Source organism: Cydia fagiglandana, chromosome 13 (genome assembly GCF_963556715.1).
Source record: "Cydia fagiglandana chromosome 13, ilCydFagi1.1, whole genome shotgun sequence".
Classification (NCBI taxonomy): domain Eukaryota; kingdom Metazoa; phylum Arthropoda; class Insecta; order Lepidoptera; family Tortricidae; genus Cydia; species Cydia fagiglandana.
In genome coordinates, this window is record NC_085944.1 from 11,334,358 (window position 1) to 11,478,536 (window position 144,179).

General features: G+C 39.3%; 8 protein-coding genes and 1 long non-coding RNA gene across 17 annotated transcripts; 5 read left to right on the forward strand and 4 right to left on the reverse strand.

Annotated features, from left to right (window-relative positions):
- The first annotated feature begins 229 nt into the window (after window positions 1-229).
- Window positions 230-23,415, forward strand: LOC134670240 (DNA repair protein RAD50-like). Its single transcript, XM_063527962.1, has 22 exons — window positions 230-573; window positions 754-937; window positions 7,374-7,559; window positions 8,118-8,331; window positions 8,935-9,026; window positions 9,397-9,606; window positions 10,098-10,264; window positions 10,788-10,936; window positions 11,741-11,855; window positions 11,938-12,174; window positions 12,786-12,944; window positions 14,081-14,194; window positions 14,641-14,838; window positions 15,580-15,726; window positions 16,266-16,481; window positions 17,391-17,551; window positions 18,053-18,287; window positions 19,970-20,176; window positions 20,493-20,689; window positions 21,280-21,384; window positions 22,124-22,240; window positions 23,056-23,415. The coding sequence occupies exons 1-22, from the start codon at window positions 319-321 to the stop codon at window positions 23,300-23,302; spliced, it is 3,912 nt and encodes a 1,303-aa protein (XP_063384032.1). The 5' UTR covers window positions 230-318; the 3' UTR covers window positions 23,303-23,415.
- A 231-nt stretch (window positions 23,416-23,646) lies between these two features.
- Window positions 23,647-29,921, reverse strand: LOC134670241 (conserved oligomeric Golgi complex subunit 8). The gene is made up of 7 exons (XM_063527963.1): window positions 29,727-29,921; window positions 29,159-29,465; window positions 27,100-27,265; window positions 26,655-26,750; window positions 26,201-26,372; window positions 25,476-25,643; window positions 23,647-24,545 (listed from the first exon to the last, which is right to left on the reverse strand). The coding sequence occupies exons 1-7, from the start codon at window positions 29,779-29,781 to the stop codon at window positions 23,857-23,859; spliced, it is 1,653 nt and encodes a 550-aa protein (XP_063384033.1). The 5' UTR covers window positions 29,782-29,921; the 3' UTR covers window positions 23,647-23,856.
- A 400-nt stretch (window positions 29,922-30,321) lies between these two features.
- On the forward strand, window positions 30,322-50,049 carry LOC134670242 (zinc finger protein 358). Of its 2 annotated transcripts, none has more exons than XM_063527966.1 (17): window positions 30,322-30,456; window positions 31,000-31,088; window positions 31,163-31,237; window positions 31,703-31,872; window positions 33,041-33,143; window positions 33,994-34,207; window positions 34,773-34,858; window positions 35,492-35,716; window positions 36,257-36,401; window positions 37,804-37,963; window positions 38,634-38,765; window positions 39,431-39,504; window positions 40,061-40,198; window positions 41,479-41,586; window positions 42,843-42,958; window positions 45,566-45,820; window positions 46,851-50,049. In XM_063527966.1, the coding sequence occupies exons 2-17, from the start codon at window positions 31,029-31,031 to the stop codon at window positions 47,076-47,078; spliced, it is 2,289 nt and encodes a 762-aa protein (XP_063384036.1). In that variant the 5' UTR covers window positions 30,322-30,456; window positions 31,000-31,028; the 3' UTR covers window positions 47,079-50,049. The 2 variants fall into 2 exon arrangements, with proteins under 2 accessions (XP_063384036.1, XP_063384034.1); XM_063527964.1 differs by lacking the exon at window positions 30,322-30,456 and adding an exon at window positions 30,463-30,631.
- Window positions 50,050-51,940: 1,891 nt separating this feature from the next.
- Window positions 51,941-52,640, forward strand: LOC134669804 (BET1 homolog). The gene has a single exon (XM_063527426.1). The coding sequence runs from the start codon at window positions 52,180-52,182 to the stop codon at window positions 52,516-52,518; it is 339 nt and encodes a 112-aa protein (XP_063383496.1). The 5' UTR covers window positions 51,941-52,179; the 3' UTR covers window positions 52,519-52,640.
- A 4,296-nt stretch (window positions 52,641-56,936) lies between these two features.
- LOC134670257 (uncharacterized) lies at window positions 56,937-83,030 on the reverse strand. Of its 6 annotated transcripts, none has more exons than XM_063528000.1 (21): window positions 82,765-83,030; window positions 82,249-82,356; window positions 81,348-81,481; window positions 80,774-80,968; window positions 78,402-78,497; window positions 76,441-76,551; window positions 75,274-75,467; window positions 74,515-74,650; window positions 74,010-74,092; window positions 73,291-73,430; window positions 68,698-68,808; window positions 66,782-66,900; window positions 66,670-66,705; window positions 65,844-66,002; window positions 64,700-64,828; window positions 63,527-63,769; window positions 62,832-62,921; window positions 62,199-62,336; window positions 61,675-61,803; window positions 60,377-60,533; window positions 56,937-59,778 (listed from the first exon to the last, which is right to left on the reverse strand). In XM_063528000.1, the coding sequence occupies exons 2-21, from the start codon at window positions 82,340-82,342 to the stop codon at window positions 59,669-59,671; spliced, it is 2,604 nt and encodes an 867-aa protein (XP_063384070.1). In that variant the 5' UTR covers window positions 82,343-82,356; window positions 82,765-83,030; the 3' UTR covers window positions 56,937-59,668. The 6 variants fall into 6 exon arrangements, with proteins under 6 accessions (XP_063384070.1, XP_063384067.1, XP_063384069.1 ...); XM_063527997.1 differs by having other exon boundaries at window positions 68,698-68,847; XM_063527999.1 differs by lacking the exon at window positions 82,765-83,030 and adding an exon at window positions 82,551-82,698 and having other exon boundaries at window positions 68,698-68,847.
- Window positions 69,777-71,739, reverse strand: LOC134670273 (uncharacterized). The gene is made up of 2 exons (XR_010099036.1): window positions 71,127-71,739; window positions 69,777-70,956 (listed from the first exon to the last, which is right to left on the reverse strand). It is a non-coding gene; the product is annotated as an uncharacterized LOC134670273 (long non-coding RNA).
- Window positions 83,031-83,737: 707 nt separating the features above from the next.
- LOC134670243 (SUMO-conjugating enzyme UBC9-A) lies at window positions 83,738-89,288 on the forward strand. 2 transcript variants are annotated; one of them, XM_063527968.1, is made up of 5 exons: window positions 83,738-83,833; window positions 83,928-83,993; window positions 84,072-84,155; window positions 84,367-84,629; window positions 88,046-89,288. In XM_063527968.1, exons 2-5 carry the CDS (start codon window positions 83,928-83,930, stop codon window positions 88,110-88,112), a joined length of 480 nt encoding a protein of 159 aa, XP_063384038.1. In that variant the 5' UTR covers window positions 83,738-83,833; the 3' UTR covers window positions 88,113-89,288. The 2 variants fall into 2 exon arrangements, with proteins under 2 accessions (XP_063384038.1, XP_063384037.1); XM_063527967.1 differs by having other exon boundaries at window positions 83,743-83,833; window positions 83,916-83,993.
- A 937-nt stretch (window positions 89,289-90,225) lies between these two features.
- Window positions 90,226-101,625, forward strand: LOC134670264 (general transcription factor IIH subunit 2). Its single transcript, XM_063528010.1, has 9 exons — window positions 90,226-90,410; window positions 90,548-90,749; window positions 92,630-92,769; window positions 93,301-93,463; window positions 93,988-94,086; window positions 95,086-95,249; window positions 95,998-96,129; window positions 97,250-97,358; window positions 101,477-101,625. The coding sequence occupies exons 1-9, from the start codon at window positions 90,349-90,351 to the stop codon at window positions 101,606-101,608; spliced, it is 1,203 nt and encodes a 400-aa protein (XP_063384080.1). The 5' UTR covers window positions 90,226-90,348; the 3' UTR covers window positions 101,609-101,625.
- An 876-nt stretch (window positions 101,626-102,501) lies between these two features.
- LOC134670260 (facilitated trehalose transporter Tret1-like) lies at window positions 102,502-143,167 on the reverse strand. Of its 2 annotated transcripts, none has more exons than XM_063528007.1 (7): window positions 142,931-143,167; window positions 134,232-134,427; window positions 119,098-119,233; window positions 113,899-114,107; window positions 111,177-111,443; window positions 106,854-107,075; window positions 102,502-104,716 (listed from the first exon to the last, which is right to left on the reverse strand). In XM_063528007.1, exons 1-7 carry the CDS (start codon window positions 142,948-142,950, stop codon window positions 104,186-104,188), a joined length of 1,581 nt encoding a protein of 526 aa, XP_063384077.1. In that variant the 5' UTR covers window positions 142,951-143,167; the 3' UTR covers window positions 102,502-104,185. The 2 variants fall into 2 exon arrangements, with proteins under 2 accessions (XP_063384077.1, XP_063384075.1); XM_063528005.1 differs by lacking the exon at window positions 142,931-143,167 and adding an exon at window positions 139,541-139,672.
- Window positions 143,168-144,179: the final 1,012 nt, after the last annotated feature.

A 144,179-nucleotide genomic window follows, 5' to 3' on the forward strand; every position in this document is an offset into this window, starting at 1 on the left:
TTCAATTTATTACTCCGTTTCCAACTTTTATTTATACCCACTTATTTGGGTAGAAAAGGTAAATACCGGGTAGATTGGGTAAATACCCGATAAATACCCGATATCTACCCCGGGTATTTACCCGCCGCCCATCTCTAATACTACTTGTTAGACATTTCATTTTCTAGATTGTCTATAATCAAAGTTTGGAAAAGAAAAATACATTTCATTTGGATTTGTTGTCTGTCGGCGCTTTTTCATTTTCGATCTTGGTGGCGCGAAAACAATATTCATTTGTAGCTATCACGTGTAGATTATACTATTTATTTTCTTCTATTAATGGCAGGAATCAAGTCGTTAGCTGTTCGAGGCATAAGAAGTTTTGGCCCCGATGATGCTGATGAACAACGGATATCATTCGATAAACCGTTGACACTTATCCTTGGACAAAATGGTTGTGGAAAAACTACAATCATTGAATGCATTCGATATGCCATCACGGGTCAGATGCCACCAGGCAGCCGAAACGAATGTTTTGTCCACGACACGAAAGTTAACAGAACAACTGAAGTTCAGGGTCAAGTTAAACTTAAGGTAAGGTTAGAATTTTCTTATAAGTACCGGCACGAAATTTACAATATTATTTTATGTCGTCGAGACTGCATAAAGTACTTTAGAATTACTCAAGATAGCTGACGGCACCGGCTACTTGTATGTACTTGTCTAGTTTGCTTACATAATTACTCATATATGTATTTATGTTTTTTTTTTCAGTTAGTAAATGTCAATGATAAACAACTAGAAGTGTCAAGATCTATGAAAGTAACATGCATGGCTCAAAGGAAACCAGTGTTTAAAACTTTGGATTCATTTCTCTCAGTCATTGATGAACAGGGACGAGTAATAGATACGTCATCCAGATGCTCCGAATTGGATTCTGTTATGTATCTAGAACTTGGTAAGCTTTGCACATACAGATAATACATGCACTTATACACGGTGGGTAAAAAATAACTGCATTCCTGTAAAAAAAAAATAAGTATATACTTAATCAACTTTTACTATGGAAGCGTCACCTAATAAGCTTATCTTATCTTATCTTATTGTTTTCGGGGGCCCTTGCGGATACACTTCGACCCATAGGGATCTTTTGTGCAGTTACCCCCTAGAAGAGATCCGTCAACTACTCAAGAGCTTTTCCCACCATATCCATGTGTCGGATGATGGAGCTCATGGGTAGCGTTTTAAAGTCCTTTGGTTCCAGGTATCCTGCTCCAAAGTCCTTCATTCTTTGTCTGGCGAGGGCGTGACATTCACACATTAAGTGTCTTACTGTCTCTTCCTCTTCGCCACACATACGACAATCGGTGTTGTCAGAGTGTCCCATCTTGGCCAGGAATCCTTTGACCCCGTAGTGGCCAGTAAACACCCCCGTTATGATTTGGAGTTGTCTTTTGCTAAGTTTCCAAAGCTTTTTGCTCCAGCCGGAGTCTATTCCTTGCATAAAGAGCTTTGCATGCTTTAGACCCGTCAGACTATCCCATTCTTCCTGGTGTTTAGTCTTGGTATGGTTTTAATAGCCGTTGTGATGGTTCCCTGTGAGAGCCCCACGAATGGTTCCGGACCTATAAGGTTACTTACAGATCCGGCTCTGGCGAGTTCATCTGCATTTTCATTGCCTATGAATCCCTCGTGCCCTGGGATCCATACCAGTTGCACCCTGTTTTGCCTTCCAAGCTGGTTCAGAGCTTGGACGCCATTATATACCAGTCTAGAGTCCACTCTGGGAGCTTCGAGCGCTTTGAGAGCGGCCTGACTGTCGCTGAGTATATAGATATTCTTCCCTTGGGTTCGCCTAACTATATTCTCATGAACACAGGCAATTATAGCGAATGTCTCGGCTTGGAAGACAGTGGCGTAATTGCCCATGCTTATGCTACTACTAAAGTCATTTGCATAAATGCCTGCCCCCGTACCAGATTCTGTCTTAGACCCATCTGTGTACCATATAATGTCGTTTTCATCAGAGATTGGTGCTTCAAGACCTTCGGTCCACTCAGCCCTTGTTGGAATTTTAACGTTAAAATTCTTATGGAACACAAACTTGGGTTGCATCTTATCGCAGCCCATGTTCGTAATCCTTTCCATGAAATTGTCGCATTCCATGTTTGTGTGTTTGGTCTTTGGCTTGCTATCGCTCCAGAGTCCTGTTAGGGTCAACCTGTGTAGCGATTTCCGCGCCTCAGATTGTATCACTAGGTGTAGCGGCGAGAGGTCTAGCAGTACCTCCATCGCCGCTGTTGGCGTCGTTCTAAACGCACCAGTAATAGCCATGCATGCCGTTCTTTGTATTTTCATAAGGGCATCCCTGCATGTGCTCTTTAGTGTCCTTGGCCACCATGCCAGGCATCCGTACAAGATGATAGGCCTTACCATCATGGTATAGATCCATCTTAGTACCTTTGGGTTTAGACCCCACGTTTTGCCATAAGCCGATCTACACATTCCAAACACTCTAAGTGCCTTGGTGGTTGTTAGTTCGACATGCTTTCTCCAGTTCAGCTCTTTATCTAGTGTAGCGCCTAGATATTTCACTTCATTGGACATTTCCAGTACCCTTCCATAAAGCTTCAGCTGCTTCATGCCATTAAGGGTCTTTTTCCTGGTAAACGGTATTACTACTGTTTTGCCTGGGTTTATGGAGAGTTGATGACAGTTGCACCATCTTTCCACTTGCTTCAGTGCTTTATTCATGATTTCCGATACTGTTCCCGGGAATTTCCCGTTTACAAGAATCACTAAATCATCTGCGTACCCTACCGTATGTATTGGGCCTTTGTTTAGTTCTTCCAACAGTGAGTTAACTACCAGACTCCAGAGAGTTGGTGAGAGAACCCCACCCTGTGGACAACCCTTCGTAGCCGTAGCTAATATTTCATCTCCCATAAGGGAGGATTTTATTAGTCGGCTATTTAGCATAGTACCAATCCATCTACAGATTGTTGGTTCTATGCCATGTTTAGATGCTGCAATATTGATTGCCTGATACGTGGTGCGGTCAAATGCCCCCTCCACGTCTATAAAAGTGGCCAGACATAGTTCTTTGTTCTCTATCGCCTGTTCCGCTCTGGTTGTCACCAGGTGTAGTGCCGTTTCAGTCGATTTACCCGGCTGATACGCACACTGCAATTGGTGCAGCGGATGCCTCTTAAGAGGACCATCCCTTATGTGTCTGTCTACCAGTTTCTCCAGTGTTTTGAGGAAAAACGATGACAGACTTATCGGCCTGTATGATTTGGCTTCTGTGTAATCTGCTTTGCCTGGTTTAGGCAAGTACGTTACCTTTACCATCCTCCACACACGCGGTACGTGTCCGAAGGCTATGCACGCTCTGTACAGTCTACCTAAGTGCGGTATTAGTACATTAGCGCCCTCTTGTAGTAGTATGGGGTAGATTCCATCTGGCCCCGGGGCTTTGTATGGTTGAAATGTGGATAGTGCCCATTGTATCTTATCGTGATCTACTACCTTTTTAGACGTGTCCCAGTTGTACCTGGTCGTGCTGATGGATTGTTCCATTGCACCGGTTGCTACATCGTCCGTTACGCTCTGATGTATTATCGAGCCTGGGAAGTGTGTGTCACACATAACTTTGAGGGTTTCTAGCCCCGTTTCAGTCATTCTTCCGTCACTTCTTCTGATGGAAGTGAGTGGAACTGACTTTGTTGCAGCTAGTGCCTTTGTAAGTCTCATGCCTTCCGGTATGGACCTGATTTGATCGCAATGGTTCATCCATGCTTTCCTTTTTGCTTTCCTCACAGCTTTGCTGTATTCCGTGAGTTTTCGCGCGTAATGCTCGAAGTCATTGGTCCTTTTAGCATCATTGAAGACAGCTCTGGTTTCCTTCCGGAGTTTTGCAATCTCCGGGTTCCACCAGGGCACCTTCTTCGCCAGGATTTTCTTTTCCAGGCAGTTGTTTGTCCAAGCTGTATAGACAGCTTGTGCTATTCTGTCTGTTTCAAGTTCTATGTCAATAATAGAGTTTAACTTGCCTTTAGGGTCTCCCAGTTCCACCTCCAGGTCACTTTTGAATGCTAACCAGTTGGTGTTCCTGGGATTCCGTTTGCGTATAGTTTCTAATTGGATTTTAGTCTTATACCTGAAGCATATATATCTGTGGTCCGATAAAGAAATCTCCCCAGAGACATGCCATGAGCTAATCTTATTACTCGCGTTGTTGGACGCTAGCGTTATATCAATAACCTCCCCCCGCCTTGCATTGACGAATGTCGGTTCATTGCCTTTATTTAATAGTTGTAAAGAAGAGCTTACCAGAAAATCCAGTACCTTCTCTCCTCTTCTGTTGACATCCGAGCTCCCCCAGATGACGTGGTGAGCATTTGCATCGCAGCCGATGATCAGGTCGGTGTTCGCCTGGCTGCCGTAAGCAGCGAGATCCCTCAGTTGCCCAGTGATTGGATCCGCTGCCTCGTAGGGAAGGTAGGCTGATGAGATGATTAGTGCCTTACCCCCCCCCCTTGTTTTGGATCTTGACCGTAGTCAGATCCCTGGAACAGAAAGCATGTAGAAGCAGAGCGTCAATGCCATTTTTAACATAGATACATGTCCTCATAGTACTCTCAGGACAAACATATAACAATGTCCCGCCAGTACCGTTTAAGCCTCTTATCTCACCTTTGTAAATGTATGGTTCTTGTATAAGAGCAATATCGAATTTATCGCTTTTTAACAGCTTAGCCAGAAGGGCAGTGGCTGCTTTATTGTGCTGGAGATTAATCTGTACGCACCTTAAGCCCTCCATTGCGGCGTTTATTGTTTGGTGGTGCTGAGATCAGCAGCCACCTCCTGGACCGTGTCGTCGAAGGACATAGGTGACATGGTACCTTCCAGGTAGAGTTCCGCCAGACCACGCAGATCCTCTGAGCCCGCCATCGATGAGATCGGTGACGATGCTCGAGTCATGCGCGGTCCAGCATGGTCCTCTCCTAGCTGCACCATGCCCCCCGCCTCCTCCGGCTGGTCCTCCGCCACCTCCACAGGTGCGTCACCGGCTGGTGGCGCCTCCCGTTCCGGGGCCCCCCCTGTCGCCACAGCGACCGTAGCCTTCTGGGCTACCTCCCCCCCTCTCCCCCCTCCCTACACGGCTCGACCTCAGCCACCCCAGGCCCCTGCTCCCGCGCTTCCTCCAGAAGCTTGAAGTGGCTGGTGTCGAGCCCCGTGTGCAGAACGTAGTCGGCCTCCTTGATGACGGCGGCCGACACCCGGTCCATCAGTACGATTCGCCTGGTGCTCGGCCCCGACTCCACGGTGTCGACTACCTTCCACTCGCTCGTGCGCAGCCTAGGGTTCCTCCTCTGCAGCACCCTGAGGGCTCTCGCCATGTCCTGAGTGCCATCGACCACCGTTCTCCAGGCCATCTTGACCGGTTTCGGCAGATCTTTGGCACTCACGACCTTCAGGCGCAGCCCGGCAATCTCTCCACCTCCGATTACCGTGCCGAGCCATGCCGCGGATTCCCTCCCCTTGCAGGTGACGTTGAGCGCGCCCCCCACGAGGTTGCCGAGTGTGATGTCGGGCATGGGTTCTTCGGCCTTGTCAAGAAATAGGAGCAGAGCTCCTACGATGGCCTACATATGCTCCTGCACCACTTTCTCGGCAGGAAAGGCCACTGGGACGATGGCCATCTTCTCGCTCGCCGTGACTTCCGCGAACGATCCCCCTACCTTCGCTCTCTTGGAGTCACCGGCGAGCAGAGATGAGTCGCCACTGGCCCCCAGTGACCTCTTATTCTGTGGCCTTCCCGCTCCACTTGTGGAGGGTCCGGCCACCGATTCCGCGTCCGTTCTTAGTCGCGCCTTCGCACGCCTCTTCTGCCTCCTGGACTTAGCGGCTCCTCCACCCGACTGCACGTCCACGCCCTTAGGCATGGCCGCGCTGTCGAGGGCGCCCGGAGCAACGCCAGCAGGATTTGGAAGCGGTGCTCCCGTTTGCCTCTTGCAGTAGGCCATCGTTCCGCTGCCTACTCCTCCGGCACCTGCGCTAGTCGGTCCCCCTGGGGGAACTTGCTCGGCGCGAGTGGTACCTTTGGAGTGGCCTGCTCCACCATGGCCTCTGCCTTTCGCGCCGTGCGCGTCCTCCGTCCTCGCGGACCTCCAAACCTTACCGCTACCTACTCTCGCGTTCCTGTCAGGGACAGGCCCACTAAGAGCTGGTGCAGCAACTTTTGCGCTATGCGCCTTTGCCTCATCCCGTACGGGTCCGGCTTCTCCTCCTTCCGTCGTTTTTGGTATTATGTTGTCCATAAACCACCAGTGAAAATTTCAGCAGCTTGGCTCCCCACCCTCCTCGGAGCCTCACATTTGGGATGCTTTGACGCATCAGGGATACCAAGCTGATATAGCGTCCCAAAGTGCGTTGCCCATGAATCCGCACGGTGCCAAAACCCTAGTCAGCTCCACAGCCGACATGGGAGTCGTGCTCCGCCGATTATGGACCCCTACACCCCAGGACACTCGCCATGTGGCCATCTGACTGGACACAACAGCCGATTGATCTTGACTGGCTAGGTCTAGACCTCCCGTGTGAGATGAATCTCGAGCCAAAGGAACTTCTTCTAACGGGGATAACGACAACAGACCCCCGCTTCGCGCCCGCTCCCAGGATCTCCTTCTCCACCCGTACGGGTCCCCGCGCACGGCACAAACACGCGGGTGGCATTCTACCGCTAATCATCCTTCTTTGTGGATGAGAAGCCCGCTGCGACATGCCACATCATCGCTTACGGCTGATTACGTAGGATATGGATCGTTATTTGCGGCCACCAATCTTCCCGCCCCTGCATGCTCGCCTCCGTCAAAGGAGACGAACCTACAGTGGCCTCTCGATGTTGGCACACAAATACAGATCCATCTGAGGGATAGGGCTAGGTTGGGATTACGTGAAGGGTGTTCTTTGCACTGGTTCACTTACCTGGCCCCGTTGTAGATGAAGTCATACGGATGACATCATCGACTTCCGAGCCCGGCGTTCGATCCGTTGCAAAACTCACCCTGAGATAGTTCAACTGGTTGTTTCCGTTCTGCCTGTTTCTACGGTAGAACCAGGCAGTTAACAGGCAGTAACCTCGGGAAGGAGCACAACCAGTTTTGCCTCGAGGATCTCTGCAACTTGTGCTCCCCCCGAGACCATTCACCATGCCAACTACCGGACAGGTAGCTGCCATAGAGGCAGACCCATCGCAAGCATCGACCGGCCGCAAATTATTCCTTGCATATGGACCCGCCTCCGCCCCACCTAATAAGCTTACCATGTTTTAGTTGTGTTACAAATGTGAACCAATTGATTATCTACTTAATTTTTAATATTATTTCCAGGTGTCTCTAAAGCAATTCTAAATTCAGTAATATTCTGCCACCAAGAAGATGCCAGCTGGCCCCTGGATGAGGGCAAAAAAGTCAAGGAAAGATTTGATGAAATATTTGACGCTGACAAATACAGCACTTGCTTTGATCGGCTGAGAAAGATCCGGAAGGAGTATGCCACGTCTATTAAGTTACTAGGTGATTCTTAATAAAAATTGTATATTGTAGGTTAGTGTTAACCTCCTAAGGCTCACGGTACTACTTATAGTACTTATTATTCTTATTAAGTTCAATTGTAAGGCTGGGCATTAGGAAGTTAAGTAAAAAGCAAGTATTTTATTTTTTTATAAGTAGGCTGTGCTTGTAAATTCCGACATGCTCGATTTTTTAAAACTGAAATGAAACCCTGAATACGGTGCATAAGGGTGATATTCCACCTGTCCAATTTCTTTGTCCAATGTCATTGCGTCTTACTATTTCATTAAGCAAAATGTGAGACGCAATACAAATAGGACAAAGAAATTGGATAGGTGGAATACCACCCTAAGGTACATATTTCTTAATTTTTAACAGCATACAAGTAGAATTTACGAGTCCAACCACAATTTATAGTATTACATATGATATGATATTTGATACTGAGAGTAATAAAAAAAATATGTCATGCACATCTTTATGATTTGATTATAATGAAGAGTGCATCTGCGCCTTTTTTTATCTCTGCCATTAATAACATTAATGTATTTTTACTTTTAGAACAAAGTGTAGCCCACCTGACTGAACAAAAGGAGGAACTAGACAAAAAAAAAATTAATGTTGTCAATGATGAGAGCCGTATCTCCGACGCAGAGCTAAAAGTGTCCAAAATAACTCAGGAGCTCAACCCAATCACGGAAAAACTGAAAGCAATAGAGACACTGCAGAAGAATTTAGTTGCATTTGAATCTAAGAGGGAAAAGATTAAAGCAAGGTAATCAATACGTTCTTTAAATTGTTCTTGGAATTAGGTTATTAAGCGTATCCTAGGCTTCCCAAGTGAGTTATGGCTAAAAACGTTGGGATAACACTGTGATTGGTTAATTTATGCATGTGGTCTGATTCTATATTTATCTGTACCTATAGTTCGTTTTTTTTTAGCATTAGAAAGAACTTCAAAGAAGGTAAGCGATCTTGGAATGTCTTTTAATTGAAAAACGATTTTAAAAAATCAATAACTATTACTTATGAAAGCAGAAGAATATAAATGATCGTATTAGATTCATAATTGTTACATATTTGCCGTAACTTATTTTTAAAATGTGTTTTTCAATTAAAAGACACATCAAGATTGTTTACCTAATTTCTAATGCTAAAAAAAACGAAGTATAAGTGTAATTACTAATTACATTATGAAGTTGGTAATCTTGGTATTTGTTTCTACAAAAACTAAAACTACTCTGGCACTCCCAGCTTGTCAGTAGAAAAAGGCCGCAAATTTAAAATATGTAGGCACGAGAGAAAATAAATGAAACTCGCGCCATTTTCTACTAGGTGTGTGTGTTCGAGTATAAATATAGTAAATATTTGTTTGTAGATTGGAACATTGCCAAACACAAGAACAGGAGCTGAAGAAAGCTATCAAGAATATTTTTGAAGGATCAATCACAGAGTTACAGGAAAATATAAGTATAGTCTCACTGTATCTTAAAAGATAAAGATATATGTTTATTTGCAAAAATGTAGTGATGAACATAGGTGGACAGTAATGTTGGATGCGTACATTTCGCTACCCCTAAAATGATTTTCTTTTATATTTAGTCCATGAAAATGCTTATCACTTTAGTACGGTCAGCATATAAAAGATAGTGATCCTTATTTCTTTAGCAACAAAGATGTGTTACGATATAGGTATTTTGCCACTTTGGCCGTCAATATCCGTATGATGCTGACCATACTGTAAGGCAGTTTTCATTTCAAAATGACATGTTCTAAATTTGCTCCAATGTTATCATGGAAGATCTTAATATTATTGAATTTTTTTTTGTCCTATTGGCAGACAGTTATGGCACCACAGCCAAAGCAAAGCAAAAAGAACTTGACGAGTCCTATAAAAAGATATTCTCATTCAATAAGGATGAGGAGAAGATTGCCAATGAAAAAACGTCCAATGAGGTAAAGTTTAACAAGCTGATTTTATTGGAAAGCCAAAACCAGGATCGGATTGATAGGAAGAACAACATGATTGTGGAAACGGCTAAATTGGCTGGTAAGTTTCTTATCTTAGCATTTGGAAGTGTACTTAGGTTGTTTTTGATTTGGTTAGGTTAGGTATTTTCTCACAGATAACATTATTTAAATTATTTGGGTATGCACAAGGCAAGTGTCACATTGGGAAATAGGTAGTTATTTACGATACAAGTGCAAAAAAGAAGGAAATTCGAAACGAGTGGTGATAAATTAAAACACGACCGAAGGTAGTTAGTTTCGTTCAATGTAGAAAAATACACTTGAGGTTTCCTTATACCCCCTCTCCCCCAACGTGATCTAGCGTGATTTTTTCGTGACCCGCCCTCCGGTGTCGAACCTCGCGTGATTTGTGCACAAGCCCAAAGGAAAATATGTCCCGTAATGATTTTTAACTTTATTTTCAAAGTGATAGGGTTCAAATTTATGCAATTTCTGATACCCTTATGTCAGTTAAAGGAGTTTAGGTCCATTTTATAGGAAACAACACATTTATTTATATGTCAATTGCAGAAATTGAAATCCAACCCATAGAATCAAATGAAGAAGCAGACGCAGCAATGAATACAGTAACTGTTAAAATCAAATCGCTGCAGAAAGATCTTGAGGAGTTGAAATCTATGGCTGATGCAGAAGAGAACAAACTTCAGTCACTAGTCAATGCCAGTATAGATGCGCTTGTGAGTATTTTTGTACTATTACGTTTTACTCTTTTCTTTTATTTTTCTTTGTCAGGCTGTCCTTGACATAGGCCTTGCCATAGCCTGACAAAGAAAAATAAAAAGAAAAGAGTAGAAGCATAAATAAATACTCGTATAGTGTAAAAGAAAATGTAAAAATGTATATGTCAGGAATAAAGGCTATTTCAATTCAATTCAATTCAAAATTACGTTTTACATTTTGTTTAAAAACTTTTTCTGTCTGTGCTTGCAGCTGGACTAAGAATTAAATATAGTAACTATGGTACCTAAATTTTATATTCAATGAATGAATGAGTTATTGGCATATAAATATTGGGTAACATAAGTAGATGTTGGGTAGCTTGGGTACAATATTTTAGATTTGTTTCACCAAGATTCTACCTATACAAGTGTACATGCACTATATATTGGCTTGATTCGCCACTAACAGTAGCAGAATTTCGCCACATTGCACTTTCATAATAATATTATGTGATGTATTCTAATATAGCATATTTTTTAGTCCCGCCATGAACAAAAAATTACCAATAAAGAATCAGAAATTAAGACTGTAAGGAATAATATTGTCAAGATTGAAAGAGATATTATGGATGCAAATGAATCCAAGCTACGATTGGAAACGGTGGAACGAAAAGTCAAAACTGCAGAAGAGTAAATAAACATTTTGTTTTTATTTTAGTAATTTTTAAACTCTTTTTAGTCTAACTCGTATCCTGTAGCCGCCCAGATGCCTATAAAAAGGCCTTCCATTCCATTACAATTTGAATTTTAGTTCTAGACATTTAAAAATTTGTCTTGGTTTGGTAGGTCTTCCGTTGCGCGCCTACACGATATATCATGGTTATTTTTAGGGTTCCGTACCCAAAGGGTAAAACGGGACCCTATTACTAAGGCTCCGCTGTCCGTCCGTCCGTCTGTCACCAGGCTGTATCTCACGAACCGTGATAGCTAGACAGTTGAAATTTTCACAGATGATGTATTTCTGTTGCCGCTATAACAACAAATACTAAAAACAGAATAAAATAAAGATTGAAATGGGGCTCTCATACAACAAACGTGATTTTTGACCAAAGTTAAGCAACGTCGGGAGTGGTCAGTACTTGGATGGGTGACCGTTTTTTTTTTTGCTTTTTTTTTGTTTTTGTTTTTTTTGCATTATGGTACGGAACCCTTCGTGCGCGAGTCCGACTCGCACTTGCCCGGTTTTTTCTTACTCAATCATTGTTACAAATTTCATGCTTAGATATATAAGATTATACATTTGGGCTTTGGGTTTACAAGATTGATTTATAATTTAAAAAGTAATAGTTTTATTTTTATTAGTCAAATGCAATTGTCAAACCACAAAAAAGTGGAAGCCCTAATTGAGTACCTCAACTCCTGGCCGTGTTAGCCAGAAAACTTTCAGAATTGTAATATACTAATAGTATACCAAGTAATTATTTATATTTGTAGAGAATATGAATCCACAGTACGAGAATTAAACACAGAAGAATGTCAAAGAGAGATTAATGATGACGAAAAAGTTATAGAGCAACATGAACACGAATTAGAACAACTTAATGAAAAGGTATTTTACCGATACAATGTATTTTGAACATTATTGCATTGATAGTAAAGTTCATATTCAAAAACTACTACAAATATTTCAGGTAACGAAACTTCAAAAACAAAGCGCAAAATTAAAAGAACGAGATATAATCGAAGAGTCGTTGAAGCAAAAGGAAAAACAGCTGATGCTTTTAAAGAACAAACACAGAACTCCTATCACAGAACTGTTGGGGCGAATGCCGGAGAATGGTTTTACTATGGCCATACAAAAATTTGAATTGGAAATATCAGCGGAGGTGGAATCTATGAAAAAGAAGTTAAAGGAGAAACATATTGAGGTGAGTCCACTAAAACATAATATGTTTAATTAAATTATTGATGGCAAGCATAACTTTTTAATTTAGGGCTCATATAGACGATGGGTGAACTGGCATGTGAGTTTCATTACATTGCGGGTTTTGATCGGTCGGTTGAATTGGACGTAACCAACAGTCCGCAATGTAACTAAAATCACATGCGAGTTCGCGCGCTGTCTATAACAGCCCTTAGGCATTAGATGGCAGACCCTGCATCGCGCAAGGGAGCGTGCGCGAACAGTAGGGGATAGCACCTACTATGAAACGTTAAGCGTAAATGTGACGTTATCAACCAAAAGGTGGACGACAAACGACAATGTGGTCGGTTGTCGATAAGGCTGATTTCAAATTGAAACTACATGGAAGTAGCGCCTTATTGACAAGCGATATAAGTACCATTTTGGTGGAGAATGGCACAAATGTTTGGGATTCAGGTCAAGAGGTGGCAGATTCTCCATCGCACACGATCCCTACACTATTTAAAAAAAACATTATATTGGAGACAGAACAGTATTTTGTTTCGCGCCAAAAACTTACCACTCCGCCCGGTTTTGGGCCAATGGGCGACACTTATTTTTTTTTTGCAATATCAGGTGACTAGTCAAGAAGCCGAGCGCAAGCACGTTCGAGAGATGCTGAACGACCGCCGCAGCGAGTTGACGAAAGCGGAGGACCAGATGTACAAGGCTTGCGGTACCCAGTCATATGAAGCAACACTGGCTAAATTAAATAGTACCGTAGAGAAATTGCAGGTACGTGATTAGATAATGTTATACATAATAAGCATAGCATATTTCAGTCGTTGAATTCTCGTTGCCGAATTTTATAGTTGGCGCTCATTACCGAATAATATATTTGACAACCAACGTGGAACACAAAACGAATACCCGTAGCAAAGAGAATAGACTGTATAGAGAGTTATTGTCAAAGTAAATTATGTAGTCACAGTGAATTTATTGCCATCTTTCGACAGATGTTTAAAACTTTTAGAACGCTATTTGACTTTGATCCTTATTCTTTCACAGATATGTGTTAAATATCAAAAAGTGGTGCCATCTACTCGAGACTAGGCCCAAGGTAATGTTCCATCTTTTCGAGCGAGTCTCGAGTAGATGGCACCACTTTTTGATATTTAAGCCTTTATAAGGCAGAGGGAATATATTTCCCACCTGATTTTGAACTTTATTTCAAAGTGATAGAGTTCAATTTTGCATAATTCCTGACACCCTTATGCCTTATAAAGGGTTAACATCTGTGAAAGAATAAGTATCAAAGTCAAAGGGGTTCTAAAAGTTTTAAACATCTGTCGAAAGATGGCAGTAAATTCACTGTAACTACATAACATAATCTACTTTGACAATCCGCCTCTATTTCAAATTCTCTTTGCCCGTAGTAATGCAGTTTCGAGAGATCCTGAATGATCGTCGCAACAAAATAAGTCGATGATCTGTTTCATAAAAGCTTTTGATGAAGCTTTAGATTTTGTCATATCGTATACTCGAGCAGTACCTTTCTAATAATAGGACTACAAAAAGATTCCACGTGTATTAAAGTTCCAAGGTTTCGTCAGTAGTGGTGTTATTTACATGGATACAAATGTATTACATATATATGTAATCACGCCTATTTCCCGGAGGATTTCGAAGGAGGATTTCCACTTGCTACGAACCTGACGTACCTCTTTCGCTTCCTTCACTTTCATAACATTCCTCATACACGCTCGCCGGTTTAGGGTGCTCTTGACCTGGCCTTTCTTTAGGGTTTCCCCGATTTGATCAGATCTGTGGTCTGGTGGTGAGTGTGGTGTTATTTCTACTAGAAATACACTAGAGAATAAGAGTCACCAGAGCCTTTTGTTTAGTTATTACTTAGCGTATTTTTGTTACAGGAAGATCATGCAACATCACAATCCGCAATGTACATGATTACCAAATACAAAGGACAAATCAAAGACAACAAATGTTGCCCTTTGTGTAACCGTGGATTTGATGCGGACTCTGAAGTAAGATATATTTATATTTTAAACTATTATATTGGAAATGATTTTTCACTTATTTTTCAATAGGGAGTATAACTGCAATGTTCTGCCGCCAGAGTGCAGCACTACTAAGCTACAGCTAGCTACTAAACCATAGAGTAACTTGTACTTACATACTGTGGCTTAAACTATTTTTTGACAAGTTTTCACAGACAATAAAATATGACATTGATGCATCAAGGCGGTTTGTTAACAAGGGCCTACCGGTAAACACGAAAATCGAAAATTTGTTATCTGCCCCTTTATCTTTCGAATATGCAAGAGTGATAGAAAGGTTAGATAACGAAATTTCGATTTTCTTGTTTCGTGGTAGACTCCCAGATTGTGATGGATAGTGGTAGTGGCGCCCCCTACGCAGAGTTTTGCGTAATATTCCCTAATAATGTAACTTCATGTAACCTTTTACCTAGGTGACCGACTTAATATCCCAACTGACAACTCAAGTAATGAATGTTCCGGCGAAATTGGAAAAAATTGCCGAAGAATTGCAAAGAGCCTCCGCCAAGAAAGATGAACTGCTCGGTATGAGATCCCTGAATGAAAAAATACAGTCATTAAAAGAGAAGGAAATACCACAACTGGAGAAAAGACTTGGTGATGTGGACAAGGTATGTATTGTAATATTTTATTCTTATGTAATTGCAATATTATAATTTTTTTTTCGATGTGGCGCGCGCACAGCTTTTGTGAGCAAGGACCCCGCTAAGGATACGGGCGAGCCTTGCTCATATGCATATCTGTCGCCAGTTTTCCCTCAGTCGCCTTATACGACACCCACGGGACGAGATGGGGTGGTGCTATTCTTTTCTGATGCCCTGCCGGCACCACATATTATAAATTTGTCATACATATTTTTTTTTAATGTGTTGATGTACATCATAGTTATTATTATTTGTATCTCCGTTTTAAAACTCTCGGGTCTTTCGAGCCCGGTCATTTATAAGGCGTGCGTGGGGATATGGATCCAACACGTAGAGGCCGTTTGGAGAGATTTGATGTCATGTAGAACGCCTGCTGGAACCCATTCACGGGTACATCAATAAATACCTGTGAACCGGTTTCAGCAGGCATTGGAAGCTATTGTAAAGAATATGGTCAGAATACTGGTCTATGGTTTAAGTTTGGGTGGAAAAAAGACTGGGCTAATTATTATTATTATTTTGAAAATTTTGAACATTGATTTGCCATTGGGTCTGTTCTGATATAAATGAAATTCGGTACCTAACTATTTTTTTTGTATGGCATGTATTTTTTGCAATCATTATCACCTATCAACCTATAGTTGATATATCTGTCCACTAGGCAAGGAACCATATTCTGGTAGTTACTCTAAACCTATATTTTTTCAGAACATTTCGGCAATAACAGAGTCTGTTGAAGAAATCTCAATGTCCCTGATGGAACCAGAGCAGAAGTTGCAGACAGCCAAGCAGGTCGCGGGCCACATGCCGCTCATGGACCAGATGATCACTGAAGTCAACAGTATCACTAAAAACGTAATGTGTCCTTTTATTCGAAAATTCATACTTATATTTTCTACTTTTGAATACCAGTCACGGATGGAGTGACCCCTCTTCGCTAATGTGCGAAGCGACGTGGGGCTAAATAATAAAATATATACATATATACAGATGTAGTGCACAATCATTTTCCATCTGACTGAAATAGCAAGACACTTTCGTACGTTTCCCTGAAAATACGATGGAAAATAATTATGCACATCTGTACTCAAACACGACACCCAACTTGTCTAGTACATTTTTTTTAATGCAAATGTAAATGCCCCCTTTTGACTGACAAATTGGTTGTGCCTGAGTATAGTAACTTGACTATTTATTTAGTACACACCTCAAGTTAAACTAATCATCATCACACACAGGCGTGCGTACTGCGGGCCAGCCTCACCACAATAAAGGCGCAAAAAACGTTCAAATCCATTTATAAATTATACTTCACCTCAGAACCTTATCTTCAAACCTTGTAATAGGCTAATTGTATAAGAGTGTTTACTCGAATCTTTTATTTTTGGTTACAGTTAGAAGCCATAAAAGCTCAATGCAGCGGCCTAGAATCCGATATGACGCTTGACGAAGCGACAGCAAAGCAAACTGACTTGAGACAAAAGATCAGCACGCTTCGATCGCGAGTGAAGAGTGCTCAGTTGAAGCTCAACGCGCACGCAAAGAAATTGCAGGCCAAGGCCGAGGCCAAGAATAAGTTGAAGGAGGAATATCTCAACATACAGAAAAAGGTAGGCTGTGAATTCCGTTATTTTAAAATAAAGTGAGTAGGGATGGTATTCCATCTTGCATCTGTCCAATATCATGGTTCGATGTGTATTTGCGTCTCACATTTTGCTTAATGAGAGAGTGAGACTCAATGCACATTAGACAAAGAAATTGGACAGGTGGAATACCACCTTATGGTGCATTGGGATATCTAAGGGCCCCCCACATCTGGCGTCTTTCGAGCGTCGGCGTCTACAATTCTATGGCCGACGTCGACGCAACGTCGCCGCAACTGCGCAGCGACGTCATTTTCCATAGCGCTGGACCGACGCCGACGCTCGAAAGACGCCAGATGTGGGGGGGGGCTAACTTCGAAAGCGGAGGAATTTTGAAAACGGCGATACCTACTAAGCTTGAAGCACTTTCTACTGTACTTACCTGTACATTACCGTGGTTACCGTACTTTTCTATTGCAACAGTAAGAACGATGCCTTATTAAGCGTTGCAGTAGCGTAAGTGTTACTAAAGTATAAAGTGCTCCTTGTTTTATACGTATTCGCCATTTGCAAAATTACACCGCTTTCGAAGTTGACCCAAAGCACCTTACTACAAAAATAAAATATATTCAATTTTTATGTTTTGTTCTACTTTTGTTCGACGACCGGTCTGGCCTAGTGGGTAGTGGCCCTGCCTATGAAGCCGATGGTCCCGGGTTCGAATCCTGGTAAGGGCATTTATTTGTATTATGATACAGATATTTGTTCCTGAGTCATGGTTGTTTTCTACGTATTTAAGTATTTATATACATATTATTTATATCGTTGTCTGAGTACCCACAACACAAGCCTTCTTGAGCTTACCGTGGGGCTTAGTCAATTTGTGTAAAAATGTCCTATAATATTTATTTATTATTATTATATTATTTACTTTAGGTTCAAGAGTTACATAATTTGCAAGAAACCCTAAAGCAATTGCAAGCAAACAGCGAGAAGTATGCCCTAGAACTGAAGCAGCTACAGGACGCCACCGGAGCGCTCAAAGCGGAACTGAAAGAGAAGGAAAACGCCAAGACTGAGACAGTAAAAAAGAATAGGTATGTTCAAGCTAGCATTTTGTACAATATTGAATCTTATTCCCTGGAAATAGAGTCTCAAAACATTTACGAGAAAATGTTTTTGCGGTATTTTTACTACCAAATGGAGGTCAATAGAAACGGTAAAAAGTGTAAACTAGTAAATTTACGTTGTACCGTTTTACATCGTATAAAGTTAAAGATACCCTTTATTTTAGCGGTCTTGTTCGCACATGGCCCTTCCTTTTTCAGACCACTAATAATCATATTTACCACCAACCAGAGATATAATAGACCAAGACCGACATTCTAACCAATTTCATCATCATCATTTTTGGCCACGTCATCTGTTGTAGATGTTTGTTGCGGCGCTTGTGTGTTTATGGGGTCACGCATCGCCGTTGATGGCTATAGAGTTCTATAGCAGCGCGGCATTTCTTGCCACATCGAATCAATTTATGGTGAATGAAAGTAGCTTTTGGTAGGCATTATTTTATAAACGGTAATAATTCTCGTTTACAGAACCGCAATCGACACTAAACGAAGCTTCATAACGAAAATCCTAAACTCATTTGATAAAGTGAAGAGCATTATAATAGAGATAAGACAACACGAAGAGAAGAACGTTCAACGAGAAATGGATAAAATAAAAGAGGCGAACGAGCGGCTGATGGAACGGCAGAAACAGATTATGACAGACAGGAACACTCTTACTAAAAGAATAGACTCGTTGAGGGATGAATTGAACAAGCAAGAGGTAACCATCGCGACTTAATTTTAGAATGTAATTTAATATCACAAATATTAGAAGTAACGTAGTGGCACCAGTAATCCGACACTTCATATTTTATATATAAAAATAATCATCATCATCTCAGCCATAAGACGTCCACTGCTGAACATAGGCCTCCCCCTTTTTTGCGGGGTGAATGCCATAATCGCCACGCTTGGCAGGCGGGTTGGCGATCGCAGTCGAGTACACCGAATTTGAGGGACGCTGCTGCCCGTCCACTGGTGGTCTTGGACGTGGTTTAAGGACATACCCGGGTCCTGGACGTAGTTTAAGGGTCCCTTCCGGATATAAAAATAAGCCATTACCAAACTAAAATAGAATTGCGCGGGATATGTTGCAAGACAGAGTGGTAGGTGGACTAAAATGTTAACAGACTGGTGGCCGCTTTCAAATGAAATAATCGCCTGAGGGTGAGGGGCTACTGCGAAAACCGCAAATTGCGGGGATCTTTCTCTTTTACTCCAATGAAGGCGTAATTAGAGTGACAGTGAAAAATGCCAGCAATTTCGCGGTTATAGGCCTGGCGTCCGTTGGCTCGATGGGTGGACGACAGCCGGAAAATTTCGAGTCACTTCTGGATGAGATTAGCTCAGGACCGGAACAAGTGGCGTACTAGAAGAGAGGCTTATGCTCAGCAGTGGGCGATAAAGGGCTGATATGATAACGATGATAAAAATAAGAAGTGAAAAAAATAAGGTTAGGAAGCCGATTTCATAATATGGCAACACTGTCCAGTAGCTGCATAGTGTTGCCGTATTAGGCGATCGATTCCTTACCTCTAACATCTTGGAGACAAATGGAACTGGCGGTCACTGGTCCCACTAAATTATTAGGATACAATTTTGAATAAGTATGGATCAAATATTTCTCCAAGTTATTCTGTCCTATGGCTATCGGCCAGGGGACATCGGAAACATTTTGTGACACATACTTGTACTTCCTTGCCTTTAATACCAACGACCTGGTTCGTAAGGAATGCAAATCGGTTATTTTTTGTATGGTTATAACCGCGGTTTCGGTTAAAAACCGATTATTTCCATACAAGTAATAACCGATTTGCATTCCCTACTGCTTCGTCACAAAGGACTGGACTTGTGGCTATTATAAAAACGCATCTTTATTAAATTGAAGCTTAAAAAAACGTGGGTTTAAAGAGTCAATTATGAGGTTGGGACAACGAGAAAAAACCGGGCAAGTGCGAGTCAGACTCGCGCACGAAGGGTTCCGTACCATAATGCAAAAAAAAAAGCAAAAAAAAACGGTCACCCATCCAAGTACTGACCACTCCCGAAGTTGCTTAACTTTGGTCAAAAATCACGTTTGTTGTATGGGAGCCCCATTTAAATCTTTATTTTATTCTGTTTTTAGTATTTGTTGTTATAGCGGCAACAGAAATACATCAGCTGTGAAAATTTCAACTGTCTAGCTATCACGGTTCGTGAGATACAGCCTGGTGACAGACGGACGGACGGACGGACGGACAGCGAAGTCTTAGTAATAGGGTCCCGTTTTACCCTTTGGGTACGGAACCCTAAAAACAAGAAAAAGTTGATTCCCACCGTAATCTACCCACTTTAAAGACATTGTAAAGATTTACTTATTATATCTTTATTTAGAGATTTTTTACGAATTTGTCACAATTACAGCTTTACCAACGTGATTTAGACGATAATCTCAAGCTGAGGAAAGCCCAAACGGAAATTGCTAGCTGTGATAAAGAATTAGCGGAAATCAATGAGAAGATGAGCGGCGTTAATATGGATATGATCTCCGAAAAGGGACCTTTAATTAATAAACATACACAGTTGCTCAGAGAAAAAGCGACTACCGAAGGGGAATTAAATGAAATTAAGGTATGTATAATAATATGTGACGTTCCACGGGTAAAGGTACCTTATGGCACTTACGTCGCATTAGCGCCACTTGCACCATCCCGCAAACCGTTAACCCAGTGTCAAATTGTACTGGTAACCATGGTAACTCCAGGTTAAACCGGTTAACCCCGGGTTGGTGGGATGGTGCAAGTGGCCCTTAGTATTGGAGCGTTAATCCAATTAACAGCTTAAGCGCCCACCGCTATAAGGTACCATGGAACGTCACATATAAGATTAGGTATAAAGCCAAAGACGTGGAGTGAAATAAATTACATTATTCTTTTGATTTCTACAGAAAAGACTGCAACAAAATAGGCTAGAATTAAAGAAAGCTCAGAAAAAGGATGTCGAGAAGCAATACAGGGAAAAGTTCTATGAGATGAAAGTGACGCAAGCGTTAGACAAAGATATCAAAGAATATTCTGTGGCTTTAGAAAAGTGTGTCATGGAGTTCCACAAAGAAAAAATGGAGAACATCAATCTTATCATAAGGTAAGGGAACCATCTATACGAGTAAACCTTGTTTTCAAGTTTTCATAAAGACTAATTTTTTTGCCAAAAATTTCATTCTTGATACAAGCATTTGTCGCTTATTGTACTATTGTTTCAACAAGCAACTAATACTCATCGAGACAATTCTAACAAACCCAAACACAAGGTTGTGTTGTGTTTTTTTGTGTGTGTTCCTATGGCCTTGGCCACCTGATCCGTCATCAGATCAGCTCGATATTGCATTGTCACCTCAACTTACGTATTATGTATGTAAAGTTTCAACTCAATCGAATAATGGGAAGTAACTAATTTAGCTTGAATGCAAGATTTGACCCAATCAGCATTGTCATACAAACAATCATTGCAAGTTAAATAAAAGCTTCATCGTCAAAAATATTTTTTGATACACTCTTTTATTGCCGACTGTACTTTGCATGTTTATCAAGTACGTCTCGAGACCTTTCGTTTGTGTCTTCCCATTGAAGAGTTTCTTTGGCTAGCTTCCGACTGCATCATGAGATCAGCTCCATGTTGCATTGTCATCGGAAATACGGTAAGTATGCGAAATTTAAATTAAACTTAACTTTCAGGGAAATGTGGCGGAAGATATACAGAGGGAACGATATTGACTATATAGAAATAAAGACTGAATCAAGCATGACCGCTGACATGGAAAGACGGAAATACGATTATAGGTAAGTAAGTAATAACGTTTTTCTAATTATTTCATTAATATCGTAAGATAAGTAAAGAATGTAGTGCAAAATAAAGGCCAAAAATTTGACTGATCTTCCATATTAGTGCAACAGTAACAGTTGCGTTTCGTTCGCTACCGGTAGGCGTGGTTCACTCCGCGATTTCGTCGCTTTGCTACAGGTAGCTAAAAGTCCATCCGTTCGACCCCAATTTTGGAGTTTGCCATAAGCCGCGCGTGGCGCTGTCGCCACCTAGCGGCCATATCTATGCTGATCGTGACAGACGCGTTTTGTTAGAGAGTGAGTCTTCTGTACCTAGTACTATTATTTATTCTGTGGCTACGGAGCGTAAGCGATTGACATGTTGATTCTCAAACTTTAGCGCTTTTTTACCTGATGTATGTACCGCATAACATTATATATTTATTTAGAAATTTAAATCGGGCAACAAGGCCCATATCACAAATACCTTACAGACTAACATACATATGTATTTTATAAACTTCAAACTAAACACTATTTAGTCGACAAAACGGCATGGCTCCGTTGCATTGGCTGCTCTTGTGTCGGATTATGAATTTATGACATTACATTACACATACACAGATACAGGCATGACATTATGTTGCCGGTAGAACCATTTAATTTTTCAGATGATTCGCGGCTAAATGATTTTAATGTATCTGTATTTGTCCAATCTATGATATAGTCTAATCCGTTTATGAATAATATATTTCAGAGTTGTACAAAGTAAGAACAATGTCGAGATTGATATGAGGGGGCGATGCAGTGCCGGACAAAAAGTATTAGCCTGTCTCATTATAAGATTGGCTCTCGCTGAAACGTTTAGTTCTAGGTGAGTAAACTTTAAGGGAATCAAGTCCTAGGGCGGCCGCTAGCTGGTGCGTTTGCACGGAGCGGGTGATGAACGGGTTAGCGAAAAATTGTATAAAAAACGTGAACTGGCGCGGACGCTTGCGACGGATTTTATCTACAGTACAATGGCACCCGCGTGTGGAGAGACACTCCTCCTTTCGGGCAAACTCGGCTCCGTTCGGCTCAGCATTGCTCCGAGCAATTATAAGAGTTAGCCACCATTTGACGACCTTTTGCGTGCGAACCACAGATAAGATAATAGGACTTGAATTTTTACAACCCTAAATAGCCGAAAGGGATAGTGCCATACAATAGAAAGGGATATCATGTTTCGTCCCTGAATCGCTGTCAAACTTCGGTTTTGTAGGAAGTGTCCTTTCTGTACGGTAGTACTATTATTTATTCTGTGGCTCCGTGCAACCGCGCCAGCTAGCGGACGCCCCTAGAGTTACGATAGTGAACACGGACTCGAAAGCGCTGCGTACCAAAGCCCTCGACAAGGACGGACAACGCTATTGAATGTAGACGTATTGTAAGCTTCTCGTTACGATATAAAGAACTTTCGAAAATCATCTTACATAACCCTTTTCCAGGTTGTACCAATCTAGAAGGGTTTCCCAACAAATCCAAATATGTAGTTAAGTTTTGTCGATTCATTTGAAGACAAGTCACATTTTCCGAACGACCAATCTAATTTGAACCTTAAATCGGAATGCTAAGGTTGAAATTAAATTGACACCTATGTGGTCGAGTGTATTATGCCTGGAAAAGGGATAATCAAACATATTCTTTCAGGTTCGGCATCCTAGCCCTAGACGAACCCACAACAAATCTGGACCACGAAAACGTGCGGAGCCTATGCGCCGCTCTTGGCGAGATAGTCCAAGAGCGCATGAGGCAAAAGAACTTCATGTTCATCATCATCACCCACGACAAGGAGTTCATAGAGTCCCTCGGCAATGTGGACAAGGTCACGCATTACTACGAGGTCTCCAGGAACGATGAGGGGAAATCGCGAGTCAAAAAGATTAGGTTCAGCTAAGCTTTGTTGTACCATTCCATTTATTTACCTGTTGAAGGCAGTGCCTAGCAAGCAGTTAATCTTTATAAGTGTAACTTTATGTTATCTTTTTTCAATAAAAAGCTTTTGTATTATTTTTAACGTTTTATTTGCTTAGTTAAGGACGCCACGCCGAAACTTCGTGTCTTATGCGTTCTCTCTATAAGTATAATTGTTTAGCTTAAATCAGTGTTTACGTTTCGGCGACGTCGATTTCTTATGTATATAGTTCGTTTTTTTTAGCATTAGAAATAAGGTAAACAATCTTGATGTGTCTTTTAATTGAAAACCACATTTTAAAAATAAGTTACGGCAAATATGTAAAAATTATGAATCTAATACGATCATTTATATTCTTCTGCTTACATAAGTAATAGTTTATGATTATTAAAAAACGTTTTTCAATTAAAAGGCTTATCAAGATCGCTTACCTTCTTGCAAGTTCTTTCTAATGCTAAAAAAACGAACTATAGTTATGATTATAAATACATTATAAATTATAATACAATATGTTGTATACACATAAAATTCATATTTCAATTGATAGTAAGCCCAGTAATACTATTCAAAGGCTCGCAAATACCGACTTGGTCAATGTGCAGTAGCTTGCTTTCTTGTAAAACCGTCAAAGTAACACCAAGCAGCTCCGCAATCTGAGTGGACGGGAACGATAACGACAGACACTTCGATATATACGGCACGAAATCTTCAGTAAAACAAATGCATAACGAAACAAAATTCTGCCTCTCGATATCCGTAAAAGCTTGTTGTTCTCTGTGGTAAAATGCCGTTAAAACCTGAACAGCCTGGTTCAAAGAGTTCCTATATGCATTGTAAACTTCTTTCACTATGTTCAACGGAGCTGTGTTTCTTAACATATTCAGTACTATCAACATTCCATTGCAGTATTCAGCCAACGGGTAATAGTCTAAAAGACTTTCTGGAGGCCCCGCAGAAGCATTCTCATTCACTGGCCGTGGTACATTCTTTATAGTAGGCACTTTATACGACTTCATCTGGTTCTCAAAGTGGTTTTCCGCCTTTTCTAGCCCTTTATAGAATAGTGCTAAAATATTTTTTCTAAAGAGCGGGGTCAGAGTGCATCTCATGTCCGCGCCGACTCTTCCGAATGATAGACAGAGATACATACACTGGTTAAATAGGGATTCGAAGTTGGATTCGTCTTCGTTTTGTAAGTCTCGGTTCAGGATTTGGGCCAAAACTTCTACCTGCAAAAAACACAAGATAATTATAATGCAGATCATTGTATTTTAGATTAGAATTAGAAATGCCTCGAAAAAAGAGTCGGAACTCTGAGGATATGCAAAACAATCCTCTTAAGACCTAAATCTTTATGCCAAAATGAGCATTTGTGACAACCAAGGCTCTCTGAACGTGAACCTTGACGGAATGCATGAAGGTTGATATTGGGTTGCAGCCGCACGCGTCAGTTGACATCTTTGGCGGTCAAATGATTCAGGTATACCATACCATGTACATTGACATATATATATCTAGGAACTGCCGGCCTAGCCAAGGTTACAATCGCTATCGCTTCGACAACGAAAAGCATTATGTCTCTCTATCACTCTTCCATATTAATGTGACAGTGACAGTTGCGTTTCGATCGCTACGGAGCGTAAGCGATTGGCATCTTGGCTACGCGGCCTGGCTTACGGGCAATAATAATGAGACATAACAGGGGCCAGTACAGCGGTGTGACACCGCTACAACACAACGCGATTGGTTGATGAGTTCGCATCACGCGCGCTATTGGTCGCAACTAGTTGCGTTAGACTGCACGATTGGCTGAAATTCGTAACACCGCTGAACTAGTACTATTTATAGTGCCCGTAATGCTAGTCCTCAGATATACAGGGTGTTTGGTACATCGTTTGCCAAATTAAAACGGCAGATAGGTTGAGTCATTTGCTAACTTCTCAGGACTAGAAATATTTAATTTGGTGCAAAAAATGTTTTCACTTCTATGACAGTTTTTCGTAAATTTCAAATTTTTACTTGAGTAGTAGTAAAAAAAAACTGGCCAATTTTGGTTTTTCTAGGCATGAGAAGATAGCAAATGACTCAAGCTATCTGCCGTTTTAATTTGGGAAACGATGTACCAAACACCCTGTATACGTCAATGACTATGTACCTACCTTTTGTTTCAACCAACAAGACAAGGCACTAGTTCCGTTCAGTTCGTCTTCTCTCGCCCTGGACTCGTGGGCGTCGGACAGAAATATTGATTTGTGCTGCGTCAGAACGTTGAACAGGTGAATTCGGTGCAACTCCACTATTCGCCTCAACAGTCTTTCGCTGGCTGCAATGAAAACAAATGCAGTTAAAAAAAAATATGGTGCCTACTACAGCCTGGAAAAAAAGAGTAGAAATTAAAAAGTGGCAACACTGTAGTGTCGCCCTATTCTCTTATATAAATTGATCTGAAATCATAGAATATAGCATCCTATAGAAGTGGTATAAGCGTTTCTCCGAGAGGGACAAGACATACGCAATGCGACAATATAAAAAATACGTTTTAATATTCCTGACAATATACCAAAAACAATCTACGTAATTCGGCCGGGTTATTTGTTGCCCACCATAAACCATACTAAATTTATGGTGGGGAACAAACAAAAAGTGAGACTGTGACAAGGACAAGCAATAATACCGCTTTCTCTGCTACTCCTAGTGAAACTTTTTAATTACTACTCTTTTTTGCCAAGCTGTAATTTAGCTGTTCCTCTCATGAATATGTTAAATTAAAAAGTAAGTATGTGACATGTAATGTTTTAAGTAGCTACCACGTTATTTTTGTTTTAATTTATTTATGACTATAAATTAAATACAGACGAATACAATAACAAAAATACATACATTCGGTATTTTTGGCATCCTCCAAAGCTTTTTCGAACCAAGCGTTTCTTGCTTTCAAAAAATGCAAATGAAGACCATCAGATGTGTTAGTTTTGCTTCCTGTGTAATGAATGCTGCCATCGTCATCCGTCGACCGGTATACGGTGTTGGCTCTTCGGAGATATCCAAGTATCTAAAATATATAATTAAATCAATCTGTATCCTATTTTGAACTTTAATCTCTTAGCAATAGAGACTACCATTCAAGAAATCATTATCGGCTAAACGTTCCTATCTCTATGCGCTGTTGCAAGCTGTCAATGTCACTATGCAAGCGCAACAAGAATATAATTATGCGCGTGCAATAGAGATAGCAACAGGCCCGTCTGTCGTCGCCGTTACGAAAATCTTTGTGGTAGGCGTCCTTTCTTTAGTATCCTATTTTGAACTTTAATTGCATAGCAATAAAAACTACCTGAAGACATTGCGGCAGCGGCAAATCATATCGGAGCTGATTGAACAAATGATATAGTGTCTCAAACCAGAGGGTCATGATCTCGGATGTGGTATTCTGCAAATAGAGGTTAATTAGATTAAATTATATCCAAATATTGCCACTGAAATTTGAACCTATATTATAGCAAATAGAGTTGATTTTGCGCTGTCGGAAAATTTAAAGAAACAAAGAAAAAGCGAGTATTCCGATTGAATGGGATTAAAAAATTGAGATTTAAATTTCATCAAACTCAAGAGGTTATAGGTAGGACCTTGGGCCTGAAGAGGATGTATTAGTAATAGTTATTGAGGTGTGGAATGCAGACTTTTTTTCTCTAAAATACAGGAAAACATTTTCTAGTTTTTTTTAAAAGGGCCATTAGATGTTTAAATTAAAAAAAAATAGTTTTTCATTGTGTACAAACCTGAACTAAGGGTATCTCAGAATACCGCTTAGATAAGTTCCGGATGAATGTGAAGATATCCAAAGCGCTCTCATAGTCCTCGGCGGAGAGGGCTTCACGCATCAGCGCAGGCAACTCTAGCAGTTCCAGTAACTTCTCACTCTGGTTGCGAATGGAACTGTAGCGACTGGAATTTACAACATAGGGGCTATTCATAAATTACGTCATTTCAAATTAGGGGGGGGGGTCTGGACATCGGATGACGGTAGCATGAAGTAGGAGGAAATGGGGTCATTTGAAGCATGATTTTTGGATGATTATAGGGGGGACGGGTCAAAAATCGATGACGTAATTTATGGACAGCCCCATAACAGTTTAACCCTCGTTTAACCTTTTCGACGCCGTGTCAAACACAAAAGCTGTCACTCGGACGCCACATCACCGAGGTGTCAAAACTTAAATTGGACTTAATGCATATGCACATAGGTCTATATTGCTCTGTGACCGATTAACCCGTCTTTATATCGGTCATTGGCGTCCAAAAGGTTAAAAAAAATCTTGTGTCATCCAACATTTTGTAACAGGAAATGGTCTGGTTTAAAGCATTTTTGTCTGATATAGAAATGTTTCTGTGGTTGGCAAGTAAGTGGGTACTGATATGAACGAAAATTTGTTAAATCAGTGTTTAAAACGTTAACTGCTTGGCTTGTGCACAAATCACGCGAGGTTCGATAAGGGGAGGGGGATCACGAAAAAATCACGACAGATGACGTTTGAAGAGGGGGGTACAAGGATACCTCAGGTGTATTTTTTACAGTGAATGAAACTAAGAAAAAACCGGGCAAGTGCGAGTCGGACTCGCGCACGAAGGGTTCCGTACCATAATGCAAAAAAAAAACAAAAAAAAAGCAAAAAAAAAGGTCACCCATCCAAGTACTGACCACTCCCGACGTTGCTTAACTTTGGTCAAAAATCACGTTTGTTGTATGGGAGCCCCATTTAAATCTTTATTTTATTCTGTTTTTAATATTTGTTGTTATAGCGGCAACAGAAATACATCATCTGTGAAAATTTCAACTGTCTAGCTATCACGGTTCGTGAGATACAGCCTGGTGACAGAGGGACGGACGGACGGACGGACGGACAGCGAAGTCTTAGTAATAGGGTCCTGTTTTACCCTTTGGGTACGGAACCCTAAAAATATCAACCACATAAGTAGAAAGTAGCCGAAAAAACCTCGCATGATTCACGCACAAGCCCCAACCTAGGGTGACCGCTATAGTTATTGCCACTACATAGTAATTGGCCTTTCCTAACAAATCAGAAAGAAACAAGCCTAACTAAGTCTTATTGTTAAGAGTGACCAATTACTACGTAGTGGCCAATAACTATAGCCACAGAATAAATAATAGTACTACCGTACAGAAAGGAAGCTTCCTACAAAACCGAAGTTTGACAGAGGTTCAGGGTCGAATCATGCTATCCCTTTCTAATACATGGCACTATCCCTTTCGGCTAATTAGGGTTGTCAAAATTCAAGTGATTATCTTATCTGTGGTCGTGCACGCAAAAGGAAGTCAAGTGGTGCCAACCCTAATAATTGCTCGGAGCAATGCTGAGCCGAGCGGAGCCGAGTTTGGCCGAAGTCAGGAGCTTCGCACACCTGCTATAGCAGTCACCCTATATGCTTCTTGTGCTACATTATAACCTTTAGCATAGTCAACTCACAATTTAATTACTATATTTTTTTTTTGGAAAATTAATGACAATTTATATTGTGATTAGAGTTGAATGGGTTAAATTATCACAACCATAAGTTAACACTTTCGCAACCGGCCAAAAAACGGCGCACTACCCCAGAAACCTGTCGTCTATATCTGCGTACAAAAGAACCCGCTGGGCGGGTTGTCCGGCATCTGAGCTAACATTACGAGTGCCTACCAGGCGGGTTCTCGGTAGTCAAAGTGTTAAAGTACTGTTTCCCATACTGTTCAATTGATACAAGATTACATTTTCCTGTAAAAAAATATATCCAGAGATTCCATGCTCTATTAGAATATATTATGTACTTTCATTTTACCTTTTCTCCTTAACTATATTTCCAGCCATTTGCGAAAAATTCTCACATTCCTGTATAAAGTCGGGCGTAGCCTCAAGAAATTTTGTCAGTGATTCTTTAGAATTCCCAAGGTCCTTCATGATGGTCCGTGAGATCTCTGCCGTCTCCACAAATGTCTTGTAATTTGTGAACGCCAGGTCTTGAGTTTGCTCTGTCAGTTGGTTCATCTCTTCAGTCAATCTTTCTGGCTCTTTTCTTATGTGATCCCAATTTTGTGACCCCAGTTTTTTAATGTATTCATTGATTTCACTGAAGTATTCTGCATTTTCTGAAATGTATATATTTTTATGGATATGATTTCGTAAGTAATAATGGGATAAGTGGCGTACACGAAGAGAGGCCTATGCTCAGCAGTGGGCGACTGAAGGCTAGAATGATGATGATGAAGTAATAATGCATGAAAAACTTTGTATTATAATCAATGGAGTAATGATAAAATCACAAGGGTATTGTAGCATCGCCTTACTAAATGATACCATAATAATGGCAAACATTTCGCTGGAAAAGTAGGTGTAGAACAGATTCTTACCGCTGCTGGAATCTGGGAACAACAACTGGCAAAGTTCGGTTAGTTCTTGAGCCATGGTTGAATGGAAAATTAATTAATAGGAATGAAACAAGCCCAGTTCAAGATTACACTCAGTGGCAGTAAGATTTTATGATCATAATTATATCTTTATCGTAGCGCTCTTGCAAAGTAATTTCTCACTCAACAGAGACAATATTTGTTTTGACATTTCTTTTGGCATTGACAACGTCCACGTAAATTTATCGTATTTTGATAACCACGCCATCTATTGCCGAGAAAAGAAATAATCATTCTAGAGGCATTTCTAACCATTCCTTAACTAAAGCATGTTCGACACTACTCACAAGAAACATGCTTCAGTTTATTTCAAAAGTGTAAAACGCCTTAAAAACTACAACGTTTTGTACTACGCAGACAACATTTCATAAATTTGGAACTTCAAAAATAAAAAAACTTACTTATTAGCTCAATAAAGAAATAAATAAAAGTTATTTAAATTTAATAATTAATAATTTTACTGTATCAATTATAAAACATTGAAAAGTGTATAGAATAAGAATGATTTATTTTTGTTTATTTCGTCGTTTAAGGTATAACGAAACATAAAATGGATGGATTGGGGAAATGGAAGATAGAAGATTGCCATTCTTTTATTAACCAAATTCGTACAAATTTAACCAAATAAACAGCTAAATACATTTTAAAATATTATTATTTAGTTAAATAACTGGTTAGTACTTTCAAAGTTTTTGTCGACATTTTATTATAACCAATTTTCAAGTATTGATACGTTCTTTGATTGCGTCATGTAAACGTATAGTTATATGTTATAGCTTCGATTATCTCGAAATTCATTCCGATTCGTGATTTAGAAGCTTTGTTCGTCCAAATATTGGTAAAAATCGGTAAGAAAATCAATGTTTATTAACCTATTCGTTTGACAAGGATAACCTAAGCGTTTTACGTCTATAGCTGTTGACACCATTTTTGTTCAGCTTTTCTGTTTGATTATGCCATGTTTCGCTAGCGAAGTGACTTTTCTATTAGAATTTTACATCTTTAGTTTATCGTCCACTAATATATCGTAGTCAGGGAAAATAATATGTTGTTAAATAAGGTTATGTTGATGTTTTGGTTTAGGAATGATATAGGGTGTATAGAATATTGTTGACAAGATGGTATGGAATAAGGGTCCCGTACTTGTTGGTTACTGAGCATGTTTTAGTTAACTTATGGGTCTAATCGTGCTCATTATTTTATTTGTTTATTTTAGTTATGGATGGTACATAACAGAAAACCAAAATGGATGGTGAAGGTGAAGATTTCAATCTCCACTGGGAGGAGGAGGAAGTGGAGTCAAAGGTATAATCGTTTTATATTTTATTTTAATTAAACTTTTATGATATTTATGTTTAAAATGTATATTATACTTTTAGCACATCCCAGGTGTAGTGGCTTCAGAGGTCATCTGTGGCTTAGATAATGTGCAAGCTGGTACTTACTCCAATATGGTAATTATAATTCTTATTTAATATTGGTACATAAAAATTAATAATTTAATTTATGTGTTATGTAAAGAAAGACTTGAGTCCTCTTTTAATATCTTCATTTAGATAAGTTCAATTTGAAAATAAAATTGTGTTATATTACATTATAATAAGTACTGTACAAGTTGAAGAATATGTAACAGATAAGAAGAATTATAAATTAAATATCCCTAAAATTAAAAACCACAGACGAGGTGGATAGACAATATTGTCTCAATATCTGGGCAGAAATGGACCCAAGAAGCAAAAAATAGGATGTACTGGAAAAGATTGGAGGAGGCCTATACCCAAAAGGGGTCCTTTAATTTAGAAATCAAATAAAAATCTAATTTAGTATTATATTTCTAAGGAATAAAAGGCTTAAATAATAAATAATAAAATATAAAACTAAAATTCAAGTAAGTAAAGAGATGCACACCACATTTGCAGAGCTCAGAAGTAATCATACAAGACACAGATCAGATAGCAGCGGAGAATCTGATGTTCTTGTCTCAGGATGTAGTCAGCTACACGGATGCTGCCGAGTTGGCTGTGGACCCCAGTGTGGAGTGTGTTACGGAGGAGGTGATCACGGATGACTGGACTGAGGGGCAGGACAGGTCAGTTGTTTGATTTTATTTTTAACAATATTCGAAAATAATGTTAACTAAGTATAAAATGTAACTCAGGCGTTCACCCAATGATGTATAAGTTTTATAACATTCTGTTTCTATTAAAATTATATTATGGGATAACTATGTCTCTTGTTCTTAATGTTTATATTTTTGAAGAGGATTAGATTGGGCATTTTGTGTACATAACACCATGGTTATATACCCAAAATGTCCAATCCACCAAATTTATTTACCATTCTTTCAAGTTTTTCATTTTAGTCTATGCACATATTGTCAGATGACATCCAAAATAATAATAATTCAACAAAAATCAACCTTGTTTTGTTACTAGTATGGTTCATTATGGCTTTGAATTTGTGGTAGGAATTACTGAATTTTGGTTGTCACCTGACAATATGAAAAATAAATAAATACAAGTGCGAGTCGGACTCGCGCACGAAGGGTTCCGTACCATAATGCAAAAAAAAAAAAAACAAAAAAAAAGCAAAACAAAAACGGTCACCCATCCAAGTACTGACCCCTCCCGACGTTGCTTAACTTTGGTCAAAAATCACGTTTGTTGTATGGGAGCCCCATTTAAATCTTTATTTTATTCTGTTTTTAGTATTTGTTGTTATAGCGGCAACAGAAATACATCATCTGTGAAAATTTCAACTGCCTAGCTATCACGGTTCGTGAGATACAGCCTGGTGACAGACGGACGGATGGACGGACGGACAGCGAAGTCTTAGTAATAGGGTCCCGTTTTACCCTTTGGGTACGGAACCCTAAAAACAATATAGTTGCATGTACATGTATATTATACTTTATGATGGTAAAGTATAAGGGCTGATTTAGACGGCGCACGAACTCGCATGCGATTCTAGTTACATTGCAGACTGTTACTTACATTTAACCGACCGATCAAAACCCGCAAGGGTATGGAACTCGCATGCGAGTTATCGCATCGTCTAAATCAGCCTCAATGGAAACATATTTTGTTTAGCTATCTCTAGCCATAAAGTTTAAATGAAAATAGACAAACATAAACCTAGATGGAGATGATACAGGCTGCATGCATTTACACAATAAATGCAATGTTCCTGCAGGACCTACAAAGAAATATTATAATTACTGTATCTATTGCAAATTGTAATTAATATTTGATTGTTAGTTTGTATAATTTCAGAGTCGAGGTTCCATTGGAGCATTTTACGAACCCAGTATTGGACATAAAAGAGGAAAATGACATTGATGTCCCACTTCCAACAGATCAGGTAAGTGCTTTGAAGAATTTGTATTAACATTAGGTGTATTTTTGTATGTTTTTACTTTACTATACATGTTTGGTAACAGTTTGTTTACATCCATACCATTTTAATTTCGAAATTAATACATCATCATGTATCTGACATAATTTTTTATAGCTACTAGAAGATCATGTTTTAATTAATGTTAAAATACCACAGTAAGTATTACTTCATAATCATTCTTTTGTTAGTGATAATGTTCATTGTTTGAAGATTATAGCTGTATCTTACATAATAAAATAACAGTGTTGCATGATAATACATTTTCAAACAGAGATTGGTAAATGCTAAGTAATTTTTTTTGGAGTGTACTATTGTTTTTTGAAAAGTTGGCAAGCTAGCAAGAAATAAAGTTATAAGGGCACCAGCATGAACAACCAACAAGTACCAAATGGATTATGTTAAACATTATTGGTAAGACAAGTTTCTTATACTTTCGACATTGAATTTCTCTTTTATGCATATATTACACACCACCTTACAACATTATGCTGGAATATAAGAATACTTATAACAAACTTAATAATGTCTATAAGTTCAAAAATTTTGCCTGCCTGTGAAACCAATGGTCCTGGGTTCGAATTACGGTCTAGGGCATTTATTTGTGTGATGAGCACAGATATTTATTCCTGAGTCATGGTCGTTTTCTTATTAATTTTATCATATATGTCATTCTTTGAATACCCACAACGGCCACAACACAAGCCTTCTTGAGCTCACTGTAGGGCTTAATCAATTTGTGAAAGATTGTCCCATAAATATTTATTATTATTTATTTAAGAGCATATCCATTAAATAACGTCTTCCTTTCCACCAGGACCAGTACACAGCAATGCGACCATGGCCCTGCGACTTCTGCTCGCGGCGGTTCCGCAAGAAAGCCGCCCTGATGAACCACATGGTGGCTCACCAGAACGACCGCCCCCACGCCTGCAACCTCTGTGGCGTGCGCTACGTGCGCAAGTGCGATCTGATGAACCATCTCAAGGTGCACGCTATGGTGCCGGACAACGCAGACCCGGTTGACTATGGTTAGTACTTTTATAAGCTTCTACTAGCGACAATCCTGCCATAGATATACTTTTTGGGACCACCATTGCCCTGTCATTTAAATATAGAAGATTCAACATTCATTGAGTAACTGAACCTGCAAGCTTAGCGTGCGTAGGTGTGATCTGATGAACCATCTCAAGGTGCACGCTCGCCCGGTCGACGGTTAGTACTTTTACATGATTCTATCAGCGCCGATTCTGTCAGGTAACGCTCATCTTGCCGCTTGCCCTGAGACCACCATTCTAGTGCCATTTAAATATAGAATGTAACTACATTATAGAAGGTTCCTAGTAACCGAACTAGCAACCATTGCGTGCGATGGATTCAGAAGACCATTCTTTATTGCAATTGACTGGTTCTCTCAGCAACTTGGACCTGGACATTTGGACATAGAGGGGGAGTTATAGAGATTTAGGGATTGATTTCCCAGATTAGACTTTGCATAATTACCAGTATGATTGACTCCTTTGCTTTGTTTTTTTTTATTTATGTTGAAATACCTATTTATATTTTTAAGTGTTTATTACAATTTTTTTGTTACAGAGGACGTGTTAGATAACAGTCAAGTAATAAAACCAAAGAAAAAGCGAGGGAGACGAAAAAAGAATCCCGAGCCAGAGCCTGAAGAAGTAAGTCCATTAAACTATACCTATTAACATTTAGTACCTATTCACTTGTATTATATTATAGCAATGTAACCATTTTCAGCAAGCTATATTACCAAAAAACGGCTGCTGGGATATCAAAACAGAGATGATGTGGGACTTAATAATGTAAGTCCCACATCATCCCTCAGTCCCTTAGTAAGAATTTTAACCCAATGAATGTTGTTGTTGTTGCTGTTTAATGTTGTTGTTGTTGTTGTGTTGTTGTTTGTGCTCAACGAGCTATGGAGAGGGCTATGCTCGGAGTTTCTCTGCGTGATCGAATCAGAAATGAGGAGATCTGTAGACGAACTAAAGTCACCGACATAGCTCACCGGATTAGCAAGCTGAAGTGGCAATGGGCAGGCCACATTGCGCGCAGAGAAGATGGCCGATGGGGTCGAAAAGTGCTCGAATGGAGACCACGGACTAGCAAACGCAGCGTAGGACGTCCACCCACAAGATGGACGGACGACCTTGTTAAAGCCGCCGGAAGACGCTGGATGCGGGTGGCTTCCAACCGGTACGAATGGAGGTCCAAGGGGGAGGCCTATGTTCAGCAGTGGACGTCTTATGGCTGAGATGATGATGATGATGATGATGAATGTTGTTTTTCAGAACGGAGACGTATGGGAGAACATGACCTCGGCGCGCACCATGCAGTGGTCGCGCCGCGCGCGCTCGCCGGCGCGGCCGCCGCGCTCGCCGCCGCCGCTGCCGCCGCCGTCGCCGCCCTCGGAGCCCGAGCCCTGCCCGCCGCCAGCCGACCCCAGCCGACCCTTTGTCTGTAGGCATTGTGGGGTCGGCTTCGCGAGGGAGAAGGCCTTACAGTCGCACTCTAGGGTGAGTTGTTATTAAAGATGCAACGGATAATTGTTTGGCCGGATACCGGATATTCGGCCTGACCATCGGCCGAATATCCGGTATCCGGCCGCCGAATATTCGACCGGCGGAACTATTCGGTTTTTCAGGTGCGCATTGTGCAGGTTTGACCTGTTTCCTAATGAACGTTCGCGCAGACACATTTCTAGGTTCGAAATGAGTGCGCGTGTAAGTCAGTGAAATGTTTAAATTGTTATTAAATAATAAACAAGTGCGATTATGACCGTGACTGTTTCTTAAATCTAATTTGCTTAGCCCAAAATCAAGCAATGTTACTATTCGGTTACCGGCCGGATAGTAAGGCACTATCCGGTATCCGGTCACATTTAAACAATGGCCGGATAGGCTGGATACCGGATAGTAACCGAATATCCGGTGCATCTCTAGTTGTTATTGTGAGATTTCCATCGCCGCCTACTATATTCACTAGGGAAAAGGCGACAGAAGTTGAATATTTTGAACTGTATTGCTAAGCTAATAATGTCTATTTTGTTTTGACAGATACACGGAGGAGATTCGCCGATAGAGTGCGGTACATGCGGCGAGCTGTGCTGGTCGCGCGAGGCGCTGGCCACTCACGCTCGCCAGCGGCATCCGCACCAGCCGCCGCAGCAGCCGACCAGGGAGCCCTACGACTCCAACTCAGGTCAGTGATACGAGGGCTACAAGATCCTTAAGGGGTTTCGCATCCGAGGATTGCAGACCCGTGTCCTGTCACGGTCGCCATGAGGTGACGAGAGGGGTATTTAAATTAAACACAGGCGCTCTATCTAATGGACCGTTTACTACTAACTCAATAATTTGTCTCCCTATACTAATACTACAGCGAGGTATTCTTACATAGTCTATTCAGCCGTCACTTTTTGCGCTTGTCGCACCCACATCAGCAGAGGCCGTCTTCGGAGCCCTACGACTCCAACTCGGGTCAGTGGTGATGCGATGGGAACGCCGGGTCTATACCCTCGGATTGTCGATGTTTTTTCGTGTCCTTTCAACCCAAAAACCCTTCGTTAAAAGTCAACTGTCCTGTTGACGTTTCTACGCAATTAGAGTCTGGCTAGCCAAAAATTGTTGACAGATATTTCGTTGTTGTATCACCAATTGTCTATGATTTGAAAAAAAGCTAAAAGTCAGTTGTCAATTTATGTCATTCATTCAAATTGTTTGCGGTTTATAAGGGGTTTATTTTAAATAATATTAACAATGTCTATACTGAGCGAGGTGCGCAAACTATTATTTAAGCTCGTATATAATTACGACAATGTGGGAAGTCGACGTGTAGCGTTGTATAACGAAAAACTGCAATGTTTACAACTCCTAAACAAATGTAAACAAATTAGAAGGTTGGTGCTCTATAAATATTTTGATACTTAGCATTTAGTATATTTGGCATAGTACCCTTATGTATTTTTTTGGTGATGGATTAATATTACGGTGTTATCGAGCTAGGTCTTATTTACATTACATTTCATTTTTCGCCTTATGGTGAGAAAGTGTTAACATATGTGTTTATCGTTAACTGTACTTTACATAGTGGTAGAAATTATGTGAGCTGACTTTGAGTGCACGTCAACGTATATTTAACTTATATCCTTAGGTACCTTACGTGTGCACAGAAAATCAAAAATATTATCTAGTATCAAAACTATAATTCCTACTACACAAAGTGTGACCAGCCCAAGATTTTTTGAATTTCCCGCCAAACGTTTAGGTAAAATTTCAGTAGCCAGACTCTAAACAACTATTTAATGATCGCGGTTTAAAAATATCGTCGGTCGTTTATTCAAGTAAATGTCTGTGTCTGACGAATATCATTGCGAATACGTCATCTTAAAATAACCCTAACATACGCTCGCCAGCCAAACATACATTCGTCGTTTTCAAAATTTTGTAGTGACGATCGCAAAACCCAATGGAGCCACCAAATTCTCTGTCGATTTAAAGACCGAATGGTTGGTGAATTTTGAATCATACATCATATTTCAATTCAAAAGACTTTTAATACATTCTGGGTCTGGCCAGATAATTAAACTATGGGTTGATCGCAGGTGACGACGACATGGAATACCAGCTGTCGCCGCTAGCCGACAGCGGGAGCGAGCGAGCCGTGTACGACACGCAGCGGGGCCCCGAGCTGTTCTGTCAAGATTGCGGCGTCGCCTTCCAGCGGGCCGACCTGCTGCGTCGGCACCAGGCTGCCGCTCACAGGTAGGATGGGAAAAATGTCATGGAATACCAGCTGTCTCCGTTAGGGCCACTTACACCATTCGACTAACCCGGGGTTAACCGGTTAAACATTGAGTTACCATGGTTACCAATACATTTTTGACACTGGATTAACGGTTTAACCGCTTAACCCCGGGTTAGAGGGGTGTTGCAAGTTGCCCTTAGCCGTCAGCCTAGAGCCATCCAGCGGGCGGGCATCAGGTAAAAATAAAAGACACGTAGCGAGGCCTGGTAACGAGACGTGTTTTCGTGAAACTTGCGAAAGACCGTTGCAGTACCTATGGTCAATAGCAACATGACACGGTATCTTACTCGTTGTGTCGTGTACCTACAACAGAACCAATATCTGCAGTCCTTGGTTTTACCGATGCCGAGATGAATCGCGAATCCTTGTATTTATTTATTATAGGTTTCTCCATAGGAACGCGCTTTATGTTTTTTTTATAAATCTCTGTGTTTGAAATTCTGACGATTCTAAATAAGGGCTGATTTAGACGGCGCAAGAACTCGCATGCGATTTTAGTTACATTGCGGACTGTTGGTTACGTTCAATTCAACCGACCGATCAAAACCCGCAATGTAATGAAACTCGCATGCGAGTTCTCGCATCGTCTAAATGAGTTCTATTAACGCAGGATGTTATTGTCGACAGTCACAAACGGCACGACAGCTCGTCGTCGACGTGGGCGGAGCACTCGTGCGACGTGTGCGGCGAGACGTGCGCGGACGCGCTGCAGCTGCTCGCGCACGCGGAGCGCCACGCCGACCGCCCCGCGCCCTCCAGGTACCTCCATATCGCGCGGCAAGCTATCGAACATTGGCTCGCGCGGCAACCGCGTGCAATTGATACCGGGCTGCCGCGCGCGCCAACTCGATCACTGGCGCGCGAGCCACGCGCCGCGCATAGAACCATTCATTGTCGGTGTTTCGACGCGCGGCCAAGGAATGTTCGCGCGCAGTTCGGATGGGTGTGTATATATTTCAGTTGGCTCGCGCGGCCGCATACATGGATAATAAAAAGTATAGTACTTTAATTGAATTATCCGGCACTAAACAGTTTCTATGGAACAGTAAATGTAGTGATTATCGCAACAGATCATTTTTCTATTTGGCTATACTTCGTTCCGAATAATTAATTTTTGTGATATAATGTGGTCTATCGTCGGATCGCCTGCCGCGCACGGCCGCCGCGCATTAGCTCAAGATGGTGCCGAAATTGGCTCGCGAGCCAAAATACAGGTTTGCCGCGGTCGAACAATGCTCGCGCGGCCGCCGCGCAATATCGAGACGCGCCTTTACACCGGCCACACACACTATCGCAGCTGCACAAGTCTCATGCCTCTGCCAAGGAACGTGCGCATAGAACCTACACGCTTGCCGACCGCTTGGATAAATATGCAAAATTATCCAGCTAATTATCAGATATTTTATTGGTATGTTGTATTTCAGATTCAAGAGGATGTCACGGGGAAGAAATAACACGTCTTCGAGTGGTTCGCGGCAATTCCCCTGCAGAGAGTGTGGTACGATGTTCTTTTTAAGATGGTCTTAATAGTACCAACTGCTCCCTAGCCAAGCAAATTTAAGAAAAGGCCCATCCATTTGCGCCCAATTCCTAAGAAAAAGACGCCTTTGACTGTCGCAGTTGACGAACGCCACTATCGGTTACAGTTGAAAATGAACCTTCATTATGTTCCAATAAAGTTGACTTTTGCGTGCTATATAAATAGTCGTGGCGGTCAAAAAGTCGAGTGGTGTTCAGGTAATCGATGTCTATAGGCCATGTCATGAACTATAGGAGCCGTCAGATTTTTAGCGCGAGGCGTAAATGTGTCGTTTATGCTTCCGATGTAGTCCACGAGATGGCAGAACCTACTATGCACAAGGAAACGTACCGACGAGAACGGTAGATGGTAGCACTTGCTTTGGCAATGTACATGTGCACATAATTATGTTTCCGATCCAGGCCACAAGATGGCAGACCCTCCAACACGCACGGTCCCTGTATAATCAATATAATAGGATAGGGTCTTCTATTTCTTATCTATACAATCTAAACAATACATTTGCATTTGACAGGCAAAGTATTTGGCTCGCGCAGCTCCCAACAAATCCACATCCGAATACATACCGGCGAGCGACCCTACGCCTGCCGGTTCTGCTGGAAGGCCTTCGCGGATGGCGGCACGCTAAGAAAACACGAGCGGATACACACCGGTGAGTTCTTTAAATCTATACCTTATGGAGACGGGATAAGGTTCACATCACATTGGCGAGCCCTACGCCTGCCGCTTCTGCTGGAAGGCCTTCGCGGATGGCGGCACGCTAAGAAAACACGAGCGGATACACACCGGTGAGTTTTTTAAATCTATACCTTATGTAGACGGGATAAGGTTCACATCACATTGGCGAGCCCTACGCCTGCCGCTTCTGCTGGAAGGCCTTCGCGGATGGCGGCACGCTAAGAAAACACGAGCGGATACACACCGGTGAGTTCTTTAAATCTATACCTTATGTAGACGGGGTAAGGTTCACATCACATTGGCGAGCCCTACGCCTACCGCTTCTGCTGGAAGGCCTTCGCGGACGGCGGCACTCTGAGGAAACACGAGCGTATACATACGGGTAAGCATTCTGTACCTTATGTAAACGGCATAAGGTTCACAATCGCATCACGCCGACGAGCTACTATGCTACGTCGCACCAGCTGCTTCTGATGAATCCATCGGGTAGCCATGTACCTTATGTAGACGGTATAAGCTTCACACCGCACCGGCGAGCGCTACGCCTGCGGGTTCTGTTGTATGCAAAGAAAACACGAGCATATACACAGCGATAAGACAAAGGATTCCGTACTTTATGTGTAAGGGACAAGTTCCCTTCAATTAATTTTTTTATAGCGATCGTACATTTTAGAGCCGCCATACACGGACTGCTCGAGCAGTAACCCAGTGATCAACATACACGGACTGCTTTTGCAGCTTGACCGCATGATGAAATTTCACCGCGCAGCCAACCGCCCGAAGCAGTTGCAACTGCTTGAGCGGTTCGTGTATTGCGAATGACGATATTGTATTGAAACTGCAGAATGCAGATCACCCAACGGCGACCGCTTGAAGCTGTTGGCACTGACTGCTCAAAGCAGTCCGTGTATGAAATGAAATGAAAAAATTTATTTTCAGGCAACAGGCAACTATTGGCCCATAGAAAAATACCTTAAAACTAGCATACATATTATTACAAAATATATCTTAAATCTAAAAACACAATAATTATCACAATTATGGCTGCGATGCAGTTCACAACCCCGCAATGTCAGGGAGCCGGCCGCGGAACCGCCGGAACTTGACACCCTTCGACCAAAACTCCTTGGTGAAGGTCGCTAGATGTTGAGTGTATATGGCGGCCCTTAAAGCGACGTGCTGCGCCTACCGATTGTACCGTTAGAGTTGGCTCAATTTGAGTGGTAACACTGGTAAGGTTGTATGTTGTTGCAGGCGAGAAGCCGTACGCGTGCGCGGTGTGCCCCCGCGCGTTCAACCAGCGCGTGGTGCTGCGCGAGCACGTGCGCTCCCACCACTCCGCGCCCGACCGCCGCGCCAACGGTATGGATCCATTTGTACCACCTGTGCCCTGATTATCTTTTTTTTTTAGGGTTCCGTACCCAAAGGGTAAAACGGGACCCTATTACTAAGACTTCGTTGTCCGTCCGTCCTTCCGTCTGTCACCAGGCTGTATCTCACGAACCGTGATAGCTAGACAGTTAAAATTTTCACAGATGATGTATTTCTGTTGCCGCTATAACAACAAATACTAAAAACAGAATAAAATAAAGATTTAAGTGGGGCTCCCATACAGCAAACGTGATTTTTGACCAAAGTTAAGCAACGTCGGGCGTGGTCAGTACTTGGATGGGTGACCGTTTTCTTTTTGCATTTTTTTCCGTTTTTTTTTTTTTACTTTATGGTACGGAACCCTTCGTGCGCGAGTCCGACTCGCACTTGCCCGGTTTTTTATCTACGTATTTTAAAAGAAACCTTTATCAAACGGGATATGGCGGCTCCGTTGGGCCTCTACATTATATAAGTTTCAATAAATGTTATATTAGTTATCAAAAAAATGGTACACTAATTTTGCAGTTTTAAATAGGGGTTCCGCCAAAATCGACTGAAAAATCCCAACATCAATTTCTTTATAGCCCCCGGTTTCAAATAATTGTGCCCTCTTGTCTCGAGTCCGGAGTCATTCCATTAAGAAGTGCTGTACATCTTCGACGGAGCCGCAGATATCGCAGTTGGGCGACTATGCTTTCCCCATAAGATGAGCAAACTTATTTAGTGGAAGTCCCTTTCTAACAAAAGCTGGCATAAAGGGACTTCCATTTACTACATGTTGCAAGCTTTTGATAAACAGGGTACAGGGGCCCGGTTCTCGAAAGCTTGGAACTTGTAATACAAGCGGATGTCACTTTTTGACAGCTTTTGTTAGAAAGGGATTTCTACTTGTATTACAAGTTACAAGCTTTTGGGAAACGGGCCACTGGTCTAATTCAATTCTTGTCATTTTACTGCTAGAGGAATTCCTAAATCTAATTTTGCCGCATTTAAAATGGACCAGGAGGCTTATCTAGATTGTAGTGACTGGTTATGAATTTGTTCTGGATTTGTTATGAAAACGATTTGTCAATTGTGAATAGTGACATTTCTTCAATCAGAAATGTTACAACTGAGTTCATAATTAAAAAACAAATCTAAATCAAATCTATAAGCCCCCAGGATGCAACATTTTAGCAAATTACTAGAATATGATGCTAATCGGCCCACATTTTCTTCTATCGTACTAATTTGATATGTTATCGTAGGGGGTCCCTCGTTTTGCTGCGTGGTTTGCGGTCGCACGCTACACTCCAGTGCCGAGCTGGTGCAGCATCTTATTCAACACTGCGACGCCAACACCGCGCTCAAGAGACAGCCGCAGGTAATGATTGTTGTAAAAGAAAGAACCAAAATGTTTACTTATGATACTACTCGGTTACAATATCTGTGCACTTCGCCTCGTGACGTCATTACGGCGCTGGCTCGCCGTCGCATTTCAACGAGGTGCAGAGATATTGTAACCGGGTAGTAAGTTATGATTTATTTCACTGTAGAATGTATTGGCTTTCATGTCATGAACAAGACTAAATATTTATTTAATTCTATTATTTTTATTGAAATTTTTGTGCTGGAATAAGTAATAAAATTTTCACCACACCAGCTCGGAAAGGCTTACCTTGCACTTCAAAAACTGATAGCAAAGTTGCATTTTATTCACATATTATGTGAGGCAAAGTAATCAAATGCAAATTTTGAGTTGCTTTCTTATGTTTGCTAGTAGAATTGACTTTTATATGATGATTTTGGATGATAAATATTTAATAACATTCATTTGGATTTCATTTGGTTTGATTTTGTTTGATATTTTACATTTAATATTTGCTTCGGGTTGGTGTGGGTTTTTCACTCGGGGGCAAATTTTGTTTAACCCTCATGCTTTGAAATCCTCACATCGCTTAAGATTCCATTTTTCGAACTACGAGTATAGCGAGTGGTTCAATTTTGGAATCTTTTGCTCGCTCGGGTATTAGACATGTGTAAGTAATGCTCGTAATATCACAAATGAGATATCTCTCGAACACGTAATATGGCATTACATATGTCTCCGCGAAATCAACCAGTACTTCAAACATCACGCATCCCGCGAGCCGCACCGAGCGCGCGAGCGCCAACGACCGGCCGAAGCGCGCGAAATGGATTCAATTCCAAATACATTGACTCGCCGATATGAACGGTCAGTTCAAGTCTACACACGGAGCGCGTAATGTGTAATGTCACTTGTGATAGTGTCATGTTTGTTCGCCATGCCATGCCATGCCATCATTGCTTTGTTATCTCGCTCGCACTCGCACTCAGTGCTCGCTCGCTCTCGCTCTGCGATGCTTTCGGCTATCTTCGGAACCATTCGGATAGGTCCGCTCGGCCGATCGCCGCGGCTTAAGTTGTCACTCACTAATATTTTTACGAATATGATTTTCTGCAATAGATTTAAAACTGTAATGCGTCCGCGTAGAGCTTAAAATGTTTTCTTATAATACAAGAAGGACGCGGTCAAATGGAGTAATTTATTTGCGATTTTGAATTTGACGAAAAGAAAACCGTTTATTATTATTGTTGTGAAATGTTTGATAGTTTGCTTGACTTTCGCTGTTCGCGGCAAACTAAGTACGAGTTGATACTTGTTTATCCTTTAATTTAATCGTGAATTAGTGCATATCGAGACTGACTGTAGAAATTTGAGTTGTTTATAAAGACTGAGTGAACTAAATTGCAAATATATTTAAATTAAATTGTGAAAGGTGTAATAAAAGGTGTAAGGTGTGTAGGTGGTGTAAAGGTGATATAGTTTCGTTATGGCAATATTCTGATAATGTATTAGTGCTGGTGAGTAATCGCTTTTTTACGGACTATTGGTGACTTTAACTTGATTGACCTATTAAAAAAAAATGGCTATAAACGAGCCACTTTACGGAGACAGAACCAAAGCGAGCAAAATGTACGCATTGTTATAGAATACTCGCCATATCGGGAAGCTCCATAGGCAATTATCTACCTCCGAAACTTACATACATATAATTTGTAAGGAACTAACAAAAAATCTTTCACATAAAGGTGACAAAACGCAACGCGTAATAAATAGATCGATCGCCGATACGGATCCGAGACGCCTAGAATCACTAGAGTGCTGTAGATGCGCTGTGTAATGTAAGAGATAGCTGTAATGTGGCCGCCGTCTCGCGCGCGCCCGAGCGCTGTTTCACGGTCGGGTCATGTTTCGAGTGATGAGTGATTATTACATGTTCGGAAAAGTGATGTGATATAGCATCACTTTTCGAAGCACTGTTTCGCGCATGTCTATCGGGTATCAATATTAGCACGAGCGGTTAAACAACAACTTTGCCCCCTTGTAAAACAAATAACTATTGTTCAATATAATTTCCAGCGAATTCGGTTTATTTTACTGCGCCTAATCGTAAATTGGGTCGCATTATCAGTTTCAAGGGTTTTCTACTAATATGGTAATGCTAAAAGACAGAGACTAAGGGCCAGTTGCACCAACCACATTTGACAGACTGATCAACGTCAGCCGGCGCGCCCCAGCGCTTTACTATGAAACTTTCCATACATCAAAATTTAGCGAACTCTTTAACGATACGAACAGTTTGGTGCAACCGACCCTAACCCCCTTATTCATAAAGGTTCACTAAAGTTGACAAGACGATAATAATCGTTTGTCCCTTTCCGACGTATCGGTATGATGAAAAGGGACAAACGATTATTATCGGCTCGTTAACTTTAGTAAACGTTTACGAATAAGTGCCAGTTGCACCAACCACATTTGACAGACTGATCATCGTCAGCCGGCGCGCCCCGCGCCTTTACTATGAAACTTTCCATACATAAAAATTTAGCGAACTCTTTAACGTTCGTAACAGTTTGGTGCAACCGACACTAAGGGGATAATTATACTCGCCATCCTTTCCAACAGACCGGTCCTCGCAAATACAAGCGGCGGCGGAAAATCAAGTCGGAGCTGTCCCCGCGGCACTCTTGGGAGCGCGGCTCGCCCTCCCCCGCGCGCTCCGCCTCCCCCTCCCCCGCCCCCTCCCCCGCCCCCTCCCCCGCCCCCTCCCCCGCCCCCTCCCCCGCCCCCGCGCCCGCCGCGCCGCGCCGCCGCCGCCGCGCGCCGCCGCCCAGACCCAAGATGATACACACCGAGGAGCGCCGCGCCAAACCCAGACAGGTATTATTTTATTTTATTAAGGGTCACCGACTATTGTTGACATCGATACATTTAAAACGTACAAGCTAATACATGAAGGGAGTGATGTCACAATCACTTACAGGTAAACACCGCATGCAAAACATATACAAGTAAACAACTAAAGAAATATCTAAATTAAACTTATTTTCTAATTATTTATGTTTTAGGAAATATTTTTGGACAGATGTTATAAATTTATTTAATGGGTCATAGTGCATATCCGCCTTGTCACAGCAACCATTAGCAATTTTATATTATCAATTAATAAGTGGAAGTATAAGGCCTGAGTAAACGCTCGAGTTGGGCGTGTAGCGGAACGCCGTACGGCGTGCATGTTAAACAAATGCAAACGTATAGGAGCGGCCTTAGTGCACGCTGCTCAAATCACTTATGAGCCCGACGCCCCGCCGACCGCGTCGCTCCGAGCGTCCACTCAGGCCTTACACTAGCTTTATTCATTTCATACAGATTGAATATAGCGAAAATATATCAATTTAAAACCCTCCATGCTATAGTAGGGTACCTTACAAACATCAAACATCATCAAACATCAACATTTATTCAGCAAATAGGCCACTAGGGCACTTTTACACGTCAACATTGAATTTACATAAAAGCAAAAATAATAACATCAACAATTTTATAAAATAAAACTAACAATTCAATCTAACGTATTACAAGCTGGTATACTACCTAGTAACTTCTTCTTTACTAGGGGCTATATCACTACTGCCGTTTCTGATCTATTGTGATCACCCCTGCATCTTGAAGTTCTTTTGATCTCGAAAAACTTTAACATCTAGCCTCTAGCTTTAACCGTCCTAATACCTACTAGTACTATATACACTACATACGATTCGAGATAGGATAAAAAACACATTGTCCGCCATTTAGATTTTTTTTATAGTCTTCTAGCAATTTAAAATGTTCAGTCTACAGATAAAATTATTAAGAGTGTATGATTAACAACCTCCGTATGCTTATTAAACCAAATTATTCACCAACACAGGTACGAGGAAGGCGGCCGCCGCGGCACCCGGCCGACGACCTGCGCGCCATCGCGCCGCGCTCCGCCACGCCCTCCCCCGCCCCCTCCCCCGAGCCCGCCGCCGCGCCCTCCCCGCCCCCCTCCCCGCTGGTCTCACCTCAGGAAGGCGGCCCCTTCAAGTGCGAAATGTGCTCCGAAGAGTTCCCCCGCCGCGACGCGTTGTTGTTACACGTACCGGTGCACATATGACGCAGTCGACCGAAGCGGCGGAGGCCGCGGCTATCGCGCGAGAAAAGAGCCTGATGAGACGACCGAGCGAGCCACAGCTGTGAGTCTCTCAAATGTGTAAATTTTAGTTTAGCAAACATGGTTATGCGGTGGAGTGTGTCCAAAATCATCCAGCTAAATGCGATTCGATGCTGTTAGATGTGGCTTCACCCATAAGGCGTTCTCATTCAGTTATCAATAACAAATGAGATGAAAATAGCCTTGTCTTTCTTGGCTGATTATACTATGGTCAGTTTCCGTAACGACCTTATGAGTGGTTTGATTCTGTATGATTATAAAGATTCATACTTGATTCACCGAAAATCTGGATGTGACTAGTTTGTTGAAGGGTCTTAAAACTGGATAAAGGTCTAATTTATTTAAATTAATAACTTGGCCCTGTTCAATAGTGTTCCTACTCACCGAGTTAGATTACCAAGTGGTAATCCTCCCTCCATCTTATAAACAACTCGAGTAGTCGAAGACTGATCGCTTCGCAATAATTTAGCGGTTTAACCCTATAATAGATATGTGTTTATGATTAGATTGCCACCTGGCATAGACTAGGAATCCTCTAGACCGAGTTTCGAGCAATTATTTCATGCAACCGGTGATGCCAAAAATGCGGTGGTGCGCGGGACGAGGTGAGCGAAGTCCCGTGCCGTGATTGGTCCGTTCAAAAACACGGACGGCACACAAAGACACTTTCGACTCGAACATGAAGTAAAATTACCGTATGCGTGGCAGAGGGGGCAGCGCGACTATGCTAAGTCTAGAGGATGTTTTGTCTGTGCCACCTGGATGCGCGCGACGATGATAGTCTGATTTCACTTAGCGTGGAATAGCCTTAAAACCTCTTAGCAATCCAGTCATTGTTGTAGTAAAAACATAGGAAGCATATTGATGTAAGCGCCTGTCGCACAAGACTTCCTTTTTTCTAAGATCGACCCAAATAGCCATCTAAATATGTATAATGTATATAGATAGAATAATATTAGACCCTATTAGAACTATGTTTCAGCCGCGATCGGTTACAGTAATTAAGGGTTATTTAACAATAGTTGAAAATTAGTTATATGATGCACGAATAAGTAGTTGAACAAGTGATGTGAACGTATATTTTCTATCTCTCTTGCATTTTCAAGTCTGCCTAAACTACTGTCAGTCTTATGGAAAAATAGATAATTACTTATAAGTCACTGTCAATTCATAAAATAATGTGTACCTACATAAATAGCTGAAATAATCTCCTTTATTTCCAAAATGTAATGTAATAGTGACAGATGTGGCCGTCTTGTACAAATTGTATGGTATATGATAAAAGCTGGGCTTACTGTGTGACATATCTATTTAAGAAACCTTAATACAGAAAATATTCATATTGGACCACAACATAACAACATTACAGCCAAAGGTGTAGTACCCGAGCTGCATACATCGCTGTCGTCGCCATTGTTAGTAGCTCGGTACGCGTCAAGGGCGACTGTTACTTTTTACACTGTTTTGGGATTCTTCACATTCGAGACTCCCGTGACCTGTTTTATAAATGCCTGTAACACAAGCGAAAATATTTTTCTAACAAAAAAATACCTTCACTTATTTTACAGGTGTTTATGAATCCGTACTGTCTTTATGATACATGTTAGATTGTATGAGTGTTTGTGAATTTGTTGATCGTTGTGTAGTGCGTGATTCTCGCCTTTTCTACCTATCTAATTGTAAGGTATGAAATATGAATCAATACATGTACAGTTGTTTCCCACTATTGTCGGTAGAATGTGACATGACTCAGCCAAAATACAATTAATAAAGTTTTACTAGAACTCTCCTTTACACCCCTTAACCTTTTGGACGCCAATGACCGATATATCCGCACCGCAGGTTCAACGCCAAAGCTTGATTAATAGGTCACAGACCACAGAGCAACATGGACCTACGTGCATATGCATCAAGTTCAATTTCAGTTTTGACACTTCGGTGACGTGGCGTCCGGGTGACTGCTTTTGTGTTTGACACGGCGTGGAAAAGGTTAAACGTGTTGTGCCCAACCATAAGGATCGCTTGTAAACGGCGGCTGGCATGCAGATGTCACTCAAGTCTTTATTGACACCTTTTACTTGGGAATGACACAAATAGGAAATGTTTAATGAAATAAACCTGTCAATTGTTGTAAATATTATATTTTAATTAGTCTAGAAACAGTGAGGAGAGCTCGAGGCTAGATTATTGGAACTAATAGTTCTGGGACATTTACTTATCGTGACATTGAATGATTATGTTTGTCTGTTTGTAACACTGTTGCCTATATTACTAAGACTCCATATTATGTTGTCGTATTGATTGTATTGTTGTATTTTATTAATGGACTGATTCATAGATTAGACGATACTGTACATAAGTGTGTAGTTAGTTTGCAATACTATACTTTGTTTAGTACAAAATGGTGTTTTGGGGTTCTTTAACAGTTTATATTTGCTTTTTTTGTGATATAGCCATAAATAACTGGTGGTTTATGTATGTGCCATAGGAGGTTGGCGACAGACACCTAAAATGTAATACATATTATATTAAAATTTAATACATACATTTATAACATTATCAAGAATCAAAAGTAATGGTGCAATACATTCCCCAACAATGTTTAGCAACCGATGTGTTAGCAATGTTTTATTTTTTTTAATCAGAAAAAAAGTTTATTAGTATTTTCTTCAAAATTTTAAGAACTTGTTTCAATCATGTTTTTTAATGCAGAATGTTTTATGATATTTCATAAATAAAACCGTTGCAATTTTTCTTAGCTTTTTAAAATGTTTTTATATAAATTTCACCCGTTTATTTCAACATTTATAATAATTTAATGTTATTATGCATACATCACTGATTGTCATGAGCATAACCAAATGTAACTATTGACTTAATGTTGTATACCTAAGCAATAAAATAAAACAGTCCACACTATTTGTTTTTCTATAATTTCTGAATTTTAAAACGTGTTTTTTATTCTGTCTCATTGCATATGTTCTCACGCGTGTAGCTCATCTACAGGAACCTGCCATCTATGGAAGCCCTACTGATATTTAACCTTTTGGACGCCCATGACCGATATATCCGCACCGCAGGTTCAAAGACCGATTAATCGGTTACAGACCACAGAGCAACATAGACCTACGGACATATGCATAAACTTCAATTTCAGTTTTGACACTTCGGTGACGTAGCGTCAATGCAATGCAGCAAAATAAAACCTACGCAATTTGATTGGGTTATTTGGTACCCAACATAACCATAATAAAATTAGGGGAATAAAGAAAAATGTTAGAATGTGAGAAGGACTAACAATAATAGCACTTTCTCTGCTACTCCTACTGAGATACATAAGACTATCCCGTTCGGTCAATTCCCCCGACACCCCTCATACCTGATCCAGTTATAATACTTGCCGCAAAAATAAGTGACATCTCTTTCACTCTGGGGTAATTTGAATAAGGTAAAAGATATATACTGTAGCATTATGATTTTAGTCGCCAGGTTGGTATTGCGTTATGGTCATGTATACGTGGTCAAGCAGATCTTGTCAGTAGAAAAAGGCGGCAAAATTGAAAAATATAGGCGTGCAGGGATATCGTCCTATAGAAAATTTGAATTTCGCGACTTTTTTTACTGACAAGAATTTGCTTGACCAGCTATATCTATACATTAGGGTTGCCATACGTCCCGGTACGCCGGGACATGTCCTGGTTTGAAGCATGATGTCCCGGTGTCCCGGCCCATAAGCAAATTGTCCCGGTTTATAAATCATAGTTATTTAGTAGGGGGCATTGAGACAGACAGACGGCCGGACGGTCAACAAAGTGATCCTATTTGGGCTCCGTTTTTTTCCTTTTGAAGTACGAAATCCTAAAAATCTACCTACTATTATCTCGAAAAAATTTCGCGCTCGCTTCGCTCGCGTTTTCATTTAGGCACCTACATTATTTGTGACAGTCGAGTTGAAATTTGGTACACATATATTATGTCAATCTATAACCCGAAGACGGACGTGTAACGTAAATAAAATGAATTTTAAATATAGGGGGCACTTATTGGGGGGTAAATGAGACACTTAATAAACAAAGTTTTGCAAACTATATGGTGTTATATATCAAGTGATAGAGCTGTGGGAATCTCAAATATATTTTATTAATAATTTTAAAATTAATAGTTTTGAAGTAATTTAAGTAAATAGACAAAAAATTACCACTTCCCCTCTTTATCTCCGAAACTACTAAAATTAAAAAAAAAAAACTAAATAGTTCCTTACCTATAGATGACAGAAAAACCTATTAGAAATATGCAGTCAAGCGTGCGTCGGACTTGTTACTTAGTTTTTGATTGTCCCTTACGGGTCTTTTTTAAACATTTCACTCACGTTTCACATCAAAATATACATTCTTGAAAATTGTGTAATGTACGAAACCCTTGGAAGGCGAGTCCGACTCGCACTTGGCCGGTTTTCGTTAAATGTCCCGGTCTGAGCTCCCACACTTATGGCAACCCTACTATACATTCATGTATTTACGCCTTTTGAGGTTTAACTAAACTCATCACTTTGAATTGATTTCTGAACGAACACTAATTGTCAATTAGCGTTTAGTTATTTTGAATTGGGTGTGACGAGCTTTTTGTGTTTGAAATAATTACATATAAAAAGTTGAAAATGTAATTTAAACTGTGTGTAATTTCATCAAATTGAAAGATTAGAAAAGGAATAAAAACCATTCTATAAAATCAGCTCCAGTTGGTAGGTACTACTTTTTATACTCAAGGTAACAAAACGCAATGATGATTTGTCAATAAATTGTCATTGTCATAAATGCCTAGCCAAGTTATTGCCTAAAAAATATTGTTTTTGGATCACATAGTATCTAAAGGTTTAATTCTCTACACAAAGAATGCTACATAGTTAATCACTGATCAGGAAATCATCTCCATACCAGTACCAGTGACGTTCTACGGCACTCGACGGAAGAAGAGTACACTGTCGTAATCTAATTTAACTTTGTTTTGAAGAAAACAATCCAGCAAGACGGCGGGCCGAAGCAGTATGAGACGCGCTAGAGACGGGTACGCGTACCAGCCCATTCCCAGGGTGGCTACAGAAGATGCAGTCGCTCACGAGAACGATCAAATGGCAGAGGAGCTCAGCGGGAAGATCAGCACCCTCAAGCATATGTCGATAGAAATAGGCAACGAAGTCCGATATCAAGACAAAATCTTACGTGGACTTGATGACGATGTCGACAGAAGCTCCGGTTTTCTCGGGAAAACCATGGGCCGAGTATTAAGACTGGGCAAAGGCAATCATAATTACTACGTATTTTATTTGTTTCTATTCTCGATTTTTGTCTTCTTCCTACTTTATATTGTTTTGAAATTTAGGTGATCTGGTGAAACAATTATATGACTGAATTCCAAATTGTACCTTGTTCTTGTTCATATGTATTTATTTATCAAGTAACAAAAACTGTTATATACAAATATTATGTAAATAAATAGTTTGCAAAATACAGTCTTAGTTACTTATTATTTATATGCTTTTAAACAATACAAATTGAAGTAAAGTACTAAATTAAATTATATACTACTAAATGTTCAAGCATTTTTCTCATCCATTCCGTCTGGTTTTGTAGTCTGTAAGCTTTAGGTACTCCAGTGAGTTTGTATTGTGTAAATCTACTGCAATTCTAAGCTATTATATACCTATTTCTATTTTAGCAAAGTTAAACAACGAAGGCCGCTAAAATATCTGACACGATCTTATTTGTAGCGCCATAAGAGCGTGTCACATATTTTTGAGGCCTTCGAAGAGTTACATATTTTTGCAGGTGACTGTACAGTTAATTATTTTCTTTCAAGAAATTGGTAGATAGTAGTGATATCCCCAGAAGTGTCAGTAAAATCGTGTTTATTCTCCAAAAACCTTCAGATATTATTTTAGATACAAAACTGATAGGTTTTGTTTGTAGGGATTTCTAGGCTGAGACATTGTCTGGGTATAAGTAGATAAAGTAGATGCTCTTATGAACCCTGCTCAAGCATGCTCCTAACTAAGACAACTCCTTGATACATCTGGCAACAAATTGTAAAAAACCTGAAGGTGATTTATTTTTGGCTGGTACTGTATATTTCTTCAATGTTGACAGATTAAAAGTTTATTATGATTACAAAAGAAACCTATAGCAAAATAAAACTTATACTGATGTTGAATTAACCAGGGATTTCCAACCTTTTGTGTAAGTAGATATTGACATATCAATATTGTTTTGTAGTAAAAAAAAAACTCCACATTTTTTCTTCTGGTAAAAACTGAGAAAGTCTTGCCTTCTTTTCAAGGGCTGAGTAACTAGTAACCAATGGACAAAAGCATGATCTTTTAAAGGTATGATGTGTCAGGTTTTGTATGCAAAAGAAAAAGACATTTTAATATTGTTTACTTTTCAAGTCCTAAAAATATAAATCACTCAAAGTACTGCAGTACTCATTCCCGACAGAGTCCTTTGTCACCGAGATTAGCAATCTGCATTTCTGCTTTAGAAACATTTCACAACTGCGGATAGTGTCTATGAGAAATGCAACTATACCACAAGCATTTTGGACCTTATCAGTCCCACAGTAAAGGCTCAAATCATCCAGGATTATGGTAGCAGGTACATTTTGCCAACTAGGTAAAGATGAAATACTCTCTATTAAAGTTTCTATGCTTTTTGCATATAAAAAACTGATCATTTTCATATAGTGCCGATCTACAGAGACCAAATCTTGAGACAATTCTGGTAGCTCCTCCAATTCTTCCTTCATGATGTAGAGCACTCTTCCAGATCTAGAAGACATTATTGCTTCTTCAAAAAGAACTTTACGGTTGGTCATACGGTCTTCAGTAAGGAATTGGCAGTCAATTTGACCATTCATATTTAGTGTTATTACTCTCAGTACATATTTATTATTGAAATGCAACTGGTGTTATTAAAAGTCCTGTTTTCTTGGAACTTATGGGGAAAATACTAATACTTTTCAAACAACATGACATTGACATATTATTTCACGTGTTAATGACAGTGACAACATCCGGGTACGTTCAGATTTAAGATTATGTTTTGTTCCCAAAATGATTTATGACATAAGTACATATAAAGAATGATGTGTTTATTTGATTTATAGTTTGTCAAAAGACTGTCTCATTCAAACATAGTCAGAGAGAATCATACTATCTTTGTCTTACACTATTACTAGCACCCAAAACAAAAAGGATGAGTATAGATTCCTGGTTCTTGTTCTTACTGACTGACAAATTGGTTTGACCAACTATATCTCCTAAAGGCCAGTACAGACGGGACAAATTTTCTTGGTTGCGTTTTTTATCAATAGGCATCAGCAACACCAGACACACAGTAATAGGTAGATGTGAGATGTAGATATCTCTACCGTGTCTAACGTATAGCTGCGTCCCTGTCGTCATTAACTTCATCAAGTCCTTTAGAAGAAAACTGCAAAAAGGGCATACATACCGTAAAACGGCTCTTTTTTTTTAGACTCGGAGATCTTGGAGTTTTATAATAAGCATCACCATTATATCACCATCTTCCCAGTACCAGGGGCGGTGAACGCATATATTTAGTATGGAAACCGCCTTTAGGAACATTACCGTTCAAATTCTCGGGCCAAATTAGCACACATACAAAATTACGCCTACATTTAAATAAGACGACGCGTTTACAGAGCCTGTAATCAAAGCTGGTAAACAAAATAATAGTCATCTTTTTTACACTAATGGTACATAGCTAAGTGTAGGTGAAATGCATATAATGTCAATAACTACCAATCAGCGACATTAATCCGCTAATAACCTTCTTGCTGTACGTACTGGCCGCTGAGAGTTTGAGGTTCATATTTGATTAGAATATGACTTGGACAGGGATAGGTTTATGCTATACATTGAAGAACCAGTCAAATAATACACGTATAACGTATAATTTAATGCAGATTAAAAGATAACTAGTTAAAATGTTGTTGTGAAATGACAGACTAACTCAACATAAGTAAATATATCATTGTTGTATAAATGTATTCCGCTATAATAAGTATTTTGTATATTTTATTATCAATTTGTATGGCAGTGCGAAGTCACATTCAGGTATAGTCTGTCCGTTTTTCTAAGATCAAGTACGCCATTGTAAATGTATGGTAAACTTGATCTTAGAATTCTGACTGGCTATACAGCCTGAAAAATTTACATGGGTACACGAATCGGGTCAAAAATATTTGAATAGGCGGAGTCACAATAAATCCCCACTTTCAGTTCCAATGGAAATATTTTATATGTATATAGCCGGTCAAGCAAGTTTGTCAGTAGAAAAAGGTGCAAAATTAAAATTTTGTATGAGACCACACCCGTTCGCACGCTTACATTTTCTAAATTTGCCGCTCTTTTATACTGACGGAAATGGCTTGAGAGAGAACCTACATATATGTGACGGTAGAGGGTGGATTCGAATGATCAACATTTTCAGATAATGTGTGTATATGTTAAATTAATTCAGTGGAAGTGTATCTACATATAGAAGACCGGAATGATTATCTCACAAGTTATATCTCATGAATAGAACATATTCTAGATATCTTTCCAGGCATCCACTTAATGTCATGTCTCTCTAATTGGATAGCTTTTTTCCATAGTTCTCTGCGAATAGCATCTTGTGGGAATCTGAATGGAAAGTAATGTAAAATGATAATATCAAATTTGATTATTAATTTGAAATAATTAGGTAGTTTTTTTACAACTCCATTTCATGAAATAAAAAAGGAAAATACAAATCTGTAAGAAATAATTCATTACTACATTTATAATTATATAGAAAATACCTAAACTAAGCACAGGTTAATAAAATAGTCTACTTCATTTGGCATAACACCATCCCTATTATCCTCGCAATTTAAAAAGTCGTATGTTGTTATGAAAGTCGTATGCAGTTATTACGTTTTAGCTTAGCACGGTAGTATTGAAAACAAATCGTCATGTTTATTCCAAATTTTACTGAAGTTATCTGTTTAATATAAGTGAAAAGTGATTCCACTATCCTTGGTATGAACTAAAATAACTTCTGCACCACTTCACGACACATGAAGACATTTTTAATAACAAAAAAACGTTGTTTTTATAAATCAATTTAGCCATCCGTCACTGACGAACGAACTCGTGATCTCGGACGAACTGAAGTTGCGAATCGAATAGTTTGTAAGCACCGCCTACAATCGAATAGTTTACGTTGGGTCATAACTGAGCGGACAGAATACTTCCATGTATATCAGTTCGCTGACCAGGGGTGCGAAGCTCCTGACTTCGGCCTAACTCGGCTCCGCTCGGCTCAGCATTCCTCCGAGCAATTTTTAGGGTTGGCACCACTTGACTTCCTTTTGCGTGCACGACCACAGATAAGATAATCACTTAAATTTTGACAACCCTAAATAGCCGAAAGGGATAGTGCCATATATTAGAAAGGGATAGTATGATTCGACCCTGAACCGCTGTCAAACTTCGGTTTTGTAGGAAGCTTCCTTTCTGTACGGTATAGATGGTCAAGCAAATCTTGTCAGTAGAAAAAGGCGCGAAATTCAAATTTTCTATGAGACGCTATCCCTTCGCGCCTACATTTTTCAAATTTGCCGCCTTTTTCTACTGACAAGAACTGCTTGACCAAGATAGTACTATTATTTATTCTGTGCCAGTACTGTCCTATTTATGTCGCGGCTTACTTAGGGCGCCTGGAGTCCACTCGTTAACCTCTCAATTACTAATTAAAACAGTTTTGTGGCAAATAATGTTTATTTAAAATAGTTACAGATATATAAAACCAAAAATACTTTACATACTATATTATACATCTAATATGATGATATTATTGACCAATTTAGTAAGTGCAGAATTATGGCGAGCCTAATCTTCAAATTAACTAATATAATCTTGGCTCAGATCGGAAATAAATGTCATTTTATACAATGCATGAAGAGATGTAGAATACTACAAATTAAGGCGCTAAATTATTTAAAGAACTAGCAGTCTATATTACCTTTGAATTTATACTCTCTATAATCAATGCTTCTTGTCCAATATATGGTATTCATAAAAGAAACTCATTAATCTGCAATCGTAAAATACTTCACCAGGTGCTCATTTCATAAATATTAATTCAGTGTAGCCGTAGAATCCAGAGTATATCAAGTTTAATTATGATATTCGTTAATACTCTCTATTATATTTCATCCAATGCATTTAGACGAACATTTTCATGTAAAGTCTGTGCGGAAAAAGAGAAGAGTTGTGAAACCATGAATCTAGTATATAACTGGATCAGGCATGTAGGGTGGGGGAAATAGCTGAACGGGATAGTCTTATGTATCTTTCAGTAGGAGTAGCAGCGAAAGCGCTAATATTGTTTATCCTTGTCTCACATTTTTTTATTCACCACCGTCAATTTAGTATGGATTATGGTGGGCAACAAATAAATTCGACCAATCACAGTGTCGCATTGCATATGTTTTGTCCCTCACGGAGGCACGCGTATAGCACGTCTATAGGATCCTACCATCTATGCGTGAAACGTATGGGATCAAATACATTCTACGACTCTTCACTTTCCGCACAGACTCTAGATGGTTTTACTATAATGAAGTAACAAAGGCAACTTTAAAACAAAATCTAGCTAAAAGCCGTAACAGACTATCGCAACGCACCGCGACCTTGCTGCGGTCAAAATATCTCTTTCGTGTTCTAACTTATAGCTGCGCCCTTAACACACGTGAGGCGACCACCTTACACACTATCGACAAATCGATAATGCGCCTTGGGTGGGCCGCATCGCACCAAGGGCTAGGTGCGGTAGTCTATTGCAGCTTTTAGGTATAGTGCAACATAAAATAGTAGAATTAAATAAAGCCTGACCAGGAATATATGATCACGCGCCATGTTGCAGAATTTCAATGGAACTAATTTTTTCATATTATACTGAACTGTCAGCCTATACATTAGAATAAAAGCGCCCTCTTGACAATGATCATATATTACTGGTCAGGCTTTAAAATGGAATTTAAAAAAAACCATACTAAATTGTTGCCATGTTTAAGAAGTTAAACTACAACATTAATTCAGCAAATAGGCCACAAGGGCACTTTCTTCGCGGGCGAGTGTGTTTGGCCAGACAGTGACCAGCTAACGACTAATATATATTGCATATTATTCATTGCGTGACAAACATAGTCGAGGGCTAATTTAGACGATGCGAGAACTCGCATGCGAGTTTCATTACATTGCAGTTTTTGATCGGTCGGTTGAATTGGACGTAACCAACAGTCCGCATTGTAACTAAAATCGCATGCGAGTTCGCGCGCCGTCTAAATCAGCCCTTAAACGCTCACCTGACGCCAATCGTACAACCGCCTTACAAAGACACTAGAACGAGTTAAAAAAGGAAATGATGTAAGTAAATTTATTGATATGTTTTATTACTGCTATCTTATGACGTAGTAGTGTTTTTGAATGCTGTATTTCGCCGTGTTGACAATTTAATTTTACCTACAATAAATCGCAGATGCTTAGGTTGTTTCAATTCAGTTCAAGCATACGAATTTATTACATTGCTGCAGATTATCTTGGATTGGCAAAAAGAAAGATATTTTATTAAATAAAATAAGGCATAATTAATTCACTGCCTTAAATAAATTTCGTGGTCACATAAATTATACCTAAACATTAACTAAATGAGCTTACACACCCAACCATGTACCACCTGTACAAATAGCCGATCATACTCTATTTACATATTTCTCTTCAGTTTACTTAAGATCGCATCTTTATACAACTAGGAATACGCGGGTTTATCTTACATCAGCTACGGACTAATAAAAGTGGTGAATATTTTAGTACCTTGCAATGTTATGGTAAGTGTAAGAGCAGATTAAACCGTAAGTTTATTTGAATATTATACCTCCTTAGTGTAGCGTCACTCTTAACCGAGCGTGCTCGACGCTGATGCCGACCGCCATACATACATCATCATCATTGGCCACAGCATCTTGAAGATGATTGTTGCAGCGACAGTTTATTAAGAAGAGGTCTGTGCGCCGTCGGAGATCGGAGGTGCGGCACACCTTTTCCTATGGCTGTAAAGTCGAATCGCAGCACGACACTTCCTGCCACAAAGATCGCAGGTGAAACGCGAATCCGTTGATGGTTCCTGTGAAGCCGAAGTCTTTTCTGCTTTAAATCATCGAGCCAGACTTAATCATGCTTCGCTATGCCGTCATGTAAGAGGTTACGCCACTCCGCTCTTTTAAGGGCTTCCGTTTCCCAGGTGTTCGGGTCGATTGCTTTAATCAACGTATATCGTCCAACCGAAACTGAACCTCGGGCCGAAACAATTTGAAACATAATTTATAAATCGAACCTTTGGTCGGACTCTATCTTTGTATGGCAATCGTCATCAGAGGTTTAAGTATGAATGATGCGTTGTGTGCCATAGTCAGTCTTAAGCCGCCAGGGCTCACTCCTGCGCCTTGCCGGCCTCTGTGATGGACTCGTACTGCTCTTTGTCCAGCTCCGTCATCGTGAAGCTTCCGTCTGGCAGTAGCAGGACTACGCGCCGCGTGCCGCCTGACAATATAAAAAAGAAACGTTGATTTTAACTGTTTGTTTCTTTTGTCAAAACAGGATTAAATGAAAGACACGACCGCTTTCTACAACTAGGGTTGGCATTTTTTGGTTAGGGGCCTTATCCGATGAGCGTTCTGGAAAGGTTTATGGCGTTATTCATAAACGCGTTACTGGCCTGAATTAACTGTGGATCGTTTGTCTTATCTGTCATTTTGACTTATGTATTTGTAAGAAAGGGATAAAATCACAGAATAAATAATAGTACTACCGTACAGAAAGGAAACTTCCTACAAAACCGAAGTTTGACAGCGGTTCAGGGTTGAATCATGCTGTCCCTGTCTAACACATGGCACTATCCCTTTCGGCTATTTAGGGTTGTCAAAATTCAAGCCATCTTATCTTGTCGTGCACGCACAGGGACGTGATGTTGTGTCAACCCTAATAATTGCTCGGAGCAATGCTGAGCCGAACGGAGCCGAGTTTACCCGAAGTCAGGACTCTCCCCACTGATAAAATATTATTTAACTAAATCAGGCCCGTAAAGTTTTATGAATAAAGGGGGTTATCCTCACAGCCTTAGCTAAGGTATGAAACACACCTGGCGAGGGCAGGTCGGCCTGCACCAGCTGCGCGATGACCTGCGTGGCGTCCTCGCCGGGCTCGCCCTCCACCTGCACGGCCACCTGCTGCAGCGCCGGCGCCTCGCCGCCCGGCATCAGCTGCGCCAGCTGCGATGGATCGATCGCGAGCACGTCCTGCGAGATTACATAGCAAGTTTCAATATCAGTCAAGTCATAAGAGATGTAGGACCGGTTGTACCGACCACAAATGACAGGTGGATCAATTTCACTCAGCACAAAGAGAATAGAGTATAGAGACGGATTGTCAAAGTAAATTATGTAGCCACTGTAAATTTACTGCCATCTTTCCTCCAATCTCCAACCTATCCCTTCCTCCAACCTATTTACTGCAATCGATCCTAAGGGCCTGTTGCACCAACCACACTTGACAGGCTGGTCAATGTCACTCAGTAGTGAACCATGAAACTTCCCGTACAATGTAAGTTAGCGAACCAAAGTATGTAAGCATGACGCCGCCTCCATCGGCGTCTGCCCAGCTTCGTTTCCCCTCCACCTTGTGTCTGGTATGTTGTGACTGACCTGTCCGTCCTCGCGCGTGACGTACAGTCACCTGCAATAGTACATTATTGTCGAGGCTCGGAAGTAGCTACTTGCAGGCTGAGGATTCGTTTTAAACGGACGACCTTGGGAGTCCGTTTAATTGAATCCGAAGCCAGCAAGTAGCCTTCCAGCCGAGTCATATATAGTGCTTTTCTCAAAAATGGTGCAAGAAATATAAATATCATAGAAATATTTTACAAAAGCAACGTTCTTCCGTATATATTTTCACAGAGAAAAGCCGTTGCCGCCTTTTTATTTTTTTAATAAAAAAATAGAAGTGTATTTTTCTGCCAAAAATACGCCAACCTATTTGAGACACCTAAATAGTCGCGGTACTAATCATCTGTTTGGCTGTTTATTGGGCCTGTGCCTTCATTTGATATGGCCATTTCAACTTTTAAAAAGTTTGGAACTCGACAAATAATGGAATTTGTATGCAACATTGCAGTCCCAAAATCGAGACTGCAATGTTTTTAACTTTTTAATTTTTGACTAACCATAAACTACGCGCTTCGCGACCGATTTTTTAGACGGCAAAGTCGACTTTGCCGTCCATTTTTGAGAAAAAATATGTTACTATATTATTGCAGGTGACTGTACAAGACGCCGTCGCCGTCGGCGCCGCCCTCGACCCCCTCCATGTCCTCGGCGGCCACCAGTAACGTCTGCCCAGCTTCGTTTCCCCGCCACCTGTGTCTGGTATGTTGTGACTGACCTGTCCGTCCTCGCGCGTGACGTACATGACGCCGTCTCCGTCGGCGCCGCCCTCGACCCCCTCCACGGCGCCCTCCATGCCCTCGGCGGCCACCAATAACGTCTGCCCAGCTTCGTTCTCGCCGGCCACCTGTCGAAGTCAAGCTGATTTAATCCAAGTCTTCTAACACGTAGTACATACTCAGTGACTACCATCTTTAAATTACTAATTAATCAATATTAAATTTGAATAGGCATTCATAGTACAGTCACCTGCATTGATATGTTACACAACGAAGGCCGCAAAAATATCTGACACGATCTTATTTGTAGAGCCATAACAACCTGGCACATATTTTTGCGGCCTTCGAAGAGTAACTTTAGGCCACAAAACGCACGTCCGACGCTGACGCCTGAGGCCCTACCGCGAAAAACAAAATTCGAATTTTTTTTATTGGCTCATCTATCGCTCGAATACGCAAGAGCGATAGAGAGGCAGATAACGATGTTGTTGGTAGGCCCTCTGTTTCGTGGAGTGACACTGACCTGGTAGAGCACGCCGTCCTCCCCGCGGATCATGATGGGCGGGTGGCCGGCTTGGAGCAGCCCCACCTCCTCACCCTCGCCTTCTCCGCCGTCCTCTAATAGTTGCTTCACCGCATGTGCTTCCATTTTCACCTCCGTCTGTTTGATAAATCATTTAGGCGGGTTAGATTTTCATTGTATCCACAAAAAAAAATTTTACAATGAGTTACAAACAGTCTCAAGCTTGCTTTATTTTCTCAGATACTTAATTAATTTAAAGTCAATAGGGGATATTACTGCAATGTTCTGCCGCCAGAGTGCAGCACTAGCGCTTCTAGTAATCCATAAAGTACTGTACCTTACACTGTTTTTGGCTAGTTTTCACAGACAAAAAAATACGACATTGATGCATTAAGGTGGTTTTTTAACAAAGGCTTACCGGGAAACGCAAAAATCGAAATTTAGTTATCTGCCTCTTTATCGCCTGAATATGCAAGAGTGATAGAGAGGTTAGATAACGAAATTTCGATTTACTTGTTTCGCGGTAGACCCCCAGATTGTGATGGGACGCAGAGTTTCGCGTAATATTCTCTATTGTCAAAACCTGTTATTACTTTGAGGTAAAGTATTAGTCAGAAAATGTGCAACACTTACGCCGTCGTCGTCCGTCAATACAGGCAAAGATTGCTGCGTTCCATCGCCTTGGACTAACATGCCGGTCGTGCCTCCTGGGGACATCTCCACCTGTATGACACACATATGTATCAGTCAAATCAAAACTCGATGAATTGGCGTCATGTATCATTCAATAAAAAAGTCTGTAAGACACACAACAAAGTTTTCATAACTTTCTTCACGAAATTTATCATTTGGTACGGAACGCTAAAAATGAGAAAACAATCCAATAATTATAACGCGTGTAAGGTGTCTCTCATACTTCTTTTTTATCCTATTAGCAAACATAGCATGTACTTAGCATAAAGTAAGCATGTAACACGTAGTGGACACATAACCGCGGAATAAGTAATCAATCATAGTAAGTAATCATACAGAACGGCCACGCACCGCCCCGCCCCGACTCGCATTACCTCGCCCCGCGACTGGCCGCGACATAAATCTGTCGGGCTTCTAGCGTCCTCTCAGTAAAGCGACTTGCCCACACATACACAATGACGCTCGTATCGTCTATACACGTCTATGCTGCGCACACATATAAACGCAAATGATTTTAGATGTATGGCGTGTCCGCCTTGTGACATAACTCGTAAATTGCTCGAGTTGTCAACCAGAGTGGCAACCTAAATGATCAGCGAAATATTTTTTGCAAGGTGTCTCGGTTAATAGTGTACCTTCATGAGCATCTGCTGGGGTATGGTCTGCGGCGGCGGGGTGGGCGGGGTGGGCGGGGTGGGCGGCGTGGGCGGCGGGCTGGGCGTGGGCGGCGGCGTGGGCTCGCCCTCGGCGCGCGCCAGGCGGCGCCCGGTCAGCGGGCACAGCGTCAGCTCGCGCTCCGGCGACACGGGCGGCAGCGGGCCCGGGTCCGCCGGGAACGGGTCCGTGATGCCGTCCGACGTGTCCGACGACGCGTCCGACTGTCACAATAAACCAGTTAGGGTCGGTTGCACCAAAATGTTCGTATCGTTAAAGAGTTCGCAAAATTATTATGTATGGAAAGTTTCACAGTAAGGCGCCGGGGCGCGTCGGCTGACGTTGATCAGTCTGTCAAATGTCGTTGGTGCAACTGGTTAGTCTTTGTCTTATTACATTAAACATTTTATTTCAATTTGATTAACTCTATTTTTAACCATTCTTTGCATGGTGATGGAAATTTCCATCATAACATTGTCCTATGAAATAAAGGTGCTTTTGGAGGTGATTGATATTTATTTTTAAGACTGTCAAGTTTCAATACTAATCCGTTTGCTGATTTTTTACATAAATTTACGCAGTATTTTAATTTATAAAAATTACATTTATTTTAAGACGAGATGTCGGAAAACCTGGAAAAACCCAAAAGTTGATGATTTTTAGTATGTGATTTTAGGCCTTTTTTTCGGGGTTTGCAATTGTTTTATATTTAAAAACTGAATCATAGGTACATATCAAATAGTGTTCCTTTTGATGGTAAGATTTTTTTTATGTATCTCTTCATGAAAATTATATAATATGTATATCAATATAAATTAGCCTATTCAATTTCTAACACTGATTTCGTAGTAAAAATAGCACTTGCATTGCGTTGGCTACCAAAATCGTTGCAGACTTTTCTTGGTCTAACTCTACTAACAACCGTATGTATTCTAGTCAAGTTGAAGTTGAACCGTAAAGCCGGATACTCATTAACGAGCCGTAACCGTAACCGTTGCATGTACTGTAACCATAAAAACATAGTGTGTACGTGGTTCGTAGGTTTGCGAACACACTATGTTTTTTGGTTACAGTACACACGGTTACGGTTACAGCTCGCTAATGAGTATCCGGTTTAATCCATACATGAAGCAATCGTAAAGATCATCACGTACCTGGTCGAAGTCGAAGGGCAGCACTTGCGACTTGTCGCGGATGCGCACGATGTTGCCGGCCGCCGTGGCCACCTGCATGCCGCCGCGGCCGCGCCCGCGCCCCGCGCCGCGCCGCAGCAGGCTGTCGCCCTGCAACATACACACGGTTATCTTCACTCTCACACTGCAGGTCACGAAACGCACACTGATGCTATACAATGGATAAGGGGGAGGGAGAGGAGGCGTAAGACTTAAACGCACTGCGATTAATTTCTTGCGGTTTCAGTCATTGCAAGTGCGTGTGCTTACGAAACATGCCAGTGTGACCATCGCAAATTAATCGCAGTGTGTAGAACGCGCCTAAAGCCAGAAAATTAGAACGAAACAAAAGATATAGAACGCCGCGCATTACTTGCGCTAGATATGGCCATCGCGCGGGTTTTAATGTTTTACTTCAATAACTCTGAAAATGTACTTTTTTCTTTAAAATTTTGCTAGTCATGGTCATGGCCCTCGGCTATTTCCACTGTCTAACCCCCTTACCTAATTCATAAACGTAAGTTGACAAGCCGATAATAATCCTTTGTCCCTTTCCATCTTACCTATACGTCGGAAAGGGACAAACGAGTATCATCGGCTTGTCGACTTTAGTAAACGTTTATGAATAAGGGGGCAAGTCTATAAATAAATAGTATCAACTCGCCGCTTTGGACTCAGTGGAGCGCAGAGCCAGGAGGATGATTGGCGACAAGAAGCTAACGGCTAAGCTTCAGTCTTTGGCCCATCGGCGGAAAGTCGCCAGCCTGTCGGTATTCTACAGGTTGCACTTCGGGGAGTGTGCCCAAGAGCTACACGAGCTCATTCCACCGTCCCCATTCTACCATCGGACTTTTAGACGCACGGCCGGTTTCCATCCTTACTTGGTAGATATTCCACCAATTCGCACGAAGCGCTTTGCTTCTACTTTCCTTATGCGCACTGCCAAGGAATGGAATTCCTTGCCGGCGTCTATATTTCCGTGTTCTTATAACCCGGCAACCTTCAAATCAAGAGTGAACAGGCACCTTCTGGGCGAGCTCGCTCCATCGTAGGCCACGTCTACGCCTCGGCTAGTCTGTGGCCATGAGTAAGTCCATTCATAATTAAAAAAAAAAAAACAACTAACCTGTGCTAGTTTCTTGTTGAGGATGGTGACTGGAGACTTGCCCTCGGGCGACTGCCCGACGGGCCGGTGTATCGTGCGCTGGATAATCTTCTGTCCGGAAGGTGTGATGATCGTCTTCTCCGTCACCTGCTGGCCGCCGGAGCCGATTGTCTTCTTTACCTGTACAAATATTATTTCAGGCTTTAGATGTGTCTATTCAAGAAATATAAACTTATCAGGCTAAATTATGGTACATGCTGGAGTTAAGTGTGCTGCTCTGCAGCGGCGCCATCATAATGAATACCAATGAATTATAATTATGGTGAAATGATGTACCTAAAAGGTACATTATGTACCTATGATGTTTATGGCTGTACCTGTGATAGGAAACGAAATAATCGGCATTGAAAGTGGCGCCGTCCCCAGCGGCGCCACTTTCAATGTCATATTTAATTCATTGGTATTCATTATGGTGGCGCCGCTGCAGAGCAGCACACAGTTAAAAATTCTTTTTAAATAATAACAAGAACTGTATATGAATAGTAAACTTTGCGTATTATTGACAATATTGACTTTGGTATCGTCTTGGGTCGTACCATTCGTTTTTCGTCCAGTTCTTAAATTAGTCCTATTCTGCTTTTGTCACTCATTCTACATTCGTCACAATCGTCGGTGGCTTTCAATGAAGAGTGAGTGACGAAAGCAGAATAGGACTAATTTAAGAACTTGACGAAAAACGAATGGGACGACCCAAGACGATACCTTGACTTTGAACACAACCAACTATTATTTCTTTATGCATGACATTACTTTAGTAATTATTTTAGAGAATTATGTAAAGTTATACCTGTGTGGGTGTTGCCTTCTTTTCTTCTTGCTTTTTCTATAAAACAAAAATAGTATTTAACACCCCCATCATTTGGACAAAGTTAAAATATTGTGTAATTGTTAATTTTTACCTGTTTGGCAGCTAAGATCTGTTTCCTAATAACATCCTGGTCTATATTAAGGCCCGGGCCGAGCTTGCCGGGCGAGTCAATCTTCATTATCCCTGAGCTCTTGGACATAATGTAGACGCCTGTAGGCAACAAAGTGTATGTTACAATCATGCAAATGTAGGAATATCAAGGGCGCCAAGCTAAGGAGAGCAAATTCGGGGAATTGGTGGGTTCAAGCTACAAGCATGTCACAAACAAAATCACAAGCATTTGCACTATTGCAAGTTACTAGGTTAATGTCATGTATTCTCAAAGAAAAAGGGACATGTTTCTAGTTTACGTGAATATGTTAAGACTTGTGCCTAAATATACATTATGCGAGTGTTGTGGAATTAATTTACGGGATTTTTCTTTTGACAATTTAAAGATCTTTAAATTTTCAAAGACTTGCATATCGAAAGCTTCTTCATTAGCAATTGAGTGACTTCATAATATGTCTACGAATCTACAACAATAATTTTAAAATAAGTTTTGTAAATACAATAGCAAAGCTTGTGACACAGATCCCAAAGCGATGCACAGTGGAACGACGCCATACTTGTGGTTCGACATGAGAATTTACTATTTTTGGCAATAACTTTTCATTGTCTTAACAAAAATCCATAAAATTAGTAAGGATCTTGGGAATCTGTTCAGAGGGCCTAGCCAACATGCCAATCGTTTGCGCCGTACCGAACGAAACGGTGATCTCTCTCTCTCTCTGTCACTCCTACATATTATTGCGACAGAGACATTACCGTATCGTTTGCTACGGAGCAGCGTCTTGGGTAGGCACCTAGGACTAATACAGATGTAGTGCATAATTGTTTTCCTTCGTATTTTCTCGGAAACGTTCGCATTTGTCATGCTATTAGGGTTCCGTACCCAAAGGGTAAAACGGGACCCTATTACTAAGACTTCGCTGTCCGTCCGTCCGTCTGTCTGTCACCAGGCCGTATCTCACGAACCGTGATAGACAGTTGAAATTTTCACAGATGATGTATTTCTGTTGCCGCTATAACAACAAATACTAAAAACAGAATAAAATAAAGATTTAAGTGGGGCTCCCATACAGCAAACGTGATTTTTGACCAAAGTTAAGCAACGTCGGGCGTGGTCAGTACTTGGATGGGTGACCGTTTTCTTTTTGCATTTTTTTTTGCTTTATGGTACGGAACCCTTCGTGCGCGGGTCCGACTCGCACTTGCCCGGTTTTTAACTTTTCTCAATAACCTCAGTACTTTTTGCACTAAGACTGACTGAAATAACAAGGCACGCACGCTTCCATGAAAATACGAAGGAAAATAACTATGCACTACATCTGTATAGTGCGTAGCTTTCAAACAGAGCCCGATGGCTAATCCTATTGTCTATTGTTAAGTAAAATCGCACGCGCCACGTGCCACAACCACCTGCATAAAAAATCGTTCGTTCACTTTACCTGGGTATTGCATTACAGCTCCTACGAAAATTGCAATAAGATTCAAAATGAACTAATTTTGTTACGATGTGTGTGGTGCGTTCAACTCGCCGGCAACCCAGTACATCGGTTACTGAGTGCCGGTGAGTCGAACGCTACATAACCAGTCTAAAATGTGTTTTCGAGATGCGTAATAAAGGCGCGTTATCGGAGAGCGCACCTACACTGGTTTTTATGAGCGTTGGACTAGCCCGCGCTCAGGTGCCAAATCGAATAAGGAAGACCCTTTTTTGCAGGTAAGTAGCACGTGCGGTTTTACTTAACAATAGACAATAGGATTAGCCATCGGGCTCTGTTTGAAAGCTACGCACTATACCAAATTACTATAAAAAGTTATTATCAAAAACAGGAAAATTTACATGTCCGATCACAAGTGTGTCGTCCCCCCACAGTGCGATGGGCTAAAGCTACAACTTACCAGTGGTAAGATTAGGCATGTGCTTGGGATCGACTTTGATGACGCCCTTGATATTCGGCATGCCCTTGCCGCCGAGCCCCAGCGACTTGACCAGCTCCGGGTCCACGTTACCTTTTGGAGACGACTGTCCGTTTAGTATCCGAGCGTCAACTGAAACGTTTTATTACCCTCAGTTATGCGGTAATAAAAGTGAGTTTTTTAAGTGATTGACGCTCAATAGTATTGAACTGGATAGTTTTAAACGTTTAACCTTTTGACCGCCAAAGAAGTCAACTGGCGCGGACAGCTACAGCCCAATATTAACCTCATACTCATAATCTTTATTGCTTACCACATTGTATCTTAACCTATTACATAGAATTGTGTACAACATGACACCCTGTAGGGCACAGCAAACAGTTTATTCAAGAGGAGATCGAGTTTTTTGTACAATTAGATTAAGTATATTAGTGATTATATATGTTTATTAGGTATATTATTTATTATATAGGTGCTTTATTAATTGCAGTTATTGTAACCTTCGTGCATTCCGACAAAGTTTATGATGACGCGCCGCACACGAGAGCCGTGGTGTTCAAAGGATTAAACCGAGACTGTTTTTCAACATGCAACTGTACAAACAACACTCCTAACCATAGAGAAATATAGTAATACAAGAGTGTTCACTCCATACATCAGTTTTGGTCCCAGAAATATTAGTATTTCCAATATTTCCATAGCAACTTTCATAGTCGACATCTAGCATCGAGTAGCGGAATTATCAGTACTTTAAGTAGTAGTACTGTCAAGTGACAATAGATGTAGCACCGACTGGAAAGTCTTATGTTGTTGAGATTTGAGATTAGAGTTTCCGATCGGTGCTACATCTATTGTCACTTGACAGTACTACTACTACTACTACTTAAGAGTCCTTACTCCTACAGACGAGCGTATTTTGCAAAATGCTTCCTTTTTCATTCAAGATTACGACGTAACTATTAGTATTTATTCAAAAACTGATAACGTACTTAAATAATCATTTCTTAAACTAGGGGCTGCAAATGTTCTAATTTTCATTTTCTCTTTTTGAACCTAAAATAAATGAGTTTTCTTAGAAGTCTTTTTCAAAATTTGCAGTGAGAAGGGTCGTTTCGGCTCTCAATTTTGCAGTAAAAAAGAATTATTTGGTATATGAATGATTACAATTCAACTCATCATATGTTGTACGAGGGGCTTACATGCTTGAAAATCGAACTTTCATTTAAAAAACATGATAAAACACCTTCCGAGTTTTCTTAATTTTTTTGGTGAAAACAGGGTTACATTACATTTTTTTATCGCTAATTGGACTTATATTTTGCCACAAAAAAAATATTTTAACAAACTGTAACTTTATGTTTACTCATTAAAAAAAAATCATAACTATAGGACCTACCTTGCCGTAAATATATATTTTTTTAAAAGACCTATAAATCACGCTGCAGCGACGCCGCGCGCTCATTCTCCGCCGAGCGCGCTTAGGGAACGGACCTGCGCTCGATCGTCAGGCGCTCATTGCTTCGTAAACATTGAGCGAGTTCCGAGAACTGTTGTATACTATGATTAGAAAATCTTGATCCAAGGGAGAGTACATTTTTCACACCATATTAAATTTTAACAACCGACTCTCGCTTATGTGATAGATTTTCAGTGTTACTTGAATTCTGGTTAGGGTTTGCATTTTAATTATACCCGGACGACCTGGATGATGTCCAGGTTCTCTTGATGGAGTCAGGAATTGGCCACCGAACTCCTAATCTACTCATCTTAACTCCATCGTGTTTGGGCTCCATGGATTTGCCTTGACGAACACCACGGATCTAGATGAGGTCCAGGTTCTCATGATGGACTCAGGAGTTGGTCACCAGAACTCCTAATCTACTTATTATCACTCCATCGTGTTTGGGTTCATTAGATTTGCCCGGACGAGCATCATCTATCTAGATGAGGTCCAGGGTCATGAGACCCTTCTGGTGACCAACTCCTGACTCCATGATGAGATGGTCACCAGAAGTCCTAATCTACTCATCATAAGTCCATCGTGTTTGGGCTCAATAGATTTGCCCCGACGAGCACCATTGATCTAGATGAAGTCCAGGTTCTCATGATGGAGTCAGGAGTTGGTCACCAGAAATCCTCATCTACTCATTATAACTCCATGGTGTTTGGGCTCATTAGATTTGCCCTGACGAGCACCATCTATCTAGATGATGTCCAGAGTCACGAGCCCCTTCTGGTGACCTGACATTTATTTTTTACTTATATAAAAATATGAACATTCCATCTTTTATTATGCAAATTGACATGTAAATTTTTTAGTTAATTCTACTATCCTTAGTTCATTAAGTGAATTGTATATATAAATGACAATGTATGACCATTACTGAATAAATGATATGATATGATATGACCAACTCCTGACTCCATTAATGAGATGGAGTTAGGAGTTGGTCGCCAGAAGTCCTAATCTACTCATTATAACTCCATCGTGTTTGGGATCAATAGATTTGCCCCGACAAGCACCATCGATCTAGATGAAGCCCAGGTTCTCATGATGGAGACAGGAGTTGGTCACCAGAACTCCGAATCTACTCATCATAACTCCATCGTATTTGGGCTCAATAGATTTGCCTTGACGAGCACTATCGATCTAGATGCGGTTGATAGATTATTAATATTATTTTATTTTATATACTTACAAATAAAGCTTCATTTGCTTCCTCCCTTTTCACATCCTTAAGGGATAATTTTTGAGATTAAAAGTTTGCTATGTTATTCCCTGGGACTCAAACTATCTCTGTACCTACCAAATATGAACTAAATTGAATATTTTAAACTTTCGCGTTTTGAACACATATTAACTCACATACCCGCGTTAGACCCGTCTATAATGTGGGTTTAACTAAATTGGTTCAGCAGTTTAAGTGTGAAGAGGAATTATAAAAAGTATTTTTTTTCTTCATATTTTATGTGTTTTTACTTCGGAATGGTGTCATTATGATGACACCTGATGATGATGATGATGATGATGATAATGAATTTGGCACCCCCGATTTATACGAAAACGATACCAAACTTGGCCTAGTGGCTTAAATGATACAGATATCAAGATCAAGTTGTGAGTTTAATTAGTGAGACAGTGAGTCAAAGTATATGAAAGCTATTTACATGTAATTCAATACTAGGTATAGTCAATATATTTTAATTTTTATTCCTATTTTAGGAGTGCGCACTGCTGAATGAATATTTAGAACGCCTAAAACACGCATAATAAGCTTTAAAAAAATAGTGGTATTATTTTCCTGATCCTGACCCATTGATTCATATAAAAAAAAACAAGAAAAAAGACAAAAAAATAATCTTGTATGGAGAGTGCAAATTTTCAAAATTCGGTAGCGACCCCTAAAACATAATTGAAAATTCTGAAAAAAATACACATTTGTTTTTTAGTGAAAGAGAACAATTTAAGGGGGTGAGACATAGAAAATTTCAATTTCGACGAAATAAGCAACACCGTATGTATATATACTATAATTTAGTATAATCTTATCTTTCAAACATTTAATTATTCAACTTCCTTGGTGAACTGACTTGAATAGTTCATGGATGAACTTGTCGCAATAATTCCATGACATAGGTAAACAATCATTATTATTTATTCGTCGTTGGTTATATATTTTCTCAACACATACACTCTATTCACTACTATCATGCTTATAAAAGAGTGCCAATATAACGTTAAAATAAATTTACTTGCAAATTAAATTGAAAAGTATCAATATTATTCTCGTCTGCGTTGAAACGCGCATAGCTTTGCCGGCGCTCGCGTATCAAGCGCCAGCGCCATCTATCGAGTGTTATTTCGCAAAACCGGCGAACGCTCTAAGGAATAAGGGCTCTTAAAGTACTGATAATTCCGCTACTCGATGCTAGATGTCGACTATGAAAGTTGCTATGGAAATACTAATATTTCTGGGACCCAAAGTGATGTATGGAGTGAGCACTCTTGTCTTACTTACTCTATGTCCTAACTGTACATGGGTGGTCCTTATTACAAAAGGCATAAAGTCCACGCATGTACAGTTAACAGTGAGGGCGATGGTACAGTATCAGAATGAATGAAAAGGTTTTGTTACTGTTGGAACGCATGGTCATATCTTGTTTATAGGTACTTAACCTATTACTTACTGGTATTTTGTGCTTCTAATAAGATAGCGTGGAAAAGGAATTATTTTGATTGAAACTATGTGCCTTTCTCAATCAAAAGGGTACTTATTGTCGGTTGACAATAAGGCGCTATTTCTATATAGCTTCAATTTGAAATCAGCCTTATCGACAACCGAAAATGTGGTACCTTTTGGTTGGAAACGTCACATATGTTAAGTTTTCCATAAAGTAGGTTGTGTCAGTCAGTCCCTGGTCTCCGTAATAAATTCACAAAACGACTACTTGAAACATATTTGAGTTTTTGAAGGAGTTAACAGCTCTTTCTACAATTCGGACATCTTAAAACGTTCATGCTATATCCCGTTGTGTGTCTGTCTGTCTATAGTATGTTTCTAAGTTCTGATCTACCTTTAGCGTCCCCATCGGAGTAATCTTCATCCTCGCTGGAGGCCTCTTTCTTGACGCGCTTGGCGGCTGGCTCGTCCTCGGCGCCGCACCACGCTTTCACTTGGTCGAGAGCGCGCACTTTAGAAGACCGCTGCAGGCGTCTGTATCGCAGATAATATGAAAATTATTAATACGTGACATATAAGAGGGTGAGGCATGTCTTTAACATAAGTACATGCCATTATTAAGTGGCAGTGCTACACCGCGCGGCATTAGACATTGCCTGTGTGTAACCTTGTTTGATATTAAAAGGACAATTTTTTTTTTATTTGATTTCTCGCGCCTAAATGGGTGTGTACAAATATGTATGCATATTCGTACATGCATATTAATTAGTGTTCTATAAAAAAAATATTATTATTATTTAAAACATCTTGAGAAACTTTCGCTAGGTGGATGGATCAAGGGTCAGATGCAGAAGGCGGTGATCTTGGACACGGCGAGGATAGTCCGCCGGTTCCTCGCTCTGCGACCCTGACCACCGGTAGCTTGGGCCTTGCCCCGCTGCTGGCGGCACCCTAGGTTAGGTTTTTTATAATGTGTTTATGTTTATACGTATTTTTAAGTGTTTTTGTATTTTACTTTTATATTCATGTTATGACCTAGCCTAAGTAGAAAAATAACTAAATAATTATTTAAAAATAAACGATTTAGTACAGATCACGTCAGAGTTTACTTACCCAGTAGGAGTCAAAGCGGGACTTTCCGTTTTCTTAACCATTTGTTTCACTATTTGCGGAAGTGGTGTGCTGATTTGTTTCACCTATAACAAAAAACAAACTTTATTCAATGCTTTCTATTTAATGTACATAAAATAGAAACACACACACAGTCTACAGTCGCGTCACTATCTGCACTTCAGTTCATTTGTGGTGCGCGTGCCGCGGCCGCTGCAGGACACCATCGCAAGCGCGGACTTCTGGCCGAAGGGTGTGCTGTTTCGGCGGTTCCGGGGCAACCTGCCGAACCCTACGCCGAGTCAGACGACGCTACGGAACTACGTTATTACGTCGTCGCTGTAATCCAATGTTTAGTTTATTTCATTTTTATGTGTTTTTCTTTGTCTTTTCTTTTATTTTGTAGTTTCACAGTGCCTTGGTTTTATACTGTAATGCTGTGTTACTTATTTGATCAATATATAAAAGTATATACCAAATTCGCCAATTTTAAAACTAGTGTTCTGACCTGGACGGGATGCTGTTGCTGCTGCTGCGCGCGCAGGGCCTTGAGCTCCTTCTGCCGCGCCAGCTGCTTCTCGAATGCTTCTAGAAGATGCTTGCAGGTCTCCATGTTCTCTATCGGCTCCCATGTGTTCTGTTCACTGCAAAAAAAATACATATTGAAGATTGGTTCGGACTTCGCCGGGAGTTGAACCTCTCAGCGAGGATCAGTAACGTAGGTACCTATTCGCCCGGGTCTGCAGGGTGGCCCTATAACTTACTTTTGAAACAGCGTAGAATATATATTATCTTGCTGCGGATATCCCTCCCACATGAGGAGGTACTCGTGCTGTTTCAACCGGGAGTTGAACCTCTTGACGAGGACCGTTAACGTACCTACTTCTTGGCAACATGCTCGCTAGTATTTAGTTGACCGGTTAAATACGTGCCATATTGTTTCATCGAGCAAGCGTAATTCATCGATAAGCAATATCGACTTTAGCCGCGTCCTTGTTGACAGCTCGGTTTATTACCCTATCGGAACGATCGTTTGGCGTATACTATAGCTAGTAGTGGCAGGGTCGCCCTGTAACGTACTATAAAAACAATGTAGAATATATCTTACTGCGGATATCCCTCCCACTTGAGCAGGTACTCGTACCGTTTCCGACGAGGGTTGAACCTCTTGGCGAGGACCTTAACCGTCCCTACTACTTGGCAACATAGTATTGGCAGGGTCGCCCTGTAACGTACTATAAAAACAATGTAGAAGAAAATATCTTACTGCGGATATCCCTCCCACTTGAGCAGGTACTCGTACTGTTTCCGCCGGGGGTTGAACCTCTTGGCGAGGATCTTCTCCACGACATATTCGCCGGCGTCGGCGGGGTCGCCCTCGCGCTCGGTGCGGCGCGCGATGCGCTCTTCCGGCGGCACGCGTTCTTGGGCATTACGGACGGATTCCTTGTCCGCTAATTCCTGCGAATTAATTAATAGAATAACATTTTGACGGAAGAATTTGAAGAATTACACATAAAATAGGCCATTGCCCATGATTCACTGTACCGAGGATTGAAATAAGATACATTGACGCATTTTCTTTCACTTCAGAATCATTTTGACGACCAGTCTGGCCTAGTGGGTAGTGACCCTGCCTGCGAAGCCGATGGTCCTGGGTTCGAATCCCAGTAAGGGCATTTATTTGTATGATGATACAGATATTTGTTCCTGAGTCATGGGTGTTTTCTATGTATTTAAGTATTTGTATATTATATATATCGTTGTCTCAGTACCCACAACACAAGCCTTCTTGAGCTCACTGTGGGACTTAGTCAATCTGTGTAAGAATGTCCTATAATATTTATTTATTTATTATTATTTATTATTTATTTTCTGCACGATTCAAAAAAATATAATACATATTAAACACATGATTGAATACATGAAATACATAGAAAACATCTAAGAGTCATAAATTCGTGCACTTAAATTTTCTTCCTAGATAGGCTCGACGTCACCTTCGAAATACGTTCTAACTTATCACCAATTATTTATTTCATACGGGCGTACAAATAAAGAAACAAATTAAATAAATACATTCCACAAAAAACACTATTCATTTTTGTTTAACGCTAGCTCTTTCAGCACGCACGGGACAAACACTACATAAAGCATAAGTCTCCGTAAATGCGAAAGTGGGAGTACATAATATGCTGTATCTAGACGATATGATATCTAAACGAATAACTAGTCCTTTAATAATGCAGAAGGCCAACTGAAAGCAAAGCCAGGCACATAATTAACTACTAGAAGCAGCATATGTCATTACATTTGGTACATTCATCACATGCTTTCTATAAATTAAATTCGATCCCGATTGCTGACGTTATTTTTAACGTAACATTCAGGTCGTTGAATACATAGATACATACAAGGAAACTTTAAAGTGTACCTTGGCTTTTATCGCACTAAGTGGCGTTTTGTTGTATACAGTCTTCTGGGCAGGACTAGCTCTAACCATACCATCGCTTTCTTCACCTGAGGGCTGAGTCTCGGAATCCTCCTACGAGCAATGATTTATTATAACTCAAGATATGCTATAGGAGTTCCAAAATTGAAGCGCTTTGTGACAAATTGTACAAGTTGCCATTAGTCGCGCCTGGACAAGCGAGGAATGTGCACGTCCTAACGAGCTCCCGCTCACCGAAAGAGACAAGCTCACGTTCAACAACCAGTATGAGAAAGATGAATGGAATGCGAAAATTAATAAAAAATAACAGATGTCTTCATAGGTGTAGAAATAAAATATGGAATATTTTTGTACTCCTTATGTATAAGTATGACCTATCTATATTTATATAAATATAGATAGGTCATACTTATACCATTATAACAATTATTATAATAATAATTATTATTATTAGTTATATACTTATATCATTGCGATACGAGTACGAATATGAGCAACAACTTGTGGGAATATAGAATCGCCCTCTATTTTTACAAATGCCCAAGTTTTAGGATATGTCAAGTAGTAGGTATTTATGTATTGCTTGCATCCCCTGATTTACACATCAAAGGCATGCTGCACCATAATGTTAGAATGGACGTATTTTAGAGAAAATGATACATGCTCAAAATTATCATTTAATCAAATGATTTTTCGTTTTTAACTCCTGACGAAAAATGAGGGGTGTTATATAATGTTTGACGTCAATGTCTGTGTGTCTGTCTGTGGCATGGCAGCTCTCCAACGGATGGGCCGATTTCGATGCGGATTTATTACATGAAGGCGACTTTTCATGCGGTGGTTCTTCGCTAAATCGATCCAGCAGTTTGAAAAATATCAGCTCTTGTCCAATAGTACATTGTAGGAGAGGACGGAAAACCGCTAAAAGATGGACGAGTGAGTTCGAGGGCCGACACGTTAGTGGAGGCCCTCGAATAATACGAGTCCATCTTTAGCGTTTCCGGCCGAGGCATTACATAGTGCTTTTCACGACTACTGCGAGGAAATAAGAAAACATTTACATAACTATAAGTACTAGCCCGCGATTTCTCTGGTAGCAAATTACTAGCCACTGCCTGTACTGTCTCTTGAATTTCGGTAGGCGTCAGCTTAAGAATATCATTTTCTTCACTAGAAGAACTCATTTTTATAGCGAGCGTAGATACGCGTTTCTTATATTTTTTAGTCAAACACAATATACACTATCCAATTCAGTAAGTATTTTCAGATCCCGCCTTTTTTACTTTTTTTACCACTTTTAAGAGGCGTTTTTCTGTTATTTGCTTCAAACCGACTCTAAAATTAGAAGCGTTTTTGCTAAAAAAACCACAAACAGCTACAAAGGTCAAAAACGCCTTAAGCGTGAACTGAATGGATAATTGTTAAAAAAAAATGAAGTGAATGGTTTTGTCATTTCTTTTTTTTTTAAACACGAAATTGGTTCTATAAATAACCTAATTTTATTTTTGAAGGAAAAAGTTGCGCAAAAAAAGACCTTTTATTGTTTTTTTATGTTTTAAATGATACTCATTGCTGTAGCGAACTGTCACCAATGACAGATGATGATAACAATGAAACATTGTAGTAGTGGTGGTTCAGGTGCTACAGCTATTGCCTACTTTCCAGCTTGGTTTTAGACCATCTATTGCTACATTTCCGAACAGTGGCGTGAAAAATGATGTAAGGCATTTATTGCATAACATGGATTTTATTGGCATACCTATAGTGTAGGGGGTTGTAAATTTTTATGAATATAAGTTCAATGTTTATTGATAGATTTTTGAAGGCCCTTTTCTCTAAGTAAAATCGATTGATTAAAAAGTATAATTATCGTATATCCTTTTTTTCAGGATTATATGAACAGTAATTTTAATTACAAAGATGAACTGAGGTATTATACTGACCTTGAGGACCTTTCTTGGTCGTCCGCGTTTCTTGACCTCTGTTACTTGTGTTACTGCTTGTACAGGCACCAGCTGGTCATCAGTCTTCAATTCCATCTGGGAAAAGTTCCATTCCAGTTCCAGAAATCCAGGTATCACAATGTTCTTATGATATAGGTAAAGAATAGAGAAACAACTAGTATAGGGACAGATTACGTGGTCAGCATTCCCCGCGCTATACGGAATGCCCACCGCGCGGCTTGCTCCTTAGTTGTCCCCCGGCCGTGTACTAAGTAATACATGTTCTAATTAAGGGGCTCCCCCACGCCAATGACCTTCGATCTGAATCCCTTAGTTTTCTAATGTTTTTTGTAGCTTATCGTAGTAACAGCAACGGCTTTAAGCAATATAGTATCCCATATTTACTTTAAAGTTCACTGTATTCGAGATATTTGGCATCAAAGTTGAACAATTTTAGGCTAAAAAACTGGTTTTCTGGCCATAACTTTTGTGTTAATTAGTTTAAAATTAAAACCTTGGACACGATTTTCGAGACTTCAAAGACGAACCCAAATATGTAGATTTCGTACATGTAAGATCCTTCATTGCAAACTAGATACGAAAAAAGTGCTTTTTTAGACAATGTTTAAAAAATTCATAAAAAAATTAGGATTCATTTTTTTCAAAATCCGGTAGACAAAACTGGAGATAAAAGATTGAAGAGTCGATAACCGTTTGTCTTATAATTCTATCTGTAGTGCAAAAAAAGAAGATATGATTCAAAACTTGTCAAAAATCGATGAAAACCTCGGGTAGCCCCTTAAGTATATCGGATTATCATTTATATACTCCCAGATAGTTAATTCCTATAACTAGCTTCTGCAGTGACGGATTTGCAGTGTTGGCCGCCGTAGGCCTCACCCTCAGGCCCTGTAGTAACTACTAGGCACTCCTTTCTCCTAATATTTTGCCGCTCTAGGTCCAGGCCTACTGGGCTTTAGGGCAAATCCGCCACTTAGCTTCTGGCTGGAGGTGAACTCGTGAGTGTAGAGGTTGAACTACAGTAGAATTTCAATCAATAGTAAAAGTTGTAGGCTTGTGACAATGTACGAATTTAGATTGTGGGATTAAGTGGAGATCACAGACAAAACATCCACCAGACTTAGCATAGTCGCGCTACCCCCTTTGCCACGCATACGGTAATTTTACTCAGTGGCGTGCCCAGGGTTTTGGAGTAAGGCAAGCCGAAAGATATGTTTTCGTAATAACTGTCCAATCTTCACTCTTCGGGCTCAAATGCATTCTGCTAGCGTATCGAGGCGAGCTAATCATAGCGCACTAAGGGCATACGGCATACTATTACTAGATATAATTTATCCACAAAATGAATTTAACGATTTTACCTTGCCTTCGTTGAGTAATACGTGGAACAACTTCATCCATTAATAACGAATTAAACACTTATAAACGCCACAACAAACAAACAAATCCACTTTCACTAATTCAGCTTTTGTTTTGACTAAATAATAATACAGTTGAAGTCAACGCGCATGAAACTCGCGTTCGTGCAAACTTATGCAGCTATGCAGCTAACTTCACACCAAAAGCCAGGCTTAAATCGCCGTACAAAAGTGCTATATATACCAACAAATAGTTACATTCATTATATGGCGGTTTGTAGGCTGGAGCGCTAAAGAGCGGGACGAAAAAGCAAGCCCGGTTGCAAGCCGACGAGTGCCAGCAGGATAGCGAGCATAACCTGCGACTGATTTCTTCCGCGCGGATGAGGCGCCACGGCAAAAATTTGCAACACGCGCCGCGGTCGGAGCGCTGTGGCTTGAATTTAATAACACGGGTTCTTTTGGCGCGCGGCTTTAAAATAATCTAATATTGATCTTATCACTACGTAATTTCGGTAAGGCAACTAAGGCAAGCCCGGCTTTTGGGCTTGTATGGAAGTACCGCCACTGATTTTACTCCATGTTCGAGTCAAAAGTGTCGTTGTGTAACGTCCGTGTCTTTGAACGGACCAATCACGGCACGGGACTTCGCTCACCTCGTCCCGCGCACCCCCGCATTTTTAGCATCATCGGTTGCATGAAATAATTGCTCTAAACTCGGTCTAGAGGATTCCTAGTCTATGGTGGAGATCTAAGGGCATTTTCACTTAACTATGTAAGATTAACGGCCAGTGGCCAGTTAGCAATCGACACAAAACTGACAGTCATTGTCAAATCCCATACATTTTGTCAGGAATGTGACCAAGACGTTACTGAAACACGACTTCGCACCCTAAATAATTGTTTTGTCAATTCTTATAAATAGTTACTTTATTTTAATACTACACCTTGGCTTCCTCCCTCATTCTTACAATAAAGTGATATTATACTCACAACTTTAGCATGAGCAAATTTGGATAAAGCTTGCACATTGGAGCCGGCTGTGATCCACGCGGTCCTCTGAGACTCCGGCATGCGGCACCACTGCTGGTACAGCTTCCAACTGTTGTCTGAGCTGATGTTGGTCCCGTCCCGCGCTGATGAACACTTCCATAGGAGGAACGCCCATACTTGGGCTTTGCTTTCATTCTAAAAAAAATTACATGTTAAATTAATATCATTCAATATAAAAATAGTGTCATCTGTCTCAGCAAACTATTTAAAACAGAATAAACAGATATTTAATTGAATAAATAGATTAGAAATTCCTGATTTAGGAATAATAAAATAAATAAAAATAGCCTTTATTACTGAAGTTTTGTAACATTAATACTCTATTTACTTAAAAATATACCTTAGGAATACAGATAACCAAAGTGCAAATTATTTTCAACATGTGGTGTGTGTGCTGACTGTGTGTTTGTATATATATGCGTGTGTGAATGTATTGGCCTTGATAGCAGATGTATAGCTTCATAAATAAATAACAAAGGGACCCAGGAAATAATTGGACACCTAGAATACTTACACTATCTCTTACTGGCGACTTGGAAGAACAACTATTGGCTGCCTTGTGGTCATTGAACTCTTCAATAAAGTGGAATGCAGAGTGGCACTGACCACACACAAGCACATCTAAGGTTGCCATCTGCTCATTGGCCTCTGAAAAAGACAAGTATTGACATTAACATTAGTTGTATAGCCTCCTAAGGCCCAAAGACCTATAGTACTTCTTCAGTTTGATAAATTTTAAATCATATGCAATTGGAACAGAGTTGCTTTTGCTTTGTTTTGTTCAATTTCAAAACAACGCAAAATTTCTTTTGTATGGCCTTAGGAGGATAGAGCGAAGGTATAAAAAAAAAACCGGGCAAGTGCGAGTCGGACTCGCGCACGTAGGGTTCCGTACCATATACAAAAAAAAACGAAAAAAAAGCAAAAAAAAGACGGTCACCCATCCAAGTACTGACCACTCCCGACGTTGCTTAACTTTGGTCAAAAATCACGTTTGTTGTATGGGAGCCCCATTTAAATCTTTATTTTATTCTATTTTTAGTATTTGTGTTATAGCAGCAATAGAAATACATCATCTGTGAAAAATTTCAACTGTCTAGCTATCACGGTTCGTGAGATACAGCCTGGTGACAGACGGACGGACGGACGGACGGACAGCGAAGTCTTAGTAATAGGGGTCCCGTTTTACCCTTTGGGTACGGAACCCTAAAAACCACCCTATAACACCCATCTCTATTCTTGTATGATAAGAGGACTTGATTGCGATGAGGCTTGAATTGAGGATTTTTTTTCAGTCTTGCCCATTCAAGAAGTTGTGTGTTTCTACTTCATTTCCTTAGTTAACAGTTCTATGGAACGAAAAATAATAGTAATACTAGGCTGTGTATATTTATCAGAACAAATTAAGGGTTTACCTTTCAGTGCACTAGGGTTTTTGGCTAAATCATCCGGGTTTCCCGCTGGTACGTCCTCAGACGCGTGCGTCTCTCCATCCTCTATGGAAGTCATCGTGCTTAGAGGATCTGGGAATAATTTTAATCAGTTAAACACGCAGCAACACACCGAAAGAAAAGTTATTGAAATATGTTATGATTTATAACCTTCCAAAATCTAGGCCGGCGGCTTCCCGCCAACTCACTTTGTGACTTAAAATATAATGTCAACAAACAACTGTTAATATGAAAAAAATCTAGGAAATCAAAATTAATAAATTTACCTTTCTTTACGATGTGTTTAATAACAAATATATGTCACTAATTTCTTAGAATTAAGAAAAGCACTAAAATGTAAAGGCCACACGACACGATAGTATAACGACGCTCATTGGCGCTGCGCTGATTGTGTTGAGATAAAATTAGAATGTCCACGATGCTTAAGACGACTATTTATTTAAATTAAATCATAATCACTTTAAAATTATCAACACTTACCAAAACAATGTCAAATTAATTATTTTTTTCTAAATAGAAACCTTTCACACCACTCACGCAAAACGGAACAAATTACGGCAAGAATCAAATATTTTATGAGGAAAAAAAACAGCGTCGGCCGACGCCTCAGTGCGCCCTCTTGTGATGGCCGACAGTATACGTTTTCTATGCTTACAAAAACAATTCTGGCCAATAGAATTCGTGATATGACATATGTTTGACCAATCATGAATATACAAAAAAAAACGCAAGCTATAACAAACTTACCGTCAATTGTCGGCGTAAGCTTTTGCCGACATTTTATTTCGCCGTCTTTTTTTACCGAAATCATTCAGCCTAGGATTTTTAGGAATATTTTAATCTAATTTCAACAGCTAGTTCAGCAATTGAAGGAATGAAATAGATATCTTCAAACATGATATTTAATTACTTTATTTCCTTTTAAACTTTAAGGAATGATTTAATGGATTAACCACAAAATTAACCATGACTTTTTACAAGTTTAAATTAGGTAACATGTAGGTATTTACGAACACAATGTAGTTTATGTAAAATTATATAAAGACAAGACATATACCTATGTTATGGATTATACTGAATTATATAATAAAAACACATGCAAACATGGTGTACAGTTAATTTTCACATTTTTTCAATTGGTTGTGAAAGATAACTGTCGATTGATGATGTCCTTTGCACAAATATTCAATCATTTAAAATAAAGAAATAACATTTCCTTCTTACTTTCTAAATCCATTATATAAATATTATTTCTCGATAACATCTTAAAAATACATCACTATCTGTTCTTTGCCCATCACTACAGATGGAAGTAATTTGTTCGTTCTCTATGTTTTTTCTGCATCATGTTTTGTAAGTTCATAGCGATTGGTTAAGTCATCAAGTGGTAGGTAAATTTAACCAATGAATGGAGAGTATTTTGCTTGTTATTGGTGGATTCTATATTTTACGTACGTGAACAAATAAAAAATAATTAATTGTCTGCTTGACGCATCGTGGGACGCTTTTATTCGCGCCGTGCAATTTTTATTTAATTTAAAATTATAAAGTGAGTACATCGGTATCGTTATTATTGTATTGATAATCATATTGTATTGTTCATAAGGTGTAAAATGTTAACGTTCCATTAGTATATATTCCAGATGTCGGGAATAGCCAGTGCACGTTTAGCGGAGGAGAGAAAAGCTTGGCGCAGAGACCATCCTTTCGTACGTAGGATTTGGATTACCGTTTTTTTGCAAACAACTATTGTTACGTGTTTTAACGGGGCGTCTTATTTTTTTCAGGGATTTGTAGCCAGGCCTATGAAAAACCCTGATGGATCACTCAATTTGATGACATGGGAGTGTGCGATTCCCGGAAAGAAGGGGGTTAGTATTTCTAGATTTTTCAGTAGCTATTTTCCTTTCACCTTGTTTGATTATTAAGTATTCTCCGCCAATAAAGATATTTCGCTATATGAAATAACTTGACGAAATATTGTACTATACGTGTCAGCTTTTTAGAATGGTATTCAAAACAATGCACATTGTTTAAATTTCGTAGTTTTATTCATACATAATATTTGTTTATTTATTTCAGACACCATGGGAGGGAGGCTTATACAAACTGCGAATGATCTTTAAAGATGACTACCCATCAAGCCCCCCGAAATGCAAATTCGAGCCTCCATTATTCCATCCCAACGTGTACCCGTCCGGAACAGTGTGCCTGTCTCTGCTGGACGAGGAGAAAGACTGGCGTCCCGCCATCACAATCAAACAGATCCTACTCGGCATCCAAGATCTCCTGAATGAGCCCAACGTGAAGGACCCTGCACAAGCTGAAGCGTACACAATTTACTGGTTAGTATTGCACTAACTCTTTATCGGTCCAAAATAAAAAAAATACACCAATCAAGCCTCAATGCCTATTTAACCCTTGACCCTTCATATGTCTAAGCACTGATCAGTGCGAACGAATTTAAACCTATTGTACAAAGGATTTTAATTTTTAATTTGTACACACTGATCAGTGCTTATAGTTCGTTTTTTTTTAGCATTAGAAATAAGGTAAACAATCTTGATGTGTCTTTTAATTGAAAAACACATTTTTAAAATAAGTTACGGTAAATATGTAACAGTTATGAATCTAATACGATCATTTATATTCTTCTGCTTTCATAAGTAATCGTTTTTGATTTTTAAAAAGCGTTTTTCAATTAAAAGGCATGTTAAGATCGCTTACCTTCTTGCAAGTTCTTTCTAATGCTAAAAAAATGAACTATAGACAGATGAAAGGTTAAAGTTCTAAAAATGTATAATATCTAAGTCTTTCCTTTATAGAGTTACTATGTTTTACATCTAAAGTGATCCTTGGAAGCATCTGGAATGGCCCAGGAATTTATAAACAAAATGGCCCTTAATTGCCTTATTTGTCAATTATAGATCTTAGCTTCCAAACAGCCTCCTGCAAAAAAAAGCTGTCACATCACTGAATTAACCTATAACATGACAGTATAACTGGCTTATTAGTAGAGGTCATATTTTAACCCCCTTATTCATAAAACTACTGGCTGATTCTGATTTAGTTAAATTATGTTTTATCCCTTTCTTACAAATACATAAGTCAAAATGACAGATAAGGACAAACAATTATCAGCTAATTGAGGTTTGTAGCGTGTTTATGAATAAGAATATACTCTTTGATGCAAGTTTTTAATAACTACCCTCTAAATTTATCTAAGAAAAGAAAAGAAAAAAAAACAAAAGAGAAAACACGGGAAACAAAGCTTAATTTAAGGTGGTTCGCTTTTCATACAAAATTCAATCAAAGCTCATTAAGTAACTACACACTATTAGTACATAAATATTTCCGCATTTATCTTCCTTCGAATATTCGTTTGCGCGAAATTAACAGGAAAACAATGTTTCATACAGAAATCATGCAAAAATCATAGTTAAATTTTCATCAATTTTACGTATGTGTGTGTCACAAATGTCGTGTACAGATACATTTGCGACGTTGCCATACCATTTCCGACGTTGCCGGGCTGACCACGGCGCGTATTTGGAGTGCCGTCATGTTTAGTGCAATTTTGTTGACACTGACGTTTGACAGGTAGTTAATTGACCTAAGCGAGAATAAGTACCCGAAGTTCGTCAGCTTAGCTAAGAACTATCATGGCGTGTTATGCAAACAGTCGCTTTTTTGCTTACAAACGGAAGATTCCCGGTTCGATCCCCAGTCATTGTATGCTGGAACATAACTTTTTGTATTTTTGTTACATCTAAATTTCGTATTGTTTTTTTATTTTTATTTAATTTTTCTTATTATCATAAATCGATTGATTAAGTATGGGCTACACGTATTCGTTTATTTTTGACAAAGAAAATTAGAAATTATACTCTACCTAATCTCTCTTATTTTTACAATCAGGACATCTTCACTGCAATAAAAAAGAAATGTATAAAATTTCCTGTGGTTAAAAATAATGGATTTTGTCTATGAATGAAAAACACAATTATTACTATAGTTTTTTTTTTAGCATTAGAAATAAGGTAAACAATCTTGACGTGTCTTTTAATTGAAAAACACATTTTAAAAATAAGTTACGGCAAATATGTAACAATTATAAATCAAATACGATCATTTATATTCTTCTGCTTTCATAAGTAATAGTTTTTGATTTTTAAAAAGCGTTTAAATCTGTGTGCCTAGCCAAGATGCCAGTCGTTCGCTCCGTAGCGAACGTTAGGGTAATACCTCTCTCTATCACTCTGCCATATTAATGCGACAGACACGGCTGCGCTTCGGTCGCTACGGAGCGTAAACCATTGGCATCTTGGCTAGGCACCCTGGTCATCTGAAAAGCGAAACACATACGGAACGCGTTTCTATTACTCAATACAGTGGCCAGCTGCAGATTCGGCGGTAATCTTAACTATACCTAAATCTGGGTGCCTAGCCAGGATGCCAGTCGTTCACTCCGTAGCGAACGTTAGGGTAATACCTCTCTCTATCACTCTGCCATATTAATGCGACAGACACGGCTGCGCTTCGGTCGCTACGGAGCGTAAACCATTGGCATCTTGGCTAGGCACCCTGGTCATCTGGAAAGCGAAACACATACGGAACGCGTTTCTATTACTCAATACAGTGGCCAGCTGCAGATTCCGCGGTAATCTTAACTATACCTAAATCTGGGTGCCTAGCCAAGATGCCAGTCGTTCGCTCCGTAGCGAACGTTAGGGTAATACCTCTCTCTATCACTCTGTCATATTAATGCGACAGACACGGTGGCGCTTCGTTCGCTACGGAGCGTACACCATTGGCATCTTGGGTAGGCACCCTGGTCATCTGGAAAGCGAAACACATACGGAACGCGTTTCTATTACCCAATACAGTAGCCAGCTGCAGATTCGGTTTTAAAGTTAACTATACCTAAACCTGGGTGCCTAGCCACGAGGCAGGCTAGTAGAGTTCTCTTTCACCTTCAGCAGAACCGGGAGATCCAAACCTACCTACTTTTCATCTAATAATCTAAAGAATCAGTGCATGATTCAAACTTTACCGGTCGCCGTGGTAAGACCTAGGATTTACCATATCGGTGTTGGTAAAAGCCCAAAGTAAACTAGTAAGATTTAACATTTCGGGCTTTTACCGATCGGCATCGGTAAAACCTAGGTTTTACCGGTAAATCCTAGGTTTTGCCGTACTTCGGGCTTTTACAGTAACATATATATAATAATTGCTCGTTTAAAGGTAAGATAACACAAAGGAGAAACAAAAAGAAATTACCTACTCGCACCAGTCTTGAACCCCAATACTCTTGCACGTATTTCCACGAACATACCGTTACGCTAATGCAACATACTTACGTTGTGTGAAATTGTCTACTACAAGGATCACGGAAACACTGTTTGCATGTGTGAGTAATAGTAGGAAAAAGCGTGACAGCAACACTCCGTCGAATTAAAAAGGTGGTTTTTGCACAATGAAGTATTCAATGTTTATTTTAATAGTTCAATATTTATTTAAAGAGTGCGCGAAACATACTTTTAAGTATACAAATACCATGACCATTTAACAAAAAAATTAAACCTGAAATTTTGCAAAAGTGGTGCCATCTAGCGAGAGTTAAGTTTTGAGTAACCTAGGCGAACCACCTTAAAAAAAAATTACCTATTTCAATTAGTGGTGCAATAGGCAATTTTATATTATCCTTTGCCTTTTATTGAATGTAATTTTATCTTAGTAACATTTGTTTCTTTTGTTACAGCCAAAACCGACTAGAGTATGACAAACGAGTCCGCGCGCAGGCACGCGCCATGGCCGCCACCGAGTGAACACACAACATTCTGGAATGTTCCCAAAGCTCAACTACCGCCATCTCAAACTATAGCTGCAACTGTAACATGTTACAGATAAAACGGGCATTTGATGTTTTTTTTTTACAATTATGGCTTGGATGCAAGTCCTTTAAGCCATGATTATATTGAAAATCAGTTCAGGGCTATAACCGCGAAAATCGAAGTTCGCAAATTGCGGGGATCTTTCTCTTTTACTCCAATGACGATGTAATTAGAGTGACAGAAAAATCCCCGCAATTTGCGAATTTCGGTTTTCGCGGTAGCCCCTCAGTTGCAGTACAACAGACATGTTTTACAGTTGCATCTATGTTATCTTGTCTGTTGCAGCCGAATGCATTCCACAAAAGAATCTGTAAAACATCAATTGGTATTGTATACTTACTCTGTTGATTCCGGGGCTACCCCACAAGTCTCTGAAGCTGGCTAATAGATGTTTAATTATGGTAAGGTATAATCTTGTCTAAGCTCTATCTCAAGTATTATTTTGTTAATATATTACTCAAGATTGTACCTAAGGTTGCATCAACACAAAGAATATGTAATAAATAATATTGTGTTGCATTAAATATTGAGCTGACAAATATTCAAATTTCAATGTGTAAAGCTCTTTACTTAGAAATGTTCTTAGTGTTGATGTAACTTTATGACCAAACTAATTCAAATATTTTGTAATTAAATAGGTTTTTATTTTAGATAGTTTTCAGATCAGTGGGGTTCTTTCTCATCTTACATTTATGACTAGATATAATTGAAATCAGCTGATGTATTTTAGTGTAGGGCTCCAGAATTAAGCCCTTTTGTAGTATGTAAATCAAGTAACATTGTAAAATAACACTTAACACTCCATAATAGACCTGGCAATTATTGTTTACATTAGAATATTGTTAACTATTAAGGACCTAATTTATTGGTAAATGACAGCATGAGGGAGACAGTATTGGTCCCAAACATTTGTGCTATTAATATGGTGTTATTTCTACAGCTTTGTTTCAGTCGCGGCACCTTGGCGCGCTAAAACATGTCTGCGAAAATAATACTTTACATACTGTCGAGATGTTCAAAATGTTAGTTGCTTTAAGAATCTGCGTCATTATTTTAACTATTTTTGTATCTTATGTCCGTCTTATCGAACAATAAAAATTGTAAAAGTTATTGTAGTATTCTTCCCTACTCTACCTTTCCCAAAAATCCTGTTTTTAGCCATGGATTTTATGTTTTAGCATAAATATACATATTTTTTTATAACGTTAAAATTAATTTATTGGGTCTTGTAGGTAAAAAAATTGGCGTAAGGATAGACATGGGATAAATAAACGGTTCGCGAAGGTAGTCGGAGAACATTCAACATTTTATAAGTTGCTTTAATAGTTTCTATTCAACTTGCCTAGATCGCGTGCGAAAATCTAATTTTGTTGAACCACTTGAACCCACATAGCTGGCAACAAAGAGTAAAGTAAGTATGCTAGCAATGTAACATTCAAAATCGCATGCGATTTGCTGTAAAGTGAGAGGACGCCTCCCTGGCCGCACACGGACGTAATTTTCCACAAATTTCATTTGGATTTTCGACTTTAAACCTTGGTCGTTAAGTCGAATTTAGAGTGTGGACAGATTCAAGCGGTTTTTAAACGCGCGTTGAAAAAGCTGTCGTGCTATTGAGGCCTTATAAAGTTGGTCAAGCAGATCTTGTCAGTAGAAAAAGGCGGCAAATTTGAAAAAAGTAGGCGCGAAGGGATATTGTTTCATAGAAAATTTGAATTTCACGCCTTTTTCTACTGACAAGATTTGCTTGACCATCTATACTTCAATTCAGCTTTTTGGTAAAAGTAAAATCAGTAAATACTTAACATAAGGCTGTATACATTATTGCTTTAGCCTAATACAGTATAGAAGTAAAAAAAGCTGCTTGTCAAATTGACACATATCTGACACTGACAGTTCTAAAAGTTATTCGCTTACTTGCGTCAAAGAGCATAGGTATAATCACTACGTTTTAGTACTGGGTAATACTCATGTACTTGAATACTTTTTTTGTGTTTTATGTGTATTTCAATTAAATAGTATTGAAGTATATAAAGGACAACTAAATTGTTTTATTTGAACGTTTTGATACATGTTAGATTCCTGTTCAGTGTTGTTATAAATTCTGATAACCTAATTCATTGTTGTTAAACACTTGCCTAAATCTTATCAAAAACTTCAGACCATAACAATGGCAGACGACGAAGTGGATCCAAAAGAGTATCGTTGGGAAACCGGCTATGAGAAAACCTGGTAAGTAGCTATCCTAACTCTCTATAATGATAATGTTTATGATAGTTCTCCTGAATTGAGGTTATATTTTGTATTCTATAAGCATACTATTATTTTTGTTTTTGAATATGCCAATTCAACCAAATCTTTTAATATAGGGAGGCAATCAAAGAAGATGAGGATGGTTTGGTGGAAGGCCTGGTGGCGGAGTTCGCCCAAAAGGCGGCTCGGAAGGCAGCGGCGCCGCGCAAAGGACCCGTCAGGCTTGGCATGATGCGGCATCTTCTGGTAGCCGTGGACTGCTCTGAGGCGATGAGCTGCCAGGACATAAAGCCTACTAGATTCCTTTGCACACTAAAGGTATGTCATCATTTTCTATTTTCCTCTTATTCACATGCATACACTCCTACACAAAACACACACACACACATTCTTTCGTACACTTGGCAGCATGACTTTGATTCATCATCATCATCATCATCTCAGCCATAAGACGTCCACTGTTGAACATAGGCCTCCCCCTTCATGACTTTCATTATCAATTTTAAATTTTACTCATAAACCATAGTTACATTAGTGTTGACTAGGTACCTATATAATACAGTGCCAACCACTTAAATAGCCTCACCTATATATTGTGAGTATTATAATTATACGTGATAATTTTTATCAATATATCTTAAATTTGAATTGTACGCCCTGACGTTTATCGAACGACACATTCGCAAGTCCGAACTTGTCTGCGCGCGAAACGTCGTGGACGCAAGAGCTAATACGGGTCGTCCACATGAATAGCCTCAGTGTAACATAATTGTCCAAACCGTGCATTTATGTTTCGCTTTCAAATTTATTTTATTATGATTAGATAATACAGAAGGCATTCTATTAAGTACCTGCAGTAACGCGATAAACACAATGTTTTTGTGACTATAGGACGTGGCAAAAACTTACAAGTTTAGAAATTGAAAAGGTTAATTTTTATTTAACTCATAAATTATCCCATCGTGAGATAGCTAAAAAAATAGGTCGCAGCCCTAAAGTTATTAATAATTATGTCAAGAATAAGGAAAATTACGGCCACCAGTATAAAGGACGCACAAAATTTGCCACTATGGATCGTGAACGTCGACTTATTTTACGCTCTGCTTCAAATTTCACCAAGACCGCCAGGCAGATAGCTAGTGAAATAAATACTAGAATATCTCTCTCTACAGTTCCACGAATTATTAGAACATCATCTCACCTCAAACGAAAAAAATCATGAGTAAACCTCCTTTGCGCGAACAACATGTGGCGGATCGACTGTCTTTTGTCAAAAAGTACATATGCTGGAAAACCGAGTGGCGAAATGTGATTTTTAGTGATGAGAAAAAGTTTAATCTAGATGGTCCAGATGGATTTAAATATTATTTTCATGACCTAAGGAAAGATCCGAAAGTACTATGACGTCATCACTCAACTCTCGGATCGGTGATGGTTTGGGGAGCAATTTCTTACTATGGTACTGTTGATTTAATTATGGTAGATGGAAGACTAAATGCTGAAAAGTATTTAAATTTATTAAAAGAAACAAAAAGTAAGATCAGAAAAGTAATAAGTAGAAAAAAAATGTTTTTTCAGCATGATAATGCTCCCATACACACGTCAGCCATAGTTACAAAGTCGTTTGAAGAAAACCAGATTGAAGTTCTAGATTGGCCATCCTTGTCTCCTGATCTGAACATCATGGAGAATGCCTGGGGTTGGCTGTCTCGGCAAGTTTATTACAACGGAAGACAGTTTAGTAATAAAGAAGAACTGATTCAAGATATTTACACTTTTTGGGATTCTGTGGACGTTAATTACATACATTCTTTATATGAATCACTACCTAATCACATTTTCGAATTAATAAGGTCTAATGGAAGGTATACAAAATATTAAACGAAAGAGTTTTAATAACTAAAAAGTATCCTTTAGCATGTGAGGCTATTCAAGTGGAAGGGCCAATTATTTGTTTGACGTTATTTCTTAAAACTTTGATTAGATAACAATAAATATTTTATGTACTATTACAAGGCTTCTTGTTTTATTTCATATTTAATGTTTAATGTATATCTCCTTTTTATATTACTATGAGAAATATTAATTTTGGTGGGTGAGGCTATTCAAGTGGCTGGCACTGTATTATTAATTATTTAGCAAGTATATGTTTTTCTTTATTCTTTGAATGTGATATTGATATTCTGTGCCTTTTTCAGTTGTTAGAGAGATTTATAGAAGAATTCTTTGACCAAAACCCCTTGAGTCAACTGGGTCTGGTGCTGATGAAGAACAAGAGAGCAGAGAGACTGACTGAAATGTCAGGGAATGTTAGAAAACACATAAAGGCTGTACAAGGGTAAGATATAATGATGATGATGATATCCTGTTATCCCTCATCAGGGACATAGGGCTCTCAGAAGGGATTTCTATTTTTCGTGGTCCAGCGCGGCCTCCTCCAGCTCCCAGCTCCTTCAGCGCGGCTTAAAAGTAAGATATACTTATTGAAAACCTTTAACCTTTCTACTAGTTGTCTATTACTCTTTCCACTGTGGCAATTTGTTAACATACTAAATCTGCCGAATCAACCCATTACCGCAGCAAACATGTCAACAGAACACCCCAGTCTGACTAAGTAAGTTAATGATATGAAAAAATATGTTGTTTAAGATATTTATTCCCAATAACATCTCTTTTCTTTTTATATAATCTTAACAGGATGGTGTTTAGCAAAAATGAGTCATCCCACATCCATTTTGCAATAAAATGTCAACTTTTAGTTTCAATATTTTGAGTTGACATCTTATTGAAAAATTAATGTGGGTCTAACAATGCAAAAATAATCATATTTCTGAAAATGTTACTTTTTCAATAACATTCCTTTCCTCAGCTTGTCAAATATAGCCCTGACTGGTGAGCCCTCACTGCAGAATACATTGGAGTTCGCAAGTCGAGTCCTCAAGCCTCTTCCTGGGCATGCTTCAAGAGAACTTCTCGTGTTATTTGCCTCGCTCACTACTTGTGATCCGGGGGACATAACTACAACTATACAGGTATGTTGGGACTATATGTTCAGGTTTTAATGTTAAGTGCCAAGTGTTAGTACAAGTAATAGACAAGAAAGATAAAAAGGGGCGTATGTTGAAATTTGGCGCCCCGGGCCAATACGTATCGACCGGATTGCCCTAGGGTAAATATGCCCCATTAAGACCACACAATCACAAACTTCTGAAACAAGATTTTTGTTCCTCATCACTCAGCATTGCGGTTCCAATGGCAGCTGGTTTTGAGATAGATTTTGAGTGTCAGTAACTTTCCATATGTATTATTTTGATTTACACTTTTATTTGGTATAATAATATAATAAAGCCATTTATTCCGAACAATATAAATAACAATTTTAGTTTTTATTATAATATATCCCTCAGTTCGGTGTGCCGTTAGGCATAGGCCTCCTCCAACTGACTCCATTGGGCTCTGTCTGCAGCAACCCTCATCCAGTATCTTATCTGGCATTAAATCCTAAATATTACTTATTTCTCTTAAATGATATTTTGCTAAATGGTTGTTATTACAGAGTCTCAAGACCGACGGTATCAGGTGTAGTGTAATAGGATTGGCAGCTGAAGTCAGGATCTGCAAAAAGTTGTGTCAAGATACTGGAGGCGAATATGGGGTAAGTAAAACCATAGGATTTCAAGCTAACAAGGTCAAATTGTCAATTACATTGTAACATTTTTAACTTCTACAAAAACGGGGTATATACCATGTGTGTTTGTCTTTGTGAGTTTCTAATATTTCAGCAGAATTGTTCATGCCGTCTTCTCAGAGCAGGGGTCGGAAACCGGTATTTGCTCCATACAAAAATACCGGTATTATTACGTTCGTTTTCGTTCTTTGATTTATTATTTCATTTTTAATGGGACAATCTAATAATACGAAGTTGTTACCTAAATGCATGATTCAGTCCTACGTATAGAGCATAAAATAATTCAAAATATTGGGCTATTTCGGGGTTTTTAAAAAATACCGGTTCCGAGCCCTGTCTAGAGTTATGCTGGGAGTCTTAACCTTTATATGTGCGGTGGTCAAAACTTGTTCGCTCAAACGGGTGTGCTGTATAGAGCAAAAAAAAATCATTCTTATACTCGGCCAAGAGGTTACTCGTGGTCTACCTACACACCATAGCAATTTACCCTCTTTTGGATTTGCTAGTTGCGCACGATGTCACTGTTACTACTGTAGTTCGCATTTTGACTTGGAATTGTGCCGAAATTACGAGCGAAATTGGCGCTCACAGAAACAATTATTGATGAAAAAATATCCTAGCTTCCTGTCTGGAAAAATGCGGCCCAGAACCCTCTTGCGAGAGATGGCCTGTGCGCAGGAATGGGACGTAGGCTAATAATGAGTAATGGGTCTCTATTGGTTCCCAAATAGTTTTGAGTCATAATGTATTGTTTGTCCGAATTTTCGTTACCCATAAGTGGTTTTACTTAGAAACGCGTAACTTTTCAGGATTGCCATAAAAACAAACCTAACCTAACCCATCTATAGAATAACCTTACGAAAATCCTGAAAAGTTAACGGTTTCAGTTTTATGACAAACAATACATTATGACTTAAAATTTTATGGGAAACAAAGGGACCCCAATGAGTAATGAATGGTATTCAGGTGATACTGGACGACGTCCACTACCGCAGCCTGCTGCTGGAGTGCACGGCGCCGCCGGCGCGCGCGCGCAGCCTGGACGCGGGGCTCGTCAAGATGGGCTTCCCTCACGCCCCGCCTTCGGAGCAGGACAACAGCGCCCCCCCGCCTGTGACGCAGTGCATGTGGTCAGTACCTGTACCTGTTTTAATACACAAGTGGCTAAGGGCCAGTTGCACCAACCACATTTGACAGACTGACCAACGTCGGCCGGCGCGCCCCGGCGCTTTACTATGAAACTTTCCATACATACAAAATTTTGCGAACTCTTTAACGATACGAACAGTTTGGTGAAACCGACCCTAAGTTCAGGAGTCTAAGGGCCTGTTGCACCAACCACATTTGACAGACTGATCAACGTCAGCCGGCGCGCCCCGGCGCTTTAATATGAAACTTTCCTTACATAAAAATTTAGCGTACTCTTTAACGATACGAACAGTTTGGTGTAACCGACCCTAAGGGCCAGTCCCACCAACGACGCCTGACAGACTGATCAATGTCACACAGCGATTTACTAATGAATTTTTACATATATTAAAATTTTGCGAACGCTTTACACTTAACACACGGTTTGGTGCAACCCTCCCTAAATATTGAATATAGTTAACGTCTCAGGTACGACATTGCACGACTGGCGGCGGCGGCGGCATCCATAGGTTGGAGCGAGACACAGCGATCCCACCTATGGTTGCCGCCGCCGACAGTCGCGTTATGTCGTGGCCGAGTCGTAATAGAGCAATTTTGTGCATTTAGAAGGATCTTAAACATGATGGCTGTAATGTCTGATATCAATTATTAAGCTTAACGCTTTACAAAACCTGACCCAATTTTGTACCTAGTTTTTCGTACATTTTGTAAATTGTTTCTTTTTTTCAGTCACTTGGAAGAGGGCGAAGGCGTAGGCACAGAAGGGCACCTCTGCCCGCAGTGTCGCAGCAAATACTGCTCTCTGCCGGCGCAGTGCCGGACTTGCGGCCTCACGTTGGCGTCAGCGCCACATCTAGCCAGGTAAGACCTAATCTAGAAGAGGGCAAAGGTTGTAGGCACGGAAGGCCACCTCTGCCCGCATTGTCGCAACAAATACTGCTCTTTGCCCACTCTGTGCCGGATTGCGGCCTCACGTTGGCGTCAGCGCCACATCTAGTCAGGTAAGACCTAATCTAGAAGAGGGCAAAGGCTGTATGCTCGGAAGGCCACCTCTGCCCGCATTGTCGCAACAAATACTGCTCTTTGCCCACTCTGTGCCGGATTGCGGCCTCACGTTGGCGTCAGCGCCACATCTAGTCAGGTAAGACCTAATCTAGAAGAGGGCAAAGGCTGTATGCACGGAAGGCAACCTCTGTCCGCATTGTCGCAACAAATACTGCTCTTTGCCCACTCTGTGCCGGATTGCGGCCTCACGTTGGCGTCAGCGCCACATCTAGTCAGGTAAGACCTAATCTAGAAGAGGGCAAAGGCTGTATGCACGGAAGGCAACCTCTGCCCGCATTGTCGCAACAAATACTGCTCTTTGCCCACTCTGTGCTTAATTGCGGCCTCACGTTGGCGTCAGCGCCACATCTAGTCAGGTAAGACCTAATCTAGAAGAGGGCAAAGGCTGTATGCACGGAAGGCAACCTCTGTCCGCAATGTCGCAGAAAATACTGCTCCTTGCCCGCGCGGTGTCGGACGGAACGAGTTAGACGAGCTAGACTTTATAGTTCGTTTTTTTGCATTAGAAAGAACTTGAGAACTGAGAACTTGAGGAAGACATGACTTTTAATTGAAAAACGCTTTTTAAAAATCAGTAACTATTACTTGTGAAAGCAGAACAATATAAATGATCGTGTTACATTCATAACTGTTACATATTTGCCGTAACTTATTTTTAAAATCTGTTTTTCAATTGAAAGACACATTAAGATTGTTTACCTTATTTCGAATGCTTAATAAAACGAACTATAATAATAACTTAAATGGAGTACGGCCGCGACTGCCACAGTATCTCGCCCGCGAGATAAATTACCTGTCTTTTTCTAATTGTATTAATTAGATAGGGACGGGAGTCTTATCTCGCGGGCAAGATACTGTCGCGGCGCTCCTGTATCAAGTCTACAGACAGTTGAATAGCTAACAACATTTGTTGCAGATCTTACCACCACCTGTTCCCTGTGGAGCCGTATGAAGAAATACCAAACGAAGGCCAAGCTCAGTACTGTTTTGGGTGTTTAAGGCCTTTTGTGGAACTGGATAAAGAAGTAAGTAAACGACGAACGTTCAAATTAAAACTGGTTAATACTGGTTTAATTTAGTTTGTATACTATCTGTATCTGGGCAGTGGCGAGACACTCCTGACTTCGGTCGAATTGGGCTCCGTTCGGCTCAGCATTGCTCCGAGCAATTATTAGGGTTGGCACCACTTGACTTCACTTGATAATCACTTGAATTTTGACAACCCTAAATAGCCGAAAGGGATAGTGCCATATATTAGAAAGGGATAGCATGATTCGACCCTGAACCGCTGTCAAACTTCGGGTTTGTAGGAAGTGTTCTCTCTGTACAGTAGCACTATTATTTCTTCTGTGATTATCTGTATCTGTATTTGGGTTATTCCGATAGATTCTGCGTGTTTCTACATATAATCATGGTCGTACATACCAAGTTTGTTACTAAGGTCTGTTACTGTAAAAATATTTATCTACGTCAGGGCTCGGATCCGGTATTGACCTGTTAATATCGTTCCGAAACCGGTATATTATTTCGTTCATTAAAAACCGGTTAATTGATGGAACGCGAACCAACAAATTACGTTCGCTCTCCTAACCGGTAAGAAGAGGGAACGGAACTTTACGATATAATACCGGTTAATCTTGGCTTTCGGAGACTCTCGGTTAAACTCGTTATCATACGTGAAAGAGATAGCAATACTTACTCGTTCTATCTCGCTTCGATATTTTCAATTTAACCGGTTAATTTCGTTCCTCGAGAACGAAATGAGAACGTATATGGCATAAACCGTTATCTCAAAAGAACAGTTCTTTAACCGGTAACCGCAAACGGAATCGAAATCCTTTTCGTTCCCGGGCGAATGAAAAAAAACGGTTTGACAAATGAGAACGGTTTCCGAGCCCGGATCTACGGACATGAAATAAACAAATGAAAGCAATAAACGATCTAGTCTATAAATATAATTCAGAATGATCTTATTTCGCATGAACACGGAGAGATGAAGAGATGTCGGCTACTGGAGAAAATACAATAAATCAAGTTATATAATATCACAACACTGGTAATAAATTACAATAGGCGACACGTGTATCGGTGGAAAACCTTCAGTAACTTCAGTTACACGTGCTCATTACGTTTCTATTATTAACTAAAAAACTACATTATAATAGAAATAATAGGACAGATGTTAAAGTTCCAACATCACCTGCGTACACAGTTTGTTCAGCATGTAATACAACTTATTTGCATTATTAGCATATTATCGAATTTAATTAATAATTAGCACATTCATTTATTTACATACCTACGAGAAATTACACGTGGAGAGGTATAGATAAATCGATGTAATATTCGTTATTGCGCATCTTAATGTTAAAAATATAAAAACTTTTTACAAAAAAAAGAAAACCGACTTCAAAAAGGATGAAATAAAATATTATCCTTTTTAAGTCTATGCGTTACCAACTGATATGTTTGAAGTCGGTGCCAAGCCAACTTTTGAAGCATACCATGATTTTGGTGCGATTCGATAAGGATGTACCTACGTTGGATTGCCTTACACGACGACAATGAACATACTTTCTGTAGGTACAGTCGACGTTAAAAATATGTTTACACTTTTCGTCTTATAACAAAGGAGTAAGGTGCAAAAGTGTAAACATATTTTTGACGTCGATTGTACCTAAGAACACACGATCAAACCTTCTTGGCACAGTCCGTACCATGTTTGTCGGCACGCAAGCGTGGGATTGGGACTGAATAAGTTATTTCCCGTCCCTTATTCAGAGGACTACATTTCAAAATATAAAACAATTCAAGGAATTTACTTTCTTGCCAAATTTCACCTAAAGCGGTTCAGTTGTTTAGCCATGAAAAGGCGACAAAGAGGCAGACAGAATTACTTACACATTTATAATTAGTTATTAGTACAGTTCTAATGGGATTTATAGTCATAAAGCTGATTATTTTTGACGGGTATTGTTACTACTTGGCTTGGCACCGACTTCAAACATATCAGTTGGTAACGCATAGACTTAAAAAGGATAATATTTTATTTCATCCTTTTTGAAGTCGGTTTTTTTTTTTTTTAAGTTTTTATTTTTCCATTTTTAGTTTTAACGCATTGTTAAGAGCGCGACGCATGAATGAAAAACGACATCATGATTAACACTAAATTCGTGTATCTACTTTAATAAATATGTAATCAGGAATTTTCTCGAGTCCGTCTGGGAAATTATAATTCCTGTCACTACACTAAATCCATCCTCCGCCCCGCCACTGACCCAATCCCTCAACCCCCCCGATCAACCCCTGATCCATGTACCCCTCGGCCCTGAACCAGCAGCCCTTCAACCACCATTACCCGACCCCTTAACTCCTAACCCTAACCCCCGATCAGTAGCCTTACCAGCTTACCAAGAGTTTGACATTGATTTATTCGCTAGCGTGTGTGTAACTTACTTTCTTTGCATCTCGCTCGTACTGGCATATTAGTGCGAGCGAGATGCATAAAAAGTAAGTTACGAAGACGTTAGCGTCGCTAACTTAGCGAATATGTCAATGTCAAACTCGTGGTAAGGCTACACTTGCACTACATCAAATTGGCGGTGTTCGGAAGCAAATGCTCGAGTTACTTTAGAAAACACCGAAATCACTTTACACGTGCCTTTAAAAACTGAGGAGTTCCCTCAATTCCTCATGGATTCCATCATCAGACCAGAACCAAAAATAATATGGAAACACCTAGGAGGCAACTCCTTCCAAACAAAAAAAGATTTATTCAAATCGGATCACAGGTGCCGGAGTAATCGCTGAACATACTACATTTAAAATCATCATCATTATCATCAAAACAATCATCATCATCAGGTCTACTTCATCAAAGTGGTGGTTTTCGGGAGAAAATGCTCGACTTGCTTAAGAAAACACCCAAATCACTATGCATGTGCCTTTAAGAATTGAGGAGTTCCCTCAATTCCTCATGGATCCCATCATCAGAACAGAGCCAAATTAAAATGGGACCAACTCGGAGGTAGCTCCTTTCAAACAAAAAAAGAATTACTCAAATCGGACTACGGATGTCGGAGTAATCGGTGAACGTACATAGAAAAAAAAAATAGCCACAGCCGAATACAAAACCTCCTCCTTCTATGAAATGGAAGTCGGTTAAAAACGACAGAAAGTGCAATTCATTCAATATACCTCTACCAAAGAGAATAGAGTGCATAAGTGATTGTCAGGGTAAATTATGTAACCACAGTACATTTACTGCCATCGTTCGACAGAAGATTAAAACTGTTAGAACGCCATTTGACTTTGATCCTTATCCTTTCACTGATACGTTAACTTGTTAAATATTAATATTAACTCCATCTACTCGACGCTATCTCAATGAAGTCCAATCGTAGCTCATTTATTGTCGATCCTGCCGGCCTAGCCAAGGTTACAATCGCTATCGCTTCGATAACGAAAAGCTTTATGTCTCTCTATCACTCTTCCATATTAGTGGGACAGTGACAGTTGCGTTTCGATCGCTACGGAGCGTGAGCGATTGGCATCTTGGCTACGCGGCCAGAAGTTTTAATGTTAGAAGCAGTCAATACCTGCACCAGCTAACAGTCGAGTCGCCAGCTAGCGATTATTGACGCTGCCATTTAAATATGAAATGTAACTACTGCATAGAAGGTCCATATTCCTTTGATTCCGTCCGTCCGGGTATAGTTAATCAAACAAATATGAACCTTCTATGCAGTAGTGGTGTGAATAAGGGGATAGAGTAATTTAAAGCCAAAAAGGGCGTCTAATCGCCTTTAATAATCATTGTATGAATACCTGTACTCGAGAAATTTCGTCCAATACCGCTGCGACCGGGTGGCCTAGTGTTTATGGCATCTGCCGCGAACGCAGAATACGCTACTTCGATCCCAGCCACTTTTACTCTCGTATTTTCATATATTCAGTTATTTCAGTTCATCTATTTCAGGGCTGTAACCGCGAATATCGAAGTTCACAAATTGCGGACATTTTTCTCTGTCAGTCTTATTACGCCTCCATTGGAGTAAAAGAGAAAGATCCCCGCAATTTGCGAATTTCGGTTTTCGCGGTAGCCCCTCCGTTTATAGTGAGTAATTCTTCTGTTTTTGTACAGTTGCACCGCTGCCCGCGTTGCCGCGAGCATTATTGCTGGGAGTGCGCGAGTGCGGTCGCGGCCACACTGCACGTGTGTCCTGCTTGCGCCTCGCGTCCACACTTGTACCAGCGGCTGCCGGACCACGAGTGAAGCGAGGATGTTAGGCCAAGCGCGCACCACGACTTTTTGTCGCGCGATAATTTAGTCGCAGAAATGTAACGTATGTGTTTATATGGCAGTGCGCGCATATGCGACAAAAAAATTGCAGCGATTTTAAAATTGTGATTTGTCACATTTTTCCACGACTGCTCGCGACGCGATTGTCGCAAAGTGAATTGCAGCATACGGAGTTGTATGGCCCTGCGCGCACTGCGATAATAAAATCGCACCCTGGACCTCAGTCGGCATTTCGCTCTCCAAGCGTCAACATATCGGAACCTGCTTCTCAAATGGAGTTACAAGATGAGACGCTAGATGTTGACCGTTTAATTATAGAAATAGAAGGAGATCACCTTTGTGGTATAAATACTCAAAATCATACAACGATTGCATATTGTTTCACGACAAGCGACTGGTACGAAATCCATGTCGAGAATGAACAAATCGTCGACTTTTTCATCGCAGTGCGCGCAGCGAATTTTCTGCGATATATTACAGCGCGATTCTAAAATCGTGTCGCAAAAATATTCGTGGTGCGCGCTTGGCCTTAGTGTGTAGTTTAATTCTTTCGGCAGTTATTGGGGATGTCACAATCCACGATCATAGACTTTTCAAGCGTGTGCCCGGCGTTTAATCTTGTATCAGTGGCTTCTGGACCACGAGTGGAGTGAGGACATGTGTGTGTCACTTGTTCGTCAGCTTTTGTCGCCGACAAAAAAAATCGAGTTTGTTACCGTCTATGGCCGCGGGATGATAATAGTTTATCAGACTACTATTGGGATTGCTATCACCTGCTGGCCGACCGTAAGTGAAGTGAAGACATAATTTAGTCTGTATATATTTATTCAACACTAAATATTCAACATTGAAATAAAAAAACAGTATATTTTTATAAAGTGTTTATTTATATCACAATTCGCCCTTGCACTGAACATGTTGCTTATAAGATTTTTGCCAAACGTACATCAATACTCTATACTAATACTCAACCGTTATACTTATTTCGGTGTAAATATTTGTGAGTTTTTGACATATACATATATGTATAACAATGATTTTACCGACATAAACATGTTAGTCGGATCATGGTAGTCGCTGATTTAGAATATTTTAGTCGATCATAATAACTGGGCCATAGAGTTGACTTTTTTAACTTTTTGGTTTTGCACCACAAGGACGGATAATACATTATTACCGCGCCCGAGAACGTCGATGAGCGCAGAGATTTATCGAAAATATAACTAATGTTCCTTGTAAGTATTATTTATTTTTTATTTGACGTAGAGTAAAAAAAGTTCAAATGCATTTACAATCAACAAGTATAGAATATATAAATATACATACAACATTAAACAGTTAAGCGACAATATAGCAGCCTATATCATTAAATTGTTTAACAAACAACAATTCAGTTTAAATCACAGATAAAAAATCTCGCAATGAGGAAACGTAGTGCAGCACTGCACACGGCCTTCGGCGTCACGCTTAAAAATACAAAAAAAACTAACGCTAAACGTCCACCGATGCTGGTAGTCAGCAGCAGAAGTTGCTAAGCGGGCGAGGTGTCCAAAATTACCTAGACACGCTCTTATTCTCTACAACAGAGTCGCGTCAAGATCATTTTGAAGACCTGGCCCACTTAGCAACTTCTGCTGCTGACTGTACGTACAATCAACCGCACAGATTTCCTATTCCCCGATAGATGTTTGTGTGTAGCTATGTCGGGATAGAAATTCATGTCGGCTGACTGTACTTAAGTACATCGTATAAGCGTACTTCCTTGATATAGGATTTAATAGTTATTAACATTATACAGCTAGGTATTGAAAATATATTGTTGCGGTTCCGATGCAATTTAAGATAGCAAATTACAAGATGAAAATTAGGTTTACTTAAAATGTTACCATTGTTTATAATGGAATAAATGTCAAAATAGTCCAATAAGTACCTAATAAATAAGCTTGAAATCTGAGACGTACTATAAAATTAACTACATTATATCACAAAACAGCACATAATTTATTATTCGAGTTTAAAATTAAATTACCTACGTATTATAATGTAAAGGCATTGTATCTCTCCGTCCCGAGAGTCGTATTATATAAGATACAAAGTGGCTGCCTTACTTTGTATATAATATAAAACTAACAAGTGTGTGATAATATGGTTATCAAAATATTTCTGTTTCATAAAATACCTATACAAGTTAAAAATGCGCGATATTATACATATACCTACCTATATCAGGTAGTAGTTAAGTACCTATATATTGTATAAACATACTATGTGGTTAGACATTGTATGATGAATTGATGGTATTTTGAAATTCAGAGATCAGCTTCTAGTAAAGTTGAGGACTTCATTAAATGTATATTCAGTTCCTTACTAAAATGTATCAAAATAAATATTAGGTGCCTTTGACTGTGTAATTTGTGTATCAATTAAAAATATTAGTGCTCCAGCATACCTAGTTAAAATGCTTGTAAAAATAAAAATACATATTTTCATCGTCAGTGGTCCAAAGTTTCACTTAAGTACATTTCACACTACAAATTATTCTACTGCAATTCAAACCTCTTGGTTATTCGTGGCTTTTTTCCTCGTCACCCACAATAAGTTTGGTTTCTGATAATACTGTTCAATTTGCAACAGAGATTTGCCCTTCGTCTCTGGTAGTAAAAGGAATAGGGCTACAGTAGCGAGAGATGACGATGCGCCGAAAAGTCCGAAGACACCCGTCATGCCAATCTTGTCTTTCATGACCGGGTAAAGTTTAGTGAATCCGAATAGGACCGCGTTGAAGAGACAGAATATGTAGCCGCCGCATAGGCCGCGTACTTTGGTAGGGAGGAGTTCGCCTATCATTAGGCCAGGGAGGAGGAAGAAGCCTAAGGTGTTGAAGCCGACGTAGGATAGTATGAGGATGGGTGCGGCGTAGCCTGCTGATCCCTGTGACAGGACGTAGGCGAGGGAGAGTGTGCAGACGGCGGTGCCGACGCCCGAGATCATGACGAGCACGCGCCGGGTCAGGCGCATGAGCAGCGCGCACGCGACGACGGTGACGCAGAGGCGGACCAGCGCGCTCGCGTTGGCGGTCACCTGCGGAAAATAAAGGGGTATTTGGGTATTACTTTTAAGTTTTAAGTCAATGTCATGATTAATCAGAATCACAGTGTAGTGATTGGAATAATATTTTTCGTTACACGCTGAAGCGAAGTCATATCTAATTTCTTTGCACTTGTAACGTAACTTGCAGCTGATTTTATTTATAAACTATACTGAGTAGATTTTGTACCAATAACGGGGAACGCAACTGTCTATTTGACTATTTCTCTACAATGACTGCCGAAATTCCTACCAATAAAAAAATTACGCAATATTTTGCACTTCTTCATGCGTCAATCGCCGTGATGAATTCTCGATTAAATGATGAAAACATGTGCTAGACACGTTTGTGCTAGCTTGCAACATCGATATCAGCTGATGTCTCCCCAGGGCCGGATTAAGCATGTCGGGGCCCCTAGGCAGTGCGAAGCTCAGGGCCCCCTACAGTCAATTCTGCACACAGCACATTCAGTACAGGGAAATAAAAGTTTGCGTTTTTAATTTCAATCTTCAGGCGTCGGCCAAGCCGATCCAAATCGAACGATGTCTTTTTCGCTCTTATTGCGTGGACATAAAGCTTTATTCTATCAGTTTTTGCCGATTCCGCGTCGCGTCAAGTGTGGGGAGAGCCCTTTAGGCTTAAGGCCAATTCCCAGTGGAATACCAAAGATGAGAGCTTCAGCACCACTTTCTTATCTACCTCTAATGGCCAATTTTAAGCGAGGCTAAAAGCTAAGCTCACTAGTAGTAAGTTGATTTTCTCAATAGTCAATATTTTGAGAGGCTGAACAGCCATTGCCCGACCATAAGACCAAACGCCGAGCCACATGATTAGAATCAATCTAATAATAAAGAATTTCCATATATTAAAATTACTTAAATTACTATGAAGACAATTTTAAACGTCAAAACTTCTACGAAATTATGACGTATAATTAACACTTTCTTGGTCTACGAGTAGGTACCTTTATTAATTCACCAGTCAAGCTAACATGTAGATACAGGGTCAATTTAAAGAACTATAAATAAACGCGAGCGCAGCGAGCGCGAAATTTTTTGACAATATCGCAAATTGTGAAACTGTGTTAAAAGGCCGGGTATCGATCTTCATCGGGCCTAATAATAAAAAATTTACTCATGAATTTTGAGCCTATGGAACAAAATTTGATTTGGTGCGCGCTGAGTCGCCGGGGCCCCCTAGCCGAGGCGGGGCCCCCAAGCCGAGGCGGGCCCCCTAGGCAGTTGCCTACTTTGACTTAGGGTTAATCCGGCCCTGTGTCTCCCTGACGCAAAACGTGAGAATGACTTGATATTTTTAAAGGTCGCGATATGTCTCGATACAGTTGATACGCAGTAAAGTATGATAAATGACGGGACGTCTGACCGACCCAAACATTTTCAGAATGCCATTGACATTGATACATGGAGTAGCAGGGCATTATATTAATATTTACTGGACAAGGCATCGGTCTACGTCGCATGTAGGTATTTAGTAAATACTATTTATTTACTTATACACGCTGGCTAAAAAATAACTGCATTCCCGTTGCCAGGGAGGTTTTGGGATTATACTGAGCAACTTTTAATATGGGGCCAACCCCGAAATCAGGAAAATAAAATTTACCCTCCCATAGAAAATGGACCAACCAAAATGTATGAAACAGCCAATTTTTTTTGGAATTCAGTTATTTTTTAGCCATCCTATTAGAAAGCGTCGAATTAAAGATGTATATTGCGCACTCCGCTCGCTTCAGCGGTTTTGTTAGACCTTCTCTCTGTAATTTTCCACGTGCAAACCTATTCGTTATGATTTGTTTCACGTGTTCAATCAGCACCTACTCAGTAGGTACCTACCATTCATAATAGTTATTTACGATACAAGTGCGTAAAAGAGAAAATTCGACACGAGTTGCGAATTATCTATTCGCACGTGTATCGTACAACGTTTTACAGTACATATGGCCCTTTAAACTTTTGACATCGCACGAAAAGTGCTATTTTACGCACTAGTGCGGAAAAATAGGACCATATGTACTGTAATAATTATTTTTGCGCGCGACAACAGTGATCCGGAGCGCAGATTGTAAAAAACTACTCAACGTCACGTCACACATCATCTAGTCTTACTCACTTGAGGATCGAGCGCACCGCCCGAGTCCCTGACCATATCCACCGCGTAGAATATGACCACATAGCTGCCGGACAGAATCTGCAGCATGTTGAATAAGTTGATCAGCAGTAGCGGTTTCAGCACCGGGGCGCGGGTCACAGTCGCGAAGAATCTTATGCTGTGCTCTCCCCTCGCCTTTTCCTTCTCCCGAGCCGATATCAGCTCGTGGAGCTCGCGCTGAGCCTGTAAAAAAAGTTATTAATTTACAAACTCAACTTCAATATTTAAATTATGTTTAATCGGAACACAGCATTATTATTAATCCGATTTTAAAACAAAAGAATAAAACTATTGTTTCCAATTTTACTGGCTTTTATTTACGGCGGGCCGCTATAGTTCGTTTTTTTTAGCATTAGAAAGAACTCCAAAGAAGGAAGCCTGCATTTCTTATCAGGCTCTTTAATTGTTGATAATTATTGAATTATCTAATGTAGCATGGTCAATACATATAATTTACTTCAAATTATTACCGCTAAAAGTGCCGGATTTGGAACCACAAGCTTACTTCTGCGAAGTTCTTTCTAATGCTAAAAAAAACGGACTATAAAGTATAAAATAATGGTTTTCGTTTTGAAGAAGACAGCTGAGCAGACACATTCATTATCATTAAATTCATTACCTACATCATTCTTATGCCTGTTGTCAAGTTGAAGGCTATTTTACGTACTCAATGAATGAATTAATTATTTGATGACTCCTTATTGCGTTATGCTCAGTCACGTAACGTCTGTAACACGTGAAAAAAAGTGGTGGTGCCTAAATTAATAAATAATAAAAGTTGTCAAGTCGATGGAATATCCGAAAAGTTACGTTAATCCTCAAGCAGGGCTTTTTAGACGGGACACGAAATACTTCAATTTACGCCCGTTTAATTGACTATTGAGTAAAACATATTTAAAATGTGTTGGTACCTACACTCGGTATGACGCCAGCGGTCAAAGCAATAAATTCACAAAAATCTGAATACACTTCTAGTTTTTTGAGTCACGAGTTAGGTACCTAAATATACTTTTCTTCAAACGAATGCAATGCAATATCTTGACAATCTAAATACCTACTACCTACCTACGAGATATTCTTATAACATTAGCTAGCAGTCGGAAGATGATACGGTGTGACGAACTAATTCGTTTCAGTGGATGTTTGCTTCAGTTCATGATGGCGTGGTCATATTCTATTGGGGCCGATTTTTGAAATTCGACCACTCGATTTCGTGTATAAAATGATATGTGTGTTAAATGATATCTCCACTACTAGGCGTTTAAATTCTACTAATGGAATTGATATCGAGTGGTCAATACCACTTGATTCCAAATTTCGCTCGCTCGTATTTCAAAAATTAGCATTTCGCCGTTTTCCACCGATTTACGAGTGGCGAAACCGAGCGATCAAAATTCAAAAATCGGCTGCCAGGAATTCGGTCTAGCATTAAATACTAACAATGCGAAGCGCTAAACTAAATAGGTACTAAGAAGAATTAATAAATTGTATATACAGATGCCAATCACAATGAGTCATTTGTACATACAATTTATAGATTGTAATGTGGCACCGCGTCCCACAATAAACCTGAATTTTTTAAAACATTTTAGAAGAATTTTTCACCAAATTGTTAGTTAATTTCATTTGATGATAATCGTAGACGAACAATCGTGACTATGAATTCAATTAGGTATCTGGTTGCTATCACTGGTAATACAGGGAGTACGCACCTAATATTCTTAACCCTATTAGATTAGGCTAATGCGTGGGTTGTTGTTTTGTAGGGGTTGTCATGACAATTCGTTAATATCGTCGTCCCTGAAAACCTAGAGTAGGCAGGTGAAGTAATCATAAAAAACGAGTCCTAAAAATAAGTGCACATGTGAACTGTAAATACTTAAGTGGACTGTTTGTTTAATGTTTTGAATCATATCATATCATATCATATTTATTCATCAACAATACAAGATTGTGTTTGGAATGCACATAAAATACAATTGCAATAAAATACAAATCAGGTCATATGAGCTAAACTTTGGTCCTACGATGTAAATTAAATACCTTAGGTATATAAACAAGAAGTTAATAGGCATATTTATGCTCAAGTTATTAAAGATAGGGAACAACAGATCTCTGTGAATCACAAGCTCGAGTGATTAAAATACAAGTGCGTTTGTGTCAGTGAGGTTGCATCAACGTACGTTCGAGAAACGAAACATCAATTGTGATTGTCGTGTTGTTGAGCTCATTACAACCATTTGTACCGGTTGATGGAATCACATGACAAACAATGGTATATTATGAACGTGCCTGCTGAATTATGCAAGGGATTTTTACACGTGCCCGGAACGCCCGTCTTTCTAAATGAATGCATGTGATACATTGCACACACAACATTTGTGTGTGCAGCTGCAGAAAACGAGATCGGTAGTTTTTTTTAATGATATATAAGGCAAACAAGCAGACGGATCGCCTGATGGTAAGCGATTACCGCCGGCCATGGACACCCGCAACACCAGAGGGGTTGTAAGTGCGTTGCCGGCATTTAAGATGGGAGTATGCCCTTGAAGGTTTGAAGGGCGTATCGGTCCGGAAATACCGCAGGCGACAGTCGTGTTACTTAATGGGTCAAAAACATTCTGTGTTCGCGTCTTTCCTGTAGACATACACAAGAGTTAAGGGCTATAAAGGTTAATTTTCTTATTTAACCCTTATCCACGTGAAAAAGTCCTCCTTTTATTTAGAGAACTATGATAAAATCATTACTTACATGCCCACAAGCTAATTTTCTTATTTAACCCTTATCCACGTGAAAAAGTCCTCCTTTTATTTAGAGAACTACGATAAAATCATTACTTACATGCCCACAAGCTGTTAACTATTGCCCACAGGAGAGAAAAACGTACAGTTCGCGCGAACACGCTAGTTTTCTAAAGAAAATTATAATAAATAAGAAAATTAACCTTTATAGCCCTTAACTCTTGTGTATGTCTACAGGAAAGACGCGAACACAGAATGTTTTTGACCCTAATATGTATTGGCGAGGAAAGAGTATTAGGTAGGCACCTACCCAAAATTGTGTGCGTAGGTACTTTAATAATAAATCTCACGGTAAATATAGAAATGAATTGACCTTAGCCATAAGGAAAATTATAAGCAAATGTAGGTTGGTACCTACCGCTAAATATAAGGATAACTGTTAAAATAAATGTTAAATGCAAATTACATAAAGTCACCTACACCATGTTGCTAACTGTGTCATTATTGTAAAGTAGGTAGAAACCTAATACCAACTGTAGAACCATTGTCTTTGACTGTAACGTTATTTGTACAAATGGGTATTGGTATTACATACAGTTCGAAGTTAAAGTTCATTCTTTACATCGACCACATCGCTGACGAGTCCACATGAATATGTTAGTGCTAACGCGAACGGGTGTTATATTTATGTTGTAGATGTATTAGGTTCTTTCATAGAAATTAATTATTGTAAAGTTTTTACGTCCTTGTATAGATTGTCATTAAACACCCTTTGACCTAGATATACTTAATTTAAAGGGTTATTTATGTATTTTTTTTTTTGCGGTGCAATAAAGAAAATTGAAGTGCTTTTACTTAGGTACGGTCAGCCAAGAACGACTTCGACTCAATCAATCAGATGATAGAGTCGAAAAGTGGTAAACCACTTTCTTTGCTGACTGTACCTACCTAGTATTTGTAATCGACTCCATTCTATTTACTTTACTGATTTCCTCTACAAAATAAAATAGTACCTTTTATAGAAAGGAACAATTTGTTGGTACAATGTGAGGAAGTTGAATCAATAGGTACTTACAATGTCAAAGCGATAAACTGTGGTTGAAAGGATTTATTAAGAAACATGTAACACAACACTTATTTACCCATAACGATGCAAGTATTATTAGTATCGCAGTTAAACCATTCTTTGAGAACGTTCTTGAAAGGCTAAACGAGGCATAAGTATAATGTAGTGGTCGATTTATATTTGAAATCTCAATACCAATAAACAAGTTAGCAGCGAATATATTTAAAGTTACGAGTCAACAGATCGGACAAATCACTCAGTCGGTACCTACTTCTTGTGTTTTGTCTAATTTCTATTCAGAAGAATTGGCACGTTTTCGTAGATTGAAATTACTAAGTATAATTGGCTAGCGGAGTGGAGAACAATAGTGATCTCTTGTGTTGAACGCTAAAATGTTTTGAATATGGAAACAACAACGAAGTAAGTGAGCTTTAGTTGTTGAGTTTCAGAATGAAATGTTTCCAAAAAGGACTTACAATATCAGGATCACCGCGCAGGCGAGCCATCGCAGCCATGGCATCGTGGAACCGGCCCTGCCTGGCCAGCCACGTAGGGCTCTCGGGTGAAAAGCAGAGCGCCACAACTGCTAACCCAGGGAGCACTATTGACAGCAGAGCGACGGACCGCCATGTTAGTACGCCGCCCAGGGCGTAAACGTAGAGAACGCCCAAGGAGTACGCCACGAATGGCGCTCCGATCAGCAGGCCTCGCAGCCGCGGTTCGGCTATTTCGCCCAAGTAAACCTGAGAACAATGAAGGCAATTTATAATTAAGTTTCTTTTCGCAGTTGAGTTGTCATAAATTTGACGTGGGCTCCGTAAGAGAAGACCTACCTAAAACTCGTTCTAACCAAGTAAAGTTACATAAGTATGAGAAATATTACAAGGATACAAGGATAAAAAGTGTTGTTAATAACCTATTCTGATAACACCAAACACGAAATCAAAGAACATCCTGTTGAACGCCTGCATGCAGTTGCAAATGGGCCGTATGAGGAAATTTGTAGATTTTTGAAGTATTAGCTTACGATTATACGACTCGTAAGCGACTATAAAATGCATCTTACTTGTGAAGGCGCCACTGATACTAACAGCGAAGACAGGGGTTCTCTGTGCCTGTGACAGCAGCATGTCGTTGCATGTGGACGTGCCTATGATGATTCAGCTCATAATGAGGGTAGAGTCTGTAACTTTACGGCTGCCTTGTCCGGCTAGGGAGACACTCCCGACCGCCTTGGCCGCACACAGACACGGTTTATTAGAAAATTCGTATTTAAATTATGAGTAAACTATTTCTTTTTATGCAAGTAAGTGCAGCGTTCTTCGTTGTCTGAAATTTTGGTTTACTGGCATTTTGATTTGGCATCGCCTTCAAAAACTAAGTACACAATTACCCCGGTGTTTATTAATTTGCTTGTTATTAGGCATTAATTACGTTTTGGCAGAAATTGGCTTAACGACGGGATAGGGAAAAATATGTTGTGCTTTTCAGCGGGTTGGGTTTTTGAAAGTACCTCAAAAGGAAAAACGGAACCCTTATAGGATCACTCGTGCGTCTGTCTGTCCGTCTGTCACAGCCTATTTTGTCGGAAACTACTGGACCAATTAAGTTGAAATTTGGTACACATATGTACATTAGTAACCTAAAGATAGACATGTTTTTAGGGTTCCGTACCCAAAGGGTAAAACGGGACCCTATTACTAAGACTTCGCTGTCCGTCCGTCCGTCCGTCCGTCCGTCCGTCCGTCTGTCCGTCTGTCTGTCACCAGGCTGTATCTCACGAACCGTGATAGCTAGACAGTTGAAATTTTCACAGATGATGTATTTCTGTTGCCGCTATAACAACAAATACTAAAAACAGAATTAAATAAAGATTTAAATGGGGCTCCCATACAACAAACGTGATTTTTGACCAAAGTTAAGCAACGTTGGGAGTGGTCAGTACTTGGATGGATGACTGCTTTTTTTTGCTTTTTTTTTTTGTTTTTTTTTTGCATTATGATACGGAACCCTTCGTGCGCGAGTCCGACGTGCACTTGCCCGGTTTTTATAATTTTAAAATACATAGGTTCGAAGTTATTTAAGAAAATAGCCAAATAATGACCATTCCCCCTCTTTATCTCCAAAACTACTAGGTCTAAAATTTTGGAAAAAAAATATACAAAAAAGTTCTTTACCTATAGATGTCAGGAAAACCTATTAAAAATTTGAAGTCAAGCGTGAGTCGGAATTATGTACGAAACCCTAGAAACGCGAGTCTGACTCGCACTTAGCCGGTTTTTTTAAAGAAATTGTATTAAGTTATTTTGCTTTTATGTTTGTTTATTTAAATTGATTTATTTATTATTTTACTTTTTTATTTCGTTTTATTTATTTTTGTTTCATTATGACGATCGGTTGATCTTGCTGCGCGCACGTAATATAGGGACGCACTCCCACTCCCACCCACTCGCACTCGCACTCCCACTCCTTCTCCCACTCTAAATCCTACTGAAAACCGCATCAAAAACACGGACAAACATACATACATACATACAGGTCAAACTGAGAACCTCGTTTTTTTAAGGCGGTTAAAAACAAAAGTAGTTGCTCTTTTCTGTGAGCTGTAGACTTCGCAATTAGCTTAAAAAACATTAAAATAATTACTTTGCCGAATCTCTATTACAGCGAAATCAGAATAGTCGTAAGTGCCATAGACGCTACTGGAGTTAAGTCTTTTATGCCAATTTCCGCGAATTTGAATATTTTTAGTTTTGTGCCTATAGAATACAGGAAAAACCTATAAAGAAATCAAACGGGAGTTGACTAATCAGATCAAAGCCGTAAATTCTATATACGCCACGCCTCTAGCCGCGTCATACTCGCGTGTAAATATCAAATGGATTGATCGCGCCAGATCCGCGCCGCGCCGCGCCGCCGCCGCGCCGCTTCGCCATCGCGTTAAAATCGCTCACCTAGGACACTTCCATACGCAACAACGGTTTGTTTTTTCCGTGCCGCGTTTCGCCGCGCCGCCGCCGCGCCGCGCCGCGCCGCGCCGCCCGACATTCGCGTGCAAATCGCACCGCGCCGCGTTCGCAACGAGATCGCTTACGTAGGACACTTCTATGGGCATCAAAGGATTGATTTAGCCGCACCGCGCCGCGCCGCGCCGCTTTCGCGCGTTGTTCGCCTACGTAAGACGTAGCGTAACCTTACCTGTGACGGCGCTGCCATGACTCCAACAGCGAAGCCACAGAGCACTCTGCCAAACAGCAGCATGCCGTTGTGTATAGACGTGCCTATGATGATCCACCCTATGATGAGGGGTAGCGTGCAGCTTTGTAGCGTGCGCTTCCGACCGATGAACTCCATTATGGGACCGGAGACCATTGAACCAAGGGGCGTGGCGGCGGAGTGAATACTGGCTGCAAAAAAAAATATATTTAGAGAACAAAGGCTTAAAAGCAATCATTACTTAATCCTTAACATGGAATTTCAACAATGCTGCAAAAATATGTGACGTCCCACGGGTAAAAGTACCTTATGGCGGTTGGCGCTTACGCTATTATTAACGTCGCTCCAATATTATTGCGGCGCTATGCGACGTAAGCGCCGGCCGCCATAAGGTACCTTTTGCCGTGGAACGTCACATATTTGACTGAGATGGAAACTCGTATTGCGTGCATTTATAATTACGTCACTACAACGCGCGGACTTCAACTTCGCTTAAATATGTAGCTTTCACCTCTTTTATTCCGCCTACGGGAAGGGTTATTATTTTAGCAGTTTATATATGCGTTTAGTAATAAGTATCTTGTAATGTATTTCTACCCACTATGAATAACATGTTTTCTTTTTGTGTACACTGTATGCTTAGTCTTAGTTTTAACATGTACATTTTCTCATGTAAGTGAATCTTGTAATTCTTTATGAGAAATAAAGTTCTTTAAACCTAAACCTAAACCTATATATGGTGTAGGTATGTTTGTGTTTTGTGTACCAACGAGGCTTCAAAACAATCAAAACTCGTTATAGAGCCGTATTACGATTTAAAACTCGTGGTCTGCTGATGATGAGTGTAGATTGTAGAATAAAATAATTGCTAAGTTGTTTGGTTTCAGTTGTTATTACAGCTTACTCATTTCAAATTAGGGGGCTGATTCGGATTTTGAAATAGATATCTTTTAGACATCACCAAGATACGATAACGACATGTTTAAGATTTAGGGCCAGTTGCACCGACCGCCGACGGGCCGGCGCGCCACTATGAAACTTTCCATACATAAAAATTTAGCGAACTCTTTAACGATACGAACGGTTTGGTGCAACCGACCACTAATCTGTCAAATTTGACATTTGCGCGATTCTGGAGATACTCTTGAACAATTTCCATAGGATATGACTTAGAGATCCAATTCACATCTAATATATATATCCTTACTCTATCTAACGTAAAAGTGACATTGGTTGCCCGAATTGCGCTGCAAAAGGGAACTAGTTGATATCTAAACTATAACGTAGAATGGATCTAGTACGTGTCGTCTCTTGTGAATATCTTGAAGTTCGAATACGGCAGTATGTGTGTAAGAGAGATCATAATGGGAGGGAGCGAAACGATGATGTAGTTTGCCATTGTAGCAAAAAACGGCATGTTTTTATCTTTGTCAACTAATGCCCGGCCATATCCGGAGCGGCAAATAATCGCATCCATCCTTACAAATGACAACGCGGGCTAGGTAAATGCTAACTAGTCACGAAACGACTCGTGTAGCCATAATTGTAATGACAGAATTATCATGTCAAAGAATAATTTTAATTTAATCGTTTGATTATGCTAGGAGTAAATGGTTTCAGCTTCTTTCAAATGTTATAATTAATCATTTAAATAGGTTTATTTTGCTATAAAATAGACTTTGAGTTAATGTGGTTAATATGGTGTAATTTACACGCGTTCTATCTCGTCTGTATCTTTGAGTATTTAAATAAAAGTAACCAAATCCTAATAATAATATAAATGGCTCCTTAAGCCAGTTGAGGGTAGACGAAAACATTACATGATCAAATAATCTAGGTTAAAATCAGGCCGTTCAGTGACAGATCCAGGCGCTTTTGTATTTGGTTGGTTAACCATTAAATGTTATAACTACCCGAAAATATAGAGGTACACATTGTTTGTTTACTTTTATTTAAATACCTAAAGATACAGAGTATAGAGTAGAGTGCTACAAAGAAACAAACATACATTCCTTACATATATACTAATAAACACGTTTACTTCCTTTGCGTAGCGTAGCATATGCACTTATACTTATCTATCCGATCCAAAGTTTAAGTTCACTCCATGACATGAGTTAGTCTCTATGATTTCTTTTTTCAGGACCTCATAATTTTGTTAATAAGCGTATAAAATACCTATAGTTATAACTATTATTATATGTAGGGACATTTATTGGCCCAAGCGACGGGCGACTGACATACATTTAGATATCGCATCCGATGAATTGGCTCCTAGAATGCATAACCTAGCTTTATTGAATTTCTTACTGACTGCTTCGAATTCGAACAGACGTGCAATTCATTATATTATATATAGCAAAAAGTAACGGTTATAGGCAGATACCTACACGCGTGTTTTCAGTATTTCACCTTTCTTATGTACTTATGTATGTAATTAAAAAACGGTGAATGTGTATTCTTGTATCTAACTATCGGCGCGATTTGGGAAATGAATTAGAGATTAACTAGATACGATATAGTAAAGATATGTGACGTTCCATGGCAAAAGGTACTTTATGGCGGCTGGCACTTACGTTACGTCGCATAGCGTCGCAATAATATTGGAACGGCGTTAATAATAGCGTAAGCGCCAAGTGCGCCAACTGCCATAAGGTACCTTTACCCGTGGGATGTTACATATCTTTCTTTACTATATCGTACTTATCTAGTTAATCTCTAATTCATTTCCCGAATCGAGCCGTATGACTGTAATATACTTACACAAGAATATTAGAGCAATATAAAAACGAGTTAATTCGGGAATAGGTAGGTAATTGTTGTTTGCCAAATGTTTCATAAACACTGACGTAATTCGTTATGTAGATACTTAACGATTTCTTGCAGTGTCATCGTGCGATGGCGCGACGGAGTTCTCTAACCACAGTTATTAATAGCACAGATGATATATTAGGTATACTTAAATACGGAACTGTCATATGTGACGTTCCACGAAAAAAGGTACCTTATGGCGGCTGGCGCTTACGTCGCATAGCGCCGCAATAATATTGGAGCGGCGTTAATAATAGCGTAAGTGCCAACCGCCATAGGGTACCTTTACCCGTGGTAAGTCACATATCAATTCATTTAATATATAATCAGTTTAGTTCAGCGTATCGTTATTTACATTTTTTATAACTTATAGGACAAATCGAACGTAGTATGATATCAGCAGACTGACATCTAACTGATATCGTTCCGTTATCGTGCATTTTGCTCGTAGTTTGTCCGTGCATGTATTGGCACGGGCGAGATGCACGATAACATGTGATTCTAATTAAATATAATATCATTCTGATTCCAGTGACCGTTCGAATTGGCCTATATTAGCCTAGCTAGAGCATAATGTTAGTCGATTCTCGAATCGACAGACGTAAATACCAACCCATAGGAATATAATAGGAAAATTGTTTTCCTTCTTGGACGCTCGTTTGCGTTACCTAATCAATTAATCATGCATGCATGTTTTTTTTCCTGTAAATTTTAAATGTTTCTAATAAACCTTCTAATACCAATCTATACCTCAAAATGCGAAGACAAAAGATGGCGGGCGCGTGAACCCCGGTTAAAAACGGCCCATACAAAAAAGCGCTGCCTGTGACGTCACTCTTCGTACTATTACCTCATAATTAATCTTAACAAATATTAGTAGACAAATCTCAAAGATAAATCAGATCACCGATAAGATTATCAGCCTACTTATTGCTTAATCCTGTTATAGCAACTGTAATACGCTAGAATAATCTGATGTTGATGTTATTACGCAATAGTAGATATTCTAATTACGTGTAGATCGCCTATAGTACAGAATTAAATTAATAGGTAGGTAACTAGGTATATGTTGAGGAAGATACGAGTGCTTCAACTAAATATAAATAGGTTAAGGTATAAGTAATTAGCACGTGTCTCGGATGTCAGAAGACAGAGTGGCGAAGCGTATCTTCTTTTCAGAACTCCAGAATGGTAAGCGTAAAAGCGGTGGCCAGTACTTACGATATAAGGATGTTCTGAAAAGACATATGAAGAGATGCCAACTAGAGCCCTCTGACTGGGAGCGGAAGGCAGCGCAGCGGCCCGAATGGCGGCGCCTCATTAATGATAAAGTTAACATTTTTGAGACGGAACGCCGCAGTGAGCTCGACAAAAAACGTGATGAGCTTAAGGCTCGGCCGCCAACCTCAATTTCCTACAACTATGTAGGTGGTGTGCTGACGTGCCCAAAATGCGCTCGAGTATTTAGCAAGAAGATAGGGTACGTGAGGCCACCTAAGAGCGCATCAGAGAGTGGATCAGCTACACTCTAATAACACGAGCTAAAATTGCCTAGTTCCAGAGCACACAGTCGCTGGGGCCGAAATCGGTCAGGAGAGCATCATCATAATTAGCAAGTACAGTCACCACGCGGGATTGTTTCATTTAGGGTTCTTGCTAAATTGGAAATTCTATAGCGTAAGTATTGAACAACCAATTTAGCTAGGACCCTGGCGCAACAATCGTATAGAGCGTGATGGTAATACGTCCATATGAATTTGGTTGGGCCCATTTTGGACGCTAATCAAAATAATTACGCTTATTATCATTATTGTAGATTGTAGGTCTGTGGGTTTGGGACAACTAGAAAAGTAGGGACCATACAAATACATGACTACAAGGCAGCTATTATCCGCGGTAATCTGCGGTCACAGCTGCCGCCAATGTCGACTTACTTAGTATCTATATTGTATATATAGGTACATACTTACATTTTATATGAGTAGACGCTGATATTGTCGAACATCAGCTCTAAGAGCTGCTAGTGTATCAAATAAAATAATAAATAATAATAATAAAATAAATAAAGTTTGACAGTGACAGTGTGTATAATGTACAGTCGCCATCAGATATATCGGAGCGGCCAAGGTGCTCACAAATATCTGAGCACGCCTCTATTGTCAAGGCGTTAGAGCGCTTGTTCAGATATTGTGAACGCCTTGGCCGCTCCGATATATCTGATGGCGACTGTACAAGGTCGTACCGTCCAGAGCCATATTTTGCACTCTTGTATGCATTTTGCACGGCTGTACGGGCACCGGGTAATAAGGTCAAATCAACGCGATCTTATACTTACTCCCTTAACAGTTGTGCTCAGATTATGATGCTTACCGATCCACGATCCCATATCTTCGTCTATCCTCATGTTGGAAGTCTCGTTTCTGAGCTGCGGGAGCGCGACGGCGGAGAACCCGATGGGGTGTCCCGCCCCCGCGGCCAGAATTAAAACGGCGCACGTCACGAGGCACTGCAACAATAAACACCTTATTTACACCACATTTCTAACTGCCTATGAAACCGATGGTCCCGGGTTCGAATCCTGGTAAGGACAAAGAGAAGAGTCGTAGAATGTATGGGCTCACCTACATTTCACGACTCTTCTGTTTCCGCACAGACTCTAAAGGCTCCTCTTCACGTTGGGCCAACGCCAACGCCAACGAGGGACGTAGCCATGCGGTAGAATGAGATAGCAATATCACTTGCTCCCTTTAACGCATAAATGCGTCCCTCGTTGGCGTTGGCGTTGGCCCAACGTGAAGAGGAGCCATAACAGTGGCTCTGTGAGCTGTAGGTAGATATCGCGAATCGCGAACCCACAAGGTTCCGCCGTTTTTTAAACCTAATCGACAAAAAATGCATATAATTATAGAGAGGAGCAGAGACGCGACACGAAAGTTTATACTGGGAACGAAATTTTCCATTTTCAAAATGGAAACAAGCTAGGTATGCTTGTTAAATTTTCCGAGATCTTGCCAACTTTTTGGAAACTACTAAAAAAGTACAAACCTCGTTTTTTCAAAACTACTGGCGGATTGCATATAAAAAAACGGATAACGAATATCCTTAAAATTAGGTAGGTACCTAAACTAAATATAAACACAAAATGTGTAAAGGTATGTCTTTTTTTGTCGCTTTCTCCTTGATAAACTTGCTTAGCTGGTTTAGTGGTTGTGGTTATTAAAAGTTGCCATGGTCCATGATTGAATATTACGACATGTATTGCAATATGAACCTATGCTTGAGCTGGCAAAATATTTGATGAAATGTAAATTATAACATGAACTTACTTTGTGGTTTGTACGTTTGTAGCAAGCGGGGAGACACAAGGCGCAACACAAGTAGCGAAATGTATGACCAAAATTTAAGTGAATAAGGCGTCTTAGAGACTAGAAATCGTCTTGATTACTTATTTTACATTACAAAAAAAATACAAATTAGACTATGTAGATAAAGGCCATTGTCATCAAGTCGTGGGTGAATGTATTGTATAATAAATGACAACCTTTAGGTACCTACTTAGGTATATGTATATAGCTGTAATTAGACTCAGCTCGCATGTAGTTGTAGGTACTCGTCGTGTTATGTCTTTTGTTAGCGAGACACGAGGAAGCAATTTAGTTAATTGGGATCAAATGGTGTTTGCCAACTGAGACGTCCGCCTTGTGTGCTTAGCCATAGCCATTAACAGGGTTAAGGCAGGCGAACCGTTTAACACTGATGATTGTGATGATTTGATGATGGAAGTGTGGAGACAAACAATCAAAGAGCGTCTTGCACCTAACATGGTTGCACCTACTTTACAATCCCACTATGATCTCACCGTACTCTGAATCAGAATCAGAATCAGAATTGTTTATTGCACTCATATTAGTATACAGTTCTTAAAAACTACTAGTACAGTTCCACATGAACCCTGTAAGGGTATAGCAATATACTTAACACTAACTTATTCATATTCATATTCATATTTATTGCGATCATTACAGAGGATGGTATAAAACATTATGAAAAGTAGGTGTGTCATGTCATGAGACTTAATGACATGCTGTATTCGTCTTTATTTTGGACGTGAGTTGCAAATAATGAGTTTCGGGTTTAGTGAAGGGAAAAAAGTGGGCGGCAAACCGCGGTTTAAGGGGCCCACTGATTAACAGTCCGCCGGACGGTATCGGCCTGTCAGTTGTTCGGAACTGTCAAAATTTTGTTCTAACTGACAGGCCGATACCGTCCGGCGGACAGGTAATTAGTGGGTCCCTTAACAAGCTTGTTTGTTGGTTCTTCTATCTCTCAAAATGAAATGAACAAGACCTGAGTGGATATTCGTAAAGTGTAAAGGCTGCTATTTAACTGATCACCAGATTTAATAAAATTTAATACCAAAAAAATCTACTTTACCACCCTAAAATAATGAATGATCACCAAAATTATAACACCATTTTAATGTGAAATGATTACCAATTTTATTACATTTTACTATCCTATTAAAGGAAATGACACCAACTTAATCATTATTAACCCAAAAATTGTAAATAATTACCAAATTTCAAACCCCAATTTAATGTCAATTGATAACCAAATTATTACATCGTGCTATCCTATTAAATAAAATGACACCAAAATAATCATTGTAAACCCAAAAATAGTAAATGACCACCAAAATTAGAACTCCATTTTAATGTAAAATTATAACCAAATTTTTAAATCTTGCTATCCTATTAAAGCAAAGCAAAATTTTCTAGTAGCATTTCGTTTCTGTATGGGTTGCAGTTCAAACCTAACCTAACCCACTTTTCTAGTAACATTTCGTTTCTGTAAGGTTCGCAGTTCAAACCTAACCTAACCCACTTTTCTAGTAGCATTTCTTATCTGGAAGGGTCGCAGTTCAAACCTAACCTAACCCACTTTTCTAGTAGAATTTCGTTTCTGTGTGGGTCGGAGTTCAAACCTAACCTAACCCACTTTTCTAGTAGCATTTCGTTTCTGTAAGGGTCACAGTTCAAACCTAACCTAACCCACTTTTCTAGTAGCATTTCGTTTCTGTAAGGGTCGCAGTTCAAACCTAACCTAACCCACTTTTCTAGTAGCATTTCTTTTCTGTAAGGGTCACAGTTCAAACCTAACCTAACCCACTTTTCTAGTAGCATTTCTTTTCTGTAAGGGTCGCAGTTCAAACCTAACCTAACCCACTTTTCTAGTAGCAATTCGTTTCTGTAAGGGTCGCAGTGTTAACCTAGCCCACTTATTAACTGATAGCAGTACAAACCTAACCTAACATACTTTTCTAGTAGCATTTCAGTATGCCTACCTAAGTTATGCGGTGCGGGGTACGGGGGTTGAGCGGGAGGGGCTAGTAATTTTGGCATCATTTTACTTTATTTGGTAATATGTATAAATTTTTTGGTATCATAGTGGTTTATTTAGGTGAAAATATCGCATTTATTTGGTCTTCAAGATTTGGTGATCATTAATGATTTTTGGTAATCATTCAATATATTTGGTATTCAAATACAATTTGAAGTGCAGTCGTAATTAAAATGGTGGTACATTTGTAATTTTAGGCCTTATTTTTTTGGTGTTCAGTAATTTTTTTTGGTAAGCATGATTTTTTTATTTAGGGTACCAAAATATTTTTTGGTGGTCATTATATTTGTAGCCAAGTGTAAAACTTAATTTTGACGTACGAAATATTGGTACCTATATTCGCTGATAAATTTGTCATTGACCTTACAATGCAAATGCTTAGTTAAAAGTACATTGTTTGTAAACAATAACAACAGGTTGATTAATCACAAATTGTTACAATTAAGAAAAACGGCCGCCACGCCTAGAATTAACTAAAATGGAGACGATATAAGGCAAGGCGATCGAAGGTCAGATGTCAGAAGAACACTTTCGTAAAACCTAGTGTCTTAAGTGTCTTGCTAATTTCTGCGATTAGTTGCCAACTCTAGGCTCCCATGAGCCGTGGAAAAGAAAGCCGGGACACCGCGAGGTAGGGTAAACCCTCCAGTGAATGAACACCCCCCAGTGAATGAACAAAATCACGTTTTTTGTCTAAAATAAGAAATATAGCAATTTCTTCCACTTGTCTTATTTTTTTTTCTTATTAACAACTTTATTTCCTATGCAATGGCAACCCGTAATAAATTTATTTTCGACCAGTTAGGATGTGACTGGCGTTTGAAGTTTACGTATTTCTGGATTTGAAGTTTTGTATGGAAATATTAGATCCCAGATAAGAACAGTGTACGTTTGGAGCAACATATGAAGTGCTTATTTAATCTTTACCAGTACAAAGTTTAGTTATTTGGTTAGATTAAGAGTTGAACCTTCTATTTATGTACACTTTGTCGGCGTATTATGCGATTAAATCTTTTTTTTATTATTGCCTTGTTTTTTTGGTTGAAACGAGTTTGGAAGCTGCATCTACATCGTGCGCCCAACGAAACGCAGCGGTGGAAGCCTCTGTGGTTTGATCTGTCAGCTGTCATTTTTATTTCGGATGTGATGGAGTAGGATGTCGATCCGTTTTCTTCAAAGGCCAGTGAGCCATATTGTTTAAATCGCGGCTTAAACCGCTTAATCGTAAGTATTTTTCTTGATCTACGTATCAAATTGTTCGAGACGTGTTCAGTGCTTATTGTTTTATTACTTATTTTCAGGGAGAATATTATGTTCCTCGTACCATAACCTCTGAAGGCCCCATGCATCGACATGAAAGCACGGACTTACAAGCCGGCTTCTTTTCTGCATTGGGTAAGTTGCTCAACCGTTCTGGCGAATTTTAACTCTCGCCGAAGATCGGCCAAGCCACTCATACTTATTGTTTTTTAAATTATTTTCAGGCAGGCCTTCAGGCAGGGCTTCAGGAACGGCTTCAGGCAGGGCCTTCAGGCAGGGCTTTCAAGAAAGGGTTTTTTTTCAAGATGAGGTTTTCGTTTACCCCTTCAGTACCCTAGTTAGTCAAGGGCGTCGGCATGGGCGAGGTTGGGCTCCAGGCCGCGCTGAGCTGGTGCTTGCTTGGCGGCTTAACTAGCATGGACGTTCGGAGGCGGCGGCTGCGGCACCGGGGTGGTTGAGCTCACCACCACGAATCTGCAGGGCTCGTTTCTCATTCCTTATCTAACTGGAGGTCAGACGGTTTTTATTATTTTATAAAGGCGCCCAATATTTAAATATTTTACCCCTAGTTACCAAGGTCTTCCAGCCTATTGAAACACAGACTCACCCCCTGTGCTCTAAAATTAATACCTATTTATTTAAGTTACGACTGAGCTAGCTATATTATTATAATATTACCTTAAATTTCTAGTTGGAGTAATTAATATACTGTTAATACAAATTTCTTTATTATTTTATTTTTATACCACTATAGGGCTTCCCGAACCGTTACAGTGGCAGCCCTACGTGTGGCTCTAGTGTGTTCAAGCTGGAAGACCATTATTCTTTTAATTATTTAATTTTGTAGTTAACGCGGTTAAGTACCATGTGTTGTGTATAATGGAGGTTATAAAGCAATAGCCATCCTTGTATTCTTACAATTACTTATCAATTTATCTTAGAGTGTTGCGGTACTGTGTAATTAAAGCTAAATATTTTATTTGTACTTTTGAGAGTGTTATCTTGTAGTTATGAAGGTAGTAAGTTAAATAATTTCAAGTAGAATGTTATGAACAGGTGTTACAAGTATTTCTGTACCTATTTTAGTGTACATTTATCCTCATTGGTATGGTTGGCAAAATAATTGTTAAAATATTAGTTAAAAATAATTAATTAATTTAGAATGTTTTGTTGTAGGAGGTTTCTTATGTATTAAAAGTACAGTCAGTTGGAATTATTTACCAATACCAATTATAATTATTCAGTTATACTTATTAATTGCTAAAAGTGCTGACCATACCTACCTATTTTATTCCTGTACCGAAGTGAAGTGTAAGCAAATTATACCTAAATTTTCTTTCAAATAGTACCGCAAACTTATCTATTCTTTTTATGCTTAATGGTTGAAGATGAATTTGTCTTTTTGATGTGAACGATGTACAGTCAGCAGTTTATTTTTTTTATAATGTTGTACTAAATTTATTACTGTTTGTTCCGGAAGGTGGTTAATTTAAAATTAAATAATATTACTTGCTATAGATGTGTAGGAGAATAATTAAGTACAGTCAGTCACATATTGGTGCTGTTTTTACCTTAAATATATTATTACTAGCTTAATGATAGTGAATTGCGGTTTTGTAAATGGGCACAAGATATTCACATTAAATATGTAGTACTTTTGGAACCTTAACACAGTAAGTTAAACATGTGAAGAGCATACAGGGTGATTCTAAAAAAAAAATATGTAACATCCCTTTAAGTTTTAAATAACTGGGTGACCTCTTAGTTCTTTAATCGTTTAACTTAGTCCAGCGTGCGCATTTAATAATAACCGGGTTCATTTCTTTGAGGTTTGTCTTTATTGTTGAATCTTATTGTAGTTGTTACGACGGGAGTTATGTTAATTACCTAGTTTTCCTTATCTATTATCTCGACTTAAATCGAGTTTTTCCTTATTGTTGTTACTTTAGATGGAGTAAATATTTACTTATTAGTTAACTATCGGTGATTGCGCGTTTTTTTTTTGTTGATGTTCGGTAGGAGTTTTTTTTTATGTGTTTCGTGCAGGTGTTTTTTATCTACATAGTGTCCGGAAGGGAAAATTACCTTTCGAACACGCGTACTTATTACCTTTCGATCGTGTCTGAGCAAACGTAACTCAGGCACGTGGTTTGTTTGTTGTTGGTGGGCGAAGAGGACGATTTAAAGACTCTTCGCGTGTTTTACCGGGGTGCTGGCGTTTTAAACCAGTATTCCAATCGGCACTGGCTGGTCGGGTTTTGGCGGATTTGAAACCGTCAAGCTCTTAATAGCAGTGCCATCTTCTCTGTTAACGCTTTGCGGTATGACTTAAATCATATGCGTGAACGTTAATGTTGATGTTAGGGGATTGTTATGTGGTACACGCCTTAAAGCGTTGTCCGCAAACATCGGATTTTTGTGTGTCAGACTGACAGACTTGCATTGCTTGAAATGGAGCCTGTACAGTCGACTTCCTTGTGTGTCTCGTGTTGTTTCGAACGTTACCGTCTGCTTGTCGTACAGACACAGCTGGTCAACGTATCTTTGTCGTTGTGTTATTGTCTGATTACCGCGTTCAGACCTGTGACGTCTGATAGTCACGGCCTGATATGCGCACTGTATATATATATCTCAATTAGTTGTAGTACAGTCACCGATATTAGTTAGTTTAATTTCACTTGGCTATATGCCGTCTTCCGCTATATCACTTGGACGCATAACCCGCGGCCTGGGCCGTTCGTTATGTCACCAAGAAATATACGCGATGCGATGTTTTGTAGTATTGTAGCTTAGAGCTCGACTTGCAAACGTCGTGTTTATTATAAAGTAAGTATAGTTTAGTGCGTGGGTTCGATTTGGGTGGTTGTTTTTTTATTTAATTTTTTTTATTTTGTGCGGGGTAACTGTTGTTTACATTCTGCGGATGGATGTTTGGAGCTGGAGACCAGCTCAAAATTTTGCCTACGTCAAAATTTTATTCGGGGAGGGATGTACTGTAACAACATTTTTTTAAAGCCTCATAGGCATTAATATATTTCGTTTCTAATATAAAGGCCATCTAGCGTTGAGCGTTGGTAATACTGTTTTTTAATACTTGCATTGATCAACAGAGGGCGTGAGTAGCTCGCTATCGGATTTTTCTTCAATAAAATGTTTACTCTTATTAATTTACAGAAATTAAAATCTTATTAAATATTTTACAACTTTATTCTTTCCTTTTTGGAAATTATTATTGCCTTGTTTTTTTGGTTGAAACGAGTTTGGAAGCTGCATCTACATCGTGCGCCCAACGAAACGCAGCGGTGGAAGCCTCTGTGGTTTGATCTGTCAGCTGTCATTTTTATTTCGGATGTGATGGAGTAGGATGTCGATCCGTTTTCTTCAAAGGCCAGTGAGCCATATTGTTTAAATCGCGGCTTAAACCGCTTAATCGTAAGTATTTTTCTTGATCTACGTATCAAATTGTTCGAGACGTGTTCAGTGCTTATTGTTTTATTACTTATTTTCAGGGAGAATATTATGTTCCTCGTACCATAACCTCTGAAGGCCCCATGCATCGACATGAAAGCACGGACTTACAAGCCGGCTTCTTTTCTGCATTGGGTAAGTTGCTCAACCGTTCTGGCGAATTTTAACTCTCGCCGAAGATCGGCCAAGCCACTCATACTTATTGTTTTTTAAATTATTTTCAGGCAGGCCTTCAGGCAGGGCTTCAGGAACGGCTTCAGGCAGGGCCTTCAGGCAGGGCTTTCAAGAAAGGGTTTTTTTTCAAGATGAGGTTTTCGTTTACCCCTTCAGTACCCTAGTTAGTCAAGGGCGTCGGCATGTGCGAGGTTGGGCTCCAGGCCGCGCTGAGCTGGTGCTTGCTTGGCGGCTTAACTAGCATGGACGTTCGGAGGCGGCGGCTGCGGCACCGGGGTGGTTGAGCTCACCACCACGAATCTGCAGGGCTCGTTTCTCATTCCTTATCTAACTGGAGGTCAGACGGTTTTTATTATTTTATAAAGGCGCCCAATATTTAAATATTTTACCCCTAGTTACCAAGGTCTTCCAGCCTATTGGAACACAGACTCACCCCCTGTGCTCTAAAATTAATACCTATTTATTTAAGTTACGACTGAGCTAGCTATATTATTATAATATTACCTTAAATTTCTAGTTGGAGTAATTAATATACTGTTAATACAAATTTCTTTATTATTTTATTTTTATACCACTATAGGGCTTCCCGAACCGTTACAATTTTAAGCATTATTTGGTGAGCATGACCCCTTTTCATCAAAATATGCACGTTGGTTCTTGTTTTAATGGTTGATTTAATTTTTTCCTTTTAATATGTAACGGGTTTCTATGTTATTGGTGAATAACCTTCATTTTATTACATTCTAATCGATTCGAAGTCAATATGGAGGGATAAAAAGATATAAACGCTATCGCTATACCTATTAAAATAGAGCCGGAAACGGTGTTTGTGATAAAAATGATTTTATTATGCTAATTAAAAAGAGTTAAATAATGTTCATTCACTGGATTTTTCGGTGTTCATTCACTAGTTTTTATGTTCATTCATTAGGTTTTTGGGTAGTTTTTGGTAAATTCTGGTATAACTCAAAAACTACGTAAGTTATTAAAAATCGCAGAAATTACTTTCTTATTTATTAAATGAGGATTGATTAAATTGCAGTTAATTATTCCAATTATTAATGAATGCTGAGCAATGATTTTTCAAACTTGGATAATTGCTTAAGTGTTCATTCACTGGTGGTCTTACCCTAGATGATGAAAAGGTTTCATAACATAATCGATTCTGCCTCTAGCAAAATTTCCGGCGACAAGTTTCTTCTCAAAAATACGTGCGTTTTTTACCTTTATGTAAATAACCTTCGAATAGCTGAAAGAAGTATTTTCATCACGGTGTGATTTGTTCTCTCGATGACACATAAATTGACCTGCATTGCCTATCCAATATTTTTATGACTTTAAATGAATATTGATTTCTGAATGAAGAAGGTGCAAGTAGGCACTTAGTTATAGTTGTTTGTTACAATTGAGATGATTGGTACAAGTAGCTGGCACGAAGTATATTTTTATGGTTTATTAGTAGATTTTTATGGTTTATTCCATCTCAAATAGTAAGCTTGGGCCTAGTTAATGTGACAGACACATCACACATATAGTAACAGCACCAGTCATGGGACATTTAAGAGGAAATTTGGAGTATTTATGATATTTCCCTTATACGTGTAAATGGTCTACCGCTTAGCGTGTTCAAAGATGAAAGTCCTATCCGTCTTTCATGTTTTAGGCGTGTTGTATTAAAGATACTGCAATTAGTTTCCACATATTTAAGAAATTAAAACTATGCTTTTTTTCTCCAGTCATGGACACCAATGCTCCAGTAATGGGCCCCCGGTAATGGCCGTGGATCCAGTAATGGGCCCCCTATAATAGACATTGCTCTATCAGTATAAAATATAGAAATAGGGAATAAGTTACGGCAAAAAAATCAATTTTTGGTATAAGCTTTTATCGCTGAATGTATTTTTCTTTTCACAGCCAATTATATTATTGTATTAGATCCATCGATACAATTCTAATATACCCAAACACAATTAGTTAGGGTTTATTGCGATAAAGTTCCCATGGCCACCTCCTGTCTCCATCATCTGATCTGATGATGGAGTCCATGTTATCATAATATTGCATTATCATCCGATTTGCATACTTAATTACGTACTTACACAAAATTTCAACTGAATCGGAAATCGAAAAGTGGCTCAAATTCAGCTACCAAGATTGGACCCACACTAACTAACAGGGCAAGTTAAATAAAAGTTTGGAAAAACGATATTAATTAATCCGGAGTCCGAGAATACCTCCTGATTGACATATTTCGTAACTACATTTTACTTCTGTATTGTTTAAACATGAAATTATGGCATGGCAAGCATCAGTTTTACAGCTCCTATAATGGGATTGGGCCAAATACCACTATTTTTTTTACATCTGTGGAGTCACAACATAGTGTGTTGTATACCTTATCTCATGGTAAATGCAATTAACAAAACACATTCTAGTTTTCATCAAGTATTAATTAATTAAAATTTAATAAATTAACTCACCTCTCTTAGCAAAGTTGTTAAGAATTCGTAGTGGTTTTTTTTTTCAGTGACACGACAACTTTTGTGTTGACGGCAATTTCTTAAAAAACAACCAAATTTAATGAAACTTAAAACTGAGACAGCTCTAGGACTCTTATTTATGATAATATACAGCCAGTGTTTATAAACTACTTTTAGATACTTATTTTAGAGGAATTATGTTTTTTTTGTCCCATTACTGGTTCCACGTCCATTATAGGGTATACTACTATATGTATACGTCGTATGCGGGCTATCATTGCTGTATAAATTGAAGATAACTGATACGCTACTAATCTTAAATTAATTGTCACGAACACAACACAAATAATGGCTATGGAATAGCATAGGAGGTACTTAGCTCGACAGACAAGTTTTTTGAACTCGCACTCCGAGAGGGTCATACTGGACAAAATATCTTAGCCTTGAAATAGGTATAAAATACCAATGTGTTTGGAAATCAATGGTGGAGCTTATCTATATTTTTTCTCAGACAATTTTTAGTTTCATTAATAAATTTAAAAGTAAGTATTTGTGGAAACTTTTGTGATATATAGGAATGATATTTATGGTCACTAATGTCACTATGCCATTAAAAAAATTGCCGTCCCATGTCGTGCCAGTTGGCAAACACCACTTGATCCCAATTAACTAGATTGCATCCTAGGATATTAGGTAATACGTAATACCAAAGTATAAGAACTATCTTATCCTACTGAATAAATTCCTCTATTCCTCTATTCCTCTTTTACAGATGTGCGACCGATATTTAGACAGATAATGGTTAATTAAGTAAATTTACTTGGCCCGTGTTTGGCGCCATAAAACTTAAAAGGGGTGCAATTTAAAAATGGTTGAGAAAATATAGGGTACGAGGTGTAATTTGTCGATAAAATTCATTGTAATTATTTCACCATAGCTGTCCAAACTCATTGTAAGTACAGTCAGCAGCAGATATACCTGAGCGGGCAAGGTGTCCAAGAAAACATATACACTTCAATCGTCACAAAAATAAGGACATCTAAGTTGTCATTTTCACGTATGCTTTCAGTTCGTCACATATACCTTAACTTCTGAGTTTTTCTTTAACACATACACCCTTATTTAATAACAATGACAATAACGGTTAAAACGTCAGTGGTAGCTAAGCACTCAAATTCAAGCTGCTGTCATTAATACCTACACGCACTGCCAATCACGTACGTCAGCAGCCAGGGTGCCACCAGTTGCTAAGCAGTTGTTATTTCAATGGTAACTAAGCATCAACATTTTATCTGTTTAACTTTTAAATAAATACCGTAGCACTACGAATTGAGACCTCCTTTCTTAAAGAAGTATTTTATCGTTAAGTGTCAAACTTAGACAATAAATAAGTAGGTTCTACGAGAACGATCGGTTTTTTTATTTTAACTGTCATATGCGGCTGTTCTTCCAAACCGTAGAGCATATTATAAACCTATGTTAATATATTTATTTAGCCCGCTTATTGTACTAAAACATACTATACAGGGTGGCCACAGGTTGGCCCATTTAGTTAGATCGGCCAGTATGGGAAAATCTGATACTATAAGATATACACCGATCTTTTCTTAGGAATCATGTCATCGATTTAAGTAACACGAAACACTGCATTCATACATTAAAAAAAATGTGTACTCAGCTCGGGAATCAAACCCCGAACGTTTTGAAAAATAAAACTAAGACTATTTCTATTTAGATATCGATTGTGTAGGTCTTAAGCAATAAATGTTACTATGAAACATGATGTCTAAAATTAATAAAATGCATTGTTTTCATGTCCTTTAATTTCATTTAGGGTTTTTAGGGTTCCGTACCCAAAGGGTAAAACGGGACCCTATTACTAAGACTCTGCTATCCGTCCGTCCGTCCATCCATCCGACCGTCCGTCCGTCTGTCACCAGGCTGTATCTCACGAACCGTGATAGCTAGATAGTTGAAATTTTCACAGATGATGTATTTCTGTTGCCGCTATAACAACAAATACTAAAAACAGAATAAAATAAAGATTTAACTGGGGCTCCCATACAACGAACGTGATTTTTGACCGAAGTTAAGCAACGTCGGGCGGGGTCAGTACTTGGATGGGTGACCGTTTTTTTTTTGCCTTTTTTGCATTATGGTACGGAACCCTTCGTGCGCGAGTCCGACTCGCACTTGCCCGGTTTTTATTTTCAATACATTTTACATACATTTTTTTTAAATGAATGAATGCAGTTTTTCTTGTTACTAAAATCGATGACATGGTTCCTAAGAAGAGATCGGTGTATGTCTTATAGTTTTAGATTTTCCCATACTGACCGATTTAAATGGGCCAACCTGTGTAGTACCTACTAAAATACGATGCCCCGAATCGATCAAAGAACGAAGGAGAAAATAATTGTATCGAACCTAGCAGTAGGTAAATATCAAATGGCATTCCGCACAGGAGTAATCTAAGTAACGCTTACTGCGGGTTCAAACCTACAAAGTCCTGATAGAAAGTCGTACATATTACGCTACATCTGACATATCTTCAAAAATTATATAAACTAATGCGAAATTAACATAAAACCTGAAGACACAAATTAATAATAAAAATGAAACCCAAAAGAAATAAAAAGCTGTAATCTCTAGGTGCGTACGACTGAGATTTGAACCCGCGGTCTCTACTTTGAAAAGCAAACGCCTGTGACTGAGACCACAACGTGCCTTGACAATTGGCTCTAAATTCGGCTTCAGTTAGATTTTGCTATGTGTCATTCGTCTTGACGATTCTGTTAAAAGAAATAGTTTGCAGTAAGTTGACCGAGAGGCTCCTGTCAAATGGTTGAAGGGCAAAACGTGAGATAGATGTATGTGATGACAAGACTGTACTGCTTTCGATGATTGTCAAAACGCTTTTACCTGAAATTAGCATGGCTATCTTTCATTCAATATTCGACCATACTTGTATGCTTTAAAGTCTATTTTTCCATATTGTTCAGATATATTTGACACGTTGGCCGCTTAGATACCATTGGTTTTTTGACAGCTAAGGTATCAATGACTTGTTGTAAGTGTAGAAATTAATGAATAGCGACTGTTAACATATTTGTGACACGTTGAGCGCTCACAAGTAAATACTACCATGACAGTCAACAACTTTTTGACAGTTTAAACGTTTACCTCTCTTTGAGCACCTGGAGTGTATAGCGACTTCTGCTGCTGACTGTACCTATACATTTCAGCTGGTCAGATGGTTTCTATGGGGCAGGTAATTGCGCGGTTAGTTCATTTTATTTACTTCGCAGAGTATGGGTGGAAAAAACACCCTGTGTTAATATGGTTTTAATATGGAAAAAAGTTATACTCGTATCCTATTAAAGTAATAATTATTTTTTTAATAGCTCTCCGAGAAAATAGCCGCGGACCATTGTTTGATTAATGCGACTTATGCGAGCAATAAAAACGTGACGGAAGTTTATAGGTTTTCTAATGGCTTAGCTTTGCTTTTTTCCTCTCGTCATATTTTTCTATTTAGCATAGGTTAAATAGGTTTGAAATGATGTTAGGACAGATGCATTAAAAAAATTTCATCACACTTGCTCAGTAAATGTGGAATTGCACGTAGGTTTAGCGGGAGTTATAGAAAAAGCGTTCTCCCTAGGGAGTTATGAAGTTTCTAGTGCCATAATTAATTTTTATATCGCAAGTGTGTAACATTGTGTGTAACTCGGGGCGTAATAATATTGCAAGCTGGAGTCTATAAATCGCTTCGGCAAGCCGACGCGATTTGATTTACTCTCGTTTGCAATATTCAACTTACGCCCCATGTTGCACAATATACTATTGTTATCACGGATCGCGGGTCACGTCACGGATAACAATATTTCCCCTTTGAAAGCTTTTCCGACATTCAATCAGCTTTAGGATTTATTTCGTGAGATAAATTGCCAAATTTTTTGAAATGTTTATGGAGAAAAGAACCGGCTTGCCTACTGTATTAAATGTTAATTCCCTAACTTATGAAGTACTAAGAATGTACCTACCTAGTCCTACATTCATTGCAACCATTAATCGTAATAGATTAACAACAAACAACCAAATTAATTCACTTTAAGCAATGTCGCCGAGCCGACAGGCGAGGACGGGATTAACTTAATTTGACTGTCTGCCCGATTCGAACTGTAAGATACGTCAATTAATATATATAGAAACGATATGGATTAGATGTGTCAGTATCAAAACTAACAAAAGTGACGTTATTGTTTGAAGAAACGATGTTATATATCGTTCCTCGATCTATATATTGACGTATCTTAAAATTCGAATCGGACTGTGTGTAGAGTTAGACCGTAAAAAGTCTGCAGCGATTTTGATAGCCCACGCAGTGCAAGTGTCATTTTAACCCGTGGAGCGCCCTAGCAAGACACGTGTGATGTTAACTCAATTTGGGTCGTAGCGACTTAGTATCAGACGTGTGTTACTACAGATCAATATGGGTCAAATTGCTTTGCATAAATTTTTTGTATGGTGGACTTTCGACGGGTTAAACGTCAAACTTCTATGAAATTGTGACGTATAAATACCTAACACTTCCACTGCGTGGGCTATCAAATCCGCTGCAGACTTTTATTGGTGCGACTATAGTAGGTTGGGTAGGTACCTATATTAAGGTTATGCTATAGCCATGCGTGCTGATATTAAAAACAAATGAACACTCACCTGGTTAAAGACTCCTCGATACGAGGAGAACGTTTCCCCCTTGACATATGGCGGGAGGGTGGCGGTCGAGCTGATGCTGCGCAGGAAGCTCTGCAGAGCCTCGTACTCTTCAGATTTCTCCGCCTCCTGGGTTTCTTTGGTCTTTGTGATTTTTGGCTTCTTGCCGGCGCCGAGCATCGCCTCGTGAGCGCCATCGCTGTAAAAAAATATAATTAAGTAGGTACCTACATTATTCGTACTTACTCAAGCTCTGGAAGGATAGATAGGTTCTTATTAAAAAAAGACAAATTCACAAAAATACCGAGAAACGAGACGAGAAAGCGTGACGCCATTTTTAATTATTTAGTAAGCCTTTGGGACCTTGTTATCGTTATCGTCACGCATAGGTATTAATGTCTGAATATGGTCGTCGCATTATGAACGAAATTAGCGAATAAACACAAAGAGTCGATAAAAGAAACATTTGTGCATTTACATAAGGTATGTAAGGTACTCGTGAGTTTATTGCCATGTGTTTACTGTGCACTTTTATATAAAAGGTAGGTACCTATTATACCTATGCAAAATACGAGGTGCATACAAAACGCTCAGTTAAATTTTTGTTCAACCAGTGTAATTTCAATCATTTAAAAATGTATGCAGTGGTGCTAAACTGATACCTAGTATTGCTGATTATGCATAGATAGGTCTTCTTCATCGTGGCTGCTAGAGGGAAATTAATTAACCGATACGCAAATGACGTCACTGCGAACGTCCGTCTATTTGGAATGTCCAGGAAAAAGTGATTCTCTGATAGGTATTTTATGTTGGTACGCGATAAGTATGTATCCACCTACCAACATAAGTATCTAATTTAATTATTTTGACGTAGAATAGTTTGGCAGATTTCACTACATTTCAATTTGGCATACATACGAGTAGACTAATAAAAATATCCATGTATCTTGGCAGTTGGTAACGTTATGGTCTAAATATACGAAACGGATTATTTTATTGTTTAGTTTAGAAAGTAAATGCTTGCTTTCGTAGCCTGGTACGTTAGATTGTATTATACCTAATATATAGTGCTTTTATTGCCGTGTTTGTTTGGTAAGTATATCTACTGCTAGGTGTAGGTATGTAAGAAAATATACATGCCGAGTATACCTGTGCTAACTCGGCACACGAATACTATTGAAAGGGTTCAATAAACATTTTTTTTCATGACCGTTCAACAAGTAACGAAGTTCGTGACATAAATAGAATATCTAAGCCAGCTAAATTGCGAATTTACATTTTTTGGTGGCCAGTTAAAAACAGGCCACCGATGTCAACTTGAATCTCGACCGTGAGTTGGCTGACCTTTAGGTTACGCAAAGTTGTGCAATACCGTGATAAAAAAAATTATCTTCTAATCTAAGTTATTTTAACGGTAGTTAGTCAAAACAAGTTTAAATTGTGTAGGGTGTACTCACGCAAAATCGTCAATAACTGGCCATTTTTAGACGGCAAACGTTGGATGCCGAAGTGGAATGTTTACAGATTATCGTGCTACAGAATTATCCTCTTGGGGTTCAATGTCCTAATACTAGTACAAATTACCTCCAATGAAATTTAAATCTTAATGAAATGGAATAGAGTTTCTTTTATTTCGTTTCGTTCGATTTTAAAACAAAACATATTCAACTCTATTTTCTAATACCGTTGATTCAAATTCGATAGCCAATTTCCCTTGTATGGTGGGCCGCTAGAGGTTAAAATATTTACTTTGTTTGTAGGATGTGGCCAACGATAAAAAAGAGACACGCGTATTCGGGAAACGAGATAATCAAAAGATCTAGAAACGATATAGAGATCAACTAGATTTACATTAGATATCGACTAGATGTGAGATGTGACTTGGATATCTAAGTCATAACTTGTCGAAATCGTTCAAAAGGACCTCCTGAATCGCGGAAATGTCAAATTTGACATATCTATCTTACAAATATCTTTAAATTATCCATATCGTAACTTGTTAAGGTCTAGTAGAGATCTATTTCATTTTCCGAATCGAGCCGAGAGTATCTTATTGAGAGATGGCCTACCTTATTTCCGCACTTGTATCGTAAATAACTATAAATAGTTATTTTTAATACAGTTGCTCAAAAAGTGCTACTTTACGTAGCTGTTTAGCGTGCGGAAAGTTGGTTATCTCGAGCTAGTGCTTTTTACTTTTCCAATTTTTTTTAAATTTATACTTGTTCCAATTCACGACTACTTATTGATGAGTGTTAATATTAGTTTCGTTTAAACGTCGTAATCAGCATAAAAACCTACCGTTAATGTAAGAATACGAAAAATATTACATATTTCATATTTAATTACTTACCTCTTCATCATTATAACACGTTTATTTTTTAATATTCAATATTGAAAATTTCGTTCTTAATAAGTTGACTGAATGGAACGGAATAGCTGCCAAACGCCCATAGATATAATATACTTAAAGACGACGTCTAACCGAGCTGTCACTGTTACCACTTTTGTTTAGTGTACGATTAACAATGTTTTTCTTATTTTTTCGCAACTGTATTAAAAAACGTCGTTCGATACACGTGCGGAAATGTCATTCTTCACTCGTCCCGAGTCTTGCCACTCGCCTGCGGCTCGTGGCAAGATATCTCGGTACTCGTGAAGTAATGACATACCTTCCGCACTAGCATCGAAATGTACTATTTTAATACAGTTGCTCAAAAAGTGCTACTTTACGTAGCTGTTTAGCGTGCGGAAAGTTGGTTGTCTCGAACTAGTGCTTTTTACTTTTCCAATTTTTTTAAATTTATACTTGTTCCAATTCACGACTACTTATTGATGAGTGTTAATATTAGTTTCCTTTAAACGTCGTAATCAGCATAAAAACCTACCGTTAATGTAAGAATACGAAAAATATTACATATTTCATATTTAATTACTTACCTCTTCATCATTATAACACGTTTATTTTTTAATATTCAATATTGAAAATTCCGTTCTTAATAAGTTGACTGAATGGAACGGAATAGCTGTCAAACGCCCATAGATATAATATACTTAAAGACGACGTCTAACCGAGCTGTCACTGTTACCACTTTTGTTTAGTGTACGATTAACAATGTTTTTCTTATTTTTTCGCAACTGTATTAAAAAACGTCGTTCGATACACGTGCGGAAATGTCATTCTTCACTCGTCCCGAGTCTTGCCACTCGCCTGCGGCTCGTGGCAAGATATCTCGGTACTCGTGAAGTAATGACATACCTTCCGCACTAGCATCGAAATGTACTATTACGATACAAGTGCGGAAAAGAGGAAATTCGAAACGAGTGGCGATAAATTAAAACACTACCGAAGGGAGTGTTTTAAATCGACACGAGTTGCGAATTACCTATTCGGAAGTGTATCGTACAACGTTTTACAGTACATATGGCCCTTTAAACTTTTAGCATAAACACGGAAAGTGCTATTGTATGCACCAGTGCGGGAAAATAAGACCATATGTACTGTAATAGTTATATACGATACAAGTGCGAAAAAGAGGAAATTCGAAACGAGTGGCGATAAATTAAAACACGACCGAAGGGAGTGTTTTAAATCGACACGAGTTGCGAATTACTTATTCGCACGTGTATCGTACAACGTTTTACAGTACATATGGTCCTTTAAACTTTTAACATCGTACGAAAAGTGCTATTTTACGCACTAGTGCGGGAAAATAGGACCATATGTACTGTAATAGTACATTTCGATGCTAGTGCGGAAGGTATGTCATTACTTCACGAGTACCGAGATATCTTGCCACGAGCCGCAGGCGAGTGGCAAGACTCGGGACGAGTGAAGAATGACATTTCCGCACGTGTATCGAACGACGTTTTTTAATACAGTTGCGAAAAAATAAGAAAAACATTGTTAATCGTACACTAAACAAAAGTGGTAACAGTGACAGCTCGGTTAGACGTCGTCTTTAAGTATATTATATCTATGGGCGTTTGACAGCTATTCCGTTCCATTCAGTCAACTTATTAAGAACGGAATTTTCAATATTGAATATTAAAAAATAAACGTGTTATAATGATGAAGAGGTAAGTAATTAAATATGAAATATGTAATATTTTTCGTATTCTTACATTAACGGTAGGTTTTTATGCTGATTACGACGTTTAAAGGAAACTAATATTAACACTCATCAATAAGTAGTCGTGAATTGGAACAAGTATAAATTTAAAAAAATTGGAAAAGTAAAAAGCACTAGTTCGAGACAACCAACTTTCCGCACGCTAAACAGCTACGTAAAGTAGCACTTTTTGAGCAACTGTATTAAAAAGGTATTTTTCCTCTGCCTTCCTGCTTTAAGTATTTTCTTATTTTAATTTTTAACAAGCAGAAACGTCTGCGAACGATGCTATTAAGCTTGGAATTTAAAAGTGGAAAAAATACTGTCTTACCCAAGAAAAAATATTAAAATTAATTTAAATTTATTATTTTCTTATTGTCCTGTGTATGATCTATGTCTACTTTATGGAATTAACGACGTTTCTGTATTTTTGATTTTTTTCATTGATTTTCCGATTTCGTAGGTATACTTTTCAACAAAATAATTATGATTTCGGTGAGCTGTAGGTCTCCTATTCGTACACTTCATATACATAATTCTTACGGCACGAGTAGTTTAGAAGGGATACGAACGTAAATTATAATAATGTACTTATTTCTGTCTATTTTATAACTAATTGTCATTATATATTGGGGACAGAACAGAACTCTTCATCTAAGCCCGTAGTTAGTTAAGCGTGGGAATGGCGAGAGACGAGAAATCCTTTTTTTCTGCGTTCACACATTTGCGATCGTTATTTTCCTTGTTACTCTGGTCACGATTCGCAGAACAGTGCAAAAAATTACGCTACCTGTCTTAGTCTAACCTAAGCTTACAGGGAAAATACATTTATAATTATATGTGTATTAATACCACGGATTGATATAGGTATATACCTAATATAATTTTTACAATACATTTAGCTTGTATGTATTGTCGATATGCATGTTTATGTTGGTGTGTCTACCGGACTTCACCGGAGCGTCAATACTACTGAGTCTATTTTTGGTAATTGATTTTATAAGGCGAGTTACATACCCAAATTATTTTTTTAACCGACATTGACTTTTTTTTAGCCAAAATCCCGTAGTCGGGTTAAAGTTCAACGATCGGTTCGCTTGTTGTTACAAGAAGCGAACGAACAAGTTAAACTTAGGAAGTCAGTGCCCATTATCACAGAGTATTGAGATAAGATGTTAGGTACGTGGCCGTTTTACTTACCTCTGATGCCTCACAATCTTAAGCCGGCTCCGAAAGTATACAGAGAATCCACAACACGATAAAACCATTGTTCAAAATATTATATTTAAGGCTTATATTAAAAAGATTATTTACAATATTATATTAAAGGCGTATATTGTAAAGAGTCCTAGCACAATACAATGTCCAGGGGGCCGATTTTTGAAATTCGACCATTCGATTTCGTGTATTTCGTTAATTAATATCTCCACTACTAGGCATTTAAATTCTACGAATAGAATTGAAATAGAGTGTTCAATACCACTAGATTCCAAATTTTTATCGCTCGTATATCAAAAATTAGCATTTCGCCGTTTTCCATCGATTTTCGAGTGACGAAATCGAACGATCGATATTCAAAAATCGGCCACCTGGCACTCCCGCGTATTGACTGCATCTTGGTGCGAGTCAGTTAACCCCACTGCCCTGCTTTGATTGATTACTTGACACTAAACTTGATAATAATGTAAGTGTGTAACATTGTAATTATGTAGACACAATACCGCATGTTACATATACATAAAGTTCATAGAAAAGGCCATTAAATATCAAATAAAAAAGGCATATCGTAGTTATGAAAAATAGGGATAACTCATTTAATTTTTCTAAGGTATGTATAATAATCAGAGTACGTACCTACTGATGATGGTTATATTAGAATTCGACTGCGCGGCTTACCTATTGTTGATTGTATGCAAATCATAACTGTAAAGCTAGCCGAAATTCATCCACTACCTTTTCAAATTTTACCGAAGTAACAATGTGTGTTATTTGTAAACATTGCAAATCAACCTTTTAGGGAATTTTTTTTTAATTTTTACTACTTGGTATTTGTTCCTGGAATGAATTGAGAATGAATCATTCAACTCAAAATATTTATTCAAATTTAAATTCTGGATCCTTAACATTGCTAGACGAGACGTTACATTAATTCCTTATCAGTTCGATGTAAATTCTTTAAACGTAAAAATACGAATTATTATTCCTATTAGGTACAGGTTGTGGCCTGTAACACGAGCAAAAATTTAAACTAAACTGTTGGCTGTATTTCTCAAATTAATCAACATTTGTTCAAGGACCTTTAAAAATTATGAAGTCTTTAGACTTCCTATTTTTCATTGAAATTAAATAATACCTTCATTTTCCATTATCATCAGTGTAATAAACGTTGCTTGTCACAACAAATATTGCGCGGACATACAAGAAATTTCTTATAAATTTATACCTACATATTTTTCTAGCAGGAACAACATTTGTTTAGTACTTGCCACAATAAAAATATCGACAATCCTGTTATCGATAAGTACATACTACTTCAACGACAAGACGAAGTTGAAAAGTCTTCTAGTCATTTAGTCAATTGAAGTGCATTTTCTCTAAAAGGCGAAGAAGTTTAACACCAGAAAACATGGAAAAAATTATAATTGTTTACATCGAGAATCATGTAAGAAAACCTTTTTGATAGTTTTATTACTGGCTGTAAAACTGCGTAGAAGTTTAATAACAAATGATTTATTTCTGTCACCACACTCATCACCAATAAGCAGTTTATACATATGTATAAAGACTTACATAGAATATATTATAATTATTATCAATGATCGTACATTTTCCAGCAATGCAGGTGGCAGCAGAGTGCAGCAGAGTGGTGTTAACGGAATTGGTATAGATAATTTCAACGGAAATGGTAAATTAAGGTTAATATTAACGTAATTAACGCTAATGAATCATTAGGGTTGAAATTATTTATACCAATTCCGTTAACACCACTCCGCTGGACCAAAAATGCTGGAAAATGTACGATGTCTGATTATTATTACGTACAATAAAAATACGCCCAAAATGTGTAAAAATTTGTTAACCTATTTAAGTAAAAGAGAAAAAAGGTCAATACTGTTATATAATATGTAAAAAAAACTAAGATCCTCCTACACTGTAACCACATACAGAGACACAGATTTGATTTGGGACCAAAAATGGGTCTGGGTTAAATCTATTTTCTAACGCACCCTATTACCCTATACAGGGTGTCCCAGAATTCGACGTCAAGCCGTAAACGGATGATAGACCAAGTCATAATAGTTATCATAAAAATACAAAAAAATAATCCAACTCATGTTTTTTAAAAATTATGGTCACTTTAAAAATTCACTAAAAAATCCACACCCTGTAATGGTTTATTAACTCTTGTTACTACAAATTCCATAATTTATTCTTTTTTTTTATTATTGTGTAATCTTGAATAATTACAGGGTGTGGATTTTTTAGTGAATTTTTAAAGTGACCATAATTTTTAAAGATCATGAGTTGGATTTTTTTTTGTATTTTTATGATAACTGTTATGACTTGGTCTATCATCCGTTTACGGCTTGACGTCGAATTCTGGGACACCCTGTATATATTTATCTTTGTATTACCTCTATGACGTTGAAGTGGTACATATCGATAAAAGGACTGTCGATATTTTTATTTTGTCAATCATTTATGACAATTCGTTCGTGCTAGAAAAATATCTAGGTGTACAGTTATAATGCTTTTCAAGCATTCATGAAAATTTCCATATTTAAGTAGGTACCTAAATAGTCTACCTACTTGAAATTTCCTCAAAAGACACAATACTCGTTTTATGCTCATGTAGAATATATAACCACCAACATACAAATCCACGGGTACGAAGACGCGGGCATTAGCTATTCACAAATAAATGACCTTATCAGGATTCGAACCCGGGACCTCCCTGTATCGTAGGCCGTCAAATCAAGAAAAAGAGTAGGAAGGTGTTTTCTTTTTTTTCACTTGCTGAACCAATGTAATTATGCAAACACTAGCATTGTGTGTCTATTGTGAAAGTACGTATTTTAAATTTAACAATCGTTTGTTTTTTTATTTCATTTGTTAAACAACCATCTTTCAAAGTTTCAACTAAATACTAATGTATGAAATTTGATGTTTAGCTAAATTTGTAATAGTAATAAATAATAAATAATAATAAATTTGTAATATGGTAGTGTACCGTGTAATCTCCGATAAGTATTTCGTTTATATTTTTTAATTTGTTTAATACGATTGTACAAAAAAATTAAGTGGCAATATGCTCGTTAGGTTACTTGTGAATTAGCAAATTGTTTACCAATTAAGAAACATCCACTGGTTTTGACATTGCGTGTACCCACGTGTGTGATGACAGATGATGAATGATGATCTTTGATCAGTATGAAGTTGGTTGAACAAACTGCCGGTCTAACGCAATAATTTAGTGTGTCAAGTTCAACAGATTTTATTCCGAATCATATAATGCGAATGTCTTTACTATCACAATTCTTCAAAAATAGATAATTACTTACATACTTTTTCCAATTGAAATCAACTTACCCGAGCTTTTTATCCTTCATTTCGGCGTTCTAATACGGAATGTAAAACCGGGCATTAACTTTGAGAAGCGTTCCAAAAAACTGTTTACCAACTTTCACTAGCCGCTTTTCATTTTCAAGTGTAAACCATGCGTATTGCCAGTGACGAAAACAATATTATCGCGATTTACACTGAGATTGGTGGCTATACGCGATCGATATGGCGGGTGGGTCGCGGCGCGTCCGTTGCGGCTATACTATGAAGCGCTTACTGGCTGTCGATGCGATGCGAGACTACACTAGGGGTCGTACTCCCATCGCCAGCTAGGCGTAGGCGATTCAAATCCAGCATAATACGCTACCCGATTACGCATAGCTGTAACGGATCTCGGGGTCACAGATAAATTGACTTCTCTGAATATTCAATTCACTTGAAATTGGCAAGCAACGAATAACTCGGGCAACACGGCTGATATGACGTCACCTGACGGCCATAGCTAATCAATGGGCCCGCGAAATAATCTGACCTTGAACTGTCAAGATAAACATAAAAACTTATGGATCAACAGTTAAACTGTACATTTTAAATTTGCACTTTGTACGTTGTTGTTGCAATTTTAATTTATTGACTCATCTAGATTAAACAGCTGTTTAAAAAACAAAACCAGCGTAACATAATTCGTGTGCAATATATATTATCATTCCCTGTATAATATGCATGTAACTCTTATGCTATACATATATTATGTATGTTAATCAGAGATGCAACGGATAGTTGTTTGACCGGATACCCGATATTCGGTCTGACCATCGGCCGAATATCCGGTATCCGGCCGCCGATTATTCGGCCGGCGGAACTATACCTACATTTCGGTTTTTCAGGTGCGCATTGTGCAGGTTTGACCTGTTTCCTAATGAACGTTCGCGCGGACACATTTCTAGGTTCAAAATGAGTGCGCGTGTAAGTCAGTGAAATGTTTAAATTGTACGATTATGACCGTGACTGTTTCTTAAATCCAATTTGTTTACTCCGAAATCAATCAATGTTACTATTCGGTATCCGGCCGGATAGTATCTCACTATCCGGTATCCGGCCGGATAGTATCTCACTATCCGGGATCCGGCCCGATATTAAAATATTGGCCGGATAGGTCGGATACCGGATAGTAACCGAATATCCGGTGCATCTCTAATGTTAATATACTCTCTTGATATTTTTAGTGAACTGAGTATTTTTAGTGCCTGGGTAGGGTTAAATGTAAAAATAAATA

Coding starts and splice junctions, on each gene's coding strand:
- LOC134670242 (XM_063527966.1), top strand. CDS start 31,029: ATGGATGGTGAAGGTGAAGATTTCAATCTCCACTGGGAGGAGGAGGAA. Junction 36,402..37,803: donor GCCCTACGACTCCAACTCAG/GTCAGTGATACG, acceptor GGTTGATCGCAG/GTGACGACGACATGGAATAC. Junction 38,766..39,430: donor GACCGCCCCGCGCCCTCCAG/GTACCTCCATAT, acceptor GTTGTATTTCAG/ATTCAAGAGGATGTCACGGG.
- LOC134670241 (XM_063527963.1), bottom strand. CDS start 29,781: ATGGCTCAAGAACTAACCGAACTTTGCCAGTTGTTGTTCCCAGATTCC. Junction 29,466..29,726: donor GTTCCCAGATTCCAGCAGCG/GTAAGAATCTGT, acceptor TATACATTTCAG/AAAATGCAGAATACTTCAGT. Junction 24,546..25,475: donor TTGGTTGAAACAAAAGGTAG/GTACATAGTCAT, acceptor TTTTGCAGGTAG/AAGTTTTGGCCCAAATCCTG.
- LOC134670260 (XM_063528005.1), bottom strand. CDS start 139,608: ATGGTTTTATCGTGTTGTGGATTCTCTGTATACTTTCGGAGCCGGCTT. Junction 134,428..139,540: donor AAGATTGTGAGGCATCAGAG/GTAAGTAAAACG, acceptor ATTTTTTTACAG/CGATGGCGCTCACGAGGCGA. Junction 114,108..119,097: donor AGATATGGGATCGTGGATCG/GTAAGCATCATA, acceptor TTTTTTTTGCAG/CCAGTATTCACTCCGCCGCC.
- LOC134670257 (XM_063527997.1), bottom strand. CDS start 82,342: ATGACTTCCATAGAGGATGGAGAGACGCACGCGTCTGAGGACGTACCA. Junction 66,706..66,781: donor AGATCTTAGCTGCCAAACAG/GTAAAAATTAAC, acceptor TTTGTTTTATAG/AAAAAGCAAGAAGAAAAGAA. Junction 62,337..62,831: donor TATTGACGGACGACGACGGC/GTAAGTGTTGCA, acceptor TTTATCAAACAG/ACGGAGGTGAAAATGGAAGC.
- LOC134670264 (XM_063528010.1), top strand. CDS start 90,349: ATGGCAGACGACGAAGTGGATCCAAAAGAGTATCGTTGGGAAACCGGC. Junction 93,464..93,987: donor ACATAACTACAACTATACAG/GTATGTTGGGAC, acceptor TTGTTATTACAG/AGTCTCAAGACCGACGGTAT. Junction 96,130..97,249: donor TCAGCGCCACATCTAGCCAG/GTAAGACCTAAT, acceptor CATTTGTTGCAG/ATCTTACCACCACCTGTTCC.
- LOC134669804 (XM_063527426.1), top strand. CDS start 52,180: ATGAGACGCGCTAGAGACGGGTACGCGTACCAGCCCATTCCCAGGGTG.
- LOC134670240 (XM_063527962.1), top strand. CDS start 319: ATGGCAGGAATCAAGTCGTTAGCTGTTCGAGGCATAAGAAGTTTTGGC. Junction 11,856..11,937: donor TAGAACAACTTAATGAAAAG/GTATTTTACCGA, acceptor CAAATATTTCAG/GTAACGAAACTTCAAAAACA. Junction 17,552..18,052: donor GAGACAGTAAAAAAGAATAG/GTATGTTCAAGC, acceptor TCTCGTTTACAG/AACCGCAATCGACACTAAAC.
- LOC134670243 (XM_063527968.1), top strand. CDS start 83,928: ATGTCGGGAATAGCCAGTGCACGTTTAGCGGAGGAGAGAAAAGCTTGG. Junction 83,994..84,071: donor GGCGCAGAGACCATCCTTTC/GTACGTAGGATT, acceptor TATTTTTTTCAG/GGATTTGTAGCCAGGCCTAT. Junction 84,630..88,045: donor GAAGCGTACACAATTTACTG/GTTAGTATTGCA, acceptor CTTTTGTTACAG/CCAAAACCGACTAGAGTATG.